Source organism: Podarcis melisellensis, assembly GCF_964234715.1.
Source record: "Podarcis melisellensis genome assembly, chromosome: 2".
NCBI lineage: Eukaryota > Metazoa > Chordata > Lepidosauria > Squamata > Lacertidae > Podarcis > Podarcis melisellensis.
Genome location: NC_138529.1, coordinates 112,728,441 through 112,842,934, shown reverse-complemented (window position 1 = coordinate 112,842,934; position 114,494 = coordinate 112,728,441). Strand labels below are relative to the sequence as shown.

Below are 114,494 nucleotides of genomic sequence, written 5' to 3'. Positions count from 1 at the left end.
CCATGACACCATAACCTTTTGTTGACTCAGACCCACTTTATAAGATGTAGCTGTCTGTCATCAGATTCAGCAGCCGAAGCAGACAGTCATCCAGGAAAGTTTATGCTATAATAAATCAGTCCTTTATGGTGCCACAAGGCTCTTTGTTATTTTGTGGTCTGGTGACTTAAAGGAGAACTAGGAATCTCAGACATGGGTATTGATTATATACCCTTAGATGGTTCAGTTTTCTTTACATTTTTTTAAAGGATGTATTTTTTGACTTTTTTATGTGACACTGAATTTTAAATAATTACTGTATATTTGTATATAGCCAATTCTAGGCTAATTCTTGGGCTCCATGATCACTGCAGATGGTGACAGCAGTCACGAAATTAAAAGACGCCTGCTCCTTGGGAGAAAGGCGATGGCAAACCTAGACAGCATCTTAAAAAGCAGAGACATCACCTTACCAACAAAGGTCCATATAGTTAAAGCTATGGTTTTCCCAGTAGTGATGTATGGAAGTGAGAGCTGGACCATAAAGAAGGCTGATCGCAGAAGAATTGATGCTTTTGAATTATGGTGCTGGAGGAGACTCTTGAGAGTCCCATGGACTGCAAGAAGATCTAACCTATGGATTCTGAAGGAAATCAGCCCTCAGTGCTCACTGGAAGGACAGATCGTGAAGCTGAGGCTCCAATACTTTGGCCACCTCATGAGCAGAGAAGACTCCCTGGGAAAGACCCTGATGCTGGGAAAGATGGAGAGCACAAGGAGAAGGGGACGACAGAGGACGAGATGGTTGGACAGTGTTCTTGAAGCTACAAACATGAGTCTGACCAAACTGCGGGAGGCAGTGGAAGACAGGAGTGCCTGGCGTGCTCTGGTCCATGGGGTCACGAAGAGTCGAACACGACTAAAGGACTAAACAACAACAACAAGGCTAAGCAGCTTCGTTTATTTAATTACTGTTCAGGGTAATTAGGAAGCTGTGAACCAGAGGAGGGATCTAGAGTATCTCTTTTGTGTGCAGAAGATTCCAAGTTCAATCCCTGGCATTTTTAGACAGAGCTTAGAAGATTCCTTATCCGGAAACCCAGGACAGGCACTGCCAACCACTAAAGGGAAGTTTGAAATGTTTGATATTTTATCACTTATTATTATTATTATTATTATTATTCTGTTGGGAGCCACCCAGAGTGGCTGGGGAAACCCAGACAGATGAGCAGTGGTTTATGGGGGCTTGCTGTGTAAATCAGGGAAATGAGGGAGGAATAATTAGCTTTTTCTGCTCAGAAAAAGGACCCTGATGCAAACATTTATGGGTGGTATGCAACACTGGTCACACTTCAAGCAGAGCTTTGGAAATTAATAAAGTCTAACGTTGGATAGTTCCTCATTTTTGTAGAATTTAATAATTGAAAAGCCACTTCTCTGCATTATTCAAAAGGTGGCATGCAAAACAAGAATGAAAAAGCCAAGACTTTAATAAAAAAATTAAAAAACAATGCACTTCAAAAGACCCTGTTACACTAAAGGACACTTATGGTTCTTCCATTCGTTCTGTGATTTCCAGACATCTAAAAGGTGTCCCCCCCTTTTGTCCTGCCATTTTCCCCAGGAAAACCCACTGTTCACTGCTGAATTTTAACAAATGCCAATCAAGTTTGTATGTTTGTTCTAATTACTATTACCTTTTCTTTTTAAAAAATTAACACTTTTGTATTATTGTAATAACCTTTATGTGTAATTTTGTCATTTATGACCATATAAATGTATAAATGTATTGGCTATTTAATATATATATCTAAGGCAACAGTGACAAGTAGAAAAAGAAACATGATCTTCTAAAAAGTTAAAATGCAGAAGCAAGAAAATAACCAAATACTAACAGAAAAATTATTGCATTTTTTTAAAAAAAAGAATTACTATTTTGAATCATTGCAATAACCTTTTGTGCACAAGATCTTCATTTGTGCATATAAATAAACACTTTGGCTAGTAAATTTTATAAAGAGAGAATTGACAACCATAAAAGTGGGGAAACAAATGTGATATTCTAAAAAGTTAAAATGCAGAAGCAAGACAATAACTGAAATACTAACAGACAAACGATTGTACAAATATATATTTTAAAAATTACTATTTTAAGTAATTGTAATGTCCTTTTATGCGCAAAGATCTTCATTTGTGTATACAAATAAACATTTTAGCTGGTGAATTTTATAAAGAGAGAATTAGCAACCATAGAAGCGGGGAGGGGAGTCGTCTTCTAAAAATGAAAATGCAGACAAGAATACACACCACACACCAAAAAAACACACCCCAAACTACAGTAAGAACCATTCACACTTCCGTTTGTCCTGTGATTGATAGGCAGAGGTCTGAGAGGTTTGTCATTTGTCTCACCAGTTTCCCTGACAAAACCTACTGTTTACCGCTGAAACGGAACAAATGCCAATTTGCAGAAAACCCAACCAAAGTTTGTTCTGATTCAGCGGTAAAAAGCAGGGTGGGTGGGTGTTTTTCCCCTGGGATGAAAGAAAAACCTCTCAGACTCAGGGGACAAACAAACGTGGCTGAGTCCTAAGACAATAAAATGGCAAGACCATGTAAAATTGTGACTAAGCTATCCAATGCCTTGGTGAACAAGTTTTTGCTCTGGTTTACCTTTGCTGCCAAGGCGAAGGCGGAAGATGGAGCCATATTGCCGAGCCAAGTCATGGAAGTGGATGGGAAGCTCGGGGTGGAACAGGTGGAGGAGATTGCCAACGAAGGGCAAGGCCCGAGGCCCCGGCAGCCTTCCCGAGTTCTTCGGAAAGCTGAACCCCCCATGCCGCTTTGTCAACAAGGCTAGAACCAGCAGGAGGAGAACGAGGAGCGCAGCAGTTAGCATTTTTAAATGGGTTCAGGGGCCCGCATCCTGGTGCATATATAGCCAGGGACATTCACGGTTGGAGGTGGGGCAGGCAGGGAGAGCAAAGCCAAGCACCTCCCAGAACAACACTCTCCACCCCCAGGCTTCAAACCCACCAAGGAGAAACTTCTGATGTCCATGGGTGGCACAGTTTGTCTCCAGATGCACATCCTCCCTCCGTTTTCGGCCAAGGAGAAAACGCAGTCAAGGAGAGCGGTTGTGTAACTTAGTGGGAGTTGTGACGTACATAATTTTGGTCCTGTGCGCAGGGAATCTGTGTTTTCCCTGCAGGAATATTTTTTGTGGCTTTCTAAAAGAGAAATGGGGACGGGGGTTGTTTTTTTGGTTGTGGGTTGTTTAAAAGCATTTCGTAGCTTGACAAAATAAAACCGAATTCAAAGTGCTGGTTTTGACCTATAAAGCCTTAAACGGCTCAGGACCGCCGTACCTCAAGGACCACCTCTCTCCATATGAACCTACCAGACCCTGAGATCATCTTCCGAGGCCCTCCTTCATTTGCCTCCTCCTTCAGAGGTCCGGAGGGTGGCAGCACGAGAACAGGGCCTTCTCTGCAGTGGCTCCCCATCTGTGGAATGCTCTCCCCAGGGAAGTTCACCTGGCGCCTTCATTATCACCTTTAGGCGCCAGGCAAAAACATTCCTTTTTAACCAGGCCTTTGGTTGATCCGATTTCTATCCTATGCCCTTTTAAAATGCGTTGTGTTTTTTTTTGTGGGGGGGGGGTATTGGGTTGCTGGGGTATTGGCCACCTCATGAGAAGAGAAGACTCTCTGGAAAAGACCCTGATGTTGGGAAAGATGGAGGGCACAAGGAGAAGGGGACGACGGAGGATGAGATGGTTGGACAGTGTTTTCGAAGCTTGAGTTTGACCAAACTGCAGGAGGCAGTGGAAGACAGGAGTGCCTGGCGTGCTCTGGTCCATGGGGTCACAAAGAGTCGGACACTACTAAACAACAAAATTTACTTATTACATTTCTAATCTTGCTCTCCTGCATCCTACTAGCATGAGTTTGACCAAACTGTGGGAGGCAGTGGAAGACAGGAGTGCCTGGCGTGCTCTGGTCCACGGGGTCAGGAAGAGTCGGACAGGACTAAACAACTAAACAACAACATTGGGTTGCTGTATTTATTTTGATTATGTATTTTGTGGTTTTATATCTTGATTTTATTCTGTGAACTGCCCTGAGACCTGGTGTTGAAATTCAAAATAAAATAAAACAGCAGCAACAACAACAACTGGAGTTGGAGAACGACCTCAAATCTTTGCACCAGGGTTGTAAATCCTGGAGAAAGGACATCGCTCAGCAGCAGAGCAGCTGCTTTGCAGGCAGAAGGTCTCATTTTCAACCATCAGCATCTCCAGGCAGGGTTGGACTCCCCGTCTGAAATCCTGGAGATCTGATGCCAGTCAGTGAACTAGGTAGGCCCAGGGTCCGACTCCATATAAGGCTGCTTCCTATGCTTGCTCCTAACAAGTGCCACTCCAGATTGTGCACCATCACAGAATTGTAGAAGGGACCACGAGGACTGTTAAGTTGTGGGTTGACATAGCAGACGACACAGCGATTTCTCCAAAGCAGCTCTTTATTTGTAAGCTGGAACAGAACTGAACTGAAGGCCTCAGTCAGCCTGCTTATATAGAGCTCCAGTACCTTGTTACTGTAACAACTTTCTAAAACTATCCAATCACTGAACGTCACTTTCGATCATTTGCATAACTATCTACAGTATCCCCCTGCTGGCCCAGGGTGAGAACTTCAGTACATAACAAGGACCATCTAGTCCAACCCCCTGCAATGCAGGAATCTTTTGCCCAACATGGAGCTCAAACCGACAACCCTGAGATTGAGAGTCTCGGGCTTTACCAGCTGATCTGCCCACTACCCACACTCTCCTGGACTTCCCTTCTTATCTTTCCTGCCATATCAGCTCAATCTAATCAGCTCTTCCTCGGTGCTGTACGGTCCCAAACTTGTACTGTACAGATTGACCAATTTGTTCTCGAGTTATTGTGACCAGATAAATGATGCAATTTCTCTTTCAGAACAACAACAACAACAAAAAAGCAGATAAAAACGATGAAGCGATTCATTATCTTCAGCACAGACAGCCATTCGTCAAAGAAAACAAACACTTTCTGGCATTTTGGGCACCTGTTAGTTTCGCAAGGGCCCCCAGCCATCGCCCTTGGCCATGGGAACATAGGGTTATCTCTTCAGAAACACCACTTATCACTCTGATTCATGGCTCTAAGTATGGAAAATGCCAGGCAGGAGTGTGGCTTTTTCACACCCTGACGGGGGTTTAATGTTGCAGTTGGGGACGGCACACTGACCTCAAAACGTCTGTTATCTGTTAAAATACTTGTGGGGCATATGGGGTGTTAAGGGAGACACATCATTCTGGGGTAGTTTGCCCACCTTTGACCCCCACCCTGCACTCAGCTCTCTCACCTGTGGCTCCTATAAGCTGTTAGCATGCAACAGTGGCCACACTCCGGGAAATGGCTTCGATTGGCCAGCTTAAACAGGTGAGGGCAGCTGATGGGTATTGTCATCTGGGCAGCGCATGACCTCCATGCCTGCTGCCCAGGCTTGAGCCCCAGGGAGGTCACTTTGGTGCTGATAACACAGTGGTTTGACTTCACCCCTGGAGGCACACTCCGTTCTCTCACGAGATGAATTGGTATTGCCCTTCTTTGAGATAGGGATATAGACTGATTTTCTCCAGTCCTCTGGCCGCTGTGTGTTTTCCAAACTTGCTGGCATATTGAGTGTAGCACCTTAACAGCATCATCTTTTAAAATTTTAAATAGTTCAGCTGGAATAACATCACTTCCACTGGCCTTGTTATTTGCAGTGCTTTCTAAGGCCCATTTGACTTCACTCTCCAGGATGTCTGGCTCAAGGTCAGCAACCACACTACCTGGGGTGTACGAGACATCCATATATTTCTGGTATAATTCCTCTGTGTATTCTTGCCACCTCTTCTTGATGTCTTCTGCTTCTGTTAGGTCCTTACCACTTTTGTCCTTTATTATGGTAATTTGTACGAAATGTTCTTTTCATATCTCCAATTTTCTTGAACAGCGCTCTAGTTTTTCCCATTCTATTGTTTTCCTCTGTTTCTTTGCATTGCTCATTTAAGAAGGTCTTCTTGTCTCCTTGCTATTTTTTGGAAATCTGTATTCAGTTTCCTGTATCCTTCACTATCTTCCTCGCATTTTGCTTGCCTTCTCTCCCCCACTATTTGTAAGGCCTTGTTGGACAGCCACTTTGCTTTCTTGCATTTCCTTTTCATTGGGATGGTTTTCGTTGCTGCCTCCTGTATAATGTTACGAGCCTCCACCCATAGTTCTTCAGGCACTCTGTCCATCAAATCTAAATCCTTAAACCTGTTCCTCATTTCCACTGTGTATTCATAAGGGATTTGATTTAGAATGTATCTTACCGGCCCAGTGGTTTTTCCTACTTTCTTCAGTTTAAGCTTGAATTTTGCTATAAGAAGATGATGATCTGAGCCACAGTCAGCTCCAGGTCTTGTTTTTGCTGACTGTATAGAGCTTCTCCATCTTTGGCTGCAGAGAATATAATCAATCTGATTTCAGTACTGCCCATCTGGTGATGTCCATGTGTAGAGTCGTCTTTTGTGTTGTTGGAAAAGCGTGTTTGTGATGACCAGCTTGTTCTCTTGGCAGAACTCTATTAGCCTTTGCCCTGCTTCATTTTGAACTCCAAGGCCAAATTTGCCAGTTGTTCCTTTTATCTCTTGACTCCCTAGTTTAGCATTCCAGTCCAATATAATGAGAAGAATATCCTTCTTTAGTGTCATTTCTATAAGGTGTTGTAAGTCTTCATAGAATTGGTCAATTTCTTTTTTCTTTTTTCTTCAAACTTTTACTTGCAGAACTCTTCAAAACAAAACAGAAAAATCAAATGATACATCCAAAAATGTATCCATACAATATCTGGTGCTGTCCAGCGCAGGCTCAGCATCTTAGAAATAAAAGATAAGTCTAAAAGTTCAAACTGCCCCCCCCCGACAGCCTTCATTTCAGCCTCCATTGGCCTTAGATTATGCAACTCTTGAAGAGCCATTATCACATCCTTTTGTTGTCACATTCTCTGTCATTCAGAGAAAGCCTAAAGTCACCACCCTTTCAAGATGACAGTTTTTACAGTTGGTCAGATTGGTCAGTATCAGTTTCTTCAGCACCGGTAGTTGGTGCATAAACCTGGATTACTGCGATGTTAAAAGGTCTGCCTTGGATTCGTATCGAGATCATTCTATCATTTTTGAGATTGCATCCCAGTACAGCTCTCGCCACTCTTTTGTTGACTATGAGGGCCAATCCATTTCTTTTACGGGATTCTTGCCCACAGTAGTAAATATGATGGTCATCCAAACTGAATTTGCGAATTCCCGTCTGTTAAGTTGTGGGCGAACATATCAGACGACACAGCGATTCTTCCAAAGCAGCTCTTTATTTGTAAGCTGGAACAGAACTGAACTGAGGAGCTCAGTCAGCCTGCTTATATAGAGCTCCAGGACAATGTAACTGTTGCAACTTTCTAAAACTATCCAATCACTGAACGTCACTTTCGATCCTTCATTTGCATATAAACTATCCAATCATTGAACGTCACTTTTGATCCTTCATTTGCATAACTATCTACAGTATCCCCCTGCTGGCCCAGGGTGAGACTTCAGTACATAACACTGTCCATTTTAGTTCACTGATGCCCAGGATGTCAATATTTATTCTTGCCATCTCATTTTTGACCACATCCAACTTACCCAGGTTCATGGTTCTTACATTCCAGGTTCCTATGCAAGATTTTTCTGTACAGCATTGGACTTTCCTTTCGCTTCCAGGCATATCCGCAACTGAACGACCTTTCGGCTTTGGCCCAGCTGCTTCATCAGCTCTGGATCTACTTGTACTTGTTGCCTGCTCTTCCTCAGTAGCATGTTGGATGCCTTCCGACTTGAGGGGCTCATCTTCCAGCATCATAACTTTTATATGCCTGTTGTCTTTGTCCATGGAGTTTTCTTGGCAGGGATACTGGAGTGGCTTGCCGGTTCCTGCTCCAGGTGGATCACGTTTGGTCAAAACTCTCCACTATGACCTGTCTATCTTGGGTGCCCTGCTTGGCATAGTTCATAGCTTCTCTGAATTATCCAAGCCCCTTTGCCACGGCAAGGCAGTAATCCATGAAGGAAGATAATAAAAATGTGTTATTCAATGCTACCTCTTCACAGAGTATAAACACTGAAATAAATGAGCCTTTTAGCTGTGCATGTTATTTGCAGCAGGTCTACTCTGAGCAGGGCCAGGGATATCAGAGAATTTCAATGAGTGGAAGAGTGGCAGGCAAAAACTCCTACTGTGTACATATTATTATTAATAATAATTTTGTTATTTATATGCCACCTACCTGACTGGGTATCCCAGACAATCGTCACACATTGTTAGGAATGATTGCAACTGGACTATAACTTTGAACTCTGGCAATGCCTCTTGCTTGTCCTTGGATGGACGTCAGAAAGGTGTGTGTTCAGAAACTTGTCTACTGTCCAAAGGTAAGCATTTGTTGCTCCTCCCACTTTTGCCTCTGTTGGCATATGGCCCTTGAAAGTTTGCTTATAAGGCAATGTGGCCCTCAGGTTCCCCAGACTTTGGCTGGTCCAGTAAGGCTCTCCTCCTGTTCTTACACCCTCCTCACCCCCCTACACACCCAGGGAGGACGGAAAAGGTGTACAAATGTTCAAACACGCTTTATTAAAACTTTGTCAGAAAACATCTTGCATTGTTTAAACAGAAAAAGAGGTTCACTCATTCCTCGTCTCTCCATCCCGGCTCTGCTGTCCTGGCATTCACTGTTTGATTTGGAAAAGGACCTGTGTGTATTTGCTCTGCAGGTTTCTGACAGGATTTTCCTGACAGAGGAAAATGGAACAGTTACATGGGCACCCACAACACACTTATCAGAGCAACAAAGGAAAAGGAAACTTGTGGGAAAAGGAGAACTGGAATCATGGAGAGAATGGTGGTGAAATTATGCCGAATCCTCACTCAGCTACGTGGTTTGCTGTTGGCCAACTCACCGCGTCTCAGCTTACCTCACAGGGTTGTTGACTTTCTGCATCTCACACTCATTGGTTAAATGAACAACATTTTTCTTTTTTAAAAAAGTTATGTCTTTTAAAAAATTGATTAAGAGATCTGCTTTTTAACATACCAATTACAAAGACATTCTGTGGAGCAGACGACACTGCTCTTCCCAACAGATCCTGCAAAGAAGGCAGAAATTGAAAAAAATCAGATTCATTTTCATTCCATTTAAAATAAGATAAGAAGAAAGGGACAGTTGGGAATACGTGAAACTTTCTAGAAATATTCACGGCTGCAGAAGCAAAAGAGGATGAGAGGACGAGAGAAAGATTCAGGCCAAAGTTCAAACCATCAGCAACCAACCAAAGATCATAAGACATTTCTATTTTATTTTATCATGAGGCTTTTCAAGGACAGGCTATAATTCTTTACAAAGCCTCTGTGTTGACTGATAAAGTCAACAGCACCACCATGTGGACAAATGATAACATTTCACTTGTCTTCCACTGCCTCCCGCAGTTTGGTCAAACTCATTTTAGTGGCTTCGAGAACACTGTCCACCCATCTCGTCCTCTGTCGTCCCCTTCTCCTTGTGCCCTCCATCTTTCCCAACATCAGGGTCTTTTCCAAGGAGTCTTATCTTCTCATGAGGTGGCCAAAGTCTTGGAGCCTCAGCTTCAGGATCTGTCCTTCCAGTGAGCACTCAGGGCTGATTCCCTTAAGAATGGAGAGGTTTGATCTCCTTGCAGTCCATGGGACTCTCAAGAGTCTCCTCCAGCACCATAATTCAAAAGCATCAATTCTTCAGCGATCAGCCTTCTTTATGGTCCAGCTTTCACTTCCATACATCACTATTGGCAAAACCTTAGCTTTTACTATACGGACCTTTGTTGGCAAGGTGATGTCTCTACTTTTTAAGATGCTGCCTAGGTTTGTCAAAGTGCAAGTAGATAAATAGGTACCGCTCTGGCAGGAAGGTAAACAGCGTTTCCGTGCGCTGCTCTGGTTCGCCAGAAGGGGCTTAGTCATGGTGACCGCATGACACGGAAGCTGTACGCCGGCTCCCTCGGCCAATAAAGCGAGATGAGTGCCGCAACCCCAGAGTCGGTCACAACTGGACCTAATGGTCAGGGATCCCTTTACCTTTTAACAGCCAGAGACCCAAGTTTGAGAGACACTACTCTAACCACTATACCACCATGAGCTCCCCCGTAGCTGGTCACGGTGATGGGCAGAGAGTACCCTTGACTAGGACCTCAGAAAGCCACCGGGAGCTGATATGAGTCAAAACCAGCTGCTGATTACTCCCAGACCCATTCCGATCAAGATTATCTGGCTGCTGCCCCAAGAGTGCATAAACTTGGAAGCCAACCCCACTGAAAGCACAAATGCCGTATGATCCTTCTCCAACTCTCACCCCCCCCCCCAAAAAATCCACTTTTTAGGCTTGTTCCAAATGAAGCCGAGGCTTCTGCCAACAGCAACAAATTCCTTTAATCAAGGTCCAGCAGATATTTCAATAATTGCCAAGGCTGAGGTCAGATCTCTGGGGTTTTATCCCCATCGATCTAGCCTTGCTTGAAAGGGTCAACTCCACCGCCACACTGTCCAGGATTTCGTAATCCGTGCAAGTTCCGTGTTCCCAAAATGTTTTATTCTCATGTATGGATTGGTAAATCTTTACACCTGAGTGGTACAATTCAGCTGATTTTCAGCTCCCTGTCTCACACCATTTCCAGGAAAGTTGCATGGCCCCCCCCCCGGGTTTGCTTTCAAAGAAAAGCAGAGTTGAACCAAATACCACATTTGGGAAGGCAAAGGAGGATGGGGAGAGAGAGAGGAGAGAATGGGCACCTACTAGGATATATTGAAATCTTGCTATACTGTTAGGCTTTGTAACCCTGCCAAGCCACACAACTAGAGTCACAAAAAGGGATATGGGAGAGATGGAGCCAAATGGACTTATCCCCAAAGGCGCTATTCATCCTGGGTGATGTAGAGCAGGGATGGGGAAACATATGTGGCCCTCCAGGTCTCTCAATCTGGCCCCCTGAACTCTCCTCAGGCCACGCTTTGTGCTCTCCTCGAGTGCTCTTGCCTGGCTGGGATTTGGCCTTGAACTCCGATAAGGCCTCTTCCTTGCCTGGATACAGAGGGGTGTGTGAGCGTGTATACAAACTACCCTTGTTTGATATCCACATGTCTCAAGAGACAATGGAGTGCGCATCCAGGGGTCAGAGGCGTACTGAGGTGAGTGCAGTGGGTTTGGCCTGCCCCAGGTGCCATCCTGACGGGGGTGACATTTGGCACGCAGCCCGCACTGAGCTGGAGGAGGCAAGCAGGGGAGAGGACGAGCGCAGCTCTCCCCCCTTCCCCCGAGGCTCGGGGTACGCTTGGGAGTGGCGGGGAGCACCATAAGCTTCTCAATATTGAATATGCATGATTGCTGCGAAGCAGAGCAGAACCAGGGAAAAACAGAAGCCGTAACCTTGAATTATTTTGATTCCTGCAAGGGGGTGGGGAGGAGGAGCCGGGAGGTTATTTTGATTGATGCATCTGATCAATGCAATATGCACAGTTAATATTTAGCTCACATGGCTTGCTTCATGCCGATCTACACAAGTGACCCTCCGTGATTTTCTCGGACCTGCCTTCTCACCTACAGGGTTTTAAAGCTTTGCTAATATTATTGCATTTATTGCTTTTACTGACAGACACTCAAAGGAGCCTGGTGATGGCTGGTTAATAGTTCCAGGATGCTGTGTGCTTGACCACACTTCCACCCCCAAAGCAGTAGTGCAATTAAAAGAAGAAGAAAAGAAAAGCAATTCTGTGGCTAACTGACCAATTCCTTTAAATAGGGTCAATTAAAGAAGTTCACACTTTTGACAACCAGTCTGTTGCTTTTGCAGAAAAATATTCCTAGACGTAAGACTTAAAAAAAAAAAATTAAGCCCTTTCAGTCTCCCATTACAAGGCTAAGCACAGCAAACTGTACATTCCCACCCCTCTCCCCAAGGCTGGTGACAAAGTTTATAAAACCGTGCTTTTGTGCACAGTTTTCATGGTGTGTTGGCATTTGTTTTATGTTATTTTTAATGACCAAGTATTTATACAGATTCTCAGAATGGCCTTCAAGTAATTCAAAATGTGCACAAAAAATGGGGATATATATGTATGTGTGTGTGCGCGCATGCGCATGCGTACACTTTCAGTGATACAGGGGAAATGTCTTCTGAAGAAAATGTTGCAGTAATTTTGGGAATGAAATTTTTCACCAACCTTCGCACAAATTCTCAGGATGGGACTACCACATTAAAATGATCTCATCCGTGTAACATAAAATGAATGTGCCTCATTTACTCTGTCAAGGCTGCAGTGGGGATTTAGCTTCACTTAACAACATAACACTTAACAACTCAATGAAGCCACTCTTGGGTTATTTACTTCTGTGTGCTTGTGTACCTGTGTCTCCCTTGTATCTATTAGGGACCATTCTCTTGCCTTTCCTTTGATATCTATGCTACTGATTACTTCTGCCATTTTAATTTTAGAGAAAGTGCTTAATTTAAAAATGATCTGTACTATAAAATAACAGTGGTAACAATACATTGAAGGCAAGTAAATATTTTGGGGAGGGTGGTCCCAGAGCCCTAGCGCCACCATCCCGAAGAGGATACAGGGGTACCTCGGGTTAAGTACTTAATTCGTTCCGGAGGTCTGTTCTTAACCTGAAACTGTTCTTAACCTGAAGCACCACTTTAGCTAATGGGGCCTCCTGCTGCTGCTGCGCCGCCGGAGCATGATTTCTGTTCTCATCCTGAAGCAAAGTTCTTAACCCGAGGCACTATTTCTTTTTTTTATAAATAATTTTTATTAATTTTCCAACATACATTTATAATATCCAATCTAAAATTATCACATATTTTCTCTTTTGGACTTCCTTAAGCCTCTCTAACAATCATCCATTATTCAATTTTTTAATTACACATTTCCTAATTTTTATATTGCATTTTATATACCTTCACCCTCTTATTTTTCTTCAACACAATATTCCTCAAACATTCACAGAGATTCTTGAAATCCCACTAGCATTGTTTGCTCATCACATATACATTTCAAATAATCTAAAGATTTTCCCCAATCTTCGATGAACTTTTGGTTTCGTAGATATCTGATCTTCCCCATTAGTTTATCTAGTTCTGCATAGTCCATCAGTTTCATTCTCCATTCTTCTAACATCGGTAGTTGTTCCTGTTTCCATTTTTGGGCCAGTAGTATTCTCGCTGCAGTTACTGCGTATTGGAAAAGTTTACAGTCCTTTCTATTTATCTCATTTCCTACTATTCCTAAAAGAAAAGCCTCTGGTTTCTTAACAAATGTATATTTCAACATCTTTTTCAACTCATATATCAATTCCCAGAAACCCTTCACCTTCTTGCAATCCCACCACATATGGTAAAATGTTCCCTCTTTTTCTTTCCATTTCCAACACTTATTACATGTTTTATACATTTTTGCCAATTTTACGGGTGTAATATACCATCTATAAACCATTTTCATAACATTTTCCTTTAACGCAGTGCATGCCGTAAATTTTATATTTTCATTCCATAATTTTATCCAGTCATTGAACTGTATATTATGACCCAAATCTCTGGCCCAGTGTATCATAACTGATTTAACTTCCTCGTCTTTTGTATACCATTCCAGCAACATTTTATACATTTTAGATAAAATTTTGTACTCATTATTTATTATTTCCATTTGATATTTTGATTCTTTTTCATCAAAACCTCTTTCTTTAAAATCCTTTTTAAACATTTCATTAACCTGATAATAATGCAACCAATCATATACGTGCTCCTTCACTTCTTCATAAGGTTTCATTTTCCATTTTCCGCCTTCTTTTACTATCAATTCTTTATATGTAATCCAGTTCCCCCTCATATTGACTTTCTTAAGACTCATAACTTCTAACGGAGATAGCCAGTGGGGAATTATTGGTTCTAATAAACTTTTATACTTCTCCCATATTTCTATGAGAGATCTTCTAAAGATGTGATTTTTGAAACCTTTATGGATTTTTTTCTTCTCACACCATAAATATGCGTGCCAGCCAAATCTGTTATCAAAACCTTCTAAATCTAGCAATCAGTATTTTTTAACTTTATCCATTCCTTCAACCAACAGAGGCATGAAGCTTCATAATATAATTTCAAGTCTGGCAAGGCGAAGCCTCCTCTTTCTTTCGCATCCGTTAATAACTTAAACTGAATTCTTGGCTTCTTACCCTGCCAGATATATCTTGAAATTGCTCTTTGCCATTCTTTAAAGATCACTGTCCCCTTGATTATTGGAATTGTCTGAAACAAAAACAACATCTTTGGCAGCATGCTCATCTTAATCGTTGAAATTCTCCCCCAAAAAGATAACTTCATTCGACCCCTCACCTCTAGATCTTTCTTTATTCCCTTCCACACTGGCTCATAGTTATTCTGAAACAAATCAATATTCTTGGGGGTTAACCAGATTCCCAAATATTTATTTTTTTCACCACTTCGATCCCTATTTGTTGTTACATTGTTTCTATCATATCTTGCTCCATTTTTTTGTAAGTATTTTGGTTTTTTTCTTATTTAATATAAACCCTGCCACTTGACCAAATTGTTCAACTTCTTCCAAAACTACTTTTGCACTTTCCAGTGGTTCTTTACTGTTATTACCAGATCATCAGCAAAGGCTTTTACTTTATACTCATTCCGGCCTACTGACACACCTTTTATTGCTTCATTTCTCCTTATTGAATTTAAGAAAATTTCCAGAACCATTATGAATAACAATGGTGAGAGAGGGCATCCTTGTCTCGTACCTTTTGATATTTTTAATTCTTCCGTAGTCATGTTGTTTACAATAAGCTTTGCTCTTGGTTCAGTATATATTGCTTTTATTCCATTAAAGAATTATTTCCCCACTTCCATATATTCTAAATTTTTTAACATAAAGTCCCAAGAAATATTATCAAAGGCCTTTTCTGCATCCACAAATATTAACACAGCTTGTTTCTCATTCCTGGCTGTCAGATATTCTAACAAATTAATTATATTCCTTATATTATCTTTCATCTGTCTGCCAGAAAGGAAACCCGCCTGGTCTTTATGAATAATTTCTTGTAGTATCTTTTTCAACCTCTTCGCTAAGATACTTGCAAAAATTTTGTAGTCTGTATTTAGCAATGAGATAGGCCTGTAATTTTTAACTTGAGTCAAATCAGAGTCTTGTTTTGGTATTAGTGTAATAAAAGCTTCTTTCCACGTCTATGGCATTTTTCTATCCTGAAGAATATTATTCATGACTTCTCTCAGCGGTGTAGACAGGATGTATCTCATTTCTTTATAATAACTTGCTGTAAATCCATCTGGTCCTGGAGCTTTCCCTTTTTTCAACTCTTTTATGACTTCTTTAATCTCTTCCATTTCTGTAGGGGTGTTCAGCCTTTCTTTTTTTTCTGTCGGGATCTTCTGCACCTTTTTTTCTTTTAAAAATCTTTCTATTTTTCTCATGTTATTTTAAATAGTGCAAGGCACTATTTCTGGGTGAGAAGAGTCTATAACCTGAAGCGTATGTAACCTGAAGCGTATGTAACCCGAGGTACCACTGTAAAATAAATTCCAAGACTTTGGTACACTTTTGTCCTCCCTGCCCCCAAAAAGTCTTTCTCTCTATCTGAGTTGGCTCCCTGCCTGTTACTGTACATTGTGAACAGGGAAACCTGCACGTGGGGTTCCTCTCTGTGGGGGGTACCTCTCTGTGTAAAGTCTTCGAACTGCGCCTGCTCGTGCCTGACAAATCTGCCCCACTGTCTTTCCCTGGTCAAAATTTATCTTTTCCCCCACCTCGAGTCTCAGTTGTTGTGTGTCCTCGCTGAGAAAAAAACAGAAACGGCTGGCCATCAGTCAGGGATAGTCTCATTGAGATTCCTGCGTTGCCCCAGGGGTTTGGCTAGATGACCCTCAGGAGTCCCTTCCAACTCTACAGTTCTCTGGTGCAGGTTTGTGCAGATTTTTAGGTACAAGTTGGATGCAAGGGGTGCATAAGATTGCAGTCCATGTTATGCACCGTCGGCTTCGGAATAAGTCCTACGGATCATGATGAGCCTCGCAGGCGAATAGACTGCTGCTGTGCAGTCCTGCTTTTTAAATAAATGTTCCTTTTCAGATAATACAGAGCATGGTGAAATCACAGTAAATAAAATCTACCCGTCAGTAGTTTCAAGCACTACTACAGGTTCCACATAATATCTGCACTGCATTGTTTACTGTGGCAGCACCTGCACTTTGGAACTCCCCGCCTATTGCAATAAAGCACATACCTTTGATAGACTCTTTTCAAGCACCTGATAAAAGCATTCTTGTTTAGGCAAGCATACCCAGGGACATGGGTGGCGCTGTTACGGCAAAATCTGGGTGCGAGGCTGCTCTGCCACCCAGCTCATCGGACTAAGTCCGTGGGTCCCTGCGGAGGAAAATGAGCTCAGCCGGAGACAGGAGCAAACTGCAGAAGATCCAAGTTTATTGCGCAACAGGTTCAAGGCAAGATTGAACAGTGAGAAAGGGGTGACATGAGTTTTTGAAACTCCCTCCATGTCCCAGAATACAGTGCAAAACATGTCATGAATACATTAAAGAGAGGTTTGGTTACACAGATTACATCATGAATATATTAAAGGGAGGTTGGGTTATTAAAGGGAGGTTGGGTTACACAGATTAACATATGGAGGAGGGAGGGGGGAATATGCAGAGCTACACCGGATTAACATAAGGAGGAGGGAGGGGGGAATATGCAGAGCTGGAGATATGCACAGATAAACACTTCCTGGGGATGAGAAAACAATAGTCCCAAATATGCATAGTCTGCCACCTGACATTGTCTGGAGGAAAGGCTGATCAGAGCAATTTGAAAGGATTAGGGTCTTGACACCTTGCTTGAGGGATTATGCTGGACAGGGGAGGTGTGATGGAGTCCTAGAGTAATTGAGCAAACTGGCACGCTGATTTTCTATGAATTTTATAGATTTTAGTCCCTTTTGACATTGACAATTGGAAATAAATTGATATATTGTAGCGAAGAAGGTGAAGAAGACATGCCCCCCCCTTCCGTAACAGCGCTGTGGTTTAACCACAGAGCCTAGGGCTTGCCAAAAAGCACGTCAAAGTGCAAGTAGATAAATATGTACTGCTCCGGCGGGAAGGTAAACGGTGTTTCCGTGCGCTGCTCTGGTTCACCAGAAGCGGCTTGGTCATGCTGGGCACATGACCCGGAAGCTGTACGCCGGCTCCCTCGGAAAATAAAGCGAGATGAGTGCCACAACCCCAGATTCGGCCACAATGGTCAGAGGTCCCTTAGCCAGATACTTAGGAAGTGGAAGTAATTTTAATCTGTTTTAATATTTTAGCTTTTGTATGTTTTAAAGTAGGGTTGTAATTTTTTCTTGATTTTACTGCTGTGGTGTTCTTTTTGTTGGTTTTGGGAAACCCCTCTGCAGGTTTTTTAAAATAAATTTTATTCAATTAATAAATATAAACAAAATAACACAAGCCAAAACACAATCCATCCTAAGTATCTCTCCACAGTGCCGTTCCTTAAAATATCATCTGAACAAAATTGGTGAAGCAGTAAAGAGTTTATCGAGGACAATACATTCTTGCAAGAGCTGGGAGCCAAAGCAGGCACAGTCCAGCTGGGGCAAAGAATGAGCTTATATTCCCTATGCACACGTTCCCGCCCTCGTCTCCCCATTGGTTGGGTGCTACAAGGATATGCTTCCCCCGATTATCAAATAACAGACAAGAGGCTGAGCGTGGAAACAAACTTTTCCTTCCTCCTCCGAGTTGCCTCCACTTCCGGCTTCACCAGCAGAGACAAAATTGGGGCTTGCAAAGGAGGGAGGGGAGGAGGCGGGAAGCGGGGCTGCATCCTGCGGAGGCGGAGGAGGGGGCTTCTTCCTAATCAAGGCTCCTAATTAAGCGCCCTCACTCCCTGCCTCCCGCGCGGGGGCTCCCATTCCCGCCCCCGCTGCCCGGGATTTCGGGTGAGTGCAAAGCCAATGGCGGGGAAGGAGGGAAGGGGCTTTGCGAGGGGGTCCAGGATGAGAAGCCCCCGGATGGGGAGGAGGGAAGGGAGCTGTTCTCTTAAAGGGGGCCTGGAAGGGGGGGGGGGAGAAGCTTCCTCCTGCAGGGATCTGGTGCAAAGGGAGTTGCAGGCGAGGAGGCGGGAAAGGGGAGAGGGGTGGGCATTTCTGGCCAGGATCGCCTTAATAATAGTATTAATTTTAATTTTAATATTTATACCCCAGCCTCAGTGTCCGGCTTCCTTCCTTCCTTAGGCACCAAGTGAAAGCATTGCTCTTCTCCCAGGGGTTTGGCTCATTAAAAAATCTATGGACTTCACAACTGCATTGGGGGGGGGGGAGGGTTGTCGCTTTTATTTCTTACTCTGCTATGCATCTCTGTGTTGTTGTTTTTTCTTGTAAGCTGCCCTGTGATCTTTGGAGGAAGGGCAGTATAGAAATGTAAAGAACAGCAGTAAAAATAGGAAGCCCTGTTGTGTTCAAGGGGGAGGTTGAGACAGAGTCTCTGACCAGCAATGTATAGCAGGACATGCTTAGGATGGAATATTGTTATTATTATTTTATTATTAATTCATTACTTGCACCCTGTCTATCTGACTGTGTTGCCTCAGCCACTCTGGGCGGCTTCCAACAAAATAAAAACATTAAAACATCAAAAACTTCCCTGTACAGTGGAACCTCAGTTTAAGTACTTAATTCGTTAAGCACTTAGTCCGTACTTAACCTGAAACTGTTCTTAACCTGAAGCACCACTTTAGCTAACAGGGCCTCCTGCTGCTGCCGCGTCGCTGGAGCATGATTTCTGTTCTCATCCTGAAGTAAAGTTCTTAACCTGAAGCTCTATTTCTGGGTTTGCGGAGTCTGTAACCTGAAGCGTATGTAACCTGACGTACCACTGTACAGGGCTGCCATTGGAGGTCTTCCAGTTTTGCCTTTGATTTTTCAAGAAATGCCCTCTTTAAGGAATCTGTGCTCTTTAAGGAGCAGTGCTCCAAAGTGCTTATCTTGCGAACTTGCCATCTAAGTTGTTTACTCCTGACCAAAGCTCCTGTTTCCCAAAAGGACAGGAGGGGGAGCAGAGGAGGAAAGGGATGGGTTTGAAGGCTCCTTCCACCAGCCGCCTCTCTCCCCTGAGCAACAAGAGCAAAGGGTGTTTGCAGGGCAGGAGGACAGAGGAGGAGGCAGTGAGGGAAGAGGGACGAGTGGGCGGATCCCCCACCTCTCCCAGGGGGTCCAGATGCAAGGGGCTTCCTCCTTCTCCATGCAAGGGCCACCCATGTATTCAGAGCAGTCCTTTGCTGATTAACTCTTAAGTTCCAAGGGATCTACTCTCAGGCCACTAATGTGCATACCATGTCAGCCTTAGGAAGCGAGGCGGGACAGGCAGGTGAAAGGAATTTGCAAGGGTGTTTGAAAATGGGTGGAGGATCTTAGGAAGGGGGTGTCCAGTTGGGGCTTCTCCAGGGGCAGCAGAATGTCTTGGGCAGGAGAATCCCTGCAGGGTCTCTCAGACTCCCTTGGCTTCTTCTTCTTCTTCCCTCCCTCCCAGGAAGCTGCAACTTGAGACTGAACCTGCAACCCTGGCCAGGATGGAAGGAGGAAGATGGACGGTTGACCTGGTCAGGCTGTCTCCCGCATCCCTCCCCACAACCTCTGAGCATTCCTTCCCAGGACCCTTGGAGAAATCTGGTGAGTTCCAGGGGAGAGGAGATGGGTAGAGGGATAGATGGATGGTGGAGGGAGAAAGAGGAAAAGATGGAGAGGAGACAAATGGAAGGAAGTTCCTGACAGGAAGAAGGAAGGGCTGTGAGGCCTTCTCTAAAGCAGCTCTTTGTTTCTTGAATCCCTTTCATCAAGTAGTGGGGGCAGATTTTCTTCCTCCAGGATTTTAAATCTTAGGAGTTACAGTGGTACCTCGGTTCTCAAACTTAACTGTTCCAGAAGTCTTCCAAAACCAAAGCGTTTCTAAACCAAGGTGTGTTTTCCCATAGAAAGTAATGCATTAATCCGTTCCAGACTTTTAAAAACAACCCCTAAAACAGCAATGTAACATAATTTTAATATCAAACAAGACCATTGATCCATAAAAAGAAAGCAATAATCAATGTTCTGTACCATAAAATAAATAAGACAGCATTGTAGATGAAAAAAATTAAAATTAATTTTTTTTGTACCTGCACTGATGATAGTCATTGATTAAATGGGGGGCTTTTATCCCTTTCCACAGTCAATCTATAAATCAATCATAAAACAAATAAACAAGCCTCAGTCAAAAATGAAAAAGCCACACAAACACAAAAAATAGGAAAAAACTAAAGCAGCAAATGTCACCTCAGAACACTGCAACCAGGAATGGCTTGAATATTGATGGGGGGGGGGAGCTTAAATTAGCCGTGCAAGGGAACAAATGGGATGAAATAAGCCTTGATTACGATGGAGACAACTTAAATTAGCTGCTCAAGGGTAAAACGGAATGAAAAAAGCCTTAAATAGGATGGCGGGCACCTAAAGTTACTGCGCAACAGTACAAATGGAAGCTCAGGAGCACGTTCAGTTTCCGAGGCAAACTTCAAAAACAGGAGCACCTATTTCTGGGTTTGCAAATGATGAATCAACAGAAGCATAGTCAATCTATGGACTTCCCTTTTTTTTGAAATATTTTTATTGGTTTTTACAAATACAAGTTTATATATCAGAGACATTTTTCTAATCATTTCATGAGATTCTCTGAATCACATGACTTCGCTCCATCCCTTTCATGGGTCCTTATATTAATTTTTCCAAAACTACATACAGTGGTACCTCCATTTGCAAACGGGATCCGTTAAGGAGCCCCAGACAGATCCCGAGTTTTTTGCAAACCAGAGGACCGTTTCTGTACACGCACGCGTGCGAGCGGCGAAACCCGTAAAAATACCAGAGGCTTACGTAACACGTGGTACCACTGTATAGATACATTCTCCACGGTTTTCATTTATCTAAATTGTCCATAAACTTATTTACAAGTGATTCCTAAAGTCCAGCTAAATTTTTGATTTGCTTGCAGTAATCTCATAGGTAAATTATAAAATTTCCCCATTCTTTTTTAAAGTCCTTGTTTTCTTGATTCCTGAGTCTCGCGGCTAACTTTGCCATTACGACAGAGTCCAGCAGTTTGGCTTGCCATTCTTCCCTAGTTGGGATTATTGCATCTTTCCGTCGTTGGGATAATAACATCTGTGCAGCTGTTGTCGCATACATATTATTTCCTGGTCTTTTGGGATCTCAGTACCTGTAATTCCAAATAAATAAGCTTCTACATTCTTAACAAACATTATTTTAAACATTTTTTCCCAATTCATTATATTTGTTGTTGTTGTTTAGCCGTTTAGTCGTGTCCGACTTTTCGTGACCCCATGGACCAGAGCATGCCAGGCACTTCTGTCTTCCACTGCCTCCCGCAGTTCCGTCAAACTCATGCTGGTAGTTTCGTGAACACTATCCAACCATCTCATCCTCTGTCGTCCCCTTCTCCTTGTGCCCTCCATCTTTCCCAACATCAGGGTCTTTTCCAGGGAGTCTTCTCTTCTCATGAGGTGGCCAAAGTATTGGAGCTTCAGCTTCAGGATCTGTCCTTCCAGTGAGCACTCAGGGCTGATTTCCTTAAAAATGGAGAGGTTTCATCTCCTTGCAGTCCATGGGACTCTCAAGAGTCTCCTCCAGCTCCATAATTTAAAGGCATCAATTCTTCGGCAATCAGCTTTCTTTATGGTCCAGCTTTCACTTCCATACATCACTACTGAGAAAACCATAGCTTTTACTGTACGGACCTTTGTTGGCAAGGTGATGTCTCTACTTTTTCATTATATACCATTTCCCAAAATGATACTGTTATCTTACATGACCACCACATATAGCAGAAGGTATCCACTTCTTCTTTACACTTCCAGCAGATATTTGAACTTTCTCTATACGTTTTAGATAACTTACTAGGAGTCAAATACCACCAGTACATCCTTTTCATGTAGTTTTCTTTCAATGTACAGCAAGCTGTGAATTTCAGATCTGTTTTCCAAAGCCTCTCCCAATCTGCCATTTGCATGTTATGTCCTAAGTCCCTTTCCCATTTAGTCATAACTGATTTGACCTGTTCATCCTTTGTATACCATTCTAGGAGCAAGTTACATATTTTAGACAGATCTTTTTATGTTACTTCCTAAGAGTTCTTTTTGAAATGTGATGTCTCTTAACTAAAACCTTTCTTTTTGTCTATCTTAAAGATATCGTTTAGTTGATGGTACTGTAACCAGTCAGTTAAAGCTTCCCTTATCTCTTCAAAATCTTTTAATTTCAGTTGGTTTTCAACTTCAGTTAACAGCTCTCTATAAGTCGGCTGATAACTTCTCATATTCAATTTTTTTCAGAGATAATACTTCCAAGGGGGAAAGCCACCAGGTGTTTTTTACTCAAGCAAATTTTTATACTTCTCCCATACCCTACAAATTGGTTTTCTTACTATATGATTCCGAAAAGCTGTAAACACCTTGGCTTTTTCCTACCATAAATATGCATGCTATCCATTATTTGTGTCCTTCCAGATCTAAAATACAGTATCTATGTTTTCCATTCCCGGTTCTAGCAGATACAGGATGCTTCATAATAAAGTTTTAAATCCGGCAGGACGAAACCTCCTCTCTCTTAGATCTGTTAATAATTTATTTTTTATACTTGATTTCCTCCCTTGTCAGATAAACCTAGATATATCTTCTTGCCTGTAATGGTTCTAGGGGTTGCTTGTGTGTAAATCGGCGCCACGCTTGGCTGGGTTACCTGGGTGAACCCTTTCTGTCCGGACAGCCACTCACCCGTGGCTGTCTCAATCGCTGGCAGATTCCGTCAGTGGACGTTTCTTGAACTTTTTCCAGCAAAGAAGCTCTTTGACGCCTAGTCTCCGCCTACTCTCCCTGTGCGGAAGCCTTCTGCGCAGGGAGGGTGTGGGCAGCGGAGGACCCGTGCTCTCTCCGCTGGTCTCCGGCGAGGAGTCATGGAGCCACCTCGCCGATTCCCCCATCTGCCCCCCTTCTCCACTGGTGCTACGCTGATTTCCTTCCCCAGAAGATGGTCTGCCTCTCTCCCTCCTCGGACACTCTGGAGCCCTCCCTCTCCCTCTGGCTTTGATGGCAGTTCCCTGACCTTGCCATTTTTCAAAGCATCCTGCGTTGCCTATTGCCTGGACTGATTGGAATAAAAATATCATTTTTAGCAATACATTCATTTTTATTACTGATATTCTTCCCCAAAATGATAAATTCATTCTTCCCCATATCTCTAAAGCTCTTTTTATTTCTTTCCACTCATTCTTGTAATTGTCTTTAAAAATATTAATATTCTTAGCTGTCAAACAAATCTCTCAGTATTTGACTTTGTTATGTATAACTAACTCTGTTTTCTGTTGTAATTCCTTTTGATCTTGCTCCATTGTGTTTTTTACCAAAAACTTAGTCTTATTCTTGTTTAGTTTAAAGCCTCCAGCCTGCCCGAAGTCCTGTATCTTTTCTACCACCTTCGGTGGAGTATTTTTGGGATCCACTATAATTACAATTACTGTAAAAGCTTTTAATTTATATGCTTTATTTTCTACTGTTATTCCTGTAATTAATTTCTCCACTTTTTCTCTCTCGCCAGGGCCTCTAATACCAAAATAAATAATAATGGTGATAGGGGATATCCTTGTCTGTTGGGTATTTTCAGTATGGTAGCGCTGTAGAGAGCTTGCTGGGGAGACCATGCATTAAAAAGGGACTCAAAAATAACTTAAACAAGGTTTTAATAAGAAAAACAAAAACTCCATTTACACTAAGTACATCAACAAACAAACATGACCCAACCACCAACCCATCCCCCAGGGTTCTGGGAGAGCTAGGTGCTGCTCCTTATATACTACATCCAAATGCTGACACACCTTAATCAGTACAACTCAGCAGGACCTGCTATGTTTCACAGCTGTAAAGCTGGGTCTCGTTATTTTGCTCTGGCCCTTTCTCTGGCCCCTTAAAGACATACACATCGGGTGGAACAATGATGAACCTTTACATTTAAAGAAACCATTCAACATTTCCCCTGCGGTTCATCATTGTGAAACAAAAACATAAAGGATATTTTGTACATGTCTTTCATGTGTAACCTTTGGAAGTGCTTTTGTAAAAATGTCTGCAATTTGATTGTTACCTGGAACATATTCAAATACAATCATTTCATCAGCAATTAGTTTCTTTACAAACTGCAAACGTAATCTCAAGACTCTAGTGCGCTGCGTATTGGTCTCTGAACACAGGATAGCGAGTCCGCTCTGGGAATCAAGGTAAACTTTTACTGGTAGTGTTACTTGCATCTGTAGGTCTGCAAATACTTGCAGATACCATTCCACATCACGAGTGGCCTGAATGCATGCACATAATTCTGTTGTGGAGAGACAAATAATGGTTTGTGTCTGGGACTTCCATTCAATTGGACAACCGTTATAACAAAATACCATACCAGACACACCCCTGCAATTATTTTGTTCCACTGCATGAGATGCATCGCAGAAAATTTCAAAACCTTTGTCAATACTTGATGTAAACTGCAACCTATAATGTTTGGTATGTTTAAGGTACATTACCACTCTCTTAAGAGCAGAGAAACATTGTGTAGTGGGCTTTTCCACAAATTTTGCCAGAAAGTGAAAAGCATAAGTTATATCTGGTCTTGAGATTCTTTGAATGAAATTTAGCTTGCCTATAGCAGAACGATACAAAGTTTTGTTAGGGAATGGCTTATCTTCACCTGTAAAGGTGAAACCACACACCATAGGCGTTTCCTTCGCATTTGCCTTTTCTAAACGTAGCATTTCAACAAGGTCATCAATTTTTGCAGTCTGATGAACCAGAAAAGATCCATTTTTGCCTTTCTCAATTTGCATGGATAAGTAATTTTTAGCTATGCCTAATTCCACCACATCAAATTTCTTCTGTAACCGTGAAACTAGCTCTTCATATTCCTGTTTAGTTTTTGTAGAAATTAACACGTCATCTACATACACACATATCTTTGTTACAGAGTTTGCCCTTTCCTTTATAAACACACAGTTGTCTGCCTTTCCTTGTGAAAAACCAATATCCAGCAATTCTTTTGCTAAAGTTTGGTGCCAATTCCTTCCACTTTGGTGCAGACCATAAAGGGATTTATTTAATTTGCATACCAAACCTTCAGCGGCGTCTATGCCTTCAGGGACACGCATAAAAATTTGTTCTTTTAAATCTGCAAACAAATATGCAGTTTTTATATCTAGGTGATAAACAGAATGTCCACATTGTGATGCATCTTTTAACAAGAGCTTAACTGTTTCATATTTTACACTTGGTGAATAACACAAATCATAATCTTCGCCTGGAATTTGTTGAAAACCCTTAGCAACTAATCTTGCTTTGTACCTTACAACTTCATTTTTGTCATTCATTTTAACTCTATAAACCCATTTTGAATCAATAAGTCTCATATCTGGGGTTTGTGGTTCAAGAGTCCAAGTGTTATGCTCTTTTAAAGAAGCTATCTCAGAGTTCATAGCTTTATACCAATTTGCAGCTTGGTGCTTAGGTAAATTCTGAACGTCACTGTAGCTTTTTGGCTCAAAAACCACCTTATTGGCATACACAGTATTAAAATGTTCATCTGCAAATCGTTGTGGCTTCTGCCTCTTTCTATCTGAACGTCTCAGTCCGGAAGGAGAGTCAGACTCCTCAGACTTAATGGGACTAAGTGAACTACTAGTTTCAGGTTGTAAATAATCACTGTCAGACTGAAGAGGTGCCTGTAGGCTAAGCTCACGGTCAGAAAAATCAAGAGAATCTAACCTCCCCTTCGGTGCCTGTGACTTTAAATCATCAAGCAAATTATCAGATTCAACAGGCTTTTTGTCTTTTCCCATTAATTCAGAAGCACCATTTCCTCCTGCTGCTGCTGCTTCTTCCTCTTCTTCCTCAGTACTATCTATACCGTCATTATCTTGGAAAACAGCAACTCCATTCCAATTTACAGTTTGTATCATGCTTCTGGTAATATGAAATTTGCCAGTTGCTGGTATGTAAATTTTGCACGCCCCCTGATGGTAGCCCATTAATTTTCCCTGAACACTACGTTCACCCAATTTTTGCTTGCGGGATAATGCATAATTGCATCTGAACCCCAAATGCGTAGGTATTTCAAATTAGGGCGTTTTTTAAACAGCTTCTCATAGGGGGTGACATCTAAACCAGAATGATAACTGCAATTTCTAACATGGCAAAAAGCATTAAGCGCTTCAGCCCAAAAGTCTTTGGGCAGATTAGCATCGTGCAGCTAAGTTTTAACCCCTGCCTGCAAGTCACGCTGCACAACTTCAACAAGACTTGTGAATTGGTTAAATGTACATTACCAATTTCCTCTTTGAAAGAAATAAACAAGCTTCGATCGTTGCAAATATGCTGAGATGCTCCTGAGTCCACAATAAAAGACTTCCACTTGGCACCTTCTTTTATGATCTGTAGTCCGAGCATGAAAAGCTCGTGGCTCGTTTTTGTCTTTACGGTACAATGTCGACTGCTGGGCTGACAACCGTGACTGACGAACAGAAACAGGTTTAGGAGTACTTTGCTTTCTTTTGGATCTGCAGTCCTTTGCAAAATGTCCTTGCTTATTGCAGAACCAACAACGCTTGGCAGCTTTAAATGCAGTTGTATCACCACAAGTTTGCAAATGGCGTTCCTCATTCTTTCTGGAAATAGGAGTGCTTATGGCATAAGCCTCCCTTCTATCCAACACGCCCATTAACCTTGCCATTACCCCATCCACAGTTAATTGTGCTGGTGGAATGGCAGATATCTGGCTAGCTATACCATCAAAGTCCTCTTTAAGGGAACAAAGAATGATAAAAACATACTGAATATCAGGTATGTCCATGTCCCTTCGAATTAATTCGCCACGTATTGCCTCCAGACGTCTCAAGTGTGTTGCCAAATCACCACCAGGCTGCAACTTCGTCTGGTACAACTGCTTGAAAAACGTCAATGCAGAAGCTGACTTTTCTAACATGCACTGCTGCAAGACTGTCCCACATTTGGCAGTTTTCTTATTCCTTATGTAGACTACTGGTTGCTGACTGCCAAATTAATTATCGCCCTGGCTTTCGCATCTCCTTTTGACCAAGCATTTGTTACAGGGTCAGGAGGGTCATCAGTTACATAGGTCCATACTTCTCTAGAGGTCAAAAGCGCCTCCACCCGAAAAGACCATAAACTATAGTTCAGTGTTTCCCAACCTTGGGCCTCCAGATGTTTTTGGCCTACAACTCCCATCATCCCTAGCTAGCAAGACCAGTGGTCAGGGATGATGGGAATTGTAGTTCAAAAACAGCTGGAGGCCCAAGGTTGGGAAACACTGCTATAGTTCTCATCTGTTAGCTGTGGAAAGACCAGAGCCTTCTCAGCTTCTGGAACCCAGTCAACCATTCTGGAGCTCTTCCAGACCCACAGAACTACACTAACAAGAGAAGGAGTTTTCAAAACTTTGACAGAGTCCAAAAATATGTAGTCATCCACTCAGCAGCTGGGCCCATAACCAAAAGATGTTGGGTATTTTCAGTATGGTAGCGCTGTAGAGAGCTTGTTGGGGAGACCATGCATTAAAAAGGGACTCAAAAATAACTTAAACAAGGTTTTAATAAGAAAAACAAAAACTCCATTTACACTAAGTACATCAACAAACAAACATGACCCAACCCATCCCCCAGGGTTATGGGAGAGCTAGGTGCTGCTCCTTATATACTACACCCAAATGCTGACACACCTTAATCAGTACAACTCAGCAGCACCTGCTATGTTTCACAGCTGTAAAGCTGGGTCTCGTTATTTTGCTCTGGCCCTTTCTCTGGCCCCTTAAAGACATACACATCGGGTGGAACAATGAATAATAATAATAATAATAATAATAATAATTTATTATTTGTACCCCACCCATCTGGCTGGGTTTCCCCAGCCACTCTGGGCGGCTTCCATAAAAACCAAAAATACACTAAAATATCGCAGATTAAAAACTTCCCTGAACAGGGCTGCCTTAAGATGTCTTCTGAATGTCAGGTAGTTATTTATCGCTTTGACATCTGATGGGAGGGCGTTCCACAGGGCAGGCGCCACGACCGAGAAGGCCCTCTGCCTGGTTCCCTGTAGCTTTTCTTCTCGCAATGAAGGAACCACCAGAAGGCCCTCGGCGCTGGACCTCAGCGTCCGGGCAGAACGATGGGGGTGGAGACGCTCCTTCAGGTATACTGGGCCAAGGCCGTTTAGGGATTTAAAGGTCAACACCAGCACTTTGAATTGTGCTCGGAAACGTACTGGGAGCCAATGTCTTTCAAGACCGGTGTTATGTGGTCTCGGCGGCCGCCCCCAGTCACCAGTCTAGCTGCCGCATTCTGGATTACTAGTAGTTTCCGAGTCACCTTCAAAGGTAGCCCCACGTAGAGTGCATTGCAGTAGTCCAAGCGGGAGATAACTAGAGCATGCACCACTCTGGCGAGACAGTCCGCGGGCAGGTAGGGTCTCAGCTGCCCTGGATACAGAATTGACCTGCGCCTCCATGGACAGCTGTGAGTCCAAAATGACTCCCAGGCTGCGCACCTGGTCCTTCAGGGGCACAGTTACCCTACTCAGGACCAGGGAGTCCTCCACACCTGCCCGCCCCCTGTCCCCCAAAAACAGTACTTCTGTCTTGTCAGGATTCAATCTCAATCCATTAGCCGCCATCCATCCTCCAACCGCCTCCAGGCACTCACACAGGACCTTCACTGCCTTCACTGGTTCTGATTTGAAAGAGAGGTAGAGCTGGGTATCATCTGCATATTGATGGACACCCAGTCCAACCCCCCTGATGATCTCTCCCAGCAGCTTCATATAGATGTTAAAAAGCATGGGGGAGAGGACAGAACCCTGAGGCACCCCACAAGTGAGGGCCCAGGGGTCTGAACACTCATCCCCCCCCACTTTCTGAACACGGCCCAGGAGGAAGGAGCGAAACCACTGTATAACAGTGCCCTCAGCTCCCAGCCCCTCTAGACGGTCCAGAAGGATGTTATGGTCGATTGTATCAAAGGCCGCTGAGAGATCCAGCAGAACTAGGAAACAACTCTCACCTTTGTCCCTAGCTCGCTGGAGATCATCAACCAGCGCGACCAAGGCAGTTTCAGTCCCATGATGAGGCCTGAATCCCGATTGGAAGGGATCCAAATGGTCCGCATCCTCCAGGCGTGCCTGGAGTTGTTCAGCAACCACGCGCTCAATCACCTTGCCCAAGAAAGGAAGATTTGAGACTGGGCGATAGTTGGCCATACTGGCCGGGTCTAAAGATGTTTTTTTAAGAAGCAGTTTAATGACCGCCTCTTTCAGCGGATCTGGGAATGTTCCCTCACAGAGGGAAGCATTCACCACCCCGCAGAGCCCATCGCCCAGCCCTTCCCGGCTTGCTTGTATTAGCCAGGATGGGCAAGGATCCAGGAGACAGGTGGTTGGTTTCACGCGTCCAAGCAGCCTGTCCACATCCTCGGGGGTAGCGGATTGAAATTGATTCCATGCAACTTGACCAGACAGAGCCCTAGCCCTGCTCCCACGGTGGTCTCTAGCTCCTTACGAATATGAGTGATTTTATCTGCAAAAAACTTTGCAAAATCATTGCAGGAGATCTTGGGGTCTTTACAAGGCCCCGGTGATAAAGGTGGTTCCGTTAAATTACGAACCACCTGAAAGAGTCTCCTGCTACTATTTTCTGCAGATGCAATAGAGGCGGTGAAGAAAGTCTTCTTCGCCGTCGCTATCGCCACTTGGTAGGCTCGACGTTGAGCTCTAACCTGTGTCCGGTCAGATTCGGAGTGAGTTTTTTGCCACCGACGCTCTAGCCGTCTCAGCGATTGTTTCATCGCCCTCAGCTCCAAAGAAAACCACAGAGCTGTCCGGGCTCCATGCAATCGGAGAGGGCGCTTCGGAGCCAGACAGTCGATAGCCCTGGTTAACTCCGCATTCCAGCGGGCCACCAGGGAATCAGCTGAAAGGCCATCAACATGGGATAAAGCATCCCCTACCACTCTCTGGAAACCATTTGGATCCATTAAGTGGCGGGGGCGGACCATCAGAATTGGTCCCACCTCCCTGCAGAGGGGAAGGGTTGCGGAGAAGTCCAGTTGCACCAGGAAGTGATCTGACCATAGCACTTTCATTTCACTTTTACTTAGTGTCAGATCACCCACGTCACTAGAGGTGAACACCAGGTCTAAGGCATGTCCATGATGAGTTGGGCCAAACCTATTCAGGGACAGCCCCATGGAGGCCATGCTTTCCACGAAGTCCCGAGCAGCCCCTTGTAAGGTCGTGTCGGCATGGATGTTAAAATCTCCTAGGACAACCAAACTAGGTGTCTCCAGGAGAAAATCCGGCACGACCTGAAGCAGCTCAGGGAATCCTTGGTGCAGCGGGGAGGTCGGTACACCAAAAGGAATCCTGTACTGCCCCTATTGCCCAATTTCCAGAACATGCACTCAGAAAACTGGATCTTCCCAGTGGGACGCCTGGTGCAAGCTACTGACTTCCTAAAAATCACTGCAACCCCCCCTCCCCGCCCACATGACCTGGGTTGCTGTGCATAAGAGAAACCTGGTGGGCAAGCAGTGGCAAGGACAGGCCCATCTGCTTCATCCAACCAGGTCTCTGTCACTCATGCCAGGTCAAATCCTCCATCCACAATCAGGTCGTGGACGGCAGTGGTTTTAGTCATCATTGACCTGGCATTGCACAGCAACACCTTCAGGTCATGTAGGTTTCCCCTGTTGATTCCAGTATCCATCCGGTCAAGGCCAGATCCGGAGGCAGGGATAGTCTTCAAACAACAACTAAACCTGCCTCCTCGGTAATGACATGGTCTGGTCTTAGCGTAACTCCGCCTCCTGCCCATGATCACCGAGATCGGATGTCCCAGTGCTCCCCCCCCCCCCGTGGAACCTGTCCCAGCCATCGTGTTGGCTGGGGCCCCACTCCCAGGCAGCCCTGATCCCGCCCCTTAAAAACAAAACACAAACTATACAGAACCAATAAAACAACAACAACAACAACAAAAAGAAACGGAACAATTATACTAAAATTAATCCCCAACTAAATATCCATCCCACCCACCCCCAACAATGGAAAAAAGGGAAAAAAGAAATAAAAATTTAAATTGCCACCGACTGCTTGAGGACATTTTAAAGCACATTAACCACCTGGAACAGGGAAGCAGTGGCAGAACACTTCCCACCCTTCCCAAAAAGTTTGTTCCAAATAAGGGCCTGGGCCACGTTCCCTGGGCCAGCTGGAAAAGGCCCTGGAAGGGAGCAGGCCCTGCAGTCCTCACCCAGCCAATGGTCCGAGGCCTCACTGCAGCAGGAGTCCCTTTGTAGCTGGGAGAGAGGGCCTGGGCCACGCCCCCTGGGCCAGTTGGAAAAGGCCCTGGAAGGGAGCAGGCCCCGCAGTCCTCACCCAGCCGATGGTCCAAGGCCTCACTGCAGCAGTTGTCCCTTTGTAGCTGGGAGAGAGGGCCTGGGCCACGCCCCCCGGGCCAGTTGGAAAAAGCCCTGGAAGGGAGCAGACCCCGCAGTCCTCACCCAGCCGATGGTCCGAGGCTTCCCCGCAGCAGGAGTCCCTTTATAGCTGGGAGAGAGGGCCTGGGCCACGCCCCCTGGGCCAGTTGGAAAAGGCCCTGGAAGGGAGCAGGCCCTGCAGTCCTCACCCAGCCGATGGTCCCTTTACATTTAAAGAAACCATTCAAACCATTTCTATTGTTATTCCTGTAATTAATTTCTCTACTTTTTCTCTCTCGCCAGGGCCTCTAATACCAAAATAAATAATAATGGTGATAGGGGATATCCTTGTCTTGTCCCCTTCGTTATTTTACACTTTTCTGTTATAACCTTATTAACAATCAGCATAGACTGTTGGTAAAAATAAATTGCATCAATTTCTCTCCCAAATGGTTCCCCATAATTCATTTTTTCTTTTATCTTTTTCATAAAAGCCCATGAAACATTATCAAAAGCCTTTTCAGCATCTATAAACATTAAGGCCGCTTTTTTCTCATTTCTTACTTACTTTCTTTTTTTTTTGAGATCTTCCTCTTTTTTAAAAATATAATATTTATTGAGGTTTCAAATAAGACAGATAAAACAAAAAGACAGAAAAAACACACACAAAACAAGTATACTTTCAGTCCTTATTTTCTTATACCTTATTTCCCACGACTTCCTCTCGCCTCCCGTTCTTGTATTCCAATTCCAAATGTTAGTTCAACAAGTTCTTATCCCCAGTTCTTGCCATATTTCATTGTTATTTCAGTCCTTCTTCTTAAACCCTTTTTCCAAGGTCGACCCAGATTCCCTTCCACGAATTTCCCGATTTTATATTAATACCAAACCAAAAAACAAACATAATAAGCAATATCAAAAAACAATATTTATACAGCCTTTGGATTCATCAAACCCCACCCTCCCTTTCCCGGTTTCGATCCCCAAACCAATGTCCATCAGTCCATACACTATCAGCCTGGCGATCTCAAATCAGAGGCTTTTAAGTCTCTCTCAGTTCCTCTTTGCCGGTTCTTTGGATAGTCTTTTATATTAAACTCCAAATCTCGGAGGAGCGCACTCCCAAAAAAGTCCACATTTCTTCCGGCCAGACCTCCATGTTTAGACAAATTCATAAATTCAAATGTCCCAAGCGCTCGAACTTCCATCTTAATCAAATTTGTAATCCATAAGTCTTCAGGTCTCCATCTGAATAAGTCTCTCCATTCTTCTTTCTCCAATTCAAGCCAAATCTTCTTCATCCAGTTCTTATTTTCCTTTGCGACCTTCCTGCCAGGCCTCTGGCCTTCTTTTGCCTTCTGCAATATTATAACTCCTCCTTCCTTTCCCTCCAGTTCCTCATGTTTATCTTACACTTGTTCCACTTTCTCAAATTTGTCAAGTTTCTTTCCCTGCTCAGCTGCAAAGTCTTTTATTTCCGCTACAGGGGCTTTTGGTTCAAAAACAAAGACTTGAGTCAAGTCCCTTCCATTTCCAGTAAAATTATTTACTGTTTCATTCAGTCCCATGACCCCTGTAGCCAAAATATTATTTTGTTCTTGAAGCTTTCCCAAGAGATAGTCTTGTTCAACTCAATGAGTATTTTTCCACTTCCAGCCATTCTTGCAGTGTCCCGAAACCCCCTCTAGAGGGATTATGGATATTTACTATCCTTCTTGTTCCAGTCCCCAAATCAAAATAGCTTATTTTTCGACAGTTTATAACCAAAATGTAACAAATCCAACTGGCAAAGGCAGCAAAAACAATGTTACTTTGTAATCCCCAACTTTGACAGCTAATTTTGACAGCTGTCAAAGTCTTCTGTATCTTTCCAACAGGCTCTCTCGCTGATCACTCCCGGGTCCCGGGGGGTTGCACAGCTCTGAAAATCCACTCTTATCCTCCAGCAAAATTACTTATACTGTCCAATCGTGAAATTAATAACTTTGTTCAGTTACAATAAAAGATATTCTCTCGACCTTCGTTGTTTAGTCCTTGCTTTAAGTTGTCTACAAAACGGGGAGACAGACTTCCTTTTTGTATCTTCCCCAGTCATACCAAATTAAAAGAAAAAATTTCCTTTTTAAGTCCAATTTCTATATTACTCATGGCTTGTTGCTTTTTAGTCCAAATGTTCTCAGGAAAAAGTCAGCGCTCTCCATCCATGGCATGCGGCTTCACTCAGCAGGGGAAGCAGAGGACTCTCAGCACCGCGCCGCTCCCATCCCCCGTTCCGAAGCCTTTAAAAAGGCTCCTTCGCAGGTCGGGGGGCGCAAATAGTGCCCGCCGAGTCACCAAGTCCACAGGCTTCCGCGCCTGTGGTTTTTAAGGGTCCCCACGTCGCCGGCGCGGCAGAACCTGATCCCTACTGAGCCGATTCCCTCCGAAGCTCGGAGGGAATCCGCCATTAGATGTTGGCGCTAACCCGGAAGTATCTCATTTCTTACTTTCAAATATTCTGTAATATCAATTATATTCCTTATATTCTCCTTCATCTGACTTCCTGGTAGAAAGAAGGCCTGATTGTGTTGAAATTTTTCTGCTAAACCACCTTTTATTCTATTGCCCAAAATAAGAGCAATAGTCTAAATGGACCTCTATGGACTTCCATCCTACAGGAGTGATGGCCAACAACTTGGATAGCTTGAAAAAGAGGATTAGACTGAAAGCACAGGAAGGCAGGGGGCTCTTGTACTCAAATCCTGCTTGCTGGTTTTCCACAAGCATTTAGTTGACCACTGTGAGAAGAGGATGCTGGACTAGGGGGGCCTTTGCCCAATTGAACAGGCTCTTCTTATGTTCTAATACAGGCATCCCCAAACTTGGCCCTCCAGATGTTTTTGGACTGCAACTCCCAACGTCCCTAGCTAACAGATCAGTGGTCAGGGATGATGGGAATTGTAGTCCCAAAACATCTGGAGGGCCAAGTTTGGGGATGCCTGTTCTAATATATTGCAATATTTTTACAGTTACATGTGGCACAGAAACACAAAGGTTTTACTTCTTAGTCATAGGAGAGACTGCTATTCAAGCCTGCGATCATTTACTCGCCGGAAAAAGAGAAATACTGTGGTACCTCGGGTTACATACACTTCAGGTTACATACGCTTCAGGTTACAACACTCTGATCACCCAGAAATAGTGCATCAGGTTAAGAACTTTGCTTCAGGATGAGAACAGAAATCGTTCTCCGGCGGTGAAGGCCCCATTAGCTAAAGTGCTGCTTCAGCTTAAGAACAGTTTCTTTTTTTTAATAATAATAATTTTTATTGTTATACATTTTTATTGTTATACATTTTATAAAATTCCATCCAATTTTTCGTTTAAACCCGCCTACAACAAATCTTAGTTATTTTTTTACTTCCTTCAGCGTCTCTGACAATCATCCGTGGTTATACCTTTAATACACATTCCCTTTTTTCGTATTGCCATTTTTCCTCCTTACTACCATTATTTCTAATAAACAATACTTGTTTTCTTTTTTTTTACAGTGCCTCTTTAAATCCCACTAGCGTTGTATTGACACCACATATATTTTTCAGATAATCCACAAATTTCCCCCAGTCTTAGATGAACTTTTGATCTTTAGTATATCTGATTTTCCCAGTTAATTTCTCCAGTTCTGCATAATCTTTAGTCTCCATTCTATCGTCGGTATTTCCTCTTGTTTCCACCTCTGGGCTAACAGGATTCTGGCTGCCGTTACCGTGTACTGGAAAAGCTTACAGTCCTTTCTTCTGATGTTCTTTCCTACCATACCTAAGAGAAAAGCTTCGGGTTTTTTCACAAAAGTATATCTTAACATTTTTTTCAACACGTTATATATCATTTCCCAAAAGCTTTTCACTTTCTTACATTCCCACCACTGATGAAAGAATGTCCCTTCCTTATCTTTACACTTCCAACATTTGTTATCAACCTTATACATCTTTGCTAATTTTACAGGTGTCATATACCATCTATAAAACATTTTCATCACATTCTCCTTCAGTGTAATACAAGCCGTAAATTTTAAATGCTCTTTCCACAGTTTTTCCCAATCTTCAAATTGAATATTATACCCAAAATCCTTTGCCCACTGTTGTATCATTACCGATTTAACCTCTTCATCTTTCGTATTCCATTCCAGCAGTATCTTATACATTTTTGACAAAGTTTTATACTCATTATTTATAATGTCCTTTTGGAAACTTGATTCTTTTTCTACATAACCTTTTTCCTTCAAATCCTTTTTGAATATTTCATTTACCTGGTAATGATGTAGCCAATCATAAACTAAATCTTTAACTTGTTCATATGGCTTCACTTTCCATTTTCCTCCTTCATTAATTATCAGTTCCCCGTAGGTGGCCCATTTATTTCTCATATTAATCTTCTTCACACTTATTACCTCTAACGGGGACAGCCAATGTGGAACTTTTGGTTCCAGTATATTTTTGTATCTCTCCCAAACCTCTATTAATGAACCCCTGAAGATGTGGTTTCCAAATCCTTTATGAACCCTCTTTTTGTCACACCAGAGGTACGCGTGCCACCCAAATCTGTTATCAAATCCATCAAGATCTAACAATTCATTATTTTCTAACTTTATCCATTCTTTTAACCAACAAAGGCAGGCTGCTTCATAATACAGTCTCATATCTGGCAGGGCGAAGCCTCCTCTTTCTTTTACATCTGTCAATAATTTAAATTTTATTCTAGGCTTCTTCCCCTGCCAGATATACCTTGAGATCACTTTTTGCCATTCTTTAAAAATTTCTATACCCCTTAGTATGGGTATAGTCTGAAATAGAAATAACATCTTTGGTAGCACCGTCATTTTTATCGTGGAAATTCTTCCCCAGAATGATAGTTTCATTCTGGCCCACACCTCCAGGTCCTTCTTTATTCCCTTCCAAACCGGGATATAATTATTTTGGTATAAATCGATATTCTTGGCTGTTACCCAAATTCCCAAATACTTAACTTCTTTCACCACCTCTATCTCTGTTCGATGTTTCATTAATTCAATCATGTTTGAGTCCATATTTTTTACAATCATTTTTGTCTTCCCTTTATTCAGTCTGAATCCTGCCACTGTGCCAAATTTGTCCATCTCCTCCAATACCTCCTCAATGCTTTCTATTGGTTCTTCCATAATCAGTACCAAATCGTCGGCAAAGGCTTTAACCTTGTACTCATTTTGACCTACTGTTACCCCTTTTATTTTCTTGTTTTGTCTGATTGCATTTAAAAGGACTTCCAGAACCGTTATGAATAACAATGGCGAAAGTGGACAACCTTGTCTTGTTCCTTTAGATATTTTTATATCTTCAGTGATAACATTATTCACTATTAATTTTGCTCTTTGTTCTGTATAGATTGCCTTTATGCCATTGAAGAACTCTTGACCAACCTCCATATGTTCTAAGTTTTTCAACATAAATTCCCAAATTATGTTATCAAAGGCCTTTTCTGCGTCCACAAACATTAGAATCTCTGGTTTATCACACCTATCAGACAGATATTCTATTACATTAATTATATTTCTTACGTTATCTCTCAATTGTCTGCCTGGTAGGAAACCTGCTTGATCTTTGTGGATAATCTTTATTAATATCTTTTTCAATCTCTTCGCTAGGATTCCTGCAAAGATCTTATAATCTGTATTCAGAAGTGAGATAGGCCTGTAGTTTTTAACTTGTGTTAAATCAGAGTCTTGTTTTGGGATTAATGTTATATATGCTTGTCAGGGAACTGCCATCGGTGGAACAGGTGGTGGAAAGGCTCCAGGAGAATAGGAGAGAGTCTGCAGCAGAAGAAGGAACCAGTAGGGGGAGAGCGGGAGTTCCGGAAAGGGAGTCGGAGGAGAGGCTCTGGGATACTTCCAGTGAGAACAGTGAAGAGGTAACCAGACCCCCGTTAGGAACTCCCACCCTTCTCCGGAAACTGTCACGCAGAGAGTCCAGAAGGCGCATGTCCGTCAAACAGCTTTTATGTTGGAATAGGTTCCGTAGACGCCCACTGTCAGATTCTACCAGCGACTGACGGAGTCATGCTTTGGGAGCTCCGTTAGTGACTCAGGTTGGTGGACCAGCCAAAACCCAGAGGGATCAAGCTTTTACGCACAAGCAGCTCATTATCCCATCACAATGCTTCTTTCCACGTTTCTGGAATGTCTCTTTCTTTTAAGATATTGTTCATAACAACGGTCAATGGGGTCGTCAGCACCTCTTTCATTTCTTTGTAGTAACTAGATGTAAACCCGTCCGGACCTGGGGCTTTCCCTCTTTTCAATTCCTTTATCGCTTCTTTTACTTCTTCTTTTTCTATTGGGACATTCAGCTGGTCTTTTTGGTCTGTCGGGATCTTTTGCACCGTTTTGTCTCTTAGATATCTTTCTATTTTCTTCTTGATGTTCCTTTCTTTATTTTTATATAATTGCTTATAAAAGTCCAAGAATCCTTTTCTTATTTCTTTCGGGTCTGTTGTCTCTTCTCCATTTATTTTAATTTTGTTAATTGTATTCTGCTCCTTTCTTTTCTTCAGTTGCCACGTAAGCCATTTTCCTGATTTATTTGCTGATTCGAAGTTTTTCTGTCTTAACCTTTTGATGTTCCACTCTACTTCTTTGTTTATTATCATCGCAAATTGTGTTTGTAAAGTCTTTATTTCCTGCTTTATTTTCAAATTGTTGGGTTTTTTGATGAGTTTTTGCTCATAGTCCGTAATCTGTCTTAAAATTTCTTTTGTCCTTTTTTCCTTATTATTTTTCTTCAATGTGTTCTGTTGAATCAAAAAACCTCTCATTACTGCTTTGCTTGCGTCCCAAACAATACTCATTTTGGTAACTTTATCCACATTGTCCATAAAGTATTCAGATAGGTTCTTTTGCGCTTTTTCGACCGTCTTCTGATCGTCCCACAAATTATCATTCAAACGCCACCTAAATGATCTCTCTTCAAAACCTTTTAACTCCAATTCTATGGGATTGTGGTCTGAGATCACTCTGGCTTGTATTTCAATTTGTTGGATTCTTGGTGTCAGTTCGTTCGAAACCCAAATTTGATCTATTCTTGACATTAACTGATTTGGTTCTGAATAATGAGTAAATTGCTTTTCCAAGGGGTGCCTGAGTCTCCAGATATCAATCAAGTTACAGTTCTTCATCATCGTAAAAAAAGTCTTAGGCAATTTCCCTTCTTTATTCTTTGCCTCTCTTAATCTATCCATTTCCAATGATACCACACCATTCATATCTCCCATTATTACAATTTTTTGGTCCATGAACTCAAATAGCTTTTCCTCCAGTGATCTGTAGAAATCAGTCTTATTTCCATTTGGTGCGTAGATCCCGACAATTATTAATTTCCCGCCTTGCCATTTGATTTGTACAGCTATGATTCTCCTTTCTTCATCTTTGAATAGTTGGTGAGATTCAATTTTATTTTTAATATATAGAACAACACCTCTTTTTTTCCCTTTGTCCGAGGATATAAATTCATTCCCTAGCCTTTTGTTGATGAGAATTTTTCTGTCTTTTTGCCACATGAGTTTCTTGTAAACAAATAACATCAAGATTTTTCTTTTTTAGAAATTGTTCAATTCTGTTTCGTTTCTTCTTATCGTTCATCCCATTAATGTACCAATTCCAAAATTTCAGCGCCATTTTTCTTCCAATTAAATAAATTTAATTTTTAATTCACAATCTATCTACCTCTTCTTCTTCCTCTTCTTCTTCTTGCGAGCTTTCCCTGTTTTGGTCCTCTACTTCTCCTATTTCGGACTCTCCCTTTGGTTCTGCTCCTCCCTCTGCTCCCTTGGTCTCTTCCTCTCCCATCTGTAGTTCTTTGTATCGCCTCAAAAAGTTTCCTATTTCCTCAGAGCTGGTCAGTCTTCTTTTCACGCCTTTGTAAAAGAACGAGACTCCTTCGGGGAATTCCCATCTGAAGTCTATCTTATTTTTCTTGAGGGTTTGCACCAGTGGTTTATAAACTTCTCTTCGTTTCAGCAGCCTTATCAGTATATCTTTAAAGATGATTATGTAATTCCCATCTATGTAGAGTCTTTTCTCTCTGTTTCTTTGTAGAATCAAATTTCTCATATCTCTGTCTTTAAATGTAACCAAACAATCGCCTGGAAATTTCTTTGTTTTACTTGTTCTTATTTTCATCCTGAATGCATTTTGTATTGTTTTTGCGACGTCTTCCTCTGGCAGCTCCATCCACTGCACAATTTCCTTCGTTAATTTCTCTTTTATGTTTTCATTCTGTACCTCTGGAACTTGTCTCAGCCTTAGGTTTATTTCCCTCTGTCTCAATTCATTCATAGCGATAGAATCTTTTATGTCCTCTTGTGCTTTATTTAACTCCACCATCTCACTCTTTATCTTCTCCTCTTCCCGCTTCATCTCCTTCATCTCCTGTTTTGTCTTCTTTAGTCCCTCATCCACTTTTTTGATACCTCTTTGATCTGTCCTTTCAGTTCATTAACTGTCTCATCAATTTTTCTATCCATTTTTCCGATTTTATTATCTACCTGTTCTAATTTTGTCTCCAAATTTTTCTCACTTTGTTTTATTTCTGCGAACATTTTCAATATTTCTGTTCTAAACTCTGTTTCCTGTTTTGAAGCTCTCCTATCCGTAGGAGTCCCCCCCCCCTCTGCCCCCTTTTTCGGCAAGTGAGACATCTTCGTAAATTCCAACTGACCCAGTAATATATGTTATCTCAGTAAACCAAATAGCAAATACAATCAAAATACAAACATACAATTCCAAATAGTCCAAATAATAGTCCAAATAATAAACCAATGTCCACAGATCGCTTCCACTGCCGATAAGCAGACACACACAAAAAAAACCAATATCCAATTGTCTGTAAGTGGAGGAGATCCAATTGTTGGTAAATTTATTTATCTTCTTGCCCCCACTCGGGCTAATCCACAGATTGTCAAAGAGGTAAATATATTGTAATCCAATTGGGTATCACAATTGTAATCCAAAGAAAAAGCAGAGTCTCCAAATAAAATTCCAATTGTAATCCCAGTTTTTAATCCAGCCTTAGATATGGGAAAATTTTTATAAATTCCACAAAGCGGAGATTCCGTGGGGAGCAGTTCTTTTTCAAAGTCCTAACATATGCAGTCGACAGTAAAGCAGCAAAAAAATATTACATTCCATCCATTAGGGGGGTCAGAGTTTGGTCTTCGCTTCTACTTTGTGCAATTTACAGTTCGAAGCAAAATCGAAAAAATTCTACAGTTGCAATTCAAATCAAAAAGAGGAGAAAAGAGAGGGAATAATTTAAAAGGTTCCAAAATCCGCCAAAAAGACACTAAAGTCAAATCCAAACAGATACTCTGGAAAGTCAATTAAAATGGCGTCACTGGTTCTTCTTTAATATGGAAAGTATGGAAAACGCATTCTTTGGTATAAAAGCTTATTCCTCAGTTACATCTGAGACCTTTGCTTTGTCTCACAGCTCACCTCCGTTCCCCCTTAAAGTTCTCCTTTCCTCTCCTTCTTAAAATAAAGTTACTAAACAGTTTCTAAAAGTTAGGGGGAAACAGAAACAATAACCGCTAGCGGCAACTCACTTTCGTTTTCTGGCTCTGCATACCGTTCTGCATCTTTATAGATCCCAAACGATCGCTGAACTCGGAGTCCTCTCTTTAATAATTCGGGACTTCTCTTAGGTTTGTGAACATATTCTTCCAGATTATAAATTCGAGTCCGAATTTCTTAATATTGAGAGCAGAGCGCTGTCTCCCGCAAGTTCGAGGCTTCGCTATTCAACCGCAGCAATGGCTTCCCGATTGCCAGCTGTCCGTTCCGCCGTACACTTCACCTCCTTTTCGGAGGCTACCTGACGGCCGGACGGACAGCTAATCGGCACCATCGGGAACCTGGACCTCTGGACACCCACCAGAGGATTATCGGGAGGTTTTTTAGCCCAAAAAACCTCCCTTTCGGCCGAAATAGCTAGGGTTTCCCTCCGGGGAAAAATCCCTCGCTTGCGTCGGGTTCGCGCTCCACCGGAAGTTTTACTTCTTAGTCATAGGAGAGACTGCTATTCAAGCCTGTGATCATTTCCTCCCTAGAAAAAGAGAAATACTGTGGTACCTCGGGTTACATACGCTTCAGGTTACATACGCTTCAGGTTACATAGGCTTCAGGTTACAGACTCTGCTCACCCAGAAATAGTGCTTCAGGTTAAGAACTTTGCTTCAGGATGAGAACAGAAATCGTTCTCCGGCGGTGAAGGCCCCATTAGCTAAAGTGCTGCTTCAGCTTAAGAACAGTTTCAGGTTAAGTACAGAACGAATTAAGTACTTAACCCGAGGTACCACTATACAGAGATGTGTCTAAGAAGCCAGTTCCACCATAAATTATAACATAAATGCATTTTATTAAGTGTGAATGGAGTGATCATGTCTCATTCTTGCCATTATCTCATCTGCATTCCTAGAAGTTTGGAACGTAAGAGAGGACAGTGGAGAATGGAGACTGTTAAAATAAGAGACAGTGCATATTGGGATTGACGTGTTTTTTAGTCCCTTGTCTTTCTTGAAAGTCTTAACAGGATTCTCCCCGCCCCCCCCCCCACTCCCAAACAGGTGAGGAAGATGATGGCCAGAATTCTATGGAGTCATCTGTGAAATCATTGGGAAGAACAAAGAAACAGTTTAAATGCCTGGAGTGTGGGATGTGCTTTAGTCACAGTGGAAGACTGAGGACACATCAACGAATTCACATAGAGGAGAAACCATTTAAATGCACTGACTATCAAAAGAGATTCGGGGAAAATAGAACTCTTAGAAAACATCAAGGCACTCACACAGGGGGAAAACCATTTGAATGTACTGAATGTGGAAAGAGCTTCAGTAGAAGTGGAACACTTAGAATACACCAACTAACTCACACGGGGGAGAAACCATTTGAATGTATTGAATGTGGAAAGAGCTTCAGTCAATATGGAACACTTAGAATGCACCAACGAACTCACACGGGGGAGAAACCATTTAAATGTATTGAATGTGGAAAGTGCTTCAGTCAAAATGGAAACCTTAGAAGACACCAACGAACTCACACGGGGGAGAAACCATTTGAATGTATTGAATGCGGAAAGAGCTTTAGTCAAAATGGAATACTTAGAATACACCAACGAACTCACACGGGGAAGAAACCATTTGAATGTATTGAATGCGGAAAGAGCTTCAGTAGAAGTGAACACCTTAGAAAACACCAACAAACTCACACGGGGGAGAAACCATTTAAATGTATTGAATGTGGAAAGAGCTTCAGTGTAAGTGTAAACCTTAGAAGACATCAACGAACTCACATGGGGGAGAAACCATATGAATGTATTGAATGTGGAAAGAGCTTCAGTGCAAGTGGAACACTTAGAATACACCAACGAACTCACACGGGGGAGAAACCATTTAAATGTATTGAATGTGGAATGAGCTTCACTGGAAATGGAACACTTAGAAGACACCAACGAACTCACATGGGGGAGAAACCATTTAAATGTATTGAATGTGGAAAGAGCTTCTGTAGAAGTGGAACACTTAAAATACATCAACGAACTCACATGGGGGAGAAACCATTTGAATGTATTGAATGCGGAAAGAGCTTCAGTCAAAATGGAATACTTAGAATACACCAACGAACTCACACGGGGGAGAAACCATTTAAATGTATTGAATGTGGAAAGAGCTTCAGTGTAAGTGTAAACCTTAGAAGACATCAACGAACTCACATGGGGGAGAAACCATTTGAATGTATTGAATGTGGAAAGAGCTTCAGTGAAAGTGGAACACTTAGAATACACCAACGAACTCACACGGGGGAGAAACCATTTAAATGTATTGAATGTGGAATGAGCTTCTGTAGAAGTGGAACACTTAAAATACATCAACGAACTCACACAGGGGAGAAACCATTTGAATGTATTGAATGTGGAAAGGGCTTCAGTGAAAGTGGAACACTTAGAATACACCAACGAACTCACACGGGGGAGAAACCATTTAAATGTATTGAATGTGGAATGAGCTTCAGTGTAAGTGTAAACCTTAGAATACACCAACGAACTCACATGGGGGAGAAACCATTTAAATGTATTGAATGTGGAAAGAGCTTCTGTAGAAGTGGAACACTTAAAATACATCAACGAACTCACACAGGGGAGAAACCATTTGAATGTATTGAATGTGGAAAGTGTTTCAGTCAAAACGGAATACTTGGAAAACACCAAAAAACTCACACAGGAGAAACCATTTAAATGTACTGAATGTGGAAAGAATGTGGAAAGCTTCAGTCCATATCGACACCTTATAAGACACCAACTTCAGCTGCAGTAGAGCACTTAGAATACACCAACTAACTTATACGGGGGAGAAACCATTGGAACGTATTCAATGTGGGACGAGCTTCAACAGGGAGGATAAACTTACATTACACTGGCGAAGTCCCAAAGGGGAGTAGCTTAAGTCAATATGGAACCTTAGGAAACTTCTGCTAACTCACATGGGGAAAACCAGATTTATGAAATGTGGAAAAAGCTTCAGAGGGAATGGAGACCTTAATATTCATAAGATAATTCACACAGGTGGGAAACCATATAAATGTATGGAGCTTTCCGCTCAGGTTTCCCAGATTTCCCGGGAAGTAAAGATGATTGTCAAGACTCTGGATGTACAGAAAATAATTTGTGTTTGTTTTCAATAATAATATTTTTTTTATTTGTACCACGCCCATCTGGCTGGATTTCCCCATCCACTCTGGGTGGCTTCCAACAAAATACTGAAATACAATAGTCCTTCAGATATTAAAAGTTTCCCTAAATGGGGCAGCCTTCAGATGTCCTTTAAAGTCTGGTGGCTGTTTTTTCCTTCGACATCTGGTGGGAAGTTATTCCACAGGGAGGGCACCACTACTGAGAAGGCCCTCTATCTGGTTCCCTGTAACTTTGCTTCTCACAGTCAGGGACCTGCCAGAAGGCTCTTGGTGCTGGACCTCCATGTCCAAGCAGATCGATGGGGGTGGAGAGTCTCCTTCAGGTATACTGGACTGAGGCCATTTAGGGCTTTAAAAGTTAGCACCAACACTTTGATTTGTGCTCGGAAATGCAATGGGAGCCTATCTTGATCTTTCAATACCAGTGTAATGCGGTCTTGGCAGCTGCACCCCATCACCAGTCTAGCTGCCGCATTCTGGATTAATTGTTGTTTATAGATCATCTTCAAAGGTAGCCCCACGTAGAGCGCATTGCAGTAGTCCAAGCGGGAGATAACTGGAGCATGCACTAGTCTGGCAAGACAGTCTGTGGGCAGATAGAGTCTCAGCCTGCGTACCAGATGGAGCTGGTAAACAGAATTGACCTGCGCTTCCATTGACAGCTGCAAGTCCCAAATGACTCCCAGTCTGCGCACCTGGTCCTTTAGGGGCACAGTTACCCCATTCAGGACCAGGGAGTCCTCCACACCTGCCTGCCTCCTATCCCCCCAAAACAGGACACCTGCCTTGTCAGCATTCAACTTTAATATGTTAGCTGCCATCCATCCTCCAACCGCCTCCAGACACTCACACAGGACCTTCACCATCTTCACTGGTTCTGATTTGAAAGAGAGGTGGAGCTGGGTATCCGCATACTGATGAACATCCAGCCCAAACCCCCTGATCTCTCCCAGCGGCTTCATGTAGATGTTGAAAAGCATGGGGAGAAGACGGAACCCTGAGGCACCCCGCAAGTGAGAGCTCAGGGGTCTGAACACTCATTCCCCAACACTACTCAACCCCCAACAACACTTTATGAACACGGCCCAAGAGGAAGGAGCGGAACCACTGTATAACAATGCCTCTAGCTCCCAGCCCCTCTAGATGGACCAGAAGGATGTTATGGCCGATGGTGTCAAAAGCCTCTGAAAGATCCAGCAGAAGTAGGAAACAGCTCTCACCTTTGTCCCTAGCCCGCCGGAGATCATCGACCGGCGTGCCCAGGTCTGTTTCAGTCCCATGATGAGGCCTGAATCCCAACTGGAAGGGATCCAAATGGTCCACATCTTCAGCAACCACCCACTCAATCACCTTGCCATAGAATGTTACCTCGGGTTAAGTCTACCCACCGTGGAAGAATGGCAGATGCAAGTAATAGACTATATGGAACTGGCTGAAATGACTGGCAGAATCCGAGATCAAGGAGAAGAGCAGGTGGAACAGGATTGGAAGAAGTTCAAAGCCTATCTACAAAAACATTGTAAAACCTTTGAATATGGAGGACATTGAAAATGAAACGAAGGGGTTCTAGTGATCAAGTTAAATAAGAGTACAAAGGGAGGGCTAAAGGATGAAAATGAATAACGAATGATCCTGCTGAATTAATTATTAAATGGAATACAAGAACGGGAGGCGGGTGGAAGTAAGGAAAATAAGGTTTTGAAGGTTATAATCGGAAAGTGAGGTTTTTTTATGATAAGTTTTTCATTTTCTTTTTTCTTTTCGTGTGTTTTCTTTTTTTGTAACATCTGTGGATTTTTATGTTGGATTGTTAAATTTTTCTTTTTTCTTTGTTCTTTGTAAAACTCAATAAAATATTATTTTAAAAAATAAAAAATAGAATGTTACCTCGGGTTAATAACTTTGCTTCAGGATGAGAACAGAAATCGTACAGCGGCAGCAGGAGGCCCAATTAGCTAAAGTGGTGCTTCAGGTTAAGAACAGTTTCACGTTAAGAACAGACCTCCAGAACGAATTAAGTTCTTAACCTGAGGTACCACTGTAACTGCCTCTTTCAGTGTGTCTGGGAAGGCTCCCTCACAGAGAGAAGCATTCACCACCCCACGGAGCCCATCGCCCAGCCCTTCCCGGGTAGCATTTATGAGCCAGGATGGGCAAGAATCAAGGAGACAGGTGGTTGGTTTCACTCGTCCAAGCAGCCTGTCCACATCCTCGGACGTAGCAGATTGGAATTGATCCCACGCAACTTTACTAGACAGGACTCTAGCACTCACCAGCCCCTGCCCTGCTTGTGGAATTTATTGATTGATGCGTGACCTTGCTGATTGCTTTACGATCGCCAATCAGCCTTTACAGCGGGTCCGGCACACTTCTTCAGAGACTGCGCCACTACTGCTTCGCTCCGGCTTCCTCCCAGGTCACGCCTTGCAGAGTAAACACAGCGGTGTAAAACTGTCACTTAGTTTAAGATAACACAGCACTCACTTGGGTCCATAAACAGCTATTTATTGCGGCATTTCAGCAAAACAATCCGTCACTGCTTGCTGCCATAGCAAGACACGTCCTTCTTCCTCAGCGACACAGAGAAGATGGAGTACAGTAACAAGCTCCTCCTTGCTTCCAAATCCTGACGTCAGCAGGTGACGCACTCCAGAACATTTAACCAGTTAAGTTCTGAACTATCACACTGCTCCCACGGGGGAGTCTGCCTCTCTGAATCTAAGTGACTTTATCTGGAAAAAAAACTTTGCAAAATCATTGCAGGAGATCATGTGCCCGTACCAGGCCCCATTGGAGAGATGGTTGCATTAAATTGCAAACCACCTGAAAGAGTCTCCTGCTGCTGTTTTCTGCAGATGCAAGGGGGGGGGTGAAGACGGTTTTATTCAGCTTTGCTATCGCCATTTGGTAGGCTTGACGTTGAGCTCTAACCCGTGTCCGGTCAGATTCAGAATGAGGTTTCTGCCACTGGTGCTCTAGCCGTCTCATTGCCCTCAGATCCATGGAAAACCACGGGACTGTCCGGGCTCCATGCAATCAGAGAGGGCGCTTCAGAACCAGACAGTCAATAGTCCTGGTTAACTCCACATTCCAACGGGCCACCATGGAATCAGCTGAAAGGCCATCAGCATGGGATAAAACATCACCTACCACTCTCTGGAAACCATTTGGATAAATTAAGTGGCAGGGGCGGACCATCCAAATCGGTCCCGCGTCCCTGCAGAGGGGAAGGGCTGTGGAGAAGTCCAGTTGCACCAGGAAGTGATCTGACCATGGTACTTCTTTAGTTTCACTTTTACTTAGTGTCAGGTCACCAACATCCATAGAGGTGAACACCAGGTCTAAGGAATGTCCACGACACTGAGTTGGGCCAAACCTATTCAGGGACAGCTCCCTGGAGGCCATGCTTTCCACAAAGTCCCAATCGGCACCTTGTAAGGTTGTGTCGGCGTGAATGTTAAAATCCCCCAGGATAACCAAACTAGATGTCTCCAGGAGAACATCTGCCACAACCTGAAGCAGCTTGGGCAGGGAATCCTTGGTGCAGTGGGGAGATCGGTACACCAAAAGGAATCCTGTACTGCCCCTATTGTCCAACTTCAAGAACATGCACTCAGAGAACTGGGTCTTCCCAATAGGATGCCTGGTGGAAATTAATGATTTCCTAAAAATCACTGCAACCCACCCGCTCGCCCACATGACTGGGTTGAGAAGAGAACCTGGTGGACAAGCAGCGGCAAGGATAGGTCCATCTGCTTCATCCTACCAAGTCTGTGTTACACATGCCAAGTCAAGTTCTCCATCCAGGATCAAGGCAGGGAATTTAAAAGGTCTATATAAGGGCAGGCACACCTTTGTTCTGGGTCCTCCTCCATCCTCCTGCATGTGAGGGGAGCACCCTGTTGCAACAGTTTAATAAAGATCAGGCTTACTAGCTGTTTGCTTCTCAATATTCTCTGGTTGGCCTCTGTTATTTTCTCCTACTGATGGAGAACCTGCAAAGGAGTCTATAAAGGCTCTTGTGTCCCCCATAAGGGAATGAGGGCAGATTTTGTCTACAACAGGTTCCTCTTTATCTACTTGCAGTTTGATGTGCTTTCGAACTGCTAAGTTGGCAGGAGCAGAGACAGAGCACAGGAGCTCACCCCATTGCAGGGATTTGAACTGCCAACCTTCTGATCAGCAAGCCCTAGGCTCTGAGGTTTAACCCACAGCATCAGCCATGTCCCTTATCTTGCAAAAGCGGGGCTCCAAAGCAGGCACAGTCCAGCTGCGGTAAAGTATGAGTTTATATTCCCGATGCACACGTTCCCTCCCTCGTCTTCCCATTGGTTGGGTGCTACAAGGTTTTCCTTCCCCCATTATCAAATAACAGACAAGAGGCTGAGACTTCTCCTTCCTCCTCAGAGTTGCCCCCACTTCCGGCTTCACCAGCAGAGACAAAATTGGGGCTTGGAAAGGAGGGAGGGGAGGAGGCGGGAAGCAGGGCTGGGTCCTGCGGAGGCGGAGGAGGGGGCTTCTTCCTAATCAAGGCTCCTAATTAAGCGCCCTCACTCCCTGCCTCTCGCGCGGGGGCTCCCATTCCCGCCCCCGCTGCCCGGGATTTCGGGTGAGTGCAAAGCCAATGGCGGGGAAGGAGGGAAGGGGCTTTGCGAGGGGGTCCAGGATGAGAAGCCCCCGGACGGGGGGGAAGGGAAGGGAGCTCTTTTCTTAAAGGGGGCCTGGAAGGGGGGGAGAAGCTTCCTCCTGCAGGGATCTGGTGCAAAGGGAGTTGCAGGGAAGGAGGCGGGAAAGGGGAGAGGGGTGGGAATTGCTGGCCAGGATCACCTTAATAGTATTAATTTAAATTTAATATCTTTACCCCAGCAGAAGACCCCTCGGAGGAGGGCCTTATCTTTAGGCAACAGGGGAAAGCCTTGCTCTTCTCCCAGGCGTTTGGCTCATCTATGGACTTCACAACTGAGTTGGGGGGGTGTTTTTATTTCTTACTCTGCTATGCATCTCTGCTTTTCTCTTGTATGCTCCCCTGTGATCCTTGGAGGAAGGGCAGTATAGAAATGTGAAGAATAGCTGTAAAAATAGGAAGCCCTCTTCCGTTCAAGGAGGGGGGGTTGGGACAAAGTCTCTGATCAGCATGCATAACAGGATGGGCTTAGGTAGGAATAGTAATAATAATAATAATAATAATAATAATAATAATAATAATTATTCATTACTTGCCCCCTGCCCATTTGACTGTGTTGCCTCAGCCACTCTGGGCGGCTTCCAACAAAAACACCCCAAAATTTAAAACATCGAAAACTTTCCTACATAGGGCTGCCAGCAGAAGACTTCCATTTTGTAGAAATGGCCTTTAAAGAAATGCCCTCTTTAAGGAATCTCGTGGTGTAAACGTGTATGGTGTCTTCTAGGAGTTCATTGGGAAGAACTTGCCATGTAAGTTGTTTACTCCTGACCAAAGCTCCTGTTTCCCAAAAGGACTGGGGGGGGGTCTCCTCACCACTTTTAACCCCCCCCCACTCCCACCGCATGGAAGGCAGAGGACGTGTTCATTCACATCCCAGTAAACCATGAAGTGAACCAGGCGCTGCCGCTCCTTCCCCTCTCACTGGGCAGCAGAGGAGGAAAGGGATGGGTTTGAAGGCTCTTCCTGCCTCTTTCCCCTGAGCAACAAGAGCAAAGGGTGTTTGCAGGGCAGGAGGGCAGAGGAGGCGGCAGCGAGGGCAGAGGGAGCAGTGGGCGGATCCCCCGCCTCTCCCAGGGGGTCCTGATGCAAGCAAGGGGCTTCCTTCTTCTCCATGCAAGGGCCACCTATGTGTTCAGAGCAGTCATTTGCAGATTAACTCTTAAGTTCCAAGGGATCTACTCTCAGGCCACCAACGTACATACATGCCAGCCTTAGGAAGGGAGGCGGGACAGGCAGGTGAAAGAAATTGCCAAAGGTGCTTGAAAATGGGTGGGGGCTCCTGGGAAGGGGTCTTTTTGTATGCAACAACTGCTGTGGGGATGCTGATTGCCAAGGGATACAAAGGAGATAAAATTCCATCAGAAGAGGAGTGGCAAGAAAAAATCCTTCAATATATAGAAGTAGCACAGATGATGGAAAAGATAAGAAATCGATCGACCCAAAAGTTTAAAAGGGAATGGGAGCTCTATAGACAATATTTAAAAGAACAGTGTCCCCTTATAAAAACTTAAAAATGCTTCAAATAACTCTTATAATTGAATAAGGTAGAAAGAATTCAGACAAGATTTAACAAATATAAAGTTTATTGAAAAATAGAGGCAAGTAATTAAGAAAATTGCCAACCTAGCAGTTCGAAAGCACATCAGAAGTGCAAGTAGATAAATAGGTACCGCTCTGGCAGGAGGGTAAATGGCGTTTCCATGCACTGCTCTGGTTCGCCAGAAGTGGCTTAGTCATGCTGGCCACATGACCGAGAAGCTGAGTGCGGACAAACGCCGGCTCCCTCGGCCAGTAAAGTGAGATGAGCGCCGCAACCCCAGAGTCATCCGTGACTGGACCTAATGGCCAGGGGTATCTTTACCTAATTAAGAAAATAAATAAGCTATATCAAGGAAGTCGGAAATTGATGGCTGGAATAATTTTGTGCATTCGTGATGTATTCTATTTCTTGTAAGAGATGCATTGTGCTTTTTTCTTTTGTTTCCTTTTTATAAGCTTTCGTTGTTGTGTGTTGATTTTAAACCAATAAAGATTGAATAAACAAAATAAAAAAGGAAGTGGGGGTGATGAAAGGAATTGCCAAAGGTGTTTGAAAATGGGTGGGGGCTCTTGGGAAGGGGGTGCCCAGTTGGGGCTTCTCCAGGGGCAGCAGAATGTCTTGGGCAGGAGAATCCCTGCAGGGGCTCTCAGACTCCCTTGGATTCTTCTTCCCTCCCTCCCTCCCTCCCTCCCTCCCAGGCAGCTGCAACTTGCTCTGGCTTCTGCGCTCCTCAGGAAGCTGAACCTGCAAACCTAGCTGAGACTGAACCTGCAAGCCTGACCAGGATGGAAGGAGGAAGATGGACAGTTGACCTGGTCAGGCTGTCTCCCGCATCCCTCCCCACAACCTCTGAACATTCCCTCCCAGGACCCTTGGAGAAATCTGGTGAGTTCCAGGGGAGAGGAGATGGGGAGAGGGATAGATGGATGGTGGAGGGAGAAAGAGGAAAAGATGGAGAGGAGACAAATGGAAGGAAGTTCCTGACAGGAAGAAGGAAGGGGTGAGGCCTTCTCCAAAGCAGCTCTTTGTTTCTTGAATCCCTTTCATAAAGTACAGTGGTACCTTGGGTTACATACGCTTCAGGTTACAGACTCCGCTAACCCAAAAATAGTACCTCTGGTTAAGAACTTTGCTTCAGGATGAGAACACAAAACGCGTGGTAGCAGCGGGAGGCCCCATTAGCTAAAGTGGTGCTTCAGGTTAAGAACGGACCTCTGGAATGAATTGAGTATGTAACCAGAGGTACCACTGTAGTGGGGGCAGATTTCTTCCTCCAGGATTTTAAATCTTAGGATGTACAGTGGTACCTTGGTTCTCAAACATAATCGGTTCCGGAAGTCTTCCAAAACCAAAGTGTTCCAAAACCAAGGCGTGCTTTCCCATCGTGGTTTTGGAACCACTGGTACCATTATGGTACTCAAACATAATCGGTTCTGGAAGTCTTCCAAAATTAAAGCGTTCCAAAACCAAGGAGCATAAAATGAAAGCAATAAACAATGTTCTGTACCATAAAATAAATAAGACAGTATTTTAGATGATAGAAATTAAAATTAAAACAAAAAAACAAGCCACAGTCAAGAATGAAAAAGCCACACAAACAAAAACGCAAAAAATAGGAAAAAACTAAAGCACCAAATGTCACCTCAGAACACTGCAACCAGAAACAGCTTTAATATTGATGGGGGGGGAGGAGCATAAATTAGCTGTGCAAGGGAACAAATGGGATGAAAAAGCCTTGATTACGATGGAGACGACTTAAATTAGCTGCTCAAGGGTAAAACAGAATGAAAAAAAGCCTCAATTAGGATGGGGGGCACTTAAATTTGCTGCGCAACAGTAAAAATGGAAGCTCAGGAGCACGTTCGGTTTCCGGGGCAAACTTCAAAAACAGGAACACCTATTTTTGGGTTTGCAAATGATGAATCAACAGAAGCATAGTCAATCTATGGACTTCCCTTTTTTTGAAATATTTTTATTGGTTTTTACAAATTCAAGTTTATATTAAAGACATTTATATAATCATTTCATGAGATTCTCTGAATCACATGACTTCACTCTATTCCTTTCATGGGTCCTTATTTTACTGTGTTTTTTGCTCCGGACCTTAAGACGCTCCTAGTTTTCAGAGGGGGAAAACAGGGAAAAAATATTCTGAATCAAATGTTGTACTGAACTATTTAATAAACTACTAGTATATCAGAGTGAGACTACGAGGGACAGGAACTGTTTGTTTGTTTAGTGTGCAGGCTCAAGGAGCCAGTGGATCAGCTGAGATGCGGCGGATTTGCGTAATTTCCCCCTCTCCCTCAGCCTCTGCCCTCCAGCCCCAGCAGCCTTCCTTTTTTACCTCCAGATTTTCACTGCGCTTGTGGCTCAGAGCTCGAGTTTGGGGTGTTTTTTGCTGCTGGTTGCTTAAATTTTATCCTTCCCGATCCTTCCCCTCCTGTGTCCTGCCGTCCATCTGCAGCCTCATTGCTCCGTTTAGGGAGCGGGCGAACCTTCTGCTGGCTACGCACCACTTTTAAAAGTGCCTTCTGGCTTTGAAGCACCTGCCTCCCTTTACTATTTTACTCAAGGTATTTGCCCTGTGCCTGGGTTTTTTTTTTCCATTTAACAGTTTGCAGCCTCTTCCTTCCGTTGCTTGTTTTGAGGCAGGATAGATTTGAGCAAGTGATCAGGACTTGGATTGCAGGGGATTTGCCATTAGCTGTGTAAAAGCGCTCCTCCTTGCAGCCTTCTACGGTGTTTGTACACGTGGCTACTGGTATCAGGTTCAGTCTGAGTAATAAGCAGCCCCTGGCAGCAATAGAATGGAGAATAAAAAAGGATTAGGGGCACTGGGACCCACAAAATGCTCAAATCTATCCTGCTTGAAAACAAGCTGCAGAAGTAAAAAGCATGCTCCCGCTCCCCTGCCCTCCCCAGCCTTTTTTTACTTTTCACTTCGCTCGTGGCTCAGAGCTCGAGGTTGGGGTTTTTTTGCTTCTGGTTGCTTAAATTTTATCCTCCCCGATCCAACACCTCTTGTGCCCTGCTGTCCCTCTGCAGCCTCATTGCTCCATTTAGGGAGCACGCGGACCTTTGCTAGCTGAGGCTCGCTGTAAAGCAAGCAAAGCTAGAGCTGCGCAAAGCGGGACAGAAGCCCTGTAAGCGGATCCCGCTTTGCTTGACTGACGGGAGCCATGGCTCCGGTCCAGTGCATTCACTCCATAAGACGCACAGGCATTTCCCCTTTCTTTTTAGAAGGAAAAAAGTGCGTCCTCTGGAGCGAAAAATACGTTAATTTTTCCAAAACTACATACAGTGGTATTCTCCGGCTGTAAACGGGATCCGTTCTGCAGCTCCAGACGAATCCCGAGGTTTTTGCAAACCGGAGGACCGCTTCTGCACACGCACGCGGCACAATAGAGTGCTTCTACGCGTGCGAGTGGCGGAACCCGGAAAAATACCAGAGGGTTACGTAACATGAGGTACCACTGTATAGATACATTCTCCACAGTTCTCATTTATCTAAAGTGTCCATAAACTTATTTACAAGTGATTCCTAAAGTCCAGCTAATGTTTTGATTTGCGTGCAGTAATCTCATTGGTAAATTATAAATTTTCCCCATTCTTTTTTAAAGTCCTTGTTTTCTTGATTCCTGAATCTCATGGCTAATTTTGCCATTTTGGCAGAGTCCAGCAGTTTGGACTCGTCAAACTCATGCTGGTAGTTTCGCGAACACTATCCAACCATCTCGTCCTCTGTCGTCCCCTTCTCCTTGTGCCCTCCATCTTACCCAACATTAGGGTCTTTTCCAGGGAGTCTTCTCTTCTCATGAGGTAGCCAAAGTATTGGAGCCTCAGCTTCAGGATCTGTCCTTCCAGTGAGCGCTCAGGGCTGATTTCCTTAAAAATGGAGAGGTTTGATCTCCTTGCAGTCCATGGGACTCTCAAGAGTCTCCTCCAGCACCATAATTCAAAAGCATCAATTATTCGGCGATCAGCTTTCTTTATGGTCCAGCTTTCACTTCCATACATCACTACTGGGAAAACCATAGCTTTTACTGTATGGACCTTTGTTGGCAAGGTGATGTCTCTACTTTTTCATTATATACCATTTCCCAAAATGATACTGTTATCTTACATGACCACCACATATAGCAAACGGTACCCACTTCCTCTTTACACTTCCCTCAGATATTTGAACTTTCTCTATACGTTTTAGATAACTTACTAGGAGTCAAATACCACCAGTACATCATTTTCATGTAGTTTTCTTTCAATGTACAGCAAGCTGTGAATTTCAGATCTGTTTTCCAAAGCCTCTCCCAATCTGCCATTTGTATGTTATGTCCTAAGTCCCTTTCCCATTTCGTCATAACTGATTTGACCTGTTCATCCTTTGTATGCCATTCTAGGAGCAAGTTACACATTTTAGACAGATCTTTTTATGTTACTTCCTAAGAGTTTTTTTTGAAATGTGATGTCTCTTAACTAAAACCTTTCTTTTTGTCTATCTTAAAGATATCGTTTAGTTGATGGTACTGTAACCAGTCAGTTAAAGCTTCCCTTATCTCTTCAAAATATTTTAATTTCAGTTGGTTTTCAACTTCAGTTAACAGCTCTCTATAAGTCACCCGATTACTTCTCATATTCATTTTTTTTCAGAGATATTACTTCCAAGGGGGAAAGCTACCAGTGTGTTTTTTACTCAAGCAAATTTTTATACTTCTCCCGTACCCTACAAATTGGTTTTCTTACTATATGATTCTTAAAAGCTCTAAAAACCTTGGCCTTTTCCTACCATAAATATGCATGCTATCCATTATTTGTGTTCTTCCAGATCTAAAATACAGTATCTGTGTTTTCCATTCCCGGTTCTAGCAGATATAGGATGCTTCATAATAAAGTTTTGTAATGGTTATAGGGGTTTCTCGTGCGTAAGTTGCCGCCACTCCTGGCTAGGTTGCCTGGTTAAACCTTTTCTGTCTGGACAGCCCTTCACTTCGTGGCTGTTTCAGTCGCTCGCAGAATCCGTCAGTGGGCGTTTCTTGAACCTCTTCCAGCAAAGAAGTTCTTTGACGCCAAGTCTCCGCCTACTCTCCCTGCACGGAAGTCTTCTGCGCAGGGTGGGTGTGGGCAGCGGAGGACCTGTTCTCTCCCCGCTGGTCTCTGGCAAGGAGTCCTGGAGCCCCCTCGCCGATTCCCCCATCTGCCCCCCTTTATCCCTGGTGTTATGCTGATTTCCTTCCCCAGCCGATGAGCTGCCTCTCTCCCTGCTGGGCCCTTCTCCAGCATCGCTTGGGAGCCTTGCCTCCGCCTCTAGCTCCAATGGCAGTTCCCTGACAAGTTTCAAATCCAGCAGGGCGAAACCTCCTCTCTCTCTCTTACATCTGTTAATAATTTATTTTTTATACTTGATTTCGTCCCTTGTCAGATAAACCTAGATATATCTTCTTGCCATTTTTCAAAGCATCCTGCGTTGCCTATTGCCAGGACTGATTGGAATAAAAATAACATTTTTGGCAATACATTCATTTTTATTACTTATATTCTTCCCCAAAATGATAAATTCATTCTTCCCCATATCTCTAAAGCTCTTTTTATTTCTTTCCACTCATTCTTGTAATTGTCTTTAAAAATATTAATATTCTTAGTTGTCAAACAAATACCTCAGTATTTGACTTTGTTATGTATAACTAACTCTGTTTTCTGTTGTAATTCCTTTTGATCTTCCTCCATTGTGTTTTTTACCAAAAACTTAGTCTTATTCTTGTTTAGTTTAAAGCCTCCGGCCTGCCCGAAGTCCTGTATCTTTTCTACCACCTTCGGTGGAGTATTTTTGGGATCCACTATAATTACAATTACTGTAAAAGCTTTTAATTTATATGCTTTATTTTCTACTGTTATTCCTGTAATTAATTTCTCCACTTTTTCTCTCTCGCCAGGGCCTCTAATACCAAAATAAATAATAATGGTGATAGGGTATCCTTGTCTTGTCCCCTTCATTATTTTACACTTTTCTGTTATAACCTTATTAACAATCAGCATAGACTGTTGGTAAAAATAAATTGCTTCCCCATAATTCATTTTTTCTTTTATATTTTTCATAAAAGCCCATGAAACATTATCAAAAGCCTTTTCAGCATCTATAAACATTAAGGCCACTTTTTTCTCATTTCTTACTTTCAAATATTCAATAATATCAATTCTATTCCTAATATTCTCCTTCATCTGACGTCCTGGTAGAAAGCAGGCCTGCTTGTGATGAATTTTTTCTGCTAAAACACCTTTTATTCTATTGCCCAAGATATGAGCAATAGTCTAAATGGATTTCTATGGACTTCCATCCTACAGGAGTGATGGCCAACAACTTGGATAGCTTGAAAAAGAGGATTAGACTGAAAGCACAGGAAGGCATGGGGCTCTTGTACTCAAATCCTGCTTGCTGGTTTGCCGCAGGCATTTAGTTGACCACTGTGAGAACAGGATGCTGGACTAGGTGGGCCTTTGCCCAATCGAACAGGCTCTTCTTATGTTATAATACAGGCATCCCCAAACTTGGCCCTCCAGATGTTTTGGGACTACAACTCCCAATGTCCTTAGCTAACAGGATCAGTGGTCAGGGATGATGGGAATTGTAGTCCCAAAACATCTGGAGGGCCAAGTTTGGGGATGCCTGTTCTAATATATTGCAATATTTTTACAGTTACATGTGGCATAGTAACACAAAAGTTTTACTTCTTAGTCATAGGAGAGACTGCTATTCAAGCCTGTGATCATTTCCTCCCTGGAAAAAGAGAAATACTGTGGTACCTCGGGTTACATACGCTTCAGGTTACATATGCTTCAGGTTACAGACTCTGCTCACCCAGAAATAGTGCTTCAGGTTAAGAACTTTGCTTCAGGATGAGAACAGAAATCGTTCTCCGGCGGTGAAGGCCCCATTAGCTAAAGTGCTGCTTCAGCTTTAGAACAGTTTCAGGTTAAGTACGGACCTCCAGAACGAATTAAGTACTTAACCCGAGGTACCACTGTACAGAGATGTGTCTAAGAAGCCAGTTCCACCATAAATTATAACATAAATGCATTTTATTAAGTGAATGGAGTGATCATGTCTAATTCTTGCCATTATCTCATCTACATTCCTAGAAGTTTGGAACGTAAGAGAGGACAGTGGAGAATGGAGACTGTTAAAATAAGAGACAGTGCATATTGGGATTGACGTGTTTTTAGTTCCTTTCTTGTCTTTCTTGAAAGTCTTAACAGGATTCTCCCCGCCCCCCCCCACTCCCAAACAGGTGAGGAAGATGATGGCCAGAATTCTATGGAGTCATCTGTGAAATCATTGGGAAGAACAAAGAAACAGTTTAAATGCCTGGAGTGTGGGATGTGCTTTAGTCACAGTGGAAGACTGAGGACACATCAACAAACTCATACAGGGGAGAAACCATTTAAATGTATTGAATGTGGAAAGAGCTTCAGTCAAAACGGAGCACTTAGAAGACACCAACAAACTCACACGGGGGAGAAACCATTTCAATGTATTGAATGTGGAAAGAGCTTCAGTCAAAACGGAGCACTTAGAAGACACCAACAAACTCACACGGGGGAGAAACCATTTCAATGTATTGAATGTGGAAAGAGCTTCAGTCAAAACGGAGCACTTAGAATACACCAACGAACTCACACAGGGGAGAAACCATTTGCATGTATTGAATGTGGAAAGAGCTTCAGTGAAAGTGGAACACTTAGAAAACACCAACGAACTCACACGGGGGAGAAACCATTTGAATGTATTGAATGTGGAAAGAGCTTCAGCCAAAACGGAGCACTTAGAATACACCAACTAACTCACACGGGGGAGAAACCATTTAAATGCATTGAATGTGGAAAGTGTTTCAGTCGATATGACACACTTAGAATGCACCAACGAACTCACATTGGGGAGAAACCATTTAAATGTATTGAATGTGGAAAGATCTTCAGTCGATATGAAGCACTTAGAATGCACCAACGAACTCACACAGGGGAGAAACCATTTCAATGTATTGAATGTGGAAAGAGCTTCAGTGAAAGTGGAAACCTTAGAAAACACCAAAAAACTCACACGGGGGAGAAATCATTTGAATGTATTGAATGTGGAAAGAGCTTCATTAAAAGTGGAGCACTTAGAAGACACCAACAAACTCACACGGGGGAGAAACCATTTCAATGTATTGAATGTGGAAAGAGCTTCAGTCAAAACGGAGCACTTAGAATACACCAACGAACTCACACAGGGGAGAAACCATTTGCATGTATTGAATGTGGAAAGAGCTTCAGTTTAAGTGGAACACTTAGAAGACACCAAAAAACTCACACGGGGGAGAAACCATTTAAATGTATTGAATGTGGAAAGAGCTTCAGTCAAAACGGAGCACTTAGAATACACCAACGAACTCACACAGGGGAGAAACCATTTAAATGTATTGAATGTGGAAATAGCTTCAGTCAAAACAGAGCACTTAGAAAACACCAAAAAACTCACACGGGGGAGAAACCATTTGAATGTATTGAATGTGGAAAGAGCTTCAGTCAAAACGGAGCACTTAGAATACACCAACTTACTCACACGGGGGAGAAACCATTTAAATGCATTGAATGTGGAAAGTGCTTCAGTCGATATGAAACACTTAGAATGCACCAACGAACTCACATTGGGGAGAAACCATTTAAATGTATTGAATGTGGAAAGATCTTCAGTCGATATGAAACACTTAGAATGCACCAACAAACTCACATTGGGGAGAAACCATTTAAATGTATTGAATGTGGAAAGAGCTTCAGTAGAAGTGAACACCTTAGAAGACACCAACTAACTCACACGGGGGAGAAACCATTTAAATGTATTGAATGTGGAAAGTGTTTCAGTCGAAACAAAGCACTTAGAAGACACCAACGAACTCACACAGGAGAAACCATTTAAATGTACTGAATGTGGAAAGAATGTGGAAAGCTTCAGTCCATATCAACACCTTATAAGACACCAAGCTCAGCTGCAGTAGAGCACTTAGAATACACCAACTATTTTTTAAAAAATAATATTTATTAAAGTTTTAAAGGTTACAAAAGGAAAAAAGAGAAAACACCAAATTAAGCAAAAAACAAGACAATACATCACAACAAGTAAAAACAAACAGAAGAAAAAAGAAAAAAAACAAAAGAAAAAAGAAAAAAACAAATCAAACCTTCCCATTACTTATCTTTCATTTGCTTGTTTCCTTGACCTCCTCACACCTCCCTTTTTTGTATTCTAGTTCAGTTAGATATTTCAGCAAATCCTTTCCATCTTTGTTTTTATCCTAATAATTTATCTTAATATACTGTAATTTTACATTCTTCCAGGATATGCCTGGAAGCGAAAGGAAAGTCCAATGCTGTAAAGAAAAATATTGCATAGGAACCTGGAATGTAAGAACCATGAACCTGGGTAAGTTGGAGGTGGTCAAAAGTGAGATGGCAAGAATAAATATTGACATCCTGGGCATCAGTGAACTAAAAAGGACGGGAATGGGTAAATTCAGTTCGGATGACCATCATATCTACTACTGTGGGCAAGAAACCCGTAAAAGAAATGGAGTGGCCCTCATAGTCAACAAAAGAGTGGCGAAGGCTGTACTGTATCAAAAATGATAGAATGATCTCGATACGAATTCAAGGCAGACCTTTTAACATCACAGTAATCCAAGTTTATGCACCAACTACTGGTGCTGAAGAAACTGAAATTGACCAATTCTATGAAGACTTACAACACCTTATAGAAGTGACACCAAAGAAGGATGTTCTTCTCATCATAGGGGATTGGAATGCTAAAGTAGGGAGTCAAGAGATAAAAGGAACAACTGGCAAGTTTGGCCTTGGAGATCAAAACGAAGCAGGGCAAAGGCTAATAGAGTTCTATCAAGAGAACAAGCTGGTCATCACAAACACGCTTTTCCAACAACACAAGAGACGACTCTACACATGGACATCACCAGATGGGCAGCATCGAAATCAGATTGATTATATTCTCTGCAGCCAAAGATGGAGAAGTTCTATACAGTCAGCAAAAACAAGACCTGGAGCTGACTGTGGCTCAGATCAACAGCTTCTTATAGCAAAATTCAAGCTTAAACTGAAGAAAGTAGGAAAAACCACTGGGCCGGTAAGATACAATCTAAGTCAAATCCCTTATGAATACATAGTAGAAGTGAGGAACAGGTTTAAGGATTTAGATCTGGTGGACAGTGCCTGAAAAACTATGAATGGAGGCTCATAACATTATACAGGAGGCAGCAACGAAAACCATCCCAATGAAAAGGAAATGCAAGAAATCAAAGTGGCTGTCCAATGAGGCCTTAGAAATAGCAGGGGAGAGAAGGCAAGCAAAATGCGAGGGAGATGGTGAAAGATACAGGAAATTGAATGCAGATTTCCAAAGAATAGCAAGGAGAGACAAGAAGACCTTCTTAAACGAGCAATGCAAAGAAATATAGGAAAACAATAGAATGGGAAGAACCAGAGATCTGTTCAAGAAAATTGGAGATATGAAAGGAACATTTCGTACAAACATTTCCATAATAAAGGACAAAAGTGGAAAGGACCTAACAGAAGCAGAAGACATCAAGAAGAGGTGGCAAGAATACACAGAGGAATTATACCAGAAAGAAATGGATGTCCCGTATAGCCCAGGTAGTGTGGTTGCTGACCTTGAGCCAGACATCCTGGAAAGTGAAGTCAAATGGGCCTTAGAAAGCACTGCAAATAACAAGGCCAGTGGAAGTGATGGTATTCCAGCTGAACTATTTAAAATTTTAAAAGATGATGCTGTTAAGGTGCTACACTCAATATGCCAGCAAGTTTGGAAAACTCAGCAGTGGCCAGAAGATTGGAGAAGATCAGTCTCCATCCCAATCCCAAAGAAGGGCAGTGCCAAAGAATGCTCCAACTACCGCACAATTGCACTCATTTCACATGCTAGCAAGGTTATGCTTAAAATTCTACAAGGAAGGCTCAAGCAGTGTGTGGACCGAGAACTCCCAGAAGTGCAAGCTGGATTTAGAAGAGGCAGAGGAACCAGAGACCAAATTGCAAACATGCGCTGGATTATGGAGAAAGCTAGAGAGTTCCAGAAAGACATCTACTTCTGCTTCATTGACTATGCAAAAGCCTTTGACTGTGTCGACCACAGCAAACTATGGCAAGTTCTTAAAGAAATGGGAGTGCCAGATCACCTCATCTGTCTCCTGAGAAATCTCTATGTGGGACAAGAAGCTACAGTTAGAACTGGATATGGAACAACTGATTGGTCCAAAATTGGGAAAGGAGTACGACAAGGCTGTATTTTGTCTCCCTGCTTATTTACCGTATTTTTCTCTGTATTACACGCAGATTTTTTCTCCTAAAAAGGAAGGGGAAATGTCTGTGCGTGTTATGGAGCGAATGTGGGGGGTCCCTGGAGCCGATTAGGGGAGCACAGGAACAAAAATCAGCAAAAATCAATCGTTCGTTGTGTCGGAGAGGGAAACCTGAAAAGAGGAAGGGGTTGCTTTCCTGCATTCTGCCTCAGGGTCTTACTGCCCACCCTCCTCTGCTTCATTGCTGTGTTTGCTCAAACGGAACAAAGAGCAGGCAAATCCCCTCCCCTCCAGGCAAGCAGAGGTCTTTCCTTCTAATTCCTCTCCGTGCTCCTCGCAGGCAGCCAGAAAACATGCAGGAGGAGAGAGAGAGCTGGCTTCGGTTTGGGGAAACTTTTGCCTTTCTTTCCTCCCTCCCGTTAAATCCCTCTCCTGCTTTCTTAGCCAGCTGCTTCTCTGCACACTACTCTCTTGTCCCTTCTGTGTTTTTCCTTCACTCCCCACTTAAAATGTAGTTACAAAGCATGGATCCACATGGATCCTCAGGATCTTTGCATTGGGCCACCCCAAATTCACCATCAGATCACATAGCAGCCTGCCCCCCAAAAATCACACACCCACTGTTGCCTGGGGCTGCAATGGTGCAAAAATGTGGTTAAAAAGCATGGATCTACATGGATCCTCAGGATCTTTGCATTGAGCTACCCCAAATTCACCATCAGATCACATGTCTGTGGCCACAGCATGAAGCACAAAAATGATGCATCCACTGTTTCATTCAGAATTTTTCCCCTTGTTTTCCTCCTCTAAAAACGATGTGCGTGTTATGGTCAGGTGCGTGTTATAGAGCGAAAAATACGGTAACTTATATGCAGAATTTATCATGCGAAAGGCTGGGCTGGATGAATCTCTAGCCGGAATTAAGATTGCCGGAAGTAATATCAACAACCTCAGATATGCAGATGACACAACCTTGATGGCAGAAAGTGAGGAGGAATTAAAGAACCTTTTAATGAGGGTGAAAGAGGAGAGCGCAAAATATGGTCTGAAGCTCAACATCAAAAAAACGAAGATCATGGCCACTGGTCCCATCACCTCCTGGCAAATAAAAGGGGAAGAAATGGAGGCAGTGAGAGATTTTACTTTCTTGGGCTCAATGATCACTGCAGATGGTGACAGCAGCCACGAAATTAAAAGACGCCTGCTTCTTGGGAGAAGGGCAATGACAGGCCTAGACAGCATCTTGAGAAGTAGAGACATCACCTTGCCAACAAAGGTCTCTCTTAAGGCATTACATGCCGTAAATTTCATACCTGTGGTCCATAACGGTTCCCAGTCAGCCATCATAATGTTGTGTCCAACATCTTGTGCCCATTTAATCATAGCAGATTTCACCGTTTCATCCTGAGTGTTCCATTTCAACAGCAAGTTATACATTCTTGACAAGTTCTTAATTTTGGGATCTAACAGTTCTGTTTCCAATTTTGATTTTTCCACCTGGAAGCTAATTTTCTTGTCCAAATTGTAAGCCTCCATTATTTGGTAATAATGAAGCCAATCTCGCACTTTGTTTTTTAGTTTTTCAAAACTCTGCAGTTTTAATCTATCTCCCTCTTGTTCCAAAATTTCCCAATATTTCGGTCATTTGGCCTCCATATTGAGCTTTTTCTGAGCCTTCGCTTCCATTGGTGACAGCCACCTTGGAGTTTTGTTTTCAGGCAAGTCCTTATATCTTATCCAGACATTAAACAGTGCTTTCCTAACAATATGGTTTTTAAACGCTTTATGTGCTTTGACCTTATCATACCACAAATATGCATGCCACCCAAATACATTATTAAAACCTTCTAAGTCCAGAATGTCAGTGTTTTCAAGAAGCAGCCATTCTCTCAGCCAACAAAATGCGGCTGATTCATAATAAAGCTTAAGGTCTGGCAGGGCAAATCCACCTCTTTCTTTCTTTTATTTTATTTTAATTTATTAAAAGTAATATTTATTCAAATTTTCAAAAATACAAAAAAATAAAAACATCAACAAAATAACAGAAGAAAAAAGAGAAAACAGAAAAAACAAAAAAGGTATAGATTCAAATTGCATCATCTCATTAGCTTGTGTCTTAGACCTCCTCACACCTCCCTTTTTGTATTCTAATTTGTTCATTATTTCAGCAAATTCTTCCCATACTTCTCAATTTTTATTTAAATAATTTATCTTAGCAATCTTTCTCAATTTACCATTATTGTCTTTAACTTTATCTTACCTTCAAGACCATAGACTTCAAAAATTAGAATTTAAACCATATTTATACTTAACTCCTTCAAGCCTTTCTGCTAAAGCCAATTGGTTCCTTTCCAGCACAATCTGCTATTTCATTAATATTACACAGAAATAAAAAGATATATAAAAAGAGGTTCTCTTTTAATTTTGTCCGTCGTCCCTTCTTCCTGGTTTCGGGTTGTGTCAGTCCTTTCTTCCCTTTAAGTCTTAACCATCAATCCGGTGTTCTGATGTCTGAGGCTCTCAGGTCACTTCCATGTCCCCTCTGCTGGTTTTCTTATTTCCTGTTTATGATAAGACACTTCCTTGTCCCTTGTTGAATTCTTTCGTAGTTTCTTCCCTTTCTCCTTGGGGAGTGGGTCTCTGGGGAATTCCATGCAGTCGTATTCTCCATTTTCTTTCATCAGGTTGTTCCATTCCCCACAGTCCCACTCCCCTATGCTGATTTTGTAATCCAAGCAATAGTTGTTCCAGAGAAACTTATCATTTTGTTTCACAGTCCAGACACTCTTCAAGTTTGATGACTTTAGATCTCTCCCTTTGTAACTTTTGAGGTGCAATCGCAACCTCTTCCATCTTCCACTGCCCTTGGACTTGCCTTGAGTCAGTTTCCTGAATTGGTTGTAGTGAAGTTTCTTTCTCTTCTTTTCCTGTCAGTTCAGACTTTCTGGCTACAGCAGCCATAAAATCCAGCTTTTCATTCATCAAGTTCATATCCTCATGCAGCTGCTGCAGCAAAGCATTCACTTTGCCAAGGGCAGAAGGTGGAATTTCCTCCCTGCTCATTTCTGTTCAAGGTCAAGTATCTGGTCCCACACTGATTCTCACAGCTGTTATGTCTCCCTGTGGACTGCAGCAAAAAAATTGACAAGCTCCCTCTAGGGGACACAGTTTCTATTTAATGCCCATCTTTAAAATGTATCCAACAAAGGAAAATTTACTTTCAATTTTCTAGTACTTTGTTTCCTTACAATACAAAAAAGCAGAGAGCAACATTAAAGTTAATTTGTTTCTCTTTTATTTCTATCTGTCCAAGAATATTCCGTTTTCTTCAAAGATTACTGTCCTGACGTCCCGTCCCCGGGTTTGGGACGTTGGAAATTTATATTCCTTGACTCTCTTTCTGCAGGGTTAGACGGTCAAAGTTCTTCCCCCCCCTTTCCTCCTGTTGTCAAGAGGGTTTTGGTGGTCATGGGTGCAGGAAATTTCAATCTTAAGATCAAATTCCAGGCTATTTAGCTTGTACGATCTTTGCTTCAGTCTGTTTACAAAAAGCGGAAGGCGGACTTCCTGTTTAGACCTTCCCGCTTCGTTACCTAATTCAAGGTTTTTCCTTAGTCAAATCTTCCGTTTTTACTCACGGGTACTTGTTTAGAGTCCAAATGTCATCAGGAAAAAGTCAGCGCTCTCCAGCGATGGCTGTGCGGCTTCCCTCCGTGAAAATAGCAATCGGTCCGCTGCACCGCGCTGCTCATCCCACTTCGCTCCGGAGCCCCAAAAGGGGGTTTCCTTGCGAGTAGGGGAGGCGCTCTTGGTGCTTTGCCGAACCCCACGTCCCCAGGCTTCTCCACCTGGGGTTTCTAGCGGGTCCCCACCTTCGCCGCAGTGGGAAGACCCAGTTTCCACGGAGCCCATTCCTCCGGTCGGAGGAACTCCGCCATTCGCCGATGGTGCTAACCCGGAAGTCCAAATCCACCTGTTTCTTTAGCATCAGTTAATATCTTAAATTTTATTTGAGGCTTCTTGCCCTGCCAGACAAATCTAGAAATATCTCTCTGCCACTTCTTGAAACAATCCATTTTATCTACAATTTGCAATGTTTGAAACAAAAACAGCATCCTTGGCAATACATTCATTTTTATCACAGCAATCCGGCCTAGCAATGATAACTTCAAATTTGATCATATTTCTAAATCCTTTTTCACTTCCATCCAGCATTTTTCATAATTGTCTTTAAATAAATTTACAAGACAGAGCTGTTCCACCAGGCCTTTGGTCAGGGCGCAGCCTGACTCCCTCCTCTGGCAACCCGCACAGAATTTTGCTTAATCGGTTGCCATCAATTTGATTTTAATTAATTTTTATAATGAAATATTTTTAGAATGTGTGATTATTTGACTGTTTGATTATTTGATTGTTGTTAGCCGCCCTGAGCCCAGCTTCGGCTGGGGAGGGCGGGATATAAATAAAGTTTATTATTATTATTATTATTATTATTATTATTATTATTATTATTATTAATTTTTGGCGGTCATATTAACCCCTAGGTATTTCACTTTCTTAACCAGTGTTAATCCTGTCTCCTTCTGAAACCTCTCTCTCTCAATCACTGTTAGATTTTTCTCTAAAACCTTGTTGTTGTTTAGTCGTGTCCGACTCTTCGTGACCCCATGGACCAGAGCACGCCAGGCACCTCTGTCCTCCACTACCTCCCGCAGTTTGGTCAAACTCATGCTGGTAACCTCGAAAACACTATCCAACCATCTCGTCCTCTGTCGCCCCCTTCTCCTTGTGCCCCCCATCTTTCCCAGCATCAGTGTCTTCTCCAGGGAGTCTTCTCTTCTCATGAGGTGGCCAAAGTACTGGAGCCTCAGCTTCACGATCTGTCCTTCCAGTGAGCACTCAGGGCTGATTTCCTTAAGAATGGATGCGTTTGATCTTCTTGCAGTCCATGGGACTCTCAAGAGTCTTCTCCAGCACCATAATTCAAAAGCATCAGTTCTTCGGCGATCAGCCTTCTTTATGGTCCAGCTCTCACTTCCATACATCACTACTGGGAAAACCATGGCTTTAACTATACGGACCTTTGTTGGCAAGGTGGCGTCTCTACTTCTCAAGATGCTGTCTAGGCCTGTCATTGCCCTTCTCCCAAGAAGCAGGCGTCTTTTAATTTTGTGGCTGCTGTCACCATCTGCAGTGATCATGGAGCCCAAGAAAGTAAAATCTCTCACTGCCTCCATTTCTTCCCCTTCTATTTGCTAGGAGGTGATGGGACCAGTGGCCATGATCTTCGTTTTTTTGATGTTGAGCTTCAGACCATATTTTGCGCTCTCCTCTTTCACCCTCATTAAAAGGTTCTTTAATTCCTCCTCACTTTCTGCCATCAAGGTTGTGTCATCTGCATATCTGAGGTTGTTGATATTTCTTCCGGCAATCTTAATTCCAGCTTGGGATTCATCCAGCCCAGCCTTTCGCATGATGTATTCTGCATATAAATTAAATAAGCAGGGAGACAAAATACAGCCTTGTCGTACTCCTTTCCCAATTTTGAACCAATCAGTTGTTCCATATCCAGTTCTAACTGTAGCTTCTTGTCCACATAGAGATTTCTCAGGAGACAGATGAGGTGATCAGGCACTCCCATTTCTTTAAGAACTTGCCATAGTTTGCTGTGGTCGACACAGTCAAAGGCTTTTGCATAGTCAATGAAGCAGAAGTAGATGTCTTTCTGGAACTCTCTAGCTTTCTCCATAATCCAGCGCATGTTTGCAATTTGGTCTCTGGTTCCTCTGCCTCTTCTAAATCCAGCTTGCTCTTCTGGGAGTTCTCGATCCACATACTGCTTGAGCCTTCCTTGTAGAATTTTAAGCATAACCTTGCTAGCGTGTGAAATGAGTGCAATTGTGCGGTAGTTGGAGCATTCTTTGGCACTGCCCTTCTTTGGGATTGGGATGTAGACTGATCTTCTCCAATCTTCTGGCCACTGCTGAGTTTTCCAAATTTGCTGGCATATTGAGTGTAGCACCTTAACAGCATCATCTTTTAAAATTTTAAATAGTTCAGCTGGAATACCATCACTTCCACTGGCCTTGTTATTTGCAGTGCTTTCTAAAGCCCGTTTGACTTCACTTTCCAGGATGTCTGGCTCAAGGTCAGCAACCACACTACCTGGGGTGTACGAGACATCCATATCTTTCTGGTATAATTCCTCTGTGTATTCTTGCCACCTCTTCTTGATGTCTTCTGCTTCTGTTAGGTCCTTACCACTTTTGTCCTTTATTATGGTAATCTTGTTTTCATCTTATTCAACTTAAATCCCGCTACCTGACCAAATTCTTGAATCAGTTCCAATACTCTTTTGGAACTTTAGATTCTGGCTCCTGTAATGTCAATACCAGATCATTGGCAAATGCTTTCAATTTGTACTGTTTAGCTCCGACTTGTATACCTTTAACCAATGGATCCCTTCTAATCATATTTAAAAGGACCTCCAGGACCGATATAAAAAGCAAAGGAGAAATTGGGCAACCTTGTCGTGTTCCTTTCTCTAACTTAAATTCTTCCGTCACCACATTGTTGACAATTAATTTAGCCTTTTGTTCTGAATAGATTGCACCTATACCATTTCCAAAACCTTGGCCAACCCCCATCCCCTGTAAATTCTTCTTCATAAAACTCCAGGAAATATTGTCAAAGGCTTTCTCCGCGTCCACAAATATCAAAACTGCTTTGGTGTTAATATTCACTTGTAATTTTTCTAAAATGTTAATTATATTCCTCGTATTGTCAGACAAGTGCCTGCCCGGGAGAAAGCCCGCTTGATCTTTATGTATTTCTTCTACTAAAACCTTTTTTAGTCTTTTAGTTATGATATCTGCAAAAATTTTATAATCCACATTGAGCAAAGATATGGGGCGGTAGTTCTTAAGCTGTGCCTTCTCAGACTCTGTTTTCGGTATAAGTGTAATATAAGCTTCCTTCCACAATTCTGGTGCCTTTTTCCCTTCCAATATTTCATTGCAAACTTTCTTTAAAGGTTGTACTAACCATTCTTTCAAGGATCTATAATATCTTGAAGTCAAACCATCCGGCCCTGGAGATTTGCCTAATTGCATGTTCTGATTGGCCCCTTCTACCTCCTGCTCCGTTATTTTGTAATTCAACATTAGCTTATTTTCTTGAGAGATTTTTTTGTAGTCCATTTATTTTCAAAAATCTATCAATGTCCATTTCTTTCTGCGTCTCCTGTGTATATAGTTGTTTAAAGTACCTCTGAAAGCACTTCCTGATCTCCACTGGATTCTGTATATTATTTCCCTCCACTTCCAAATTCGTAATGGTATTGAGTTTTTGTCTCATCTGTTTAATTTTCCATTCTATTTCCTGGTTCATCATTTTCATATATTGTACTTGATATAACTTTATCTCTTTCAGAATCTCCTGTAACTTTGGTTTCACTCTCAGTTTCTTCTCTCCTTCCTTTATTTTCTCCAAAATCTTATCTTTATTTTTCATTTTGCGCTCTCTTCTTAATTGCATTCTGTTGTATCAAAAATCCTCTCATAGCTGCTTTACTTGCGTCCCAGATTACTCTTTTTCAACAGTGGTGTTCATATTTATCTCAAAGTAGTCCCTCAAGGTTTTTTGGGCCTTCTTAGTCACATCTTCGTTCCTAAACAAAGTGCCATTCATTCTCCATCTAAAGGAACCAATTGGTGTTAGTTTCATTTCCATCTTCACAGCATTGTGGTCGGAGCAATTTTTAGGGCAGATTTCCACTTTTCTAGTCTTCGGAGCCAGCCCTCTAGTTACCCAAATTTGGTCAATTCTTGTCCATGTCATTTTGGCCTCAGAGAAGAAAGTTCCCTCTCTTCCCAAGGGGTTCTTCGTTCTCCAAATGTCAACTAAATCCATATTGTCAGTCATGTCAAAACAAGTTTTTGGTAGTCTACCATCCTTAGTAACTACCTGTCTCTGTGCCTTGTCCATATTTGTAGTCACCACTCCATGTCCCCCATCAAAATCATATTGTAATCCATATGGTCCATCAGAGTCTCATGTAACTTCTTAAAAAATTCCGATTTCCCCTTGTTTGGTGCATAGATGCCTACTATCAAAAATTTCTCTCCTTGTGATTGAATTTAAATTGCAACAAATCTTCCTTGGTCATCTTTAAATATAAATTTCGGTGATAGGCTCTCCTTTGCATAAATTACTACTCTTTTTTTAACTTTGTCTGATGAAATAAATTCATGGCCCAGTCTTTTATTACTCAATACCTTCCTGTGTAGCCTTATCACATGTGTTAGCATACACCAGCTAACTTATACGGGGGAGAAACCATTGGAACGTATTGAATGTGGGACGAGCTTCAACAGGGAGGATAAACTTACATTACACTGGCGAACTCCCAAAGGGGAGTAGCTTGAGTCAATATGGAAGCTTAGGAAACTTCTGCTAACTCAAATGGGAAAAACCAAATTTATGAAATGTGGAAAAAGCTTCAGAGGGAGTGGAGACCTTAATATTCATAAGATAATTCACACAGGTGGGAAACCATATAAATGTATGGAGTTTTCCGCTCAGGTTTCCCAGATTTCCTGGAAAGTAAGATGATTGTCAATTTTCTGGATGTACAGAAAAAAATTTGTGTTGGTTTTCAATAATAATAATATTTATTACCACGCCCATCTGGCTGGATTTCCCCCGCCACTCTGGGTGGCTTCCAACAAAATATTGAAATACAATAGTCCTTCAGATATTAAAAGCTTCCCTAAACAGGGCAGCCTTCAGATGTCTTTTAAAGTCTGGTGGCTGTTTTTTCCTTTGACATCTGGTGGGAAGGTATTCCACAGGGAGGGCACCACTACTGAGAAGGCCCTCTATCTGGTTCCCTGTAACTTTGCTTCTCACAGTGAGGGACCTGCCAGAAGGCTCTTGGTGCTGGACCTCCATGTCCAGGCAGAACGATGGAGGTGGAGACTCTACTTCAGGTATATTGGATCGAGGCCGTTTAGTGCCTTAAAGGTCAGCACCAATGCTTTGATTTGTGCTCAGAAATGCAATGGGAGCCTATCTTGGTCTTTCAATACCAGTGTAATGTGCTCTTGGCGGCTGCACCCCATCACCAGTCTAGCTGCCGCGTTCTGGATTCATTGTTGTTTGCAGATCACCTTCAAAGGTAGCCCCACGTAGAGTGCATTGCAGTAGTGCAAGTGGGAGATAACTGGTGCATGCACTAGTCTGGCAAGACAGTCTGCGGGCAGATAGGGTCTCAGCCTGCGTACCAGATGGAGCTGGTAAACAGCTGCCCTGGACACAGAATTGACCTGCACTTCCATTGACAGCTGCAAGTCCAAAATGACTCCCAGGCTGTGCACCTGGTGCTTTAGGGGTACAGTTACCCCATTCAGGACCAGGGGGTCCTCCACACCTGCCTGCCTCCTGTCCCCGCAAAACAGGACACCTGCCTTGTCAGCATTCAACTTTAATATGTTAGCTGCCATCCATCCTCCAACCGCCTCCAGACACTCACACAGGACCTTCACCCTCTTCACTGGTTCTGATTTGAAAGAGAGGTGGAGCTGGGTATCCGCATACTGATGAACATCCAGCCCAAACCCCCTGATCTCTCCCAGCGGCTTCATGTAGATGTTGAAAAGCATGGGGAGAAGACGGAACCCTGAGGCACCCCGCAAGTGAGAGCTCAGGGGTCTGAACACTCATTCCCCAACACTACTCAACCACCAACAACACTTTCTTTTTTTTTTTTTTAATATAATTTTTATTAGGTTTATAATATACAACATTCAAATTGCAAATATATTTTTCCATAAATCTAATGGACTCCCCCCATCTTCCAAGCACTGCATTCTCTGTAAATCCAAAACCTCAGCAATTTGTTAACTTATTTTAAACATAATAATATATCTTCCATTTTATCGTGATATCTGGTCTCTAAACATTTCAATCCAAATCCATTAATTTTTAGTTTCAACACAATAAAATTATTTCATTACACCACTTCTGTCTTGTTGTGCCTTATTTACCAATTCAAAAATTTACCGATACTGAAGCTGTACTTTCCTAGAAAGGAGCATTTTTTAACATTCATACAACTTATAATGCTTTTTCAAATAGTCCTTAAATTTTTCCCAAACTTCCTCCGTTTCTTCTTCTCCCGAGTCTCGGATTCTGCCAGTCATTTCAGCCAGTTCCATATAGTCCATCAGCTGCGTCTGCCATTCTTCCAGTGTGGGTAGATTTTGAGTCTTCCAGTGCTTTGCCATCAAGATCCTTGCTGCTGTAGTAGCGTACATAAAGAAAATTCTATCTTTCTTAGCCACCCTCTGGTCTACCATGCCCAGGAGGAAGGCCTCCGGTTTCTTGGGTACGGTAAATCTAAGCACCTTTTTTAGTTCATTATGTATCATCTCCCAGAAGGCCTACACCTTCGGGCAGGTCCACCAGAGGTGTAGAAATGTCCCTTCCTCCTCTTTACATTTCCAACATTTATTATCAGACAGGTGATATATTTTTGCAAGCTTGACTGGGGTCATGTACCACCGGTATGTCATTTTCATAATGTTTTCCTTCAAGGCACTACATGCCGTGAATTTCATTCCGGTGTTCCATAACCTTTCCCAGTCTTCAAACATAATGTTGTGCCCCAAGTCCTGCGCCCACTTTATCATGGAGGATTTAACAATCTCATCCTGTGTATTCCATTTAAGCAGCAAGTTGTACATTCTCGAAATTAACTTAGATTTTGGCTCAAGCAACTCTGTCTCTAGTTTCGATTTTTCCTCCTGAAAACCCACTTTTTTGTCCGCTTTAAAAACTTCCTGGATTTGAGCATAATGCAACCAATCTCGCACCTTGTTTTTTAACTTTTCCATACTCTGCAACCTCCATTTATCTCCAATTTTTTCAATTATTTCCCAATATTTAGGCCACTGGGCCTCCATATTGAGTCTTTTACGTGCTTTGGCCTCCATCGGTGAGAGCCACCTCGGAGTTTTACTCTCCAATAAGTCTTTATATTTTGACCAGACCGTAAAAATTGCCCTTCTGACAATATGGTTTTTGAACAATTTATGAACTTTAACCTTGTCATACCACAAATATGCATGCCACCCAAAAGCATTGTCAAATCCCTCCAGGTCGAGGACATCGGTGTTCTCCAACAAAATCCAATCCTTCAACCAGCAGAGGGCTGCAGATTCATAATATAACCTCAAGTCCGGCAGGGCAAACCCCCCTCTTTCTTTCGCATCAGTTAGTATTTTAAACTTTATTCGGGGCTTTTTGCCCTGCCAGACAAATTTAGATATATCCCTCTGCCATTTTCCAAAACATTCCACCTTATCCACGATCTGGAGAGCCTGAAACAAAAATAGCATTTTCGGCAATACATTCATCTTTATAGCAGCTATTCTACCCAACAAGGAAAGTTTCAGTCTTGACCATGATTCCAAGTCTCTTTTGATCTCTGACCAACATTTCTCATAATTGTCCTTAAACAAATTCAAATTTTTGGAGGTCAGGTGCACCCCTAAGTACTTTGCTTTTTTAACCACATTTAGTTCTGTTTCTTTTCTGAACTCCTCTATTTCAGTAATTGTCAAGTTTTTTGCTAAAACTTTAGTTTTTTGTTTATTCAGCTTGAATCCCGCCACCCGACCAAAGTCTGAAATTAATTCTAACGCTCTTTTAGTACTAGAGGCTGGCTCCTGTAATGTTAATACCAAGTCATCTGCAAATGCTTTCAGTTTGTATTGTTTCTCTCCGACCACAATTCCCTGTGCCAACCGGTCATTTCTAATCATGTTCAATAGCACCTCCAGGACTGAAATAAATAACAGAGGAGATAGAGGGCACCCCTGTCGTGTCCCTTTTTCAATTTTGAACTCCTCTGTCACCACGTTGTTTACTATCAATTTAGCTTTTTGTTCTGAATAAATTGCTTCTATTCCATTTTCAAACCCCCGCCCTACTCCCATCCTTTCCAAATTTTTCTTCATAAACATCCAAGAAATGTTGTCAAAGGCTTTCTCCGCATCAATAAAGATCAACACCGCTCTTGTATTTGAGTTAATCTGTAAAAATTCCAGAATATCAATGATGTTTCTTGTGTTGTCAAATAAATGTCTGCCAGGGAGGAAGCCTGCTTGGTCCTTATGAATCACTTCATTTAATACTTTCTTGAACCTACTTGCCAGAATGTCTGCAAAGATTTTGTAATCCACATTTAGGAGTGAGATAGGACGGTAGTTTTTAAGTTGAGTTTTTTCAGTTTCTGATTTTGGTATCAACGTGATGAAAGCTTCTTTCCACGTTTCCGGTGCCTTCCTCCCTTCCATAATCTGATTACAAACTTCCAACAATGGTTGTGTCAATGAATCCTTCAATACCTTGTAATGTTTGGAAGTAAGTCCATCAGGTCCCGGAGACTTGCCCAGTTGGAGGTTCTGAATGGCGCATTCAATTTCTTGGATTGTGATATTACAGTTCAGGGTTGCTCTCATTTCCTGGGGTATTTTTGGTAATCCATTAGTTGTGACAAATTGGTCCACCTCCAAGCCTTTTTGTGGCCTTTGTGAATAAAGTTCTTTGAAGTATCTCTGGAAACACTTTCTGATTTCCTCGGGTTTCTGAACCATTCTCCCTTCAATCTCTAGATTTGTAACTGTATTAAGCTTTTGTCTCTTTTTCAGCTGCCAAGCCAACAACTTCCCGCACTTGTTAGCAGATTCAAAGGATCTTTGTTTCATTTGTTTAATTTTCCATTCCACCTCTTGATTTATCAGTTTCGAATATTGTGCCTGGAAAAACTTCACTTCTCTCAATACTTCCTTTGATTTAGGCCTGGATCTCAGTTTTTTCTCTCCTTCTCTTATTTTCTCCAAAATCTTCTCCTTCTTTTCATTCCAGAGCCTTTTTTTAATCGTGTTCTGCTGTATTAGAAACCCTCTCATAACTGCTTTACTTGCGTCCCAGATTGTTCTTTTTTCCACATTTGTCTTTAAGTTTATTTCAAAATAATCCTTTAAAGTTTTTTGGGCCTTCTTAACAATCTCCTGATCTCTTAACAAAGCGTCGTTCATTCTCCATCTGAAAGATCCGGTTGTATTTAATCTCAATTCCATTCTCAAAGCGTTGTGGTCGGAGCAGGTTTTTGGGCAGATTTCCACTTTTCTAGTCTTAGGTGCCAGCCCTCTAGTTATCCATATTTGGTCGATTCGCGTCCATGTCATGTGGGCCTCAGAAAAGAAAGTTCCTTCTTTCCCTAGAGGATTCTTGATCCTCCATATATCAATCAAATCCAAATTGTCAGTCATTTCGAAAAAGGTTTTTGGTAGTCTGCCATCTTTCGTTAAATTAGCACTTTGCGACTTATCCATATTCACTGAGGCAACGCCGTTCATATCTCCCAACATGATAATGTTGTTGTAATCCAAGTAGTCCAGCATAGTCTCATGCAGCTTCCTGAAGAATTCCGATTTTCCATCATTTGGGGCGTATATTCCTAGAATTAAAAACTTTTCTCCTTGTGTCTGAATTTCAATTGCCAAAATTCTACCCTGTTCATCTTTGAATACGAATTTTGGTGACAAGTTCTCCTTTGCATATATCACCACTCCTCTTTTCTTAACTTTGTCCGATGAGATAAATTCTTGGCCTAGCCTTTTGTTAATTAACACTTTTCTGTGGAGTCTTGTCACATGTGTTTCTTGCAGGCAAATAATGTCCAATTGTTCTTTTTTCAAGATATGAAATACTTTTCTCCGTTTTTCTGGAGAATTCCCGCCATTTATGTTCCAGCTAAGAAGCTGTAGAGACATCCTGGTCTACTTCTTAAATATCACAGTTGGGTATCTAATTTGTCCTCCGTTCCCGAAGGTTGCGGTGCCGGTCCGCCTCCAGATGGTACGGGTCTTGGTGGTGATCCCGGTGGTGGAGGCCAGGAATCTGCAGCTCTCTTTTGGAGGTCCTCCTCGTTGTCGTGTAGGAACTTCTGGTGGTCCTCTGGTGTTTTAATTCTTACCTTCTTTCCTTTATAGGTGAATGATAGACCTTGAGGAAATTCCCACCTATAAGGGATTGCGTTGTACCTTAACAATTTAGCCAAGTCTGTATATGAGGCTCTAAGGTCCAACAGATATTTAGGAATGTCTCTATAAATTTCTGCCCTTTTGCCTTCGACTTCCAGAGATTTTTTAAAATGTTGGCCTAGTATCTTGTCTCTTTCCTCTTTTGTTCTCAAACAAACCAAACAGTCTCTGGATTTGTCTTTCTTAACCGATCTTCCCAATCTGAAGGCCGTCACAATTTTGAAGTCTTTATCTTCCTCAATCCCCCAAAATTTAGAAAACAACTGCGTCAAAAATTCCTCTAGGTTGCCCTGCTCCAGCTCTGGGACGGCCCTCAGCCTAAGATTACATTCCTTACTTTTCAGTTCCACCATTGACAGGTAGGCTTGCTGTTCTCCTACCTGTCTTTTCAGAGGTCTTACTTCCCCTTTGATCTCCTCCACCTTATTGCACGCTTGCTCAGCTTTTTGATTGGCTTCCGCAGCTAGTTTGTAGTTCTCCGCCGTAGCTCCTTGCAGTTTCTCAATAGCCTGAGTATGCTGGGAAACCTGATCTGTTAACTTGCTGATAGTGGATGTAGCTCTGTCAATTTTAGATGACTGATCGTCCACCTTCTTATTCAAAAGTGCCAGTTGTTCCAAAATTTGTTTCAGGACTGGATCAGTTCCTCCAGTTGCCATATCTTCTGTTGCAAGCGTTTCAACTTCTTCCTCCTGCGCCGTCAGCACAGTTGGTACCGAGGATCTGCGTTGATGAGTCAACGTTGTTTGAACAAGCTGCCCAGCTCTCTTATCTTTTTTCTTTTCTTTAGCTTCCTCAGCTAAAGCTTCCTTTGCTTTAGATGCTCTTGTTTTCCCTGGGCCACTCATTCCCCAGCTGCCTCTGTTCAAGGTCAAATAGTCTTTCAATCCATGAGAAAGGCAAGTCCAGAATGTAAACAATTAAACCACAAAAAATCCCAATAAGGTACAGTTCCCAGACCTCTATACCTCCGCAAATCCACTAGGGGGGGTTTTCATAAGAAAGAAAGTTTCTTTTCCACCATCAAAGTTCCTATTTCAACTTTTATAGTCCCCAAGTTCGAAAAGGAGGCTTTCAGATAGTTCTGTTTCAAAATAGTGCCACAAGGTAACGGAATGGTTCCAATATCAGTGTTAAAGCGATAGTGTATCCATCAATGCAACAATTTGTATTTAAGAAAAAGTTTCAGCAGCCTGACAGTACTCCTTAGCAACACTGGCAGTCCGATAGCTCGGTTATCCCCTTCAATTCCACGTCACTTCACAATAGGGGGAAGATTCCTTAGCGCAATAAACCAACAAATTTAATCCTTCAATCTTTTTAATTTCTAGAAGAACACAGTCTGTTGATGCCCCTTCAAACTAATTTCAAAGTCTCTTTTGAGCGCTTCAGCCCACATCGGGTTTTTTGCTTTGCTCTGATTAGCAGGACCGGGAGACGGACTTCCTGTTACTCGCCTCCCGTTTTCAGACAAATTAAACGAATTTAAGTCAATCTTTGGTCAATCTTTAGTACCCCTTACTCACGGGTAAATTGCAGCCAATTCCGATGATTTTCAAGAAGAAAGGTCGACGCTCATCAGCAACAGCAGCGCGGCTTCACTTCCGCGAAAAGAGCGATGAACTCACAGCGCCGCTCCCCCGTTCACGTTCCGGAGCCTCTTACGAGGTCCCTTCCTCGTTTCTGGGGGGGCTTCTGGCACCCGCCGAGTCCCACGGCCGCAGGCTCGCTCTGCCTACGGTTTGTCTTAATGGGTCTCCGCTTTGCCGCAGCGGACGACCCTTTTTCGCGGAGCCCCTCTTCACACAGTAAAGAGGACCGCCATTGCCGTTTTGCGCCGCCTCCGGAAGTCCCACCAACAACACTTTCTGAACACGGCCCAAGAGGAAGGAGTGGAACCACTGTATAACAATGCCTCTAGATCCCAGTCCCTCTAGATGGACCAGAAGGATGTTATGGCCGATGGTGTCAAAAGCCTCTGAAAGATCCAGCAGAACTAGGAAACAGCTCTCACCTTTGTCCCTAGCCTGCCGGAGATCATCGACCGGCGTGCCCAGGTCTGTTTCAGTCCCATGATGAGGCCTGAATCCCAACTGGAAGGGATCCAAATGGTCCACATCTTCAGCAACCACCCACTCAATCACCTTGCCATAGAATGTTACCTCGGGTTAAGTCTACCCACCGTGGAAGAATGGCAGATGCAAGTAATAGACTATATGGAACTGGCTGAAATGACTGGCAGAATCCGAGATCAAGGAGAAGAGCAGGTGGAAGAGGATTGGAAGAAGTTCAAAGCCTATCTATAAAAACATTGTAAAACCTTTGAATATGGAGGACATTGAAAATGAAACGAAGGGGTTCTAGTGATCAAGTTAAATAAGAGTACAAAGGGAGGGCTAAAGGATGAAAATGAATAACGAATGATCCTGCTGAATTAATTATTAAATGGAATACAAGAACGGGAGGCGGGTGGAAGTAAGGAAAATAAGGTTTTGAAGGTTATAATCGGAAAGTGAGGTTTTTTATGCTAAATTTGATGTTTTATGTGTTTTTCTTTTTTCTTTTCGTGTGTTTTCTTTTTTTGTAACATCTGTGGATTTTTATGTTGGATTGTTAAATTTTTCTTTTTTCTTTGTTCTTTGTAAAACTCAATAAAATATTATTTTAAAAAATAAAAAATAGAATGTTACCTCGGGTTAATAACTTTGCTTCAGGATGAGAACAGAAATCGTACAGCGGCAGCAGGAGGCCCAATTAGCTAAAGTGGTGCTTCAGGTTAAGAACAGTTTCACGTTAAGAACAGACCTCCAGAACGAATTAAGTTCTTAACCTGAGGTACCACTGTAACTGCCTCTTTCAGTGTGTCTGGGAAGGCTCCCTCACAGAGAGAAGCATTCACCACCCCACGGAGCCCATCGCCCAGCCCTTCCCGGGTAGCATTTATGAGCCAGGATGGGCAAGAATCAAGGAGACAGGTGGTTGGTTTCACTCGTCCAAGCAGCCTGTCCACATCCTCGGACGTAGCAGATTGGAATTGATCCCACGCAACTTTACTAGACAGGACTCTAGCACTCACCAGCCCCTTCCCTGCTCCCACAGGGGAGTCTGCCTATCTGAATCTAAGTGACTTTATCTGGAAAAAACTTTGCAAAATCATTGCAGGAGATCATGTGCCCGTACCAGGCCCCATTGGAGAGATGGTTGCATTAAATTGCAAACCACCTGAAAGAGTCTCCTGCTGCTGTTTTCTGCAGATGCAAGAGGGGGGGTGAAGACGGTTTTATTCAGCTTTGCTATCGCCATTTGGTAGGCTTGACGTTGAGCTCTAACCCGTGTCCGGTCAGATTCAGAATGAGGTTTCTGCCACTGGTGCGCTAGCCGTCTCGTTGCCCTCAGATCCATGGAAAACCACGGGACTGTCCGGGCTCCATGCAATCAGAGAGGGCGCTTCAGAACCAGACAGTCAATAGTCCTGGTTAACTCCACATTCCAACGGGCCACCATGAAATCAGCTGAAAGGCCATCAGCATGGGATAAAACATCACCTACCACTCTCTGGAAACCATTTGGATAAATTAAGTGGCAGGGGCGGACCATCCAAATCGGTCCCGGGTCCCTACAGAGGGGAAGGGTTGTGGAGATGTCCAGTTGCACCAGGAAGTGATCTGACCATGGTACTTCTTTAGTTTCACTTTTACTTTTTTTAGTTTCACATCCATAGAGGTGAACACCAGGTCTAAGGAATGTCCACGACACTGAGTTGGGCCAAACCTATTCAGGGACAGCTCCATGGAGGCCATGCTTTCCACAAAGTCCCAATCGGCACCTTGTAAAGTTGTGTCGGCGTGAATGTTAAAATCCCCCAGGATAACCAAACTAGATGTCTCCAGGAGAACATCTGCCACAACCTGAAGCAGCTTGGGCAGGGAATCCTTGGTGCAGTGGGGTCGGTAATTACAAGATCGGTACATCAAAAGCAATCCTGTACTGCCCCTATTGTCCAACTTCAAGAACATGCGCTCAGAGAACTGGGTCTTCCCAATAGGACGCCTGGTGCAAATTAATGACTTCCTACAAATCACTGCAAACCACCACCCCCTCCCTGCCCACATGACTTGGGTTGCTGTGCGTAAGAGAAACCTGGTGGACAAGCAGCGGCAAGGACAGGTCCATTACTGCATACAAAAATATTCTTTTGTTTCTTTTGGGATGTCTGTTGTTAATAGGCCCCCCCCAAAAAAATCTGGTTTTTTGGGGAAAGTATGTCCTAACATTTTATTTAATTCTTCATTAATGGTATCCCAAATTTATTTAATTTTAGGGCACGTCCACCACATATGGGAGAAATTCCCTTCTTTAAGTTTGCACCTCCAACACTTTCCACTGGTGTTTTGGTACATTTTAGCCAATTTCGAGGGTTTAAGATACCATCTGAACATCATTTAAAAAAAAAAAATTATTGTATAACATGCTGTAAATCTTATGCCTCTTTTGCATGTTTTCCCATTTTTCGAAATCAATTGTATGACCGAAATCTTGTGCCCATTTGACCATGACAGCTTTAACCCCTTTGTCTTTTCAGTGCCAATTTAATAATAGTTTATACATTTTGGATAAATACAATTTGGATAAATTTTTATCATCATTTATAATCAATAATTTGTCTATTTCAAATAATTTTGTATCAAATCCATTTACTTTCTTGTCTTCCTCAAAAATTGCATTTAATTGATGGTATTGAAACCAGCCTATTCCTGTATGTCTTATTGTTTCATTCCCCCCCCCCATTTGTAATCTATTACACTGGTCAACAACAAATTTGTTGTCTGCATTTTTTCAGTTGATTTAGGATGAATCTAATGCGCTGAATCCAAAAATCACATTGGTTTTGCTCAACCAGGTCAGGTTTTTGAGCTATGGCCACATGTCTTTTTTTACGTTTTTGTTCACATGTACGCTTGTGTGGAGCATTTTAGAAGAAGTTGGTGGGGGTAAAATGCCATGTCGAATAATTGTTTTGATTGGAAATGATTATTTTAATGACAAGAAGTATTCAGGTCTGATAGTTCTGGGTGACAGTGCTCGCATCAGCATCTTCCGCAACAGGCATCAAAAGTACCTCCGTTTTTTTCTCGGAAGAGAAGGACTTGGTGTACTGTGCAGATATTGCACAGCTTCTGCTCAAGCTTGGGGTGCCACAGTACAAACCCAAAGATTGGAGACTGTTCATTGACAGCAGCAAGCGATCACTGAAATTTATTCTGCTACACAATGGCAACCAGTTTGCCTCTATACCCCTGGCTCACTCGAGTACACTGAAGGAGAACTATGAAGCGGTGAAGTATGTGCTGGAGAAAATTGGTTATGATCAGCATAAGTGGTTTATTTGTGTTTACCTGAAGATGGTGAACTTTTTGTTGGGACAACAGTCTGGCTTCACCAAGTACCCATGTTTTCTGTGCATGTGGGATAGTAGGGACCGTGCTTAGCATTACACGAAGAAGGACTGGCCTGTGCGGGAGGAATTGGTGCCTTGCAAAGAAAGGAACGTCATCAACGACCCTCTGGTGGACAGAGACAGAATACACTTCCCACCGCTGCACATCAAGCTCAGCTTAATCAAGCAGTTCACCAAGGCTCTGGACAAGGATGGTTACTGCTTCACTTACTTGTGCCAGGCTTTTCCAGGATTGACCATGGAGAAGTTGAAAGTTGGCATCTTTGACGGTCCTCAGATCCGTCAGCTCATCAGAGATCCAGAGTTCGGAACCTCAATGAACAAAGTGGAACTGGAAGCGTGGAAGGCATTTGTTCTGGTAGTGAAGAACTTTCTTGGCAACAATAAGGCCAGAAACTACGCAGAACTTGTCAACAACATGCTGACTGCTTTCAGGAACCTGGTGTGATGGTCTGGGAGTCCGATTCAGAGGGTGAATCGGAGGAATCCCAGCTTGCATAGGAGTCCCCGCCTCCAGGGCCGGCTGAACTGGGGCAGGGCCTTGATTCTGAGGTGCCTGCACCTGTGCCGGATCCTCAGGAGCAGACACCAGGTGAATCCATTCTGGCTCCAGAGGTGGTTGAGGACTCAGTTCCTACAGGTGAGTCTCCCCTAAGGCCCAGTAACCCTTCAGCTTCTCCTGAACTGCAGAGGCTCAGGGCAGAGAGGCGAAGGGAACTGGTTTCTCCCAGGAGGAGTGCTCGCCTTAAGGCCAGGAGAGGAAGGTCTCCTGGGGGCCGGGACAGCCCCTGGCCTCAGAGAAGATAAAGGCCAGTCAGCCCGGTCCCAGGTTGCGGGAGCAACTTCGTCATTGAGTACCTGCTCCTGTCCGGACCCAGACCTGACCCTCCAGTGTTCCTGTCCCCGCTCGGCTTCCTGCTTCGGACCTCGCCCCGCTCCTTGTGAACTGTTTCCAGGCTCGTGACCCAGGACCGGACTTCGACTACGTCAACGGTAACCTTCCCCCCGGGACCAGCACACCTGGGCTGCAACATGAGCATCAAGATGTACTACCTATTTTCACATATGGACCGGTTTCCTGAGAACCTGGGTTAAAAGAGTGATGAGCAGGGGGAGAGATTCCATCAGGACATGAAAGAGATGGAGACCAGGTATCAGGGTCGCTGGGACACAGTCATGATGGCTGACTACTGTTGGTCTCTGAAGAGAGACCTCCCTGCTGCTGAGCATTCCAGGAGTTCCAAGAAATGGAAGTTCAAGCCCTTAAGTTTGAAAAATGGTGAAGCAACATGCAATTTACGTGCACTTACCTTTATCAATGCCCACCATTCCGTTTACAGTAAACCTGACCTGATGGAGACAAATGGATGCCATTTCCTGATTCAGCAATGCAAAAATACCCTAAATCAGTTGTAGAAATCTAGACAACAATCAAAAAGTAAAAAATTGTTGCCCAGTGTTATTTACTTCCTCTAAAAGATCTTTATATGTCAACCAATTTGAATCCATATTTTTTCTTTTTACTGCCTCTGCCTCCATTGGTGACAACCACCATGGGGTTTTTGGTTCTAATAATTTTTTGTTCCTTTCCCAAACTTCATATAAGGCTTTCCTAATAATGTGATTTAGAAATCCATTGTGGATTTTTGTTTTATTATAATCTAGGTAGCCGTGCCACCCCACTATATTATCCCAGCCCTCAATATCCAATAATTTAGTATTCTTCAAGATCATCCATTCCTTAAGCCAGACCAGGCAGGCAGCTTCGTAGTGGATGCTAAAATCTGGCATCCCAAACCCTCCTTTGTTTTTGGTTTTTGCTAATAGTTTAAATTTAATTCTGGTTTTTTTGCCCTGCCACATGTATTTTGCCAAATAGCTGTGCCATTCCTTAAAACAATTTAAGCCATTAAGAACCAGAATTGATTGAAAAGGGAACAGCATTTTTGGTAAAACTACCATCTTGATTGTAGAAATTCATCCCCACAACGTGAGTTTTAATTTACTCCAGATTTCTAAGTCTTTCCTAATTTTGTTCCATACCTTAATATAAATGTCTTTCTGTAAATTAATGTTTTTCACGGTTATCCGAATTCCTAAATACTTTACTCTGTTAGTAATTTTAAGTCCTGTTTCTATTTCTAACTTTACTTTTTCTTGTATATCTATTTTTTTTACCAGGAGTTTTGTTTTTTGTTTTTTAATTTTGAATCGTGATAATTGTCCAAACGCCTTTCTTTTTCCTTCCCTTCCCATTTATTATAATAATTTTTATTGATTTTCTTTCTTACAACAAATATCCATCACCATCACTAAATCTTCCTATATCTCATCATAGTCTTTCAATTTTAACTTTCCTTCTTGTTCTATTAGTAATTCTCTGTATGTTGGCCGTATTCCTTTCATTGTTGACATGTTAAGTGATAGTGCTTCAATGGATGATAGTCACCATGGAGTTTGGGGTTACAATAATTATTTGTATTTTCCCCATACCTTTATTAAAAACTTATTATAGTATTGTCGAGTCCTTTATGTACTCCCCCCCCCCATACCACAAGTATGCATGCCCACCAAATATGCTGTCATGTCCTTCCAGTTCTATTGCCTCTTCTTTCTCCAATTTAATCCAATCCCAAATCCGAGTATGACAAGCTGCTTCATAGTAAATTTTGAGATCTGGAAGGTAAAAGCCTCCCCTTTCTTTTAAGTCTGAGTTTTGTATTTTATTCTTGGCCTTGTTTTTTCCAATATTACTACAATACTCTAGAGCAGCCTTTTTCAACCTGTGGGCCCCCAGATGTTGCTGAACTACAACTCCCATCACCCCTAGCTAGCATGGCCAGAGCTCAGGGATGATGGGAGTTGTAGTCCAACATCTGGGGACCCACAGGTTGAGAACTGCTGCTGTAGAGGGTTTTCTGTTGTAAATATTAGATTGTCTGTGAAGGCTCTTACCTTATAGGCCCTTTGTCCAACTTTAATTCCTTATATTCTAGGGTCTTCTCTGGTTGCATTCAGATAAACTTCCAGAAGTGTGATAAAGAGGAGAGGAGAAAGAGGGCAGCCCTGTCTTGTTCCCTTAGAGATATTTAAAGCTTCTGATGTTTCACCATTTATAATTAGTCTGACCTTTTGGGAATTATAAATCGCTTTTATACCACTACATATTTTCTCACCCAAACTCATCATTTCCAAAGTTTTTTGCATGAATGCCCCCAAAACATTATCCAATGCTTTCTCCGCATCCACCAAGATCAGGGCAGCCTTTTTATCTGGTCTCATTTCTAGGTATTCTATTGTATCTACTAACAATCTTACGTTGCTGTAAATTTGTTTCTCCATAGTAAACCTGACTTTATTAATCTTTATTAATCTTTCTTAATGAATCTTGCCAGGATCTTTTTCAATTTATTGGCTATTTTTTTTGCAAATAATTTATAATCTGAATTTAGAAGTGAGATTGGTCTATAATTTTTAATTTACTCTAAATTGGATCCATATTTAAGTATCAATGTAATTAGGGCCTTTTGCCATGATTCTGGCACTTGTCCTCCTTCTAAAATTTTGTTCATTATTTTTTCTAACACTGGTAATATGGTCTCTTCCAATTTTTTGTAATTCATTAAAGAAATACCATCTGGACCAGGGACTTTACCATTATTAGAAGTCACAATTCCTTCTTTTATTTCATTTATATTAATAGGGGCATTTAAGTATTTCTATTCTTTCTCTTATTTTTGCCAGTCTATTGTTTATTTTTTTAAAAATCCTATTTTTTTCGTCAAGTTCTTCCAGCTCACTTCCATTTCTGTTGCTGTTTTGCAGCAGATTTAGTTAATGTGAAAGCACAAAAGAACCACAAAAAATATTGAGGCAGGTTACACATTTATTCCAGTTCAGTCTTTGGTTACTGACATTTCTATCCCACAACCCTATCCACCTAGCAGACTGCCTCTCTCCCCTGGCCCTACAAGCCCATCAGTAACATTTTCTGCAGAGAAACTGGGGATTGTTCCATGACAGTTGTCACTTGCTGACAATGCAGAAGGAGGCCACCTTGGTGCGCCCAGAAGATACCAGATGTTGGTTGTAGTTACGTCTATACAAAGTGCATAGCCTTTGACCCTCCATAGAGAAATGTGGAGGAATGAGGAGCCTGACTAGCTGAACAGAAGGAAATGTACCCTGGTAAGCTTCTGTCGATTCTTGAGGGGGCTTTGTATCATTTAACTTCAAAATGTGGAAAATGTTTGTGGGGCCTCCTCCTCCCCCTGTTGCTTCTGATGAGTGGCGCCCTGGATATCTGCCCCAAACGTTTGCCTGGATGGTAGCAGGATGGGAGAAATCAAGTGCCCAGAATCAAAAAAGAAAAGTATTTTCTGCATCTTTCTTGATTGAAATGGGTATGTCTGAAACCTTAGATGAAGTTCATGTTGACAGTATCAAAACTGCTATTCATAACCCAGTTAATATATTTATTACTTCTGATATAAAGAATCTATCCTTCAGAGAAATAAGGTGATATTCCATACAATATAATTCCGTCCCAAACAAACACTTTAACCAGATAAACTTGTTTCTGGGAGGTGGGGCAAGATGCTGAAGGAATCTATTCTATCTGGGGGGTGGGGAGGAACCTCAATGCACCCAGAATATTCCAGTTGTGGGTTGTAGTTTCATCTATACAAAGTGCATAGCCTTTGCCCCTCCATAAAGAAAGAAATGGGGGGGAGACAAGAGCTGGAATAGCTGACCAGAAGGAAAGGTAACCTGGGAACTTCATGTAGATTGACCACCCCAGCTCCCTGAGCCCAAGAAAAGACCAGTCCAGGGAGGCAGGTGAGCATTACAGCTAAACCCCACATTATGCTCTCCAGCAGCTATTCCTTCAGACAGGCCTATTTCATTCAGTCTCCAGTGTGTCCATGGGTGGGTGTGTTTTACGTTTCATTTCCCCCCTTCCTTGCAGTCCTGACAAAAATCAAACCTCCACGCCAATGCTTTCAGCCCCAGAAGAAGGGGTCCTCTTGGTGTCAAGGGAGGGGGGGGGTCCAAGGGAGCATCTGGAGCCCTGCCTTCCCTTCTGTCGCTGGGCCCTTCCCCTCCTCTCTCTGCCATCCCAGGGCCACTCTTGACTCCCCAGCAGGAGACGGGATCTGTATGTGATGGTGAGATGTCCTGGCTGGTTGAAGGACCACTTCCTGTTTTCTGCAGCTCCATCCTTCTTTCTCATGCAAGGTGGAGTCATGAAGCAGGTGAAGACTGAGCACACCTAAGGGCGACATGGGGGGGGTATATTCTGCTTAACCTTTCCCCATCTGCTCCTTTTCTGGATCAAAATCCCCAGCTCATCTGTCTAGCTCTTGGTGCTGCTGCTGCATGTCAGTGTTCCTGTGTGTCTGGAGTGTTTCTTTGAAGAAAATACAGGACACTGCAAAAGACCCTGTAATGTAAACAGGGAGACTTCTGTCCAGGAGATTTCTGTATAAAAAATTCTTTGCTAAGGTGGAAGTGGGGACTAAGTGTTATGTATTGAAGTTCTCACCCTGGCCTCCAGGGGTATTGTGTGTATAGTTTTCACTCAGGTCCACGTCAGTTAATTTAGGTGGGAAACCCTGGGTGGTGGTTGTTACAATGTTGACAGCCAGCTGCCTATAAAAGCGGGCCGGCTGAGCTCAGTTCAGTTCCAACTTACTATAAAGAACCACTTGGAGAAATCTCTGCGTTGTCTGCTATGTCCACCCACAATTTAATACTAAGTGAGGTTGGAGTGGAACCATGTTTGCATGAACATGAGAAGGCAAAATATGTTCTCCATTTAAATATTTATTAAAATAATTTATTCAGTTACACAGAAGTGTTATTAGGCTTTTTTGTTGTAAGCTAATTCATACATTGTAAGAAGTGGGTCCTGAGACCCTTGATCCCCTTCTTTAAAATACCATCTGAACAAAATTGGTGAAGCAGTAAAGTTTATTGAGGACAATAGGTAAAGGTAAAGGGACCCCTGACCATTAGGTCCAGTTGTGCACGACTGTGGGGTTGCGGCACTCATCTCGCTTTACTGGCCAAGGGAGCCGGCGTACAGCTTCCGGGTCATGTGGCCAGCATGACTAAGCCGCTTATGGCAAACCAGAGCAGTGCACGGAAACGCCGTTTACTTTCCTGCTGTAGCGGTAAGTATTAAAAAAAAATTAAAGTCTTATATATATATATAATGAATGTTCCTAAATATACCAACCAAGCACGTACATAGATATGTGGACCAGATGTCTGGAGCAGCACAGGAAGACCGTCCTGAAACCATTTTGACTCCCAAACTGACCAAATGTTTTCCCTGCAAGGAGGGAGGGGGTGAAGGAACCTTCCCGTTCTCTCAGAAATTGGGTAATCACCGTCTCAAAAATGGCCAGACTACCAGGAAAGGCAGTCAGATAAGGCATAATCTGATAACCTGGCACACAGGAAAAACAACAACATTCAAATTTCTGTTGTAGATCGCCTTTCCTGTGATGTACGTATGATGTTTGTGGGGGGTGGTCTTGGGGTACGCCTCTTTTGTGATGTATGTATGATGTATGGAGGGGTGGTCTTGAGCTCCAGGGCAGGAAATTTAAATGATGTGTATAAGGGCAGGCACACCTTTGTTCGGGGTCCTCCTCCATTCTCCTGCGTGTGAAGGGAGCACCCTGTTGCAACAGTTCAATAAAGATCAGGCTTACTAGCTGCTTTGCTTCTCAATATTCTCTGGTTGGCCTCTGTTATTTTCTCCAACTGATGCAGAACCTACAAAGGACTCTACAACGGCTCTTGTGTCCCCCCCATAAGGGAATAAGGGCAGATTTTATGTTCTTGCACTTTGTACCTATTTATGTTCCTATTTATGTTCTTGCACTTTGTGCTTTCGAATTGCTAGGTTGGCAGGAGCAGAGACAGAGCAACGGGAGCTCACGTCATTGCAGGGATTCAAACTGCCAACCTTCTGATCGGCAAGCCCTAGGCTCTGGGGTTTAACCCACAGCGCCACCTGCGTCCCTTGTTGAGGACAATACGTTCTTGCAAAAGCGGGGAGCCAAAGCAGGCACAGTCCATCTGGGGTAAAGTATGAGCTTATATCCCCTATGCACACGTTCCCTCCCTCTTATCTCCATTGGTTGGGTGCTGCAAGGTTTTCCTTCCCCCAATTATCAAATAACAGACAAGAGGCTGAGCGGGGAGAGAAACTTCTCCTTCCTCCTCTGAGTTGCCTCCACTTCCGGCTTCACCAGCAGAGATAAAATCGGAGCTTGCAAAGGAGGGAGGGAAGGAGGCGGGAAGCGGGGCTGCATCCTGCGGAGGAGGAGGAGGGGGCTTCTTCCTAATCAAGCCTCCTAATTAAGCGCCCTCACTCCCTGCCTCCCGCGCGGGGGCTCCCATTCCCGCCCCCGCTGCCCGGGATGTCGGGTGAGTGCAAAGCCAATGGCGGGGAAGGAGGGAAGGGGCTTTGCGAGGGGGTCCAGGATGAGAAGCCCCCGGGTGGGGAGGAGGGAAGGGAGCTCTTTTCTTAAAGGGGGCCTGGAAGGGGGGGAGAAGCTTCCTCCTGCAGGGATCTGGTGCAAAGGGAGTTGCAGGGAAGGAGAGGGGAGAGGGGTGGGCATTGCTGGCCAGGATCGCCTTAATAGTATAAATTAAATTTAATATTTATACCCCAGCAGAAGACCCCTCGGAGGAGGGCCTTATCTTTAGGCAACAGGCGAAAGCATTGCTCTTCTCCCAGGCGTTTGGCTCATTAAACAATCTATGGACTTCACAACTGAATTGGGGGGGGGGGTGTTGTTTTTATTTCTTACTCTGCTATGCATCTCTGTATTTTTCTCTTGTAAGCTGCCCTGTGATCCTTGCAGGAAGGGCAGTATAGAAATGTGAAGAATAGCTGTAAAAATAGGAAGCCCTCTTGCGTTCAAGGGGGGGGGGGATTCGGAGAAAGTCTCTGATAAGCAAGGATGGGCTTAGGAGGGAATAATATTAACAAGAATAAGAGTAAAATAAAAATAAATAATTCATTGCTTGCCCCCTGCCCATCTGACTGTGTTGTCTCAGCAAAAACATCAAAAAATGTAAAACATCGGAAACTTTCCTGTAGAGGGCTGCTATCATAAGACTACTGTTTTGTAGAAATGGTCCGCAAATATAAAGAAATGCCCTCTTTAAGGAATCCCGTGGTGTAAACGTGTATGTTGTCCTCTAGGTCCAAACACATAGTAAGAGCAAGCAGTGCTCCAAAGTGCTTCTCTTGTGAACTTGCCATCTACCGTATTTTTCGCACGATTGGACGCACCGGACCATAGGACGCACCTAGCTTTTGGGGGGGGGGGAAATAAAGGAAAAAAAATTCCCCTTTATTTCCCCCCCAAAAGCAGGTCAGGGAAACCGAACCAGGCCGAGGAACAGCGGGATAGTGGCGCTGCGCCTCCCTGCTGTCCCCCAAGCTTGTGGGGCTGGCCGATGTCTGTCCGGCGGGCGGGGAGCTCTGCTTCATGGCGCCCCACCCGCCAGGCAGCAGGCTGCTATCCGCAGCGTGGGGAGCCCTGTGGGGAACTCCTGCAAGCCTCCCCACTCTGCGGATGTCTGCCTGGCGCGAGGGGCGCTCTGCTTCAGGGCGCCCCACCCGCCAGGCAGCAGGCTGCTATCCGCAGCGTGGGGAGCCCTGTGGGGAACTCCTGCAAGCCTCCCCACTCTGCGGATGTCTGCCTGGCGCGAGGGGCGCTCTGCTTCAGGGCGCCCCACCCGCCAGGCAGCAGGCTGCTATCCGCAGCGTGGGGAGCCCTGTGGGGAACTCCTGCAAGCCTCCCCACTCTGCGGATGTCTGCCTGGCGCGAGGGGCGCTCTGCTTCAGGGCGCCCCACCCGCCAGGCAGCAGGCTGCTATCCGCAGCGTGGGGAGCCCTGTGGGGAACTCCTGCAAGCCTCCCCACTCTGCGGATGTCTGCCTGGCACGAGGGGCGCTCTGCTTCAGGGCGCCCCACCCGCCAGGCAGCAGGCTGCTATCCGCAGCGTGAGGAGCCCTGTGGGGAACTCCTGCAAGCCTCCCCACGCTGCGGATGTGTTCCCGAAGCGCCTGGAGCTCTGCTTTCAGGGCGCCCGGCGCTCCGGGAAGCAGGCTGCTATCCGCAGCCTAGACACGGCTAGCGGAGCGCTAATCCCGAAGCCCCAAGCTTCGGGATTAGCGCGGCGCTTCGCTAGCCCTGGGAGAGCCCCGCGACGTCGCGGGGCTCTCCCAGGGCTAGCGAGACCTTGCCGGCACCCAGAAGCTTGGGGCGCGCTGAGCTCCGCGCGCCCCAAGCTTCGGGATTAGCGCGGCGCTCCGCTAGCCGCGGCTAGCGGATAGCTTCCTGAAGCCTGGAGAGCGAGAGGGGTCGGTGCGCACCGACCCCTCTCACTCTCCAGGCTTCAGCGAAAGCCTGCATTCGCTCCATAGGACGCACACACATTTTCCCTAGCTTTTTAGGAGGGAAAAAGTGCGTCCTATGGTGCAAAAAATACGGTAAGTTGTTTACTCCTGACCAAAGCTCCTGTTTCCCAAAAGGACTGGAGGGGGGAGGTCTCCTCACCACTTTTAACCCACCCCACCCCCACTGCATGGAAGGCAGGTGACGTGTTCATTCACAATCCCAGTAAACCATGTGTGTATCTGCAGTGAACCAGGCGCTGCAACTCCTTCCCCTCTCACTGGGCTGCTGCAAGAAAAGGCAGCAGAGGAGGAAACGGATGGGTTTGAAGGCTCTTCCTGCCTCTCTCCCCTGAGGAACAAGAGCAAAGGGTGTTTGGAGGGCAGAGGAGGAGGCAGCGAGGGCAGAGGGAGCAGTGGGCGGATCCCCCGCCTCTCCCAGGGGGTCCAGATGCAAGCAAGGGGCTTCCTTCTCAATGCAAGGGCCACCCATGTATTCAGAGCAGTCCTTTGCAGATGAACTCTTAAGTTCCATGGGATCTACTCTCAGGCCACTAATGTACATACCATGCCAGCCTTAGGAAGGGAGGCGGGACAGGCAGGTGAAAGGAATTGCCAAAGGTGTTTGAAAATGGGTGGGGGCTCTTGGGAAGGGGGTGCCCAGTTGGGGCTTCTCCAGGGGCACCAGAATGTCTTGGGCAGGAGAATCCCTGCAGGGGCTCTCAGACTCCCTTGGCTTCTTTTTCCCTCCCTCCCTCCCAGGAAGCTGCAACTTGCTCTGGATTCTGCGCTCCTCAGGAAGCTGAACCTGCAAACCTAGCTGAGACTGAACCTGCAATCCTGGCCAGGATGGAAGGAGAAAGATGGACGGTTGACCTGGTCAGGCTGTCTCCTGCATCCCTCCCCACAACCTCTGAGCATTCCCTCCCAAGACCCTTGGAGAAATCTGGTGAGTTCCAGGGGAGAGGAGATGGGGACAGGGATAGATGGAAGGTGGAGGGAGAAAGAGGAAAAGATGGAGAGGAGACAAATGGAAGGAAGTTCCTGACAGGAAGAAGGAAGGGGTGAGGCCTTCTCCGAAGCAGCTCTTTGTTTCTTGAATCTCTTTCATCAAGTAGTGGGGGCAGATTTTCTCCCTCCAGGATTTTAAATCTTAGGAGTTACAGTGGTACCTCGGTTCTCAAATTTAATCGGTTTTGGAAGTCTTCCAAAACCAAAGCGTTCCAAAACCAAGGCGTGCTGTCCCGTAGAAAGTAATGCAAAATGGATTAATCCATTCCAGACTTTTAAAAACAACCCCTAAAACAGCAATTTAACATGAATTGTACTATCTAACAAGACCATTGATCTATAAAAAGAAAGCAATAATAAATGTTCTGTACCATAAAATAAGACAGTAGATGATAAAAATTAAAATTATATATTTTCTTGTACCTGCATTGATGATAGTCATTGTTTGAATGGGGAGCTTTTATCCCTTTCCACAGTCAATCATTCAATCAATCAATCATAAAACAAAAAACTAAGCCTCAGTCAAAAATGAAAAAGCCACACAAACAAAAATGCAAAAAATAGGAAAAAACTAAAGCAGCAAATGTCACCTCAGAACACTGCAACCAGAAACAGCTTGAATATTGATTGGGGGGGGCTTAAATTAGCTGTCCAAGGGAACAAATGGGATGAAAAAAACCTTGATTACGATGGAGACGACTTAAATTAGCTGCTCAAGGGTAAAACGGAATGAAAAAAAGCCTTAATTAGGATGGGGGGCACTTAAATTTGCTGCACAACAGTAAAAATGGAGCTCAGGAGCACGTTCGGTTTCCGCGGCAAACTTCAAAAACAGGAACACCTATTTCTGGGTTTGCAAATGATGAATCAACAGAAGCATAGTCAATCTATGGACTTCCCCTTTTTTTGAAATATTTTTATTGGTTTTTACAAATACAAGTTTACATCAAAAACAGTTGATATAATGTTTTTATAGCATTTTAAATGACGGGTCCCGATTTTTTTGCAAAGCAGAGGATCGCTTCTGCGCACGCACACGGCGCAATAGAGTGCTTCTACGCGTGCGAGTGGCGGAACCCGGAAAAATACCAGAGGGTTACGTAACATGAGGTACCACTGTATAGATACATTCTCCACAGTTCTCATTTATCTAAAGTGTCCATAAACTTATTTACAAGTGATTCCTAAAGTCCAGCTAACGTTTTGATTTGCGTGCAGTAATCTCATAGGTAAGTTATAAAATTTCCCCATTCTTTTTTAAAGTCCTTGTTTTCTTGATTCCTGAGTCTCATGGCTAATTTTGCCATTTTGGCAGAGTCCAGCAGTTTAGCTCACCATTCTTCCCTAGTTCAGATTATTGCATCTTCCCATCTTTGAGATAATAACATCTGTGCAGCTGTTGTCGCATACATAGTCTTTCCTGGTCTTTTGGGATCTCAGTACCTGTAATTCCAAATAAATAAACTTCTAGTTTCTTAACAAAATTTATTTTAAACATTTTTTTCCAATTCATTATATACCATTTCCCAAAATGATACTGTTATTTTACATAACCACCACATATAGCAAAAGGTACCCACTTCCTCTTTGAAGTGACCTGTTCATCCTTTGTATGCCATTCTAGGAGCAAGTTATACATTTTAGACATTTTTTTTTTATGTTACTTCTCTAATTCTTTGGAGCGTAGCTACACGTTCCTCCAGTTGCTGGACTTTGTCTTCTAAGAGGGCAATCAACATACAATTGCTGCAGGTAAAGCTGCCTGCAACCTTTGGCAAGATGGCAAACATTGCGCAGGAACTTCTTTTTCTATTACACATTGTTATCCATCTTATTTAGTATTTCAGTGTTTGAAACTGAACTTGTTTATTCCAATAGGAGTTCTGATTTTTCGATATGGTTTTGCAAGTATCTTTTAAACACCTTCCAGTCCCTATCTATCTACTCTTTTGAGATCCTTCCAATTTCTCCCATTGTTTTGGATATATTGTAGGACTCCAATAATTTGGCAAGCCACTCTATTTTTGTCAATACAATACCACTTTTCCAGTTTTTCGCACTCAATAGCCTTGCGGCTACTGTTGCGTATAAATATAAGGTCTTGTCTTCTTCCTTTAGGCTTCCTGGTACTATTCCCAATAGAAAATCTTCTGGTGTTTTCCTAAATGAATATCTAAACTTTTTTTTTCATTTCATTATATATTATTTCCCAAAATTGTTTGATGTTTAAACAATTCCACTATATATGTATCATAGTACCTTTTCCAGTGTTGCATCGCCAACAGACATCGCTACAATTTTTATTCGTTTTTGTTATTCTTTCAGGTGTTAAATACCATCTATGTTGTACTTTGAGGTAATTTTCTTTCAGTATATAACACATCGGGAATTTCATATCTTCTTTCCACAATTTTTCCCATTGTTCAAACATAATATTTTCCCCAATATCTTGCGCCCATTTAATCATTGATGCTTTAACCAATTCATCCTTTGTTTCCCACTCTAAGATCAGATTATACAATTTAGATATATTATTTGATTTTTCTTGTAATAAATATTTATCGAATTTTGATATTTCTTTTTCAAATCCTAGCTTTTTGTCTTTCGCTAATCTATACTTAATTTGAATATATTGGAACCAATCACTAATATGAGCTTTAATTTCTGTATAATCCTTTAATTCCAATTCTCTGTTTGTTTCCTTTAATATAGGTAACCCAATTTTATTTCATATTTAATTTTTTCACTGCGACAATTTCTGCTGGCGATGCCCACCAGGGAGTTTTTGGTTCTAGGAGTCTTTTATATTTCTCCCATATCTTATATATCTTATATATAGACTTTCTGACTATATGCCCTAGGAAGCCTTTATGTACTTTGACTTTTTTATCTATTAGATAGGCATGCCATCCAAATCTCGTCTCTACTCTGTCTAAATCCAATACATCCGAGTCATCTAATTTGATCCATTCTTTTAGCCAGGTCAGACCCACCGCATCATGATATAACTCCATGTCTGGGAGACCAAATCCTCCTCTCTCCTTCTTATCTATCATTATTTTGTGTTTTATTCTTGGCTTTTTCCCTGACCATACGAATTTAGCCAAATCTCTTTTCCAGTTATTAAAACATTTATCTCCTCCTAGTATTGAGATACTTTGAAATAAAAACATCATCCTTGGTAATATGTTCATCTTTATTGCCGATATTTTCCCTAGTAAGGAAAGATTTAATTTCCCCCATACTGCAAGTCATTTTTTATTTCATTCCATGTTTTCCTATAGTTCTCATTACTTAAGTCTATAGTGTTTGTTGTTAAATTTATTCCAAGATACCTTATTTTCTTTTTAATTTCCAATCCTGTAATTTCACTTTATCTTTTTTTTTCCATATTTTTCACTAGTATTTTGCTTTTCCCATAGTTTAATTTGTATCCTGCTAATCTGCCATATTCGTTTATGCATTCCAATATTCTAGGTGTACATTGTAGGGGATTTTCTGTTGTGATCATAACATCATCTGCAAAGGCTCTTAACTTGTATCTTTTTTCACCAACTGCTATTCCTCTTATTTGGTTGTCCTGCCTTATTTTCTTTAATAGAACCTCTAATACTATTGTAAATAACATTGGGGATAGGGGGCATCCTCGTCTTGTACCTTTAAAGATGTTGATTTCTTCTCCAAACTCTCCATTAATAATAATTTTTGCTTTCTGTTGGTCATATATTGCATTTATACCTTTTTGGAATTTTTCACCTAGACACAATTCTCTTAATAGTTTTTTCATGTCTATCTTAAAGATATTGTTTAGTTGATGGTACTGTAACCAGTCAGTTACAACTTCCCTTATCTCTTCAAAATCTTTTTATTTCAGTTGGTTTTCAACTTCAGTTAAGAGTTCTCTATAAGTCGGCCAATTACTTCTCGTATTCAATTTTTTTCAGAGATACTGCTTCCAAGGGGGAAAGCCACCAGTGTGTTTTTTACTCAAACAAATTTTTATACTTCTCCCATACCCTAAAAATTGATTTTCTTACTGTATGATTCTGAGAAGCTCTATGCACCTAGGTCTTTTCCTACAATAAATATCCATCCTATCCATTATTTGTGTCCTTCCAAATCTAAAATACAGTATCTGTGTTTTCCAATGTAATCCATTCCTGGTTGTAGCAGATACAGGATGCTTAATAATAAAGTTTCAAATCCAGCAGGGCAAAACCTCCTCTCTCTCTTACATCTGTTAATAATTTATTTTTTATCCTTGGTTTCTTCCCTTTCCAGATAAACCTAGATATATCTCCTTGCCATTTTTCAAAGCATCCTGTGTTGCCTATTGCCGGGACTGATTGGAATAAAAATAACATTTTTGGCAATACATTCATTTTTATTACTGATATTCTTCCCCAAAATGATAAATCCATTCTTCCCCATATCTCTAAAGCTCTTTTTGTTTCTTTCCACTCATTCTTGTAATTGTCTTTAAAAATATTAATATTCTTAGCTGTCAAACAAATCTCTCAGAATTTGACTTTGTTATGTATAACTAACTCTGTTTTCTGTTGTAATTCCTTTTGCCCTTGCTCCATTGTGCTTTTTACCAAAAACGTAGTCTTATTCTTGTTTAGTTTAAAGCCTCCGGCCTGCCCAATGTCCTGTATCTTTTTTTACTACCTTTGGTGGAGTATTTATGGGATCCTTTATCTGATGTCCTGGTAGAAAGCAGGCCTGCTTGTCATGAATTTTTTCTGCTAAAACACCTTTCATTCTATTGCCCAAGATATGAGCAATACTCTAAATGGACTTCTATGGACTTCCATCCTACAGGAGTGATGGCCAACAACTTGGATAGCTTGAAAAAGAGGATTAGACTGAAAGCAGAGGAAGGCAGGGGGTTCTTGTACTCAAATCCTGCTTGCTAGTTTCCCGCAGGCATTTAGTTGACAACTGTGAGAACAGGATGCTGGACTACGTGGGCCTTTGCCCAAATGAGCAGGCTCTTCTTATATTCTAATACAGACATCCCCAAACTTGGCCCTCAAGATGTTTTTGGGACTACAACTCCCATCATCCGTAGCTAACAGGATCAGTGGTCAGGGATGATGGGAATTGTAGTCCCAAAACATCTGGAGGGCCAAGTTTGGGGGTGCCTGTTCTAATATATTGTAATATTTTAACAGTTACATGTGGCATAGTAACAAAAAGTTTTACTTCTTAGTCATAGGAGAGAGTGCTACTTGAGCCTGTGATCATTTCCTCCCTGGAAAAAGAGAAATACAGGGATGTGTCTAAGAAGCCAATTCCACCTTTGATTATAAAATAATGCAGTTTATTAAGTGTGAATGGAGCTATTAAGTGTGAATCATGTGTTTTTCTTGCCATTATCTCACCTGCATTCCTAAAAGTTTGGAACATAGAGAGGACAGTGGAGAAAGGAGACGGTGTAAAAATAAGAGAAGGTGCATACTGGGATTGAAATGTGTTCAGTTCCTTTCTTGTCTTTCCTGAAAGTCTTAACAGGATTCTCTTCCCCCTCCCCCACTCCCAAACAGGTGAGGAAGACGATGGCCAGAATTCTATGGAGCCATCTGTGAATTCATTGGGAAGAACAAAGAAACAGTTTAAATGCATGGAATGTGGGATGTTCTTTAGTCACAGTGGAAGACTGAGGACACATCAACGAATTCACACGGGAGAAACCATTTAAATGTACTGACTATTGAAAGAGCTTCAGGGACAATGGAACACTTAGAAAACATCAACGAACTCACACGGGATAAACCATTTGAATGTATTGAATGTGGAAAGAGCTTCAATGATAGTGGAAACCTTAGAAGACATCAACGAACTCACACGGGGGAGAAACCATTTGAATGTATTGAATGTGGAAAGAGCTTCAATGATAGTGGAAACCTTAGAAGACATCAACGAACTCACACGGGGGAGAAACCATTTAAATGTATTGAATGTGGAAAGAGCTTCAGTCGAAATGGAACACTTAGAATACACCAACGAACTCACATAGGGGAGGCACCATTTGAATGTATTGAATGTGGAAAGTGCTTCAGTCAATATGGACAACTTAGAAGACATCAACGAACTCACACAGGAGAGAAACCATTTAAATGTATTGAATGTGGAAAGAGCTTCAATGATAGTGGAAACCTTAGACAACATCAACGAACTCACACAGGGGAGAAACCATATAAATGTATTGAATGTGGAAAGTGCTTCAGTCAATATGGACACCTTAGAAGACACCAACGAACTGACATGGGGGAGAAACCATTTGAATGTATTGAATGTGGAAAGAGCTTCAATGATAGTGGAAACCTTAGAAGACATCAACAAACTCACACGGGGGAGAAACCATTTAAATGTATAGAATGTGGAAAGAGCTTCAGTCGAAATGGAACACTTAGAATACACCAACGAACTCACACAGGGGAGAAACCATTTAAATGTATGGAATGTGGAAAGAGCTTCAATGAAAGTGGACAACTTAGAAGACATCAACGAACTCACACAGGGGAGAAACCATTTAAATGTATTGAATGTGGAAAGAGCTTCAATGATAGTGGAAACCTTAGACAACATCAACGAACTCACACAGGGGAGAAACCTTATAAATGTATTGAATGTGGAAAGTGCTTCAGTCAATATGGACACCTTAGAAGACACCAACGAACTGACATGGGGGAGAAACCATTTGAATGTATTGAATGTGGAAAGAGCTTCAATGATCGTGGAAACCTTAGAAGACATCAACGAACTCACACGGGGAAGAAACCATTTAAATGTATAGATTGTGGAAAGAGCTTCAGTGGAAATGGAACACTTAGAATACACCAACGAACTCACACAGGGGAGAAACCATTTAAATGTATGGAATGTGGAAAGAGCTTCAGTGGAAATGGAACACTTAGAATACACCAACGAACTCACACGGGGGAGAAACCATTTAAATGTATTGAATGTGGAAAGAGCTTCAGTGGAAATGGAACACTTAGAATACACCAACGAACTCACACGGGGGAGAAACCATTTAAATGTATTGAATGTGGAAAAAGCTTCAGTCAAAATGGACACCTTAGGAAACATCAACGAACTCACACGGGAGAAACCATTTAAATGTACTGAATGTGGAAAGAATGTGGAAAGAGCTTCCATCCATATAGACACCTTATAAGACACCAACTAACACATGGGGAAGAAACCATTTTAATGTATGGCATGTGGAAGGAGCTGCAGCAAAAGTAGAGCACTTAGAATACACCAACAAACTCATACAGGGGAGAAACCATTGGAACGTATTGAATGTGGGAAGAGCTTCAACAGGAAGGATAAACTTACATTACATTGGCGAACTCCCACAGGGGAGAAGCTTAAGTCAATATGGAAGCTTAGGAAACATCCGCTGACTCACATGGGGAAAACCAGATTTATGAAACTTTATGCACAAGGGCCTACAAATGAACAAGAATTAGAAGAATTTGTTAAAAAATATGGACTACCAAAGATTTCAGAACAAAATAAAAGGATTTTGAATGAAAAAATTACAGAACAAGAAATAGAGGGTGCCATTCAGAATACAAAACTGGGGAAATCACCAGGACCAGATGGTTTAACTGCAAAATACTATAAAGATCTTAAAGAATGGCTAATACAGCCATTGAAGGAAGTATGCAACCAGATACTAGAGGGGAAAAAGGCGCCCGAATCGTGGAAAGACGCATTCATCTCACTTATACCGAAGACAGAAACTGAGAAACATCAAGTTAAGAACTACCGCCCTATATCACTCTTGAATGTGGATTGTAAAATTTTTGCAGACGTTTTAGCAAAAAGATTTAAGAGAGTTTTGATGGAGGAGATTCATAAGAACCAAACAGGCTTTCTCCCAGGGAGACATATGTCAGAGAATGTGAGGAACATTATAGACATTTTGGAGATGCTAGAGGTGGATATTAACAAAAAGGCAGTGTTAATTTTTGTGGATGCGGAGAAGGCCTTTGACAATATTTCTTGGAAATTTATGAAGAAGAATCTCCATGGGATGGGGGTAGGTCAAGGGTTTGAAAACGGTATAGGTGCAATATATTTTGAACAAAGAGCGAAACTAATTGTGAATAATGTGGTAATGGATGAAATACCAATAGAGAAAGGTACACGACAGGGATAATAAACTTTACTGTTTATATCGGTCCTGGAGGTCTTGTTAAATATGATTAGGAGGGACCAGCTGGTAAAAGGAATACAGGTCGGATCTAAACAATATAAGTTAAGGGCATTTGCAGATGATTTAGTGCTAACTCTGCAACAGCCAGAAGCTAGCACCAAAAGAGTTTTAGAATTAATGGAGACATTTGGCCAGGTCGCAGGATTTAAATTGAACAAACAGAAAACAAAGGTGCTGGAAAAAAATCTAACAAAAGAGGAGAAAGATAGGTTTCAAAGTGAAACTGGGTTGGAAATAGAAAAAAAGGTTAAGTACCTGGGGGTGAATCTGACATCAAAAAATGTGAATCTATTTAAAGATAACTATGAAAAATGTTGGACAGAAGTTAAGAAAGATCTAGACATGGTCCAGGTTGAAACTTTCCTTGTTAGGCCGAATTGCTGTTATTAAGATGAATGTATTGCCAAGAATGTTGTTTTTATTTCAGACGCTGCAGATTCTAGACAAAATGGACTGTTTCAAGAAGTGGCAGAAAGACATATCTAAATTTGTCTGGCAGGGCAAAAAGCCCAGAATTAAATTTAAGATTTTAACTGATGCAAAAGATAGAGGGGGCTTCGCCCTGCCAGACTTAAGACTTTATTATGAATCAGCAGCTTTTTGCTGGTTGAAGCAATGGCTACTTCTTGAAGATACAGACATTCTTGATCTGGAAGGATATGATAATAGTTTTGGCTGGCATGCATATCTGTGGTATGACAAGGTAAAGATTTATAAAAGTTTCAAAAACCATATTGTCAGGAAAGCATTGTACAATGTCTGGAATAGATATAAGGATTTATTGGAAAGTAAAACCCCTAGGTGGTTGTCACCAATGGAAGCGAAAGCAGTGAAAAAAACCAACATGGACTCTAATTGGCCTAAGTATTGTGAAATCTTAGAATATGATGGTGAGAAATTGAAGCTAAAAAGTTTTGAGAAGCTAAAGCATAAAGTTCGAGATTGGTTACACTACCGTCAGATAAATGAGATGTTTAAGCAGGACAGGAAACTGGGTTTTCAGAAGGAGAGGTCAAAGTTAGAAACAGAATTGTTAGAATCCAATACTAAAAATCTATCTAAAATGTATAATTTGCTGCTGAAATGGAATACACAGGATGAAACAGTGAAATCAGCTATGATTAAATGGGCACAGGATATTGGTCATGACATTATGTTTGACGACTGGGAACAGTTATGGACCACCGGTATTAAATTTACGGCATGTAATGCCTTGAAAGAGAATATAATGAAAATTATCTATAGGTGGTACATGACCCCAGTCAAACTTGCAAAGATCTATCATCTGCCCAATAACAAATGTTGGAAATGTAATGAGGCTGAAGGTACCTTTTATCACCTTTGGTGGACTTGCCCAAAGATTAAAGCCTACTGGGAAATGATCTATAATGAAATTAAGAAAGTCCTTAAGTGGACATTTGTAAAGAAACCGGAGGCTTTTCTCTTAGGCATGGTCGGCCAATTGGTACCAAAGAAGGATAAGACATTTTTTATGTATGCAACCACAGCAGCAAGAATTCTGTTGGCAAAGTATTGGAAGATGCAAGAATTACCTACTCTGGAAGAATGGCAATCGAAGGTGATGGAATATATGGGACTGGCAGAGATGACCGGCAGAATCCGTGACCAGAGGAAAGAGACAGTGGAAGAGGACTGGGGGAAATTTAAAATATACTTAAAAAATTATTGTAAAATTGTGGACTGATAAGATGACAAGGGGTAAGAAACAAAGAACTACAGCTGTAAATCTTAAACTATAAGAAAATGTAAAAGGGACTTGATTAAATACTGACTGACGAGTTGCTCGAAAAATGGTAAAATAAGGATGTGGCGAAGGGAAGGCATGGGGAAGTCAAATTTTTGTTGTATGTCATTGATGTTTGTGTTTTGTTTTGTATTGTCTTTGATATGTGTAAAAACTAATAAAAATATTTTTTTAAAAAAAAGGAAAACCAGATTTATGAAACGTGGAAAGAGCTTCAGAGGGAGTGAAGACCTTACTATCCATAAGAAAATTCACACAGGCAGGAAACCATATAAATGTATGGAGTTTTCCACTCAGGTTTTACCAGATTTCCTGGGAAGTGAAGATTACTGTCAAGTCTTTGGATGTATAGAAAAGAATTTGGCAGTGTTTGTTTTCAATAATAATAATAGCAACAGCAACAATAATAATAATATAATTTATGCCGCACCCATCTGGCTGGCTTTCCCCTGCAGCACAGCCACTCTGGGTGGCTTCCAACAAAATACTTAAATACAATAGTCCTTCAGATATTAAAAGCTTCCCTAAACAGGGCAGCCTTCAGATGTCTTTTAAAGTCTGGTGGCTGTTTTTTCCTTTGACATCTGGTGGGAGGGTATTCCACATGGAGGGCACCACTACCGAGAAGGCCTTCTGCCTGGTTCCCTGTAACTTCACTTCTCGCAGTGAGGCAACCGCCAGAAGGCTCTTGGTGCTGGACCTCCATGTCCAGGCAGAACGATGGGGGTGGAGACTCTACTTCAGGTATACAGGATCGAGGCCATTTAGCGCTTTAAAGGTCAGCACCAACACTTTGATTTGTGCTCAGAAATGCAATGGGAGCCTATGTTGGTTTTTCAATACCAGTGTTATGTGGTCTTGGCGGCTGCACCCCGTCACTAGTCTAGCTGATGCAATCTGGATTAGTTGCAGTTTCCGGGCAACTTACAAAGGTAGCCCCATGTAGAGCGCATTGCAGTAGTCCAAACAGGAGATATCTGGAGCATACACTACTCTGGCAAGACAGTCTGAGGGCAGATAGGGTCTTAGCCTGCGTACCAGATTGAGCTGATAAACAGCTGCCCTGGACACAGAATTGACCTGTGCTTCCATTGACAGCTACAAATCCAAAATGACTGCCAGGCAGTGCACCTGGTCCTTTGGGGGCACAGTTACCCCATTCAGGACCAGGGAGTTCTCCACACCTGCCTGCCTCCTGTCTCCCAAAAACAGGACATCTACCTTGTCAGCATTCAACTTTAATATGTTAGCTGCCATCCATCCTCCAACCGCCTCCAGACACACACAGGACCTTCATCATCTTCACTGGTTCTGATTTGAAAGAGAAGTAGAGCTGGGTATCCGCATTCTGATGAACATCCAGCCCAAACCCCCTGATCTCTCCCAGCGACTTCATGTAGAAATCTGAAAAGCATGGGGAGAGGACAGAACCCTGAGGCACCCCACAAGTGAGAGCTCAGGGGTCTGAACACTCATCCCCCAACACCACTTTCTGAACACAGCCCAGTGTATAACAGTTCCTCCAGCTCCCAGCCCCTTTAGTTGGTCCAGAAGGATGTTATGGCCAATGGTGTCAAAAGCCTCTGAAAGATCCAGCAGATCTAGGAAATAACTCTCACCTTTGTCCCTAGCCTGCCAGAAATTATCGTGTCCAGGTCAGTTTCAGTCCCATGATGAGGCCTGAATCCCAACTGGAAGGGATCCAAATGGTCCACATCTTCCAGGCGTCCCTGGAGTTGTTCAACAACCACCCACTCATTCACCTTGCCAAAGAATGGAAGATTTGAGACTGGGCGATAGTTGGCCTTATTGGCTGGGTCTAAAGATATTTTTTTAAGAAGCAGTTTAATACAGTGGTGCCTCGGGTTACATATGCTTCAGGTTACAGACTTCGCTAACCCAGAAATATTACCTTGGGTTAAGAACTTTGCTTCAGGATGAGAACAGAAATCGTACAGCGGCAGCAGGAGGCCCGATTAGTTAAAGTGGTGCTTCAGGTGAAGAACAGTTTCACGTTAAGAACTGATCTCCAGAACAAATTAAGTTCTTAAAAAAGAGGTACCACTGTAACTGCCTCTTTCAGTGTGTCTGGGAAGGCTCCCTCACAGAGAGAAGCATTTACCACCGCATGGAGCCCATCGCCCAGCCCTTCCCGGCTATATTTTATGAGTCAGGATGGGCAAGGATCAAGGAGACAGGTGGTTGGTTTCACTCATCCAAACAGCTTGTCCACATCCTCGGACATAACAACTTTACTAGACAGGACTCTAGCACTCACCAGCCCCCGCCCTGCTCCCATGGGGGAGTCTTACCTCTCTGAATCTGAGTGACTTTATCTGCAAAAAACTTTGCAAAATCATTTCAGGAGATCATGTGGCCTGTACCGAGCGCCATTGGAGAGATGGTTCCATTAAATTGCTAACCACCTGAAAGAGACTCCTGCTGTTTTCTGCAGATGCAATAGAGGGGGTGAAGAAGGTTTTCTTCACCTTCACTATCGCCATTTGGTAGGCTCAATGTTGAGCTCTAACCCGTGTACGGTCAGATTCAGAATGAGGTTTCTGCCACTGGCGTTCTAGCCGTCTCGTTGCCCTCAGATCCTTGGAAAACCTTGGGGCTGTCCGGTCTCCATGCAATCGGAGTGGGATTTTTGGAGCCAGATACTCAATAGCCCTGGTTAACTCCACATTCCAGCGGGCCACCAGGAAATCAGCTGAAAGGCCGTCAACATGGGATAAAACATCCCCTGCCACTCTCTGGAAACCATTTGGATCCATTAAGTGGCAGGGGCGGACCATCCAAATCGGTCTCGCGTCCCTGCAGAGGGGAAGGGTTGTGGAGAAGTCCAGTTGCACCAGGAGGTTATCTGACCATGGCACCACTTTAGATTTGCTTTTACTTAGTGTCAGATCACCAACATCCATAGAGGTGAACACCAGGTCTAAGGAATGTCTGTGACTATAAGTTGGGCCAAACTTACTCAGGGCCAGCCCATGGAGGCCATGCTTTCCACAAAGTCCCAGTCGGTCCCTTGTAAGGTTGTGTCGGTGTGAATGTTATAATCCCCCAAGACAACCACACTAGGTGTCTCCAGGAGAACATCTGCCACAACCTGAAGCAGTTTGGGCAGGGAATCCTTGGTGCAATGGGTAGATCGGTACACCAAAAGGAATCCTGTACTGCCCCTATTGTCCAACTTCAAGAACATGCACTCAGAGAACTGGGTCTTCCCAATAGGACGCCTGGTGCAAATTAATGACTTCCTACAAATCACTGCAAATCACACCCCCTCCCTGCCCATATGACCTGGGTTGCTGTGCGTAAGAGAAACCTGGTGGACAAGCAGCGGCAAGGACAGGTCCACCTGCTTCATCCCACCAAGTCTCTGTTACACATGCCAGGTCAAGTACTCCATCCACGATCCAGTCATGGATGGTGGTGGTCTTATGAATCATTGACCTGGCATTGCATAGCAGCACCTTCGGGTCATGTGGGTCTCCCTTGCTGATTTCAATATCCATCCAAATGACACCAGACCCGGAGGCAGGGATAGTCCTCAAACTAAAATGGGCCATGCTATTTGGTGACCCTTTTTTATTCATTTATACTTCTATATCACACAAACAAGCATTGAATAAAATGAACAAACAATAGAAAAGAGAAGAAAATGCCAAAACAAAATTACAAGGATCTAAACATAATATGCAATCAAAAATACAAAACGTTATATTCTCCCCCAAAAAAGAAGAAAAAGAAAGGGGGGGGAATGACTTCTAATTAACTCCATGTGGCTCTTTATTCTTCATATCACTGGTTGTCTGTAATGATTGATTTTTTTGGAGAATTATTCTAATTACCTGTGAGATTTTTATTCTAAACTAATCAAGTAAGAATCTGGAAATCTGACAATTTAAGAACTCTTCCTTCTTTTGTTGGTGTTATGTTACTTTACCAATTTTTAGCAATTACTATCCTGGCCATTACTGCATACAAAAATATTCTTTTGGTTTCTTTTGGGATGTCTGTTGTTAATAGCCCCAAAAAAACATTTCTGGTTTTTTTGGGAAAGTATGTCTTAACATTTTATTTAATTCTTCATTAGGGGTATCCCAAAATTATTTAATTTTAGGGCACGTCCACCACATATGGAAGAAATTCTCTTCTTTAAGTTTGCACCTCCAACACTTTCCACTGGTGTTTTGGTACATTTTAGCCAATTTCGAGGGTTTAATATACCATCTGTACATCATTTTTTTTTAAAAAAAATTATTGTATAACATGCTGTAAATCTTGTCTCTTTGTGATAGTTCAGAACGTAAATGGTTAAATGTTCTGAGTGAGTGCGTCACCTGCTGACGTCAGTTTTTGGAAGCTAGGAGGAGCCTGTTACTGTACTCCATTTTTCCTTCTCTGTGTCGCTGAGGAGGAAGGACTGTCTTTACTATGGCTGAAAGAAGCCCAGGACTTTGTTGCTGAAATGCCGCAATAAATAGCTGTTTATGGACACAAGTGTTTGTTGTGTTACCTGAGACTAAGTGACAGTTTTACACCGCTGTGTTTACTCTGCAAGGCGTGACCTGGGAGGAAGCCGAGCGAGGCAGCAGAAGCGCGCCGGACCGCTGTAAACGACTGATTGGGATCGTAAAGAAATCAGCAAGGTCACGCCCCAATCAATAAATAAATTCCACAGGTTATGGTGACGTCATTAATCGCTCGTAAAACTGTCGCTGGAGCTCTGAGAACGCTTTGAAGTTGGCGTTCAGAGGCACGGGAGCTGGCTGGAGATCACAGGCTGCGTTCAGTGAGTCTCGCCTGATGTCGGAAGGCAGAGTGAGTGTTTGCCTGTTTCTGAGAGGCAAGAAAGCTGCTGGGACACAGAGCTAAAAGCTGAGAGCAGCTGGAATCGTTTCTCCACGCAAGGGAAAGCCGGAGCAGCTGGTACTGAGCACTGAGTGAGTACAGCTTAAGGGGCACCCTGGGAGAACGGGAGAAGATGGCAAAGAGCCAGGTCCTTGAGGAGGATATACCAGTGGAAACCCTAACTTTAAAAAGTTGGGCAACCTGGAGCCAAAGAATAAGGGGGTGGTTCCTGGTCCATGGGCTTTGGGAAGCAAGCCAGAGGGAACCACTAGCAACACCCCTTAGCTGGCCAGCAGCGGGAGCAGGCGTTGCAGGCTGTGGGGCTGAAGATAGCCAGCAGAAAATGCAACAAGAGCTGGATATGCTCAGAGCATGCGTTCATGCATCGCTGAGACCTCATTTGGAGGGTGTAACGACAGCAAGGGCTGCCTGGGATGTGCTGAAGGGCTTGTGTGAAGCTTCAGCAGGAGGCCAGAGCCCTGAAGACGCTGGACAAGTAGCCCCTGTTCCTGAATCAGCCTCAAGGAGCGCTGTGAAGCAGATCGGAGGGGCGGAGAGTTCCAAAGGCAAGTTTGAAGAACTTTCCACTGTTGCTGAAGCGGAGAGGAGCTTCAGGGGGGGCAAGGCTGGAAGGAGGCGCCGTTCCGGTAGGAGGAAGGCCAAGCCAGCTGGGAGGAGCCCCGGGCAGTGTTTTTCCACTGGAGTTCAACATCTGCGTAGCAGTTGCCCCCACCGGAGCACACAGACGCGGCAGGATGTTCCCAAGGACATTTCCCATGGGAACCAGGCGGGTTTCCATGGCAACCAGGCGGGAAGGCGTGCAGGTGGCCTGGCCAGGCGGGAAGGCGTGCAGGTGGCCGTGCAAGACAACAGGAAGAGTCTTATCAGCTTTCTGCTAGCATGGCTGTGTTTGAGAACAACTGCGTAAAAAACTCTGAACTAAGCTTTGTCATTGACTCAGCAGCTAACCGCAACATGGTTCCAGAGACCCCTGCAGTCAAGATGTGGAATTGCAAGGCAGTTCCAGAAGGGCAGACTATTAAGTTCGCAAATGGACAAAGGGCCAATGTAAAAAATGTTGCTAATGCTTATCTTTCTGTTTTGCAGGAACAGATGGAGTTTTGTGTTGTTCCAGGGGTGCATCACTATTTGTTATCTGTGCCTTATTTGTTGAAAAAAGGTTTTCAGGTTTGTTTCCAGGGGGATTCCTGCACAATCTCCAGAGAAGGAAGACGACTTGTTGAAGTGCAAAAGGGGCAGAATGATCTTTTCATTCTTAAAACGTCTCTTGGGGGTGAGGGGAAGGTTGAGAAAGCACAAGCGTTGCGTGCTACAGTTCCCAATCAGCGTACTACAGTTCCCAATCATGTCTCATGTGCTTGCGTATGGCATCAGAGAACTATCCATAATCCTTTAGAGGATTTGCAGACGTTACCCGAGGTTGCCAAAGGTTGCAGGATTAAAAATTGTGGACGTGCCATTAATTGTGACACTTGCAAGCAGGCAAAGGTGAGAGGGTGCAGTTACCCAAAGGTGGAACGGGTAACCACTAAACCTTTTGAGCTGGTACACATAGATCTGTTCAATCCTGTGAAGGAACAGAGTCTAGGGGGGGCCAGGTATCTGCTAACGATTCAGGACACCTGGACTCATGGTCTTAAATCCAGGGAGGATGCAGCACAGCTGATCAGGAGCTGGATTGAGGAGGTAGAACAGAGATTCTCCACCAGAGTGAGAGCAGTCATCAGTGACAGAAATGCTAAGTACACTGGTTCTGCTTTGCAGAAGTTCTTTCACAAGAAAGGGATACGTCACACAGTTACTTCTCCCCAGCAGAGGGGGTAGCAGAGCTTAGAAGTGAAGCTCTGGTTAAGGCTGCACAGGTGATGCAGACAGAAGCTAGGTTACCTCCAAAGTTTTGGCTGGAGGCAATCCGGTGCGTATGTTTCACCTGGAATCGTGTCTACAATTCACTGGTAGGTGACACACCGTACTCTTTGATGCATGGCAGAAAACCCCAGATTCACTTTCTGCGCAAGTTTGGATCTCCTGCGTTTGTGCCAGTGCCCAAAGCTTTGCAAGGGCCAGATGGAGCCAAGGTCCAGAAACTGATCTTCTGTGGGTATGAGCCAGAAGCTCGTGCATGGCGGTTTGCTTACCCGTCAGGTGATCAGAGTAAGGTGCTGATCAGTAAACACGCTGAGTTCTGTGAGCAGGATGAGAGGCCAAAGATTTCTGCACAGCGTGACGTTCTCTCAGAATGTCTCTCTGATCCAGAAGACAGTTCTGATGAGGAGGAAGGAGAGGCTGAGGCTGCTGATGACGACCAGGTCACTGACCAGGGTCAAGAGCAGGATGGGGCATCTCCACAAGTTGTTAAGAGAGTACCCAAGAGTGAGCCTAGTTCTCCTGTGAGTGTAATGGAGAGGATTCGAAGACGCTTTAAGTCAGAGGGGGAATCCTGTGATGCAGAGGACACACCTGCTGGTGGCAGTGAGCCAGAGGAAACACCTGAGTTTGTGCCTAGGCGATCCAGTCGCACAACTAAGGGTATTCCACCAGAGAGGTACCAAGCCACAGGTGCGTGGGTAAGTTTCGCACAGTGCGATTCTGAGAGTTGTGAGGTGATTCCACAGATGCCTAACAGGTACGCCAAGGGAGGGCGCAAGGCATTGGGGATGGGATTGATCTCACAAGGTGTTACTGAAGATGTTGCACAGGTGTCAAGCAGGGACGCAAGGGGGTGTGTGATAGTTCAGAACGTAAATGGTTAAATGTTCTGAGTGAGTGCGTCACCTGCTGACGTCAGTTTTTGGAAGCTAGGAGGAGCCTGTTACTGTAATCAATTTTTTCTTCTTCTCTGTGTCGCTGAGGAGGAAGGACGGTCTTTACTATGGCTGAAAGAAGCCCAGGACTTTGTTGCTGAAATGCCGCAATAAATAGCTGTTTATGGACACAAGTGTTTGTTGTGTTACCTGAGACTAAGTGACAGTTTTACACCGCTGTGTTTACTCTGCAAGGCATGACCTGGGAGGAAGCCGAGCGAGGCAGCAGAAGCACGCCGGACCGCTGTAAACGACTGATTGGGATCGTAAAGAAATCAGCAAGGTCACGCCCCAATCAATCAATAAATTCCACACTCTTTTCCATAAGTTTTCCCATTTTTCTAAATCAATTGTATGACCGAAATATTGTGCCCATTTGACCATTACATCTTTAACCTCTTTGTCTCTTAAGTGCCAATTTACTAATGGTTTATACATTTTGGATAAATTTTTATCATTTATAATCAATTATTTGTCTATTTCAAATCATTTTGTATCAAATCCATTTACTTTCTTGTCTTCCTCAAAAATTGCATTTAATTGATGGTATTGAAACCAGCCTATTCCTGTATGTCTTATTGTTTCATATTTTTTCCCATTTGTAATCTATTATTTACTTCCTCTAAAGCATTCGCTCCATATGGCGCACAGAAATTTCCCCTTACTTTTTAGGAGAAAAAAAGTGTGTCCTATGGAGCAAATAATACGGTATCTTGCACATCCTTGGGATACTCCCCTTGCTCTCCTTGCCAGAAAGAAAAGAAAACGGAGAGGGCATAAGCAGAAGAGGGGCTGCAGGGCTGGACTATGAGTGAGGCTAAGTAAAAATCCTCACAAGCCTGCATTGCCAAGTCTCCTTGTATCAAATGTTAGATCTTTACCCAACAAGGTAGAGGAGTTGGAACTTATTACCTCTCAGCAGAAAAGTATCCGGGACTGCTGTGTTATGGTCCTTTTAGAGACGTGGCTGGATCCCTCCTTTCCACAGGGACTTTTGCAGTTAGAAGGACGCTCAGTAATTAGAGCGGATAGAACCGCCGAATCCGGGAAGAGCAGAGGAGGAGGAATTTGCGTTTATATAAATAACAACTGGAGCTCGGACATTAAACAAATGGACACGCATTGTTCTCCTGACTTGGAGTACCTAGTGGTGAAGTGCCGCAGGCAGCTGGACCGGATGGAATCATGGGACGGGTTATTAGGGACTGTGCTGCAGAATTAGCTGGTGTATTTACGGACATTTTTAACCTATCCCTGTTGCAGGGTTCTGTCCCTACCTGCCTGAAGACATCGATTATAGTGCCAGTCCCCAAGCAGTCAGTGGTGGTATCTCTCAATGACTACAGACCAATAGCCCTAACATCTGTCGTTATGAAATGTTTTGAGAGATTGGTGCTAGATTATATTAAGGCTGGTCTTCCATCCACTCTAGACCCGTTCCAGTTTGCATATAGAAGAAATAGATCTACTGATGATGCTATTTCCATCGCTGTCCATACTGTACTGAGTCATCTAGAACGACAGGGAACCTACGCAAGGCTGTTGTTTGTGGACTACAGTTCTGCCTTTAATACAATCCTACCAGACAGGTTATTCCTTAAAATGACCAATTTGGGTATACATCAGAAGATCTGTTTGTGGGTAAGGAATTTCCTGACTGATAGGCCGCAGACAGTGAGAATGGGACCTTACTATTCTTCTACTCTAGTATTAAGCACAGGAGCCCCTCAGGGATGTGTGTTAAGCCCCTTTCTCTATTCCCTGTACACATTTGATTGTACCCCACTGTATAAGTCCAACACAATCATCAAATTTGCGGATGATACAACAGTGGTGGGGCTCATTAGTGAGAACGATGAGTCTGCTTATAGGAAAGAAGTACAGGGGTTAATTCAATGGTGTAAAGAAAATAATCTTATGCTTAACACCAAAAAAACCAAAGAACTTATAATTGATTTTAGGAGAAAGAAAAGTGTATTTTTACCATTGCACATAAATGGCGAGGAGGTGGAGAGGGTTGGTAGTTTTAAATACCTGGGCATTTACATCTCTGAGGACCTCTCATGGACTGCAAATATTAACATGGTTGTGAGGAAGGTGCAGGGGAGGTTGTATTTCCTGAGAATGCTCAGGGGATTGAATCTATCTCAGCACCTACTTCTGTCCTACTATCACAGTACCATTGAGAGTGTCTTAACCTATAGTATATTATCGTGGTATGGGAGCAGCTCTGAAATGGATAAAAAAGCTTTACAGAGAATAATTAAAATTGCCCAGAATGTTATTGGGCTCCAACTACCAACCCTGGATGAGATCTTCACGTCTCGCAGCTTGAAGAAGTCACACAATATCCGGAGAGATCCCACTCATCCTGCTCACAACCTCTTTGAACTGTTGCCTTCGGGCAGAAGATACAGGACAATGAAAACACGAACCACACGCCTTCTGAATAGTTTCTATCCAAGAGCTCTGATTGCACTAAATAATGATCTCAGGGCCAGTTGTAAGAAATAGCAAGCAGTGAGTAGTAAGGAATGAGATAGGTTTTAGGTTATGCTATGCTTTTAATAGGTTATGTTATATTCTGGATTATGTTATGTTTTAATAGATTATGTCTGAATGGGATGAGAGTGTTGGAGATACGTGTAAATGTGTATGTGAATCCGGTCTTTGGGTGTTTGATTTTCGTTGTTGTGTATACTGTGTATATACGGACAATGACAATAAATTTATCTTATCTTATCTTACTTCCTATAAAAGATCTTTATACGTCAACCAATTTGAATCCATATTTTTTCTTTTTACTGCCTCTGCCTCCATTGGTGACAACCACCATGGGGTTTTTGGTTCTAATAATTTTTTGTTCCTTTCCCAAATTTCATATAAGGCTTTCCTAATAATGTGATTTAGGAATCCCTTGTGGATTTTTGCTTTATTATAACCCAGGTAGCCGTACCACCCCACTATATTATCCCAGCCCTCAATATCCAATAATTTAGTATTCTTCAAGATCATCCATTCCTTGAGCCAGACCAGGCAGGCAGCTTCATAGTAGATCCTAAAATTTGGCATTCCAAACCCTCGTTTGTTTTTGGTTTCTGTTAATAATTTAAATTTAATTCTGGTTTTTTTGCCCTGCCAAAGGTATTTCACCAAATACCTGTGCCATTCTTTAAAACATTTTAAGCCATTAAGAACCGGAATTGATTGAAAAAGGAACTGCATTTTTGGTAAAACTACCATCTTGATTGTAGAAATTCTTCCCCACAACGTGAGTTTTAATTTACTCCAGATTTCTAAGTCTTTCCTAATTTTGTTCCATACCTTAATATAAATGTCTTTCTATAAATTAATGTTTTTCATGGTTATCCAAATTCCGAAATACTGCTCTGTTAGTAATTTTACGTCCTGTTTCTATTTCTAAGTTTACTTTTTCTTGTATATCTAATTACTTTACCAGGAGTTTTGTTTTTTCTTTATTAATTTTGAATCATGATAATTGTCCAAATGCCTTTCTTTTTCCTTTCCTTTCCTTTTATTATAATATTTTTTACTGATTTTCTTTCTTACAGCAAATATCCATCACCATCACTAAACATTCCTTTATCTCATCATAGTCTTTCAATTTTAACTTTCCTTCTTGTTCTATTAGTAATTTGCTGTATGTTGGCCGTATTCCTTTCATTGTTGGCGTATTAAGTGATAATGCTTCAATGGGTGATTGCCACCACGGAGTTTGGGGTTCCAATAAATCTTTGTATTTTCCCCATACCTTTATTAAAGACTTTCTTATTAGAGGATTGTGGAGTCCTCTGTGTACTTTTGTTTTCCCATACCACAAATATGCATGCCAACCAACTCTGTTGTCATGTCCTTCCAGTTCTACTGCCTCTTCTTTCTCCAATTTAATCCAATCCTGAATCCAAGTAAGACAAGCTGCTTCATAGTAAATTTTGAGGTCTGGAAGGGAAAAGCCTCCGCTTTCTTTTAAGTCTGTAAGTATTTTGTATTTTATACATGGTCTTGTTTTCTCCAAGATTACTACAGTGGTACCTCGGGTTAAGTATTTAAACTGTTCTTAACCTGAAGTACCACTTTAGCTAATGGGGGCTACTGCTGCTGCCCCGCCGCCGGAACACGATTTCTGTTCTCATCCTGAAGCAAAGTTCTTAACCCGAGGTACTATTTCTGGGTTAGCGGAGTCTGTAACCTGAAGCGTCTGTAACCTGAAGCGTATGTAACCCGAGGTACCAGTGTATAGTACTCTCTAGAGCAGCCTTTCTCAACCTGTGGGCCCCCAGATGTTGCTGAACTACAACTCCCATCACCCCTAGCTAGCAAAGCCAGAGCTCAGGGATGATGGGAATTGTAGTCCAACAACATCTGGGGACCCACAGGTTGAGAATCACTGCTCTAGAGGGTTTTCTGTTGTAAATATTAGATTGTCTGAAAAGGCTCTGACCTTATAGGCCCTTTGTCCAACTTTAATTCCTTCTATTCTAGGGCCTTCTCTTACTGCTTTCAAATATACTTCCAGAAGCGTGCTAAAGAGGAGAGGAGAAAGAGGGCAGCCCTGTCTTGTTCCCTTAGAGATATTAAAACCTTCTGATGTTTCACCATTTATAATTAGTCTGACCTTTTGGGAATTATAAATCGCTTTTATACCACTACATATTTTCTCACCCAAACTCATCATTTCCAAAGTG

At 42.8% G+C, this 114,494-nt stretch overlaps 4 protein-coding genes and 2 long non-coding RNA genes across 7 annotated transcripts in view; 4 read left to right on the top strand and 2 right to left on the bottom strand.

The window, feature by feature from the left end:
- The window catches only part of CYP21A2 (cytochrome P450 family 21 subfamily A member 2), a 19,771-nt gene extending 16,878 nt beyond the window's left edge, over positions 1-2,893 (bottom strand). Inside the window, exon 1 of the mRNA XM_081902711.1 lies at positions 2,653-2,893. Coding sequence (XP_081758837.1) covers positions 2,653-2,878 — 226 coding nt within the window. The 5' untranslated portion in view covers positions 2,879-2,893. The remainder of the gene's footprint in view (positions 1-2,652) is intronic.
- Positions 2,894-17,211: 14,318 nt separating this feature from the next.
- LOC309364652 (uncharacterized protein) lies at positions 17,212-44,827 on the top strand. Of its 2 annotated transcripts, XM_081902360.1 has the most exons (3): positions 17,212-18,125; positions 19,714-19,853; positions 42,388-44,827. In XM_081902360.1, exons 2-3 carry the CDS (start codon positions 19,754-19,756, stop codon positions 44,052-44,054), a joined length of 1,767 nt encoding a protein of 588 aa, XP_081758486.1. In that variant the 5' UTR covers positions 17,212-18,125; positions 19,714-19,753; the 3' UTR covers positions 44,055-44,827. The 2 variants fall into 2 exon arrangements, with proteins under 2 accessions (XP_081758486.1, XP_081758487.1); XM_081902361.1 differs by lacking the exon at positions 19,714-19,853.
- A 4,076-nt stretch (positions 44,828-48,903) lies between these two features.
- LOC309364651 (uncharacterized protein) lies at positions 48,904-63,864 on the top strand. Its single transcript, XM_081902359.1, has 3 exons — positions 48,904-49,118; positions 51,435-51,621; positions 58,020-63,864. The coding sequence occupies exons 2-3, from the start codon at positions 51,522-51,524 to the stop codon at positions 59,684-59,686; spliced, it is 1,767 nt and encodes a 588-aa protein (XP_081758485.1). The 5' UTR covers positions 48,904-49,118; positions 51,435-51,521; the 3' UTR covers positions 59,687-63,864.
- A 1,016-nt stretch (positions 63,865-64,880) lies between these two features.
- Positions 64,881-102,659, top strand: LOC309365332. The gene is made up of 2 exons (XR_014166016.1): positions 64,881-70,641; positions 102,363-102,659. It is a non-coding gene; the product is annotated as an uncharacterized lncRNA (long non-coding RNA).
- LOC309361152 (uncharacterized protein) lies at positions 88,605-99,488 on the top strand (the record flags this gene model as incomplete). The annotated part of the gene is made up of 3 exons (XM_081896116.1): positions 88,605-89,108; positions 97,652-98,326; positions 99,476-99,488. The coding sequence occupies exons 2-3, from the start codon at positions 97,839-97,841 to the stop codon at positions 99,486-99,488; spliced, it is 501 nt and encodes a 166-aa protein (XP_081752242.1). The 5' UTR covers positions 88,605-89,108; positions 97,652-97,838.
- A 7,528-nt stretch (positions 102,660-110,187) lies between the features above and the next one.
- Positions 110,188-113,168, bottom strand: LOC309365503. Its single transcript, XR_014166210.1, has 2 exons — positions 112,537-113,168; positions 110,188-110,404 (listed from the first exon to the last, which is right to left on the bottom strand). It is a non-coding gene; the product is annotated as an uncharacterized lncRNA (long non-coding RNA).
- Positions 113,169-114,494: the final 1,326 nt, after the last annotated feature.

Excerpts from the sequence above, each read along its gene's own strand:
- LOC309364652 (XM_081902360.1), top strand. The coding sequence starts at position 19,754 with ATGGAAGGAGGAAGATGGACGGTTGACCTGGTCAGGCTGTCTCCCGCA. Across the intron at positions 19,854-42,387 it reads AGGACCCTTGGAGAAATCTG|GTGAGGAAGATGATGGCCAG; the intron begins GTGAGTTCCAGG and ends ACTCCCAAACAG.
- LOC309364651 (XM_081902359.1), top strand. The coding sequence starts at position 51,522 with ATGGAAGGAGGAAGATGGACAGTTGACCTGGTCAGGCTGTCTCCCGCA. Across the intron at positions 51,622-58,019 it reads AGGACCCTTGGAGAAATCTG|GTGAGGAAGATGATGGCCAG; the intron begins GTGAGTTCCAGG and ends ACTCCCAAACAG.